At 36.9% G+C, this 144,179-nt stretch overlaps 1 protein-coding gene across 2 annotated transcripts; it reads left to right on the plus strand.

The window, feature by feature from the left end:
• The first annotated feature begins 4,787 nt into the window (after positions 1 to 4,787).
• GNAI1 (G protein subunit alpha i1) lies at positions 4,788 to 87,994 on the plus strand. Of its 2 annotated transcripts, XM_033192893.1 has the most exons (9): positions 4,788 to 4,934; positions 5,486 to 5,734; positions 59,567 to 59,609; positions 59,715 to 59,856; positions 69,829 to 69,986; positions 74,308 to 74,436; positions 79,591 to 79,720; positions 81,361 to 81,514; positions 85,907 to 86,799. In XM_033192893.1, exons 2-9 carry the CDS (start codon positions 5,617 to 5,619, stop codon positions 86,095 to 86,097), a joined length of 1,065 nt encoding a protein of 354 aa, XP_033048784.1. In that variant the 5' UTR covers positions 4,788 to 4,934; positions 5,486 to 5,616; the 3' UTR covers positions 86,098 to 86,799. The 2 variants fall into 2 exon arrangements, with proteins under 2 accessions (XP_033048784.1, XP_033048783.1); XM_033192892.1 differs by lacking the exon at positions 4,788 to 4,934 and having other exon boundaries at positions 5,255 to 5,734; positions 85,907 to 87,994.
• The last annotated feature ends 56,185 nt before the right edge of the window (positions 87,995 to 144,179 follow it).

Raw genomic sequence — 144,179 nt, forward strand, 5'->3', positions numbered from 1 at the left:
GAGTGTTCCAGGCAGGGGGAGCATAAATGCCAAGGCCAATGATGGAGTGTGTTTGGCAAGTTCAAAGAACAGTCTGGAGGTCAGTGAGCCTGAACCAGACTACAAGGAGAATGGCAGAAAACACTATGGGGGAGGCACATGGTAAAAAAATGGCAAGTCGTTGTATGCCATCATAAGGATTTTAGATGAGATTTTCCTCTAAGTGAGATGGAAAGTGAATGGATAGTTCTCCCTGACATTTTAAAAGGATGCATCTGGCTGCTAGGTGGGAAACAGTAAGAGATCAAGGTAGAAGTAGAGGAAGCAGAAAGCTGGTTAATATTTCATAAATATCTCTAGTGTCTATCAGTAAAGATGGCGATATTTGGCCAAATTCTGATTATATTTGAAGACAAAGTTAGTAGGATTTCCTAACAAATTGAATAACCAAGGCTTGTGGAAAAGGAAAGAATCTAGGGTCGGGCGCCGTGGCTTAAGCTTGTAATCCCAGCACTTTGGGAGGCCGAGATGGGCGGATCACAAGATCAGGAGATCGAGACCATCCTCGCTAACACGGTGAAACCCCATCTCTACTAAGAAATACAAAAAAAAAAAAAAAAAAAAAACTAGCCAGGCGACGTGGTGGGTGCCTGTAGTCCCAGCTACTCGCGAGGCTGAGGCAGGAGAATGGCGTAAACCCAGAAGGCGGAGCTTGCAGTGAGCTGAGATCTGGCCATTGCACTCCAGCCTGGGTGACAGCAAGACTCCGTCTCAAAAAAAAAAAAAAAAAAAGAATCTAGGATAACTCCAAGTATTTGGCCCAAGCAAACAGAAAGATGGAGTTGTTGGTTACTGTGTTTTCCTCCGGTCAAGCTCAGCTGAACAGGTGTAGTCATACATAGGCAGAGTAGATTTAACCAGATTTGAGGTTTTTCCTGTTGAATACAATGGTGGGAGTGTTTTGAGGATACTGCAAATGAATAATTATCCTGATGGAAGATGGGATATAAGTTGCACAAGGAGAGACCTTAGCAGATGTAGGGCATGACAGAAAGAGAAAAGGCATATGGTTGGTAGACGGAAGGTCTCTGTGGGACTGAAGAATTGATGATAATAATGTAACAGAGGGTGAGATGAAAACGTCTGAAGTGGTGGTCAGAAAGTAGGGTGGTCATGTTTTTTCCTTTGTTCCGTAACTGTTGTAGTCTGTTCTTATGCTGCTAATAAAGACATACCAAAGACTGGGTAATTTATAAAGGAAAGAGGTTTAATTGTCTCACAGTTCAGCATGGCTAGGGAGGCCTCACAATGATGGCAGAAGGCAAACGAGGAGCAAAGTCATGTCTTACATGGCAGCAGGCAAGAAAGCTTGTGCAGAAAAACTCCTACCTATAAAACCATTAGCTCTCATGAGACTTATTCCCTCGAGAGAACAGTATAGGGGAATTTGACCTCATGATTCAGTTATCTCCACCTGGTCCCACCCTTGACGTATGGGGATTACAATTCAACCTGAGATTTAGATGCGGGCACAGTGAAACCATATCAATAGCAATCCTTTTTTTCTCAGTTGAATAATATTTGAGAAGAGTTACAAGTGAAATGAAACAAATTCCATACCTACCTCTTCAACTACCATCCCATGTGTCAACCCCTCTCCGTGGTTAAGATTCTTGAAAAAGTCTCCTTATTCAGCTTCTGCATTCTCCATGTTTACTTCTTAATTCCATATGGTAAGGCTCCCATTCACAACATAGCAAGGCAAAATTTTGTTTGCTACAGCTTTCAACACTACCTTGAAGCCAGCTAAAAAAGTCTACTCCTTTTGATTTATGACATCTCTTCAGTCATTTGTATCTCTCATTCCTACATTACATATCCCCAATTTCTTCAATTATTCCTTATTACATAGTTTGTAGCTACTTTGAAACCTGAGGCTCTCAGCAGGATGTGTTCTAATTTGTCTCTTAACATATGTCTCTAACTCTCTTAAGATATAATGTTCAGTATTATTCAGAAATAAGAAGAAATGAAGTACTGGTGGATGCTACATGGATGAACCCTGAAAACTTTATGCTAACTGAAGGCAGCCAGTCACAAAATACTATATACTATATGATTCCTTTTTTATAAAATGTCAGATAGGCAAATAGAAAGAGACAGAAATTAGATTAGTGGTTTTCTAGGACTGGGGAAAGATAAAGGATTGGGGATAATGGCTAAGGACTGCAGAGCTTCTTTTTGTGGTGATGAAAATATTCTACAATTCATTGTAATCATGGTTGCACAACTCTGTGAATATACTGAAAGCCACTGAAGTGTATACTTTAGGCGAATTCTATGGCATATGACTTATATCTCAAAAAAGCTTGAACCTGGGAGACAAGGTTGCGGTGAGCTGAGATCGTGCCACTGTACTCCAGCCTGGGCAACAAGAGTGAAACTTCGAAGTAGAGTGCTTTAACCTCTATAATTTCAATTTCACTCTGTATAAAACAGATAAATAATATCTGCTCTACCTCCTCCTTGACAAGGTTGTTGAATCATATTTTGCAACATCATAATTATGTAAGTTATTAGCTTGAGTGACTCTCACCACCTCACATTTGGATTACTAACACATTTCACTTGCTGGTAACCCATTTGTTTTGCATGTAGTGGTAAGAGGGTTTTAAAATTTTTTTGTTTTTTTAACATGTACTACCCAACTCAGGAGAGAATTTACATTAGTATCCACTTAGTACTAGTACTAAGTACCCACTGTACTAGCACTTAGTACCCACTGTATCAAGTCCAACTCTTCACCTTAGCATTTAAAGCTGTCTTCCAACTTTGTCCCATACATCTCATCATTCTTTACACCAACTTCGTCCCACACATCCTATCATTCTTCACAGCCAAACTACTTACAATTATAAAACCATTGTTTTCTCTTTCATGTATCTTGCATATTAACTGTTTAGCTGGTTACTCCCCTCAAACAAAATATACTCTACTATGGCCTGAATGTCTCCAAAGCCCTAACCCACAATACGATGGTATTTGGAGTTGGAACATTTGGGAGGTAATTAGATTTGGATGAGGTCTTTAGAGTGGGGCCTTTAATATGGGGCCTTTATGAGAAGAGGAGAGACTAGAATGCTTTCAAGTTCTCTCTTGTTCTTGCTCTGCCACGTGAGGACACAGCAAGAAAGAGGCCATCTGCAAGGCCGCAGCAGAATCCTCACTGAGGAACTGAATCAACTGGCACCTTAATCTTAGATTTACCAGCCTCCAGAACGGTGAGAAATATATTCCTATTGTTTCAGTCACTCAGCTTATGGTATTTTTAGGGAAGCCTGAACTAATACTTCTTTAAACTCCCCACCAATATCCTGTTATCACCTCCTTCACACTTTTTTTTCAAAACTTTCTTATCTTAGAACTTCCCCCCATACTGATCAGTTCATTACTCTGCATCCTTTTAGGAATTTTGCTACGTATAAATCTAATTTGCTGTTCTTATTCATTTATGTATTACATTTTAACTCACCTATTTGACTAACTTCAAAGGACAGAAGTAACGTCACCTATTTGACAAACTTCTGTTATACCTTCATTTCTTCAAAACAAGTTTTGTAGTAATTTCTACCAATATTCAGCCACCACTGCTGCTTCTTTTGCTGAAACTATTGGTTCCACACTCTGGTCCAAACTTAATAGGAAAGACTCACCATAAAAGATAATCAAGAATGGTTAATACACAGTATGTTGAAATTTAAATTCCTTAAGTTTAATTCCAGAGTTCTGATACACATTAGCATTTAGAGTGCCAAGAATTACACTGTAGAAGGTAAGTACATTTAAAGATTGTTCCTTCTTGTTGTTATATTACAAAAGATTATAGTTGAGGCAGATCTTGAAATTGCATCTCATCAGCCCAGCAGGTGGTGTGACTCCCATAGGAGAACAGGAAAGGACATGTCCCATAAGGAGGTAACTCAGAGTCTCTGCTAGCTCACAAGCGTGGTCTCAGTGACCTACTCGAAAGCTATTCTGCTTGTATCATCAGTTCAGCCTCACCTTAGAAAACTCAAGCCCAGTTTTCCCAAATGATTTTTAGATAATAAGATTTCCAGATGAAAACCAGGGGGCATTTCCCAATTTTTAATACATCAAGGAAGATGTTTTTCCTTGCTACCAGTCCCATTTTCTAATCAGTTAACGCTTCCTGTGATATCTGTAGGGGAAAGGTGTAGTGCAATTGACAGGGAGAGATGAGATCTTAAGCCACTGCTCATTCATTGGGTGATGAGTAGTAATGCCTCCTGCAGGCCACAGGAACTTATCTCGGGCCGATCAGTTACAGCTGGAAGGATGGGGCCATAGCACCATAAATGCACTCATTTTATGGGCAAAGAAGCTAAGGCCTGTAAAAATGACATGCCCAGTGGTACAGGAGTTATAAACACGGTAATAAATATTGGCTCAAAATTTGGCATGGAAGCTTATGTGCTGCTCTAGAGGAGATCTGCTATGATGTGGAGATTGGCTTGTTGTGGGTGTGTTTTATTGCTCTTATCATTTAAAAGTACTTTTTGATTATTTGTCTCCCATTTTTTTAGGTTACAAGGAAATCCTTCAAAATGAGTTCTTGTGAAAAACCTGAGAATGGAAGGAAGGAGAGAGGAATAGGAAGAAGGAAAGAGAAGCAAAAGGTAGGAAGAAAGTTGACCTTGCTGCCCTTTCCTAGTCTCCTCCCCCGACTTTCCTGTTCTCCACTGCGCCCATCTCTGGTTTCACCAGGCTCCATTCCTTCCCCAGCTCCCTGTTTCCCATGGCCCTGAAAGCCAGCCGACAGGGATTTGCATTTTGAAAAGCCTTGCGTGGCTGCCAGCGCTGGGCATGCTCAAACGCCCAGAACTGGCTTTTTTCGGCAACTTTGGCAGCTCTCCCACCCCCACCCGAAGGGGCAGGTACGCACAGCTCCCTCGGTGTGAGTAAACGGAAAGAAATTACCCCACTCCCGCCCAGGGCAGAAGGCCACAGGCCCGCGGGGCAGTGTCGTGCTCCGGGGAAGCTGCCAGGGGGCGCCGGGCCCTCGGGGGTGTCGCGGCGCCGGGGCAGTGGGCCGGGGGGCGCGCGCGCCCCTCCGAGGGGGCGCTGTCCAAGGGCACGTGCGCGGGCGCGCGCTCTGGGAGTGGTCGCGGGGTGGCGGGAGGGGCGGGCAGGGGAGTGGTCGCGGGGTGGCGGGAGGGGCGGGCAGGGGAGTGGTCGCGGGGTGGCGGGAGGGGCGGGCAGGGGCGGGGCCGCGGCGGCGCGCGAAGGCCGAGCTCGGCTGGGCTTGGCAAGGCTGCGGCGCGGCCACCGGCGGGAGGGCAGCAGCGGCTGTACCCAGAGCTTCAAAACCCCAAACCGGGGACTTGGGGGCGCTGAGCCGGACCGGGAAGCAGAGCCTGGCCGTGAGGAACAGCCGCCCGTTGCTCTCTGCCCCTCTGCGGACGGCGTCTCTCTCGACTCCTCTTAGGAAGTCGGGGGTGGCGTGGCCCCCGTCGGGAGGCGTTCGAACGCCCGCTCCGAGAGAGAAAGGATTCCCCTGTGCTTGGAGCCCGCACTCGGGCGCGGAGGGAGCGGCGGCAGGCTCTCGCTCTCGGCAACATGGGCTGCACGCTGAGCGCCGAGGACAAGGCGGCGGTGGAGCGGAGTAAGATGATCGACCGCAATCTCCGCGAGGACGGCGAGAAGGCGGCGCGCGAGGTCAAGCTGCTGCTGCTTGGTAAGGGCGGCCGGGTCGGGGACCCCGGGTCGGCGGGGGACCGAGCGCGGCGCTCCGCGGTGACCGCTGCGCGGCCCTCCGCGTTTGGAAACCCGGAGGGAAGGGGAGGAAGCGCCCGAGGAGGCTTCTGAGCCGGAGCTGTGTCTGGCGGTGCGGCGCCGAGGCGGGTCCTCCTCTCCGGCTATCCGGCCTCCCTCCGCCCCGGCGGGCGAGGACTCCCCGCGGTGGGGCGGGCGCGTCACTTCACTCGGATGCCTTCGGCGACCCAGCAAAGAGCCCAGGCGCGAGTCCGAGGCGGCGGGTCCTGTGAAACCCTTTGCTTTGAAGTTCAGCTCAACCTTACAAAGACGAAGGGGCATTCGCGGCTAGAAAATAACCGCTCCCCCCCCCACCGCCGTCCCCAGCCCCCTCCCGGAAAACCCTTCTTCGTGTGAGGTGTGGGTTGTGTTTCGACTGTGGTTTTCTCATGCCCAGAGTGCCACGTTTGGTGAAATCAGTGCACCTTTTGTGGGGTCTCTGAGATGGGGCTGAAATGTCTTTCCCGTTAACTTCCTATGGCGACTCCTTAAGTGGTCAAGGAGCATCGATTACATTCCGCCTGCGCTGGGGAAAGGCTGCGCTGGATGCGTGATTTTTCTTGCTGTGGGGGCATGGAAGCCACCCAAGTGGGGTTGGGAAGCTTTACTTTAGTAGTAGGCAAGGCAGATACTCGAGTGGTGAAAACTGCTGTGAAAGGAGCGAGAGGGTCACGCCAGACAACAGGGTTCTCCCTCCGCTGCCACCGTTTCTGATGAATGAGATTTGCCAGATACACGCAAGGCTTTTATTTGTTCTTCTCACTGTTCTGTTCGTGAAACGCTACGTGGAGGTCTTTTCCAAATGTTTGACGGGGAAGGAAATAAAAAAGAGTAAACCAGGGTTTTCATTGAGGGAAGCAGTAGGAAAATATTCACAGGTTAAGATTTGTGAGTTAGGGTTTTCTTTTGTTTGCATGTTTTCTTCTCACACTCTAGGTATTTAGATGAAAAATTTCTCAGAATCTTCATTTGCATTTGCAAGGACTGCTTTTATTTTTATACCAGTTATAATAAAAAAGAAATGTTGCACAAACCTGTTTTCAGTAAGCTTCTGTTTCATTGGTTTAATGACTGCAGAAAAAATGGTGGGTTTTTTTCTCCATTACTAGTAGGCTTGGGAGCAGCAAAGTTGGCATGACTAAAAGTAATAATGATCTGAGTCATTTTGCAAGTAAACTGTGAAATAACTTTGCATTTTAAAGACCTGCGTGGCTTTTTTCACCCTCTCGCCCCCAACATAAGTCTTTCTCAGTTAATGCTGTTGCCTAAGTTTTTACATTAATAAGAAATACTGTGTTTTGAGGAGGTTAGTGTAACTGCTTCTCTTGTGAATTGAATGTGAGTTAGATATGAAATAAAAGGATTAAAAAGTTTTTTTCTTGCAGTTTTTGCTCTCCTGGTGTGATACGTTGTTTCATTGTATTTCTGTGTGACTCTTAGTTTGAGCCAGCCATCCACCATGTTTAAAGCAATTGAGAAATGAATCATCTGGTCGTGGTGTTTTGTCCTTTAATTAGGTGACTGTTAGGGATGGACTAGAATAAAGGTCCCAGGAGGAGGCTTTTGCTTGTGTTCAGAAGAGATCAGTGTGTCTTAACCTTAGCACGGTTGGCATTTGGGGCCGGGGAATTCTTTGTTGTGCAGGTTGTTTTTGTGCATTGTAGGATGTTCAGCAGCATCTTTGGCCTCCACTCATTAGATGGTAGTAGCAGTCCCCCAAACTATGAGCTCCAAAAGCGTTTCCACATATTGCTAGAAGTCCTCTGGGGGCAAAATACAGCCTTAGTTAAGGACCACTGTTCTAGATTAACACTTAAATATAATTGAATGTATAATGTAGAATCAGAAGGTGAATCTTTACAGTCATCATAGTGAGTTCAGAGAAAGATGTAGCAGAGGCCTCATTTTTCAGAAGGAATTATGGAGTTCTTATTTCTGTTTCGTTTTTGGTTTTTTTTGAGACGGAGTCTTGCTCTGTCGCCCAGGCTGGAGTGCAGTGGCCGGATCTCGGCTCACTGCAACCTTCGCCTCCTCGTTCGAGCGATTCTCCTGCCTTAGCCTCCTGAGTAGCTGGAACTACGGGTGCCTGCCACCATGCCTGGCTAATTTTGTGTTTTTAGTAGAGACCGGGTTTTCCCATGTTGGCCAGGCTTGTCTCGAACTCCTGACCTCAGGTGATCCGCCAGCCTCGGCCTCCCAAAGTCCTGGGATTACAGGCGTGAGCCGCCTCGCCTGACCAGAATTCTTATTTCTTTAAATCAGTACTAGCACCATTAGAAATATTTCAGAACGGTTTTTAGAAATCTCTGGGTGACTGAATTCTTTCGGCTGTCTTTTCTAGCTTTGGTCTTTTGCTTTTCCCTACCTCGCTGGAAATCCTGGCTGTCCTGCTGGCCCAGCACTCTGCTCTGTCTTATCCCCGGTCTACTCTACCCTTTTGCCCAGAGTTCCAGCACCCTTCCTGTAAACAGAATGCTGGCTTACTTATTCCAGAAATTCAATTCTTGGAATGTTTGAAGACATTGTTTTCCTAATTTGACCTTAGTAGTGAATTGTGACCTTTGGTTCTTTTTTGAATCCTTAAAGCATATGTATAAACAGCTCATTGAAATAATTCCATGTAAAACACGGCAATGGAATCAACTAGAAATGTAAAATCGTTTCTAGGTAATGTATAACCAGTGCCACAGCCATTTACATTAGATCTTGTTCCTTTTCACTTTTTCTATTTTTCTCATCAAATGATGTTTTTTAAATTTAAGGTGTAAAAGCTCTAAAGTACGTTAAAGACAGTCTGTAAATATATTGTGTTTTTTTCTTAAGGAATGTATTGTCATTTTAGACAGTGGGGCTGAGTAATTTAGATATGAGACTTGCACACTGTTAGTAAAGATTTTGGCACTGAGTGTCTATATGATTTAAATCAGAGGTATTTCAATATACTGAGCGGTGAATTAGGCCTTAAAAGAAGAGGACCTAGTCTAATCATTGGCACTAAGGAAATTAGGCCAGAGTTTGGGTTGTTTGTCTTTTTGGTTTAGTTTTTATGCTTATTAGGATGACAATACTTAATACAGAAACTTATTTTAAAGAAGTAAGTAATAATGAAATTTTTTAAATATAATAATGTCTACTTGTTGAGGAAATTATTTTTTATTATATCTTTGAGAATGTTTTAATTTATCATCCTTCTAAGGGCATTAAAATTAAGCTTATGCTTTATTTCAGTAGGTAACTATAGTGTACTACTTAGCACTTACTAAATGTTTTATGTGTTTTGAGAACATAAGAGATGATATACAAATAAATTTGTATATCATCAATTAATTTTCTCTTCCAAAGCTTTGAGCAGTATTCTCCTTTATTCCACCTCACTATCCTTCCTTCCGCTCCACTCACCCTCATATACAAAATTCGACACCCTTATCTCCTTCTTTAGCTTGGTTTAAATATTCCAGGTTTAGGAGAAAATGAGCTGAGGGATTGGATTTCTTCTGTTTGGTGGATATTTTTCTATTGCTACCACTGGCCAGCTCTTTGGGATGCTGCGTCTTTAATCTTCACTCCTTTTAAACTTGCCCTGTGACTTCCCCTAGTTGAGAAATTTTGGCATTGCAGGGCTTTTGATTTTTCATTGCTTTGACTTTCTTAGAATTGGTTTAGGATCTTAGATGTCAAAAAGCCCATTTCCTTGAATAAATGGACCTGGTATTTCAGTATGGGTTGTGTGCTTCTCTCTCATGGTGTACCTTGTATTAGCAGTTACTTTAATAAGAAGCCACAGGTGGTTTAAGAGTTTATTTTGGAATTGGTGATTTTTTCTGTACCTTCTGTTTTTCATTTTCATATTCATAGTTCAATTGCTTCTCTGCCTCTAGCAGCCTAATTTCAGTAGGCTTTCCTGCTTCTTGTCTTTCCCTCTAGCCTATTCTTTCTACTGTAGATATCATGCTGCTTCCTTACTCAAAAACCTTTGTTGACTTTTCCGTTTCCTGCAGAATAAAATCTTTTAGACTTGGTTTCCCTCTACCCTTATACTTTTTCCTTAGGGCACCCTTCTCCTCCAAACAAACTGTTGGCATATGTTAAAGCATATTTGTACTTGATTTCTGGTGGTGGTTAGCCTTCTGCCCAGCCTGTTTTCCTACTGCTGTGAGCACTTTAAAGGCAGAATTTTTGTAGGTTTTCTTTGAATTCTTAACAACCCTTCTATTTTATCATGTGTAAAATGACTTCTTAATTATGTAAAATTATTTTGCTGGAATGTAAACTTTTTGCTCTGCTGTTTTCATTATCAATGAGAGCAAATAACTGCCCAGCCAAATTATGTAAACAAAAAAGGAATAGTAAATTATGTGATGACCACAGTGAACACATCGCATTTAAAATCAAATTGTTTAGTTTAAGATTTTTTTTCATATAGAGAGCTTTTCACAGTCATTGTATTTGATAAATTAAAGTTGTGAAAATGATAATGGATATTCATTGGAGGAGGGTCTGCTATGTTGCAATTATGGGATTTTGCCCTGCAAATTTTTTTTTTTTTTTTTTTGTAAAGGTGGATCTCATTTTCTGATTTTTATTTTTGGCCCCAATTTCTGATGCATAAAAAGTATGACTCTTGTTGAATGTCTTAGTGATAGGAAATATGCGTGTCTTACAGAATGTAATAGATGTTATGTAAACCTGAAAAAGACCACTGTAATTTTTTAAACAAAAATTGTGTATTCAACCACAACCTTAATTTTTATTTTGTAATACGTTTCTAACTGCCTTGGAAAATTCTATGTACAGCAAATTCACACGGGAAGACCTGAGTGTACTTGAGTGTATTTACAGATTTCTTGGTCACATGTTCTGGCATGCCATTAACCAATGTATGACTCCCCAGAGTTTGACACGATGAAGTTCAGATCCCAGACTCCAGTTGAGTCTTATGAACTAAGGTCAGCTCTACTTAATCTTTTAGTGCTCGGACTGCTTTCTGACCTAACTTGTTAGTACCAATTAAAAACCTTAATGGATATAGGGCAGAAATAATTTTAAAATGAATGTTCGTTACCATAAATGTAGTGACTTAACGCAAAATTTATTGTCATCCAGTTGTGGAGGTTAGAAGTCCAAGAAGGGTTTCCACTGGGCTAAAGTCAGGTTGTCTATAGGGCTTCTTTTCTTCTGGAGATTCTAGAGGTGAATCCATTCTCTTGCCTTTTTCAACCTCTTCAGAGGCTGCCTGCTTTCATTGGCTCATGGTACCTTCTCCATCTCAAAGCCAGCAATAGCTGGTGGAGTCTTTCTCATGTGGCATCACTCTCCAGCCTCCCCTTTTCACTTGGAAGGAGCCTTGTAATTACATTGGGCCCACCCGCATAATCCAAGTTAATAGCCCCATCTCAAGATCACATCTGCAAACCTCATTTTGCCCTGTGAGGTGACATATTCACAGGTTTCGTGGATTGGGACATATTTATCTTTGGGGACCATTATTTTGCCTAGCACAGTCAGTCCTCTGGCTCCCAAAGGTTGGTGTCCATCCTGCATGCAAAATGCATTCATCCTCTCCCAACAACTCCGAAAGTCTCAACCCAATACAGCCACAACTTGACTGCAGAATCTCAACCAGGCTCTGGATCTAACTCAGGAATGGGTGAGATTCTGAATTTAATCCATACTGGGACAAAATTCATATCTGTTTGTGGACCTGTGAAACTAGCAAACAAGTTATCTGCTCCCAGAATATGGTGAGTCAGGCATAGGTTATCATTAAATGGAAAGAAAAAAGGAGTCACGAGTTTTGAGCACTTTCAAAACTCCTTTAGGTTTCAAGGGCTGGGAATAGTTCTCTGTGACCCTTTGCTCCACCCTCTGGGTACTGAACTTCTCCATTCTTGGGAGTCATCCTTCTTTTCTAATCAAGGGTGGTAGCACCTGTATGCTGCTTATTACTTTTATCAGCCTGTTTCTTGCCTGTGGAATTACGAGGGTCTGACAGCATTATTTCATTTCATATTCTTTTACTTCACTTTTTTCCTCTCCCGTTTTACTGTAACCAGCAAGAAAAAACAAAAACAAAAAACTGGCCACATCTTCAATACTTTGCTTGGAAATCTCTTCATCTTAGTGTCCAGGTTCATAGCTTATAAGGTCTGCTTTCAATATAACTGCTGGACTTAATTCAGCTAGGCTTTCTGCCAGTATATAACAAGGATCCCCCTTCCTCTAGTTTCCAATAACATGTTTCACCTTTCTTCCCATCCAAGTCCTCATCAGCAGCAGATTTAAGGTTCATGCATCTAGCAATAGTGTGTTCATGATAATTCACGTGTTTTCTAAGATGATAATGTTTCATCTACCAGGCTCCTCACTTCCTTCTGAGCCCACACTGGGAGAGACATTAACATCGTATTTCTACTAACAGTATGTCAAGGCTACCTAGACTTTTTCTGTTATGCTTCTCAAAATTCTTTCAGCCTCTGCCTGTTGCCCATTTCTGCATTTTTAGGTGTTATAGCAGCACCACACTTCCCATTATCTTCATTGATATATATAACTTTTGAGAGTGCAAAATGATTGTAATTTTACATTCTCCCGTCCCTTATAATTTATGTGACTATCATGGTAACACTAAAAGCACCAGTTTCTTACATATCATATGGAACCCATGGTGTTACTCAAGTCGTAATGTGAAACAATAAAGCTCTTCTTTGCCTTTTCTTCATTGACGTTTTTCCTGATCATCCAGTCTAAATTAGTCTTCCTTCCTCTCCCTTCCAAATAATACTGAAATCATCTTGTACTTTTATTTTTTATTGTCTGTTGCCTTTCTCTATGGCATGGGCCCCATCAGAACATGAATCTTGTCAGACTTATCACCTGATGGGATGGTGCATAGTAGCCGTTTCGTAATTGTTGGTTAAATGAATTGATAAATTGTTGAACATTAATTTTGACTAGTTTTCTTTTAAAGGGAAAAATTGGTACATATTCTTTGTGCTTTGGGTATTTTGAGTGAAATTTGACCCAATATATATCTTGCTGTATTACAGTAATGAAAACCTACTACATTATTCCTAACACAGTTCTAAAAAGCAAATTAATTTTGAGTACCATCTTGTTACGTGATCAAAAAAATATGATTCTTGGTAAATAAGTGGTAGAGTGAAATGTGATTTTCATATTTGTATGTTTTGGGAACTTTGTTTTTAACAGTATTGTTGCCTTGCTGCTTCACGTGTTATTTAGATGCTTTCTTAAAATGCGTACACTATTGCAGTGAGGCATTTAATATATACTCACAACTATATATTTCACACTGGATGATGTGAATCTAGTAAACCTCAGCTTTCAGGAGCCAGCAGGCTGCTCAGAAGCTCACCACCAGTCTCTTCTTTATGTCTTGCTTGTTCTCATGTGGTGAGAATGGCCACTGGTAACATTTGTAAAGTGTGTTCTATGCTTTTCATGTCCAATTACGCTTTAGCCTTCCCCGATCCTTAAGAGAATTTACAGTCTACTTGGGGAAGTACTATATATACATAAAAATAAGTCCTCATAATGTTAAATGGGGAAGAAAAAGAATAAAATAGATACTAGGTAGGGGAGGTGAGTGTCAGTATTGGGACTTCATTGTTGATCTTGCGCGGCGGAGGTGGAGGTAGCCTGCCTTTCAGATACCACTTTGGTTATAAATCTGTCAATTTCCTTCATGTATTTCTGAACCTACTATTTAACCCCGATTGGGTATAAGCTTTGTGTTGTATGAAAACTTATAATTTAGAAGTGACTTTGCTATGTATGAATTTAGTTTTCAAACATTTTCCATGTCTAAGGAATTATTTTTCCCTCCAAGGTTTATTTAGCTCTGTAGAAAGACTTTCCAGATAGGAAAGGGGAGTTGACTTCGAACTCTGGTGGTAAAAGGTTTCCCATGAGATCTTGGGCAAGTTACCAAATTTTTTAAGCTTTGGTTTTTTCTTCTATAAATGCTGGATAATAAATATATCTACTTCACAGGGCTAGGGACAAAGTCAGCTAATGCATCTGAAGTACTTAGAATACTACATGGTACATACGTTCTTAATAATTATAGGCTGTTATTATAAATACTTTAGAAACTCTCTGGAATCAGCCCTCCCTTGCAGTTTCATCCATTTATGGTCATAGACATTAAATTCTTTTTATTGGCTTTTCTTAGCAAGGATGTGTGTGTGTGTGTGTGTGTGTGTGTGTGTGTACATGTATATGTATATATAGTGAAGACTTCAGGAAGTATAAATTCAGTTTTAAACATTAGTTTCTAATCCCACCATAACTTCCTTGAGGGACTTGGATTTATCTTAACAGCCTCCTTACTGGGACTAGACCAGGTAAATATCTGTGCTGTGTTAAGAATTCTATAGAGAATGCGCTCTAAGTAATCAGAAGACTTTACAAATGTTATAAAAGGAATTTTCTCTTCATTTTATTATCCATTTTTAGAATTAGTGCAGTGATTTCTTGCAAACCTTTTTTTTTTTTGGAAAATAAAGCTGTTTGTGTAAATTATGAAACGTTGAGTTCATTCAAAAGATGGTGCCATTTCTCAGAGGAATTTATGACAACTTTCTGTACTGTTGACTCAAAGAGATTCCTGATAGAACTCCAGGATTATAATGGATTTACTTTTAGGAGAAGCATCTCTTGAAAAGTGGTGGTAACCTTGATAGAGAAACAGTGAATCATTGAATCTGTGATAGTATTTGTTCCTTTTAACAAATTGTAAAAGGAGTTCCTTAAGACTTACGTCTTGAATTGTATGAAACTCCTCCTGTTACCCTTGCCTCACTAAAGTACAGTCCAGAATTTTTTCTAGTAACTAATCTATATTATGTATTTTTCTTGTTTGGGCACATGCATCTTATTTGACAGCTGCTGCTGAAGGCTTACTAATTTTGTTCTTCATGGAAGAACAGCAAAAGAGGGATGGAACTTGTAAGTAAATCTACAGTTAAAATCAATATAATGTAGTAGGAGTTAAAAGAAAACTGCCTTCTTATATGGTTTCAAAGTTAATCTAATTCCAAGAATTACATTTATTTCAGTATAGCTTAAAATTGGTCCATGTGTACTAGCTCACTTACATTTTCACAAACTGAGCACATTAATCAGCAGTCAGATCAAGAAATGTATGCAAGGGTTATTTTGTTACTGTAAAAAGTAATGCTGGTCAGTAAAGTTGCTGGGACTATAAGATGGTGCTCCTTTAATTCAAGACCGACACTGTGCACTTGCCTCCATCCATTTGTCCTCTCTTGCTTCCAGCACCTTTTTCCATCCACCTGATTCTCTAGTGTCTTCACACTACTTTAAAGACTCCTGTGTCCTGGTCTCAAGTCATGCCTAGCTTTAAAAGTGATAAAATCCAAGTAATACACCCCTTAAGTACTTTTTAATCTGTTGTTTTCTAATTTAAACTTTTCAGAATATTCAGAAAAATAGGCAGCATTCATATTTTTCCTTTTTCACTTTCTAGTCAGTCTTTGAATTACTTTCAGCTTTAAATTATTGACTTTCTGATTGATATAGAAGTATTGAGAAATAGGCAGTCGTGTGTAACCTTATCAATCTATATCTATATACGTTTTAAAGAGGTAATGTGGTGTCTGTTCCCGTGTACTTCTCTCCTTCTGGAGTTCCTTTTGTGTGAAGGTCGGGCTTCTCATTTGAACTTATTTGTAACTTCTTTGTGGTTTTTATCTTTTTGTGCTACTTACACATTTTCTAGGTTCATTTTTATCCAGTTGGTAATAACTAATCTGCCTATTGATATATTGAGCTTTACATTTTAGTGGTGAAATTTCTATGTCTAAAAACCATTTCTCATCTTTAGCTTGAAAAAGTATCCGTTATTCTACTTTATTTTCTGGCTTTTTCAAAGCCATTTTCATTATACTGTATCTATTTCATAGTCTGAAAAACTGTTTTTGAAGTTCTTGAGCTTCAGTTATTTCTGGTGTCTTGACTCTGCCTCGCAGTAAATTGTGTCCTCTTGTAATTTTTTATTTGTGAACATGTATTAAGCAGTACATTGTCTGTGTGAATCCTGTATACTCTGCGTTGGCTGCAGCTTTCCTTTCCATCTCATGGATGCTGTGGCCTTCTTATTTGGTTTTCCCCAGGCAGCCCTTTCCTGTAGAGTCAGTATGAGGTAGCCAGGTTCTCAGCTGTTTCGAATGCTTTGCCTTCCCTTGTTATCTCAAGCATCAGGAAAATTATATGTTGCATACATTGTACAGAGGTCCCATGGTGTTGGGGAAAGGTCAGCTCAGGCATTCCCTCTGCTTAGCCACAATTCATCATACTGCTTGAATATGTGTTGCTGCCTAGGAGACTTTCTTAACCCAAACAGACCCCCCTGCCTTTAGCAGTTTCTTCATCTTCTCTGACATACAATTCAACTTTGGCCCAGAGAGGAGATTAAGGTACCGGTCTGACTCTGCCTCTCTTTTCCCCATCTGCCTTCTGCAGTTGCTCCTAACTGAATGCCCTATAGCTCCCAAGCTTGCAGGCTGTGCCACAGGATGCCTAGGAAAGTAAGCCACTTGTACTCTTCCATTTTTGTCTGGATGACACCAGTGTCTGCTTCTTCTCCCATTATTCATGTAAATGCAAAAGAGAAAAAAAGCACTTTAATAATTTTGAAGAATTTCTCATATTACATTCTCTATTGTGTCTGGCTCTGAAGTTAGGTTTTTGTGTTTTTTTTCCCACAGTTATTCCTACTGTATGTCCTTGCTGCAATCCATGTGCTGACCTTATTTTTTTAGAGCTCGTTCTTTTTAAAGTTAAACTTTACTATGCATAGAAATAATTTTGAAACTTTCAAAATGCAGATTCTCATTGAGTAGGTCTGGGGTGGGGCCTGAGATTCTGCATTTCTCACAGGCTCCCGGGGTGCTTGTATTGCTGAGCCACAGTCCAGTCCATCTCACAGTCCTAGAGGAGGTGATCTTCTCTGCTTCTTTTCCATTTATCCATTTCATAAGCATTTCTCACGTCTTATCTGGCCTTTGCCACATTCATGGAAACTATCACTTTATCAGTAAAGTATTTAAAACAGTGCCTTGCACAGAGTAAACATTCATGTTTTAGATATTCACATGTACATGCACACACATATATCTATCACACTTATTATTGCTGTTTTATAGTTAAACTTCTTTTAATGTTAGTCTAGAAACTTGTTTTAGTAGTGCATTTTGAGAGAAACCATTTGGTATCATCTTACATGGAAACATCCACTTCCTTAGGAATGACCAAAAACTATAATTAGTTATAATGAATCTTGTATGATTTGGCAAGAGTTTTTTAAGTGGAGTTCTTTTGATGATACGATTTTTCAGGTCAGGCTGAAAGAGCCCCAATGATAATGTTTTTCTGACTGTTTTCCTCTGGTAATGTTTGTGACAAAACTCCTTTGTCATAAATAAATATAGTTGCTGGTGCAGACTGAATGTTTGTATTCCCCTGAAATTCACATGTCGAAACCCTAACCCCCAATATGATAGTATTTGGAGATGGAGCTTTTGGGAAGTAATTAAGGTTAGATTAGGTCATGAGGGCTGGTCCTTCATGATGAGATTAGTGTCTTTGTTTTTAAAAAACAGACACTGGAGCTCTCTTGCTTGTACCAAGAAGTGACCATATGACACATAACTCAGTGAGGACCCTCACCAAGAAACACACCATTCTGGCCCCCTGATGTGATCTCCAGGAGCTTCTTGACCTATGAGAAATAAATATTTGTTGTTTAAGCCACCCAGTATAGTTTTCTGTTATAGCAGGCTTCACTGACTGAGATAGTTGCCAACTCTGATTAAGTTTACAGTCATTGGACCTGAAATAATCATGCTGCTTTCCTATCATTTCAGCTCTTCTGATCTGTAGGTGTTGCATACAACGTGATTTCCATACTTTTAAAAGGGAGTTTTGATCTTAGAAAACTATCCTTCATGTTTAGTGACAAGTAATTGCAAAATAAGAATTATTTTGTGATTACAGCGTGTGTTCTATAGCTTCTGCTTTCATCATAGTATCGTTTGCTGGTTGGGCTTAGTTGCAGTTATGACATCTGGTTCTTATGAAACGTGTAAATTCATTCAACAAATATTTATAGAATGCCAGTTCTACGGCCTGCATTTTCTAAATATGTGGGAATGGAAGTCTTTGGGAAGCTGATATATTAAAGTACATAACACATTATTGGAACATTTCACCATTAGGTGAAACAATATGTTTTGTTGTTGTTGTTGTTATGTTTAAATGTAAAAACTGGACTGTGGGTTTACTCTCTCATTTGTCTTAATATGCCTTTGTAGTAAATCATCTTAACGATGTTTTAGATGAATGCAGTTTATAGGTCAAGTTGAGTTTTACTGCTTTTTGCCAAAAACTATTTCAGACTTTCAGAGCTAAGCACTAGGTAAATGGACTCCACAGTAATTTATACTGTGCACATGGTGATGCTTGGAATTTTAGAATTAATTCTCTGGAAAGTTGTCAACTGACAAATGTCCATTGTAGATAGACTTAGCAGTCCCATCTGAAATAACTTGAACTGTAATTTAAAAAGTAGTATAGAAAGAGCAATTCTGGAAAATATAAAACTCTCAAAAAGATCTTAATAGTGGTCCCCTTTGGAGAATCGGTAGGACTTAGGCTTTGTAATTCATAGAATTGTGTAGATTTTGCATTGTATTTGGGTATATGTTGATGTTTATGTCCATCAGTGAAAAAAATATTATTTTAAAATTAAAACAAAACAAAAAACTTAGAAAATTAGAGCATCTGAATAATTTTGTCATATAAGCAACCTTAACTTTTAAAAGTATAAGCTAAAAACCATTTTGAAGAATTTCTAGAATGGGTTCATATCCATGGAGAAATAAGTTGAGAACCAAACTTCAGTGTTTTAGAATTGAATGGTTGTATTCTAGAAATGATTTAGTATAAAGGTTTGTCTTTATTTCTGATAGTTAGGATTAGCTATTTAGATTTATGATAGTTTTAATAACTAAATTATTATGTGGATGTTTACAACTAATATCTCCAGTTTATTTGATAGATCTTTTGAGGTAAAAATATAGTTATAACTTCCTTGTAATATATTTCCCACATATTTTGAGGTGTTGAGTCTTGAGACTGATATGTGGTATTACTAATACCAATGTAGTCTCAATAGTCTTAATTATATGCAGTATCGGTGTAGGAAAAATATAGGAATTGCTTTCTTTTGGTCTGGTATTTAATTATTTTCAAATGCTGCTTCTCTCTATATAAAGTATTACAGCTATACTGTGGACATTTTAGGGAAGCAAACATTTGAGTACATTTCTTTTCTCGATATATTTTGAATGGTTGATGTATTGCAAATGTAACTTTACACTTTTTCTGGCTTCAGTATTTACTTATTAAATATTTTCTGTAAATCCCAACTTTAGTAGCTACATAATATTTTACAGATACTCCATAATTTATTTAATCACACTAATGTTGATAATTGATGTCTCCTACTTTTACAGTCATGTACTGTGCTGGAACTGTCAAATTTTATGCGTGTATCATTGCCCGTATTCCTAATTATTTCCTTAAATTACTAGGTTAATAGTTTTGAACCATTTTAAGGCTTATGATGTGTATAGATACAGATTTTCTCCCCCTAAATGGTCCAGTTTCTGTCCCTACAGGAGGCATGTGAAGCTGCTGTGTTTCACCTTACCCTTGTCAGCATTGAGTGTTCTTGTAATTATCTGCACTAACTTGATGGGTAAAAATGGCTTCCCATTGTTGCTGTAATCTGCAATCTTGGATTTGCTGAGGGGCAGTAGAAGGACTATATGTTCTAAAGAAGTTAATGTGCTCCATTTTGAGATTCATCAGAACCTGTCTTGTAATACCTTGCATGTTTGTATATTTCCTCTTCCCCGTGTACTTTTTGATTTTGTTACTTTTTCACCTAGATTGTTTTGCTTCATGTTAATGAGAGGATTTAGAAAATTAAATTGTTGGCCCATATAACTACTCCTTGAGTGGTTTTAACAAGGCATTTTAAAATTCACTTAATTTTATATGCCTTCAGGATGTACAAACTAAAGTAGAGAAGAATTTGTTACACGAGAAGAAAAAATGGAAACTATGATAGACAAGACTGATTAATTCATGTTAGCATTGAAGACCTACATACCCTAAACCAAGTGGGACCAAACAGCATACCATCTGTATACCACCTGTTTTCATGGAAGTGCAGGTTACAGTGAGATGCCCTCGGAACCGGACAATACCAGATGTTGACTTGACAGCTTAAATGTACTCTTGGTTGGAAGCATCAATTGGTAAAACAATTTTGGGTAAAGCTTTATCAATACTTAGTAAAGGTATACATACCTTTGAATTGATAATCCCATTCCTAGGTATGGATTCCAGAGAAAGTGTTGTACATGTACCAGGAAAAATAATGACTACAACATTGTTAGTAATAGCAAAATTTCAAAAGAACTAAATTATTAATCATCAGGAGTGAATAGGAGTGAATAAATATGTGAGCAGGAATGAATAAATAAATGAGGGTATGTACTGAAATTGAAATACTGTGTAAGAACTATACAAATGAAGTACTGTACAGAGAAAGTGAATGCATGATAAATCTCAATAACAGTGCTAAGTTAAATATGCATTTTGTAAAGTGATATGCTTTATGACACATTCATATAAAGTTAAAAAAAATCCTCAGAACTATGCCATATGTTTATAGGTACAAACACATAAAGGAAGAGTGTAAATAAATGCAGGGAGAGGATAAACATCAAATTCAGAGTGCTGGTTACCTCTGAGGAGGCGGAGAGGGAATTGGATCAGGAGGATGTATCCAGGGTACTGCAGTGTTTTAATTCTCAAGCCGGATGCTGGACACAGAGATGTTTATTATCTTGTTTTCTAGATATTTTTATATGACTGAAATATTTCGTAAATAAACAGAACTTTTGTTATCGTAGGCTAATTCATCTCAATTTTGGCATATTTTCCTGTGATTTCACATCCGGTTATTTCCCAAGCCTTGTTTACTCCTTATTGCATTGCATTGTCCATCCATCATCCTTCGTTTTTCCATTTTTACACAAGTTAGTCTTTTGTAATGTCCTCTTACCTGGTTTTCCTCCCTACGTACTTCCCACCCTTCAGTCTATATCAGTCCTCCAGAATGACAGCTTTGATTGTATCAGTAACTGGCCAGAAGTCATCAGTAGCTCTGGTTATTTACAGAATATTGTTCTCTTTATTAGCATGGAGTTCGGGAGCCTCGGTGATTTGGTTTCCACCCTGCATTTCCATATTTCCCATGATTCTCCGTTGCCACAGTGTGAGAACTTCCCCTGCTTTCCCATCTTGATAACCTTGCTTATGTTGTTTCTGTCTCAAGGAGTGCCCTTCCACCCTTACCTGTTTCCAGTCCTGCCCAGGCATGTTCATGAGCAGAGTTTGGGAGAACTTTTCTCAAAGTTGAATAATATCTGGATCCCTAATAAGACAGTTCTTATGGATTCCTAATATTGATTTAAATGTATTGCAAAATCATTTCAATATATAAAACTATGAAAACATATAATTAGGTATAAAAATGTTTCTCACTTCTAGATAGCCACAAAGCTAAAAAAAAGAAAAATTACACAGAAAACCACAAACCAATAGAGTTCTCATTAACATGACTTGTTCTCTGCTGGTTGTGATGTCAGTCAGCTATAAACTGCTTTCACATGTGGCATGCCTACTATCAAATGCCACAAGATGTCTTAATTCTTCCGTCCTCTTTCTCTAATTGCAAAGTCCTCATTCCTGGGGTGCTCACACCTCCAGTGGAATAAATGCCTCAGTGAAGCATCATCATGAATGAAAAGGCTCCGTAGTGTTCCCCACCAAGTGGCTGCATTACTACATGAAAAAAATATATCTGCCTCTAACTTTCTAATGCCTAAGTGCAGATTTATTTAATATTAGCTGTTGTCTGCTATGAGCTGTGTCAAAGGTTGTGTGGATCCAAACATATATCATACATAGATCCTGCCCTTGGGGAGTTTAGTGGCAAAAGAAACCAAGGAAACATTATTTACGGTAGGGATAAATGCTAGGGGGTGTGATCTGAACTTGTGTTGGGAGGCATCTGAATTTCAAGTTAGCTGTTGCCCTTCAGCTATTAAAGGGCACAAGCAAGAATATGAAGTTCACATGTTTATTTTTAATTTTTTCACTTTGTTCTCCTTTCATGACCTCTTTTCATTTTTTTAAATATACCCCATTTCTTTCAGTTTTCTAGAACTAAGGTGTAGGTTGTATTAATCTCATGTTACAAAGCAGGAAATTGAGGTTTTGATAGATAAGGAATTTGCCCAAGACATACTACTAGTAAGTGGCCAGGCTGGGTGTTGTCTCCTTGTATACTGCCTCTCAGTCCTCTCTTAGGACGTTTCTTTCTTTATGTTATTTCATGTGTGCATTTGCAATGATGCAATTAAATGGTATTTTTCCCTCTATTAGGGAGACAGGGCCTGGTCAAAGTAAATATCTGTTGAATAACTTAGTGAACAATTATATCTTATGTTGAAAGAATTAATAACTACAACACCATTATTAACTGATATACCCAACAGGTGTTTTAACTAGATAGTTTAAAAGGGGAGACTAAGTCATACATATCCATTGAAGTAGGTTGGTGTTTTGTTTTACAAAAAAGGGTTAAAGAAATCAACTTAAGGATATAATCTGGGGTTCGATTCAGTCTCATTTCTTACACCTACACTATTTATGGCTGAAAGATTTCAAATGAAAAGTGAAATTTATTTAAAAAAAAACCCGAGGCAATTAAATACCCTGAATCTTTGAAGAGAGCGGTAATTATATCTAATACGCGGTATTTACCGAAGAATGTAGACTTTTATATTTCAGAAAGATTTTTTAACATCACTACTTTCCCACTAACCAAAGTAACTAAAATATTAAATTTATCTCAATATGTCACAGTGTAAAAATATTCCTGTCATTGACAGGCCAGCCCCTGCATGATAGTGGTAGAGATTCCAAGAGGGCAGTTAAATCAGTCAAGCTTGTCATGTCAGAGATAGTCTTCAAGAAGGATCAAAGGGTTCATTTTAACTTTGTATCTTTTTTTCCCATTAATATAGCCTTAATATAGTTTTACATCCTTGGTTTTGATTATACAATGTGCATCTTAAAAATTAGTAAGCTGTAGTTAATGCTTGTATTTCTCTAATAACTTTTAAAGTATGTTTGAACACTGATTTATCTAATTATCAAATTGGGAGTAAAACTATTTCCAATTCTACAAGTTAACTTGGAATAATGTCAGGGATTTTTTTCTCTAATACAGTAGGAGAAAAGCAGTGAGGTGGTTAATAAACAAGACATGGGTGGCTGAGGTAGGATGCTTATTCCATCTGAAATGCTTAAATAGTGTAAATATACAAGAGAGTGTTTCTGGTGAGTTTGCTTTGAGGATTTGTATTAATGGCCTTAACATTCTGAAACATGGCCCTAAAATACTTTTTTCTTGAGGTCATCAAGAAGGTTAACATCCATTGTGCCATAGTCAAGAAGGAGAAAATAAATTTAGGTAACACACAGTGATACTTTCTTTTTCTTGCACTTTGGCGATTGCCTAGTTTTCTTAATCTTTATACCTCTGTAACTTCTACTTTTGTCTCTTTGAGTGTAACTCCTAGAAATATTTCAGGCAGGCAATTTACATACATTTCTATGGAAATGAAACTTATATAGTCACTGAACGGATTATGTTTTAAATTAATTATTTATTTATTTATTTTTGAGACAGCCTCATTCTGTCACCCAGGCTGGAGTGCAGAGGCATGATCTTGGCTCATGCAGCCTCGACCTCTCAGGCTCAAGCAATCCTCCCACCTTAGCCCCCAGAGTAACTGGGACTACAGGCACTCACCACCAAACCCAGTTAAATTCTGTATTTTTTTGTAGAGACGGGGTTTCACCCTGTTGTCCAGGCTGGCCTCAAACTCCTGGACTCAAGTAGTCTGCCTGCCTTGGCCTTCCAAAGTGCTGGGATCACAGGCATGAGCCACTGTGCATGGCCATTTAACTTTTATTTAGAAAAGAAATAGAAGGTGCACTTTTATTTTAATTGTTATTTTATGGTTATAATATCTTGTGTTTAATAGAGTTCTTGTAAACATTTTGTTAATGGTGTATTTTTAGCTTCTGCGTGAATTTGATGAATTTTGTACTTGGTGTAGTTATGTAAAACTAGGATTAAATTTGGTGCACAGGGATTTTAGATATAAAGCCCTAATCTTCCCCAAGTTCTTGGGGAGTTTGCTCTGGAAAGAGTGGCAGGAATGAGGTGACAACATGATTTTTCGAACACTCTGTACATTAATTTCCAGGCTGAAGTTATCTGGGGCTTCCAGTTTTTATTTGGATGCTTCTTACATAAACAAGCCTCTAGTGTATTTTCTGTTATTTGCTAGGGTAACTTTAGGTTCATTGTTGACAAATAACAGTTTAACTTTTACATCCTCTTTTATAGTTGGTTTTCTTTATATTAAAGGAAATGATGTGTACATTCTGTATTTAAGAGAAAACTATAATGTTTTCCTGAAAATGGTATTTTCTTGAAAATGGCATTTACATTTGCAAGAAGTTGGTTTTGATTATTGTCACTGGAGCTTTGGGCTCGGCAATAGCTTTCTGGGCTGTGTTCCAGAAGTATATGAGAGCTATAGTTGTGAAAGACTTGGATTTACAACTTACTAGGTTATAGATAAAATATTTTTTAAAGTAGATTATTTTTCTATAAAATATAGTTTCATCTTTAGTGAGCTATATTACCAGAGGAAAGTTACCTATTACATATTCAGAAAAAAATAAAATGATACATTGTTTATTTTTTCCATTATAGCCTGCCTTTGAATTCAAGTTTAAATATATTGTTTGTTATAAATGTATTTCTAACTGAAGTGATTTTTCAAGATGACTGACTCAATATGTGGGATTATGCAATTTTTGAAGTATTGAGCTCTTCTTGATAAAAGAAAAAATTTAATACTTTTTATAGTCTCCTTACATGAAGGAAGACAGAATATTCTGAGTTGATATTAACCAAACACAGAAATTATTTTGGTTTTTGGATATTTTAATCAATATTGAATTGTTTTTGCTACATAAAAAGTAAACATTCATTGATACATTATCAACTTCAGTAATATTGAATTCTGTATTTCTACCCAATAGTACATACATGATGCATAAAAGTGATTTCTTTGGGCCTCTGTAAGGTCGATAATATTAAATAAAGGTTTCAGTGATTTCAGTTAGGTAGTTAGAGGTTATGTTTTTATTTATTCTGAAATGATTTCGTCAGGATTAAACAAACTTCTGTGTGCTTACCTTGCTTAAATATATTTTATGTAGTCTAGTTTTCAAGACTTTGTACTCTTAGTCATTAAGGTGTCAAAGTCAATGAGTAGGCTGGTGCCTTTATTATTGAAGATCAGTGATTATAATTTAAGTTTTGAAATTTTAAGTAGCGATAGCATTCCAGGAGGAATGATAGCAGAGTTAGGCAGTTAGATGTTTAAGAAAAAAACAGTGTGTTACTGAGCAGACAGTTAGAAAGCTGCTGGGTGCAGTGGCTCACACCTGTAATTCCAGCACTTTGGGAGGCTCTGGCGGACGGATCGCGAAGTCAGGAGTTCAAGACTAGCCTGGCCAATGTGGTGACACCCGTCTCTACTAAAATTACAAAAATATTAGCCGGGTGTGGTGGCTTGTGCTTGTAGTCCTAGCTACCCAGGAGACTGAGGCAGAAAAATCGCTTGAACCCGGGAGGCAGAGGTTGCAGTGAGCCGAGATCGCACCACTGCACTCCAGCCTGGGCGACAGAGCAAGACTCCGTCTCAAAAAAAAAAAAAAAAAAGAAAGAAAGAAAGAAAGCTAATATACATATCAACAAGCAAGTCTGCCTCTCTTCCTTGTGAAATTCAAAACTAAGAGCTGTTGGAGCAGGCATTAGTTTTCTGAGGATGCAGTATTCAATTGCATAGTCTCACTTTTCCGGTCCTAAAAAATATATCGTACTCATTAGGCATTTATTGTGTGCTTATCATGTACCATGTGTCCTGTTAAAATACATGAAAGAAAATATGGAAAGAAAAGATTCTTATTCTCTGGATGTAGTGGTGGATAAGAGATTTAAGATTTCCTTTTGCAAGGTGAATCAAACACCCCGAGTGTGTGTAATGTTATGTCATGTTATGTCATGTGTCATGTCTACCCTTATCATAAAGGAAAGCCTTTTTTTTGAAATAGTATCTTGCTGTGTTGCATAGGCTGGAGTGCAGTGGTGCAACCATAGCTCACTCTAACCTCAAACTCCTGACTGAAGTAATCTTTCTTGTCTCAGCCTCGCAGGTAGCTGAGATTGCAGGTACATGCCACCACTCCCAGCCAATTTTTTAGTTTTTTATTTTGTAGAGATGGTGTCTTGCTCTGTTGCCCAGGCTGGTCTTAAGCTCTTGGCCTCAAATGACCCTCTTTTCGCAGCACCCCAAAGTGATGGAATTACAGGAGTGAGCTGCTGTGCCTAGCTAAAGGAGGGCTTTTGAGTATTGAAATGAATCATTGCTTTCTAATTCTATAATCTTTTAACAGACTTTGTTTTTTAGAACAGTTTTAGGTTCATAGTACTATTGAGCAGAGAGGGTTCAGAGCTTTCCCATATGTCCCAGCCCCCACACATGCATAGACTCCTCCATTATCAAAATCTCCCACCACAATAGTACATTTGTTAACAGTGGATGAACCTACAGTGACACATCATCATTCAAAGACCATAGTTTTACATTAGGGTTTACCCTTGGTAGTGTACATTCTGCGGGTTTGGAAAAATGCGTAATTACATTTATCCAGCATTATAGAATCACAGGGAGTAGTTTTACTGCCCTGAAAATCCTCTGTGCTCCTCATATTTATCCTCCCTCCTACCTAATGTTAAGCAACCACTGATCTTTTTTACTGTCTCCATAGTTTTTTCTTTTCCAGAATGTCATATAGTTGAAATCATGTAGTATGTAGCCTTTTCCAATTGGCCTTTTCACTTAATAATACGCACTTAAGTTTCCTCCATGTCATAGTTTGATTATTTATTTTTAGAGCTGAATAATATTCCATTGTTTAAATGCACCGCAGTTTATCTGTTCACCTGCTGAATGACATCTTAGTTTGCCGGAATTATGGTAATTATGAATAAAGCTACTGTAAACATCCATGTGTAGATTTTTGTCTGGACATGTTTTAATTTCCTTTGTGTAAATACTAAGGGACACAGTTTTTGGATAATATGGTAAGAGTAAGTTTGATTTTGTAAGAAACTACCAAACTGTGTTCCAAAGAGGCTGTACCGTTTTGCACTTGCCAATGAGTGAGAGTTCCTGTTGCTCCATGTTCTCACCAGCATTTGGTGGTGTCAGTGTTTTGGATTTTGGCTATTCTAATAAATGTGTCGTGGTATCTCATTGGTACTTCAGTTTGCATTTTCTTGATGACGTATGATGTGAAGCTTTTTTTTTTTTTTTTTTTTTTTTGAGACAGAGTCTCACTCTTGTCACCCAAGCTGTAATGCAGTGGCATGATCTCAGCTCACTGCAACCTCTGTCTCCCAGATTCAAGCAATTCTCCTGCCTCAGGCTCCCGGGTAGCTGGGATCACAGACACTCACCAAAACACCCGGCTAATTTTTTTTGTATTTTTAGTAGAGATGGGGTTTCACCATATTGTCCAGGCTAGTCTCGAACTCCTGACCTCTGGTGATTTGCCCACCTTGGCCTCCCAAAGTGCTGGGATTACAGGCATGAGCCACTGCACCCGGCCCTGAAGCATCTTTTTATACACTTATTTTCCATCTGCATATCTTCTTTGGTGAGGTGTCAAAAGTTTTTAGCCCATTTTTAAACTAAGTTGTTTTCTTATTGTTTTTAAGAGTTCTTTGTGTATTTTGTATTTTTAAAAATATACAGTGTTTTTTGTTTTTGTTTTTTTTTTGAAACGGAGTTTTGCTCTGCCGCCCAGGCTGGAGTGCAGTGGCCGGATTTCAGCTCACTGCAAGCTCCGCCTCCCGGGTTCACGCCATTCTCCTGTCTCAGCCTCCCGAGTAGCTGGGACTACAGGCGCCCGCCTCGTCGCCCGGCTAGTTTTTTGTATTTTTTAGTAGAGACGGGGTTTCACCGTATTAGCCAGGATGGTCTCCATCTGACCTCGTGATCCGCCCGTCTCGGCCTCCCCAAGTGCTGGGATTACAGGCTTGAGCCACCGTGCCCGGCCACAGTGTTTTTTTAATTGAGAAATATAACCTTTGTATATTTTGGATAATAGTCCTTTATTACTGTGTCTTTTTCATGTTTTATTCCAGTCTTGTCTGTTCATTCTATTAATAGTGTTTTTCACAGAGTATACGTTTTTTATTTTAATGAAGTCTAGCTTATTCATTCTTTCATGGATAGCGTGCCTTTGTTGTATCTAAGTCATCACCAAACCCAAGGTGATTGAGAGTTTCTCTTTTTATCATCTTGGAGTTTTGCGTTTTATGTTTAGATCTGTGATCCATTTGATTTAATTTTTGTGAAGGATATAAGGTCTGTGCCTAGGTTATTTTTTTTTTTTTTTGCATGTGAATATCCAGTTCCGTCACTGTTTGTTGAAAAGACTGCCTTTTCTCTATTGTATTGCCTTTGCTCCTTTGTCAAAGATCAATTGACTTATCTATGTGGATCTGTTTCTGGGGTTGTTTGTTCGGATCCATGGATTAGCCTGTCTGTTCTTTCATTGCTACTACACTGTGTTGATGATGATAGGCTTAAAGTAAACCTTGAGAACAAGTAGTGTCAGTACTCCAACTTTGTTCTTCTCTTTCAGTATTGTGTTGGCTACTCTAGATCTTTTCTCATATAAAGTTTAGAATCATTTTGTTGACATCTACAAAATAATTTGGTGGCTGATTCCATAACTCTTAATGAGGTGTTTGCTTAATCAGTATTCTAATATTTAGTAGTGTTTCCACATATTTACGAAATTCTTGTTTTCTGAAGGGTGACTGATAATGGTTTGGCTGAGTCCCTACCCAAATCTCATCTCGAATTGTAGTTCCCATAATCTTTATGTGGGAGGGAACTGGTGGGAGGTAATTTAATCATAGGGGTTGTTACCCTCATGCTGTTCTCAGGATCGTGATTTCACATGAGATCTGGTGGTTTTATAAGGGGCCTTTCCCCCTTTTACTCACTCACTTCTCTTCCTGCTGCTATGTGAAGGATGTGTTTGCCTCTCCCTCTGCCATGACGGTGAGTTTGCTGAGGCCTCCCCAGCCATGCTGAACTGTGAATCAATTAAACTTCTTTCCTTTATAAATTACCAAGTCTCAGGTATGTCTTTAACAGCATGAGAAGCAGCTAATCCAGTGATCTTTAAATAAATAGTCACAGTATAAATGGCAAAATACTGTTTTCTCAGTTTGCACCATGCTATTCATGCCAGTCTCAGGCAATCCATCCCTTTCAAATTCCTCCCAGTTCATCCTGGGATATACAGGGAGGACCTTTCAGCTACAATCTTTGACCTGTGGCTCTGGATTCCACAGGAACTCTTACCATTTTCCTCGTTTCTCACTATGGCTTACAGTGGCGATGCCTTCTGAAGCTGTTGAGTTTAGAGGTGGCATAGCTTCTGCCACTGCCCACCGCCCACCACAGACATGCTGATACTCCTGATGCCCAGGCTTGAATTTGCTGTGTCTATCTTGTGGCCTTGAAGAATTCCTTGTGATGTTCTCCACGTCAAGCTGAGGGTACCATCCTGAGCCACATAATAAGTAAATATATTTTGTGCTGCTGGCTCAAGTTCAAGTTCTGGCTCCAAAAAACAAAATATATTTTGTGCTGCTGGCTTGTGCTCTCACAGTCCCACAGAGACTTTTGTGAAACAGTTTTTTGGGGGACATACTTGTTTATTTGCAGTGTCCTTGTGCCCTATTTCAGTCCAAGTACAGATGGGCTGGGTTAAGTGACACCATATTCAGAAACATACTTCTGAGGCTTGTACTTTGTTTTTAATCCAAGCTGTGTACATTGATAACCTCTACCCCCACCTTGAGAGGTGTCTAGAAAAGCCTAATTTCTAGGTGAGCGCATCTGAAGTTCAGGCAATACTCTTGTTGGCCCATAGCAGACACTTTAGATATTTCAATTTACTGTCATCTTTTTTAAAAAAAAAATTATGATTGACACCTAATAATTGAATGTAATTATGGGGTGCAGCATGTTTCAACACATGTATACATTGTGTACACAATCAAATCAGGGTAATTAGCATATCCATGACTTTAAATATTTATTATTTCCTTGTGCTGAGAACGTTCAGCACAGTACTAACATTTAAAAATATTCTTTGTTTCCTGTTTGGATGGTGGAGAATCTTTAGTTGTGGTTCTCTCCAGGTAGATATTCTTGATTTCACTTTTTTGTATTATATTAAAAGAGTCTAGTGTTCAAGCAGGCTGAATTTAGTTTGAATCTCAGCTTCCTCGCTGGTGGTGTGATTGTGGCACATTTCTAGATTTCTGGGGAACTCAATATCCTTATTTGTGAAATTGACAGAAAACACATCTCATAGGGATTGTGTGAGGATTAGAGATATATGTTAAGTTTACTGGGCACATGCTAAATACTCGTTATGTGGCAGTAATGTTGACCTCTGAGTTGGTTGTATCACTTACTATCCATCAGTAAATAAAGGAATCTCTCCTGTTACTTGGCTTCATAGATCTGTGCTCAGAGGCAACTCTGTTGCAGATCAATTTCCTTAAAGTCTCTCTGGGAAGATGCCTGCTTCTTCTGTAAATATCAAATCAACCCTCTACAAGTGACTTTTGCATGCACTAGGTAGCCTCTCTTCTAAGTTAGGTTATTTTAGACAGTTTTTTCCTTAAAAATGCAGCCATCAGAAGAGTGTAGATTAAAAAAATAAATAAATAAAACATCCCTTGGAGCCCAACTTCTCTGTAAATTTTCTGGACCTCATTTTGGTTACTAAAAACAGTGAAAGTAATGAGCCAGGTGATCTTTTAATAACTTGTTTGTGCTTTAAAAATTCATTATTCTATAAGAGAAGATCTGTTAGACTCAATTTTGTATTTTAGGCAGGTGGCTTCCATATATCTAGGAAGTATTCTGGTATTTCCAGTGTGGAATTAAGTAAGCATCCAGGAGAAATTCAGTATAAGTCAAAGTTTGGAAATTAACCAAGCAGCTTTCAGCCCCTTTTGATTTTGGTCTGCAAAGGTTTTCATTACATTTTACAGATGAATACTTGTGATATCCATTTGCAAATCAAATTCTTCATTTTAAGCTATTATCTGTTGTGATTTTGTCAGTTGTAACCTTTTACAATATTACTTTGAATTGTTATGTAGCCGGTTATGTTCTTCAGACCATTATGAAAATCTCTTTTATTAAGGAGAATATTTTGGTAAAACAATTTGAGTATTTCCTAAGGAAGGCAAAAAGTATATTTTTTTATATTCTTTCCATTTAATTCCATTATTTGGTACTAGTTCTAATTTATAGAAAAATAAAATGTTCTGGTAACTAATGTAATAGTTGGCATCGTGTAGTATGATATCTTGCAGTCTTCTCCAGAACACCAAATTTCCACAAACCAAGTGGCTCCCTAGTTAATCACATCTCATAAGTGCTGAATGAAAGTCAGTTAACAGACTTTTGAAATGTAGTACTCTTTTGGATCTTTGATATACTAATGTGAATTGTGAATCCTCAAAAAGAAAGTAGAGTATACACCTACTCAACTACATAGCCTGGTATCCAAAGAACACTTGTTGAGATTCTTCATAATATTAGTGTTCCAAGGATACAGTTTGTGAGAAGCTCATTATATAGTACTTCATAGTTTATAAAGTACTCTTGCATTATTACCTTATTTGTTTCTCACAACCCATTTAGGTGTTGTTTTACTGGTCAGGTACATGAGCATCTGAGAAATTGTTGCTACATATTGAAGGTACATACTTATTTACTTGGAGATTAATTTGTGTTAAGAAGGAAATTAGAATCTTAAATCAGCAACAGTATGTTGTTTTGATAAGCATTTGAGGAGTTAATTGAGTACAGCTCTGGTGATTACAGAGAAATCTGTTAGAAAATGTTGACACAAAGAATGAGAGTTTAAAAATGTCAACTATTTTACCACTGGGCATGCTAGTGAAATTTTCCACTCAGTTATGTTTGTGTCAACAACAAAGAATTTCTTTAAATGTCATATATTTTTAGCAGTGCATTATGCATTATGGCTGTGCAATATAAACTCTCCTAGTTTTTATTAAATTTAAATGTGTGTTAGCCTATAATGTTATCGTTAATGCTGTGCTTGTTTCTAAAGTGGGAGCTCCACAACTCAGAATACTCTGAATCATAGACTGATAGGAAGTTGAGTCCAAGCAGATTTTTTTTTTAGCATCCCTTGGTTTATCTTCCTCTTCAAAAAGCTGAAATTACCCCTGAAACTACTGGATCATGGAACTATACAGTATGATTGAAAGTCACTGGAAGGGTGCTCAATTTTTTATTTACTGGTAGATACTTGTACAATGCTTACCATTTCCCACCCTATGTCCTAAAGGATCTATAAATATCAGGTTATTTAATTAATAGTTATTGAGTGTCTGTGCTGTGGACTGAATGTGTCCCTCCGAAATTCTGTGTTGAAGCCCTAATCCACAGGGTGATGGCATTTGGAGGTGGGGCATTTGGGAGATAATTGGGTTGGAATGAGGTCATGGAATGGAGTCCTCATGATGGGCATGAAGGGACCTTGAGTTCTCTTTACCATGTGGGGATTCAGCAAGTAAGTGACTGGCAGTAAACCAGGAAGAGAGCACTCACCAAGAACCTGACCATGTTGGCAATTTGATCTCAGACTTCTAGCTTCCAGAACTATGAGAAATAAGTGCTTGTTGTTTAGGCCACCCAGTCTGTCTGACTCTGTTATAGCAACCCAGACTAAGATAGTCTGCTCCTGTGCCAGGTAGTTACCCTGGTCTTTCAGGCATTTTATGAAATTCTACAGCACCTCACTGAAGAAGTTTGTATTATTTTACTAATTTTATAGATGAGGAAACAGATACTCTTCTAGAAATCTTCTGCTTCTCAAATTGAAGGTACACAGCTGTATGTCAAGGTTAATACAAGCAACAGGAAAGGAACTGTCCTGCATCTTTAGCATTTGGCTTTGTTGCTGCACAAACAAAATCAGCTGAATTCTTTCCAGCTTTATATTTTCAAAGAGAAAGTTGTTCTTGGAGCTTACCACTTCAGTCCCAATGGAAAATCTCTCCACCTGCAAAGAAACCCTCCATGGATTGAAGGCATACTTTGAATAGCTCCTTGAGGTTGGGGATAGATGGTTAAGATACATACCTGGGATAAGTAATAAAACGGTCCTTATTCAGCCACACACTAGGATTTGGTGTGGGTGAGCATGATGGGTGGGTTTTGAGACATCCTGTGGGAAGAGATTTAAGAGAGTTGAGTTGGTCTTCAGTGAAGAGAAACAGCAAGGAAGAATGGAAGTGTGTGGGTAGTATTGATAGGTTTCTGCTCTGCATTGTTTGATGTTAATCTTATTCTTGTCTTCCCACAAAATCTTTAAAGTGTTTGCTTTAAAAAATAATTTGTAAAACTGGATTTGTTTTAGGGAGTGTGGCCAAGTACTGATGATAGCTTCAAGGAAGACTTAGAGGACTTGCTGAGACACCCAAGGGAGGCTGACACCTCTGGGTTTCATCTGTCTGGGACTAGTGTTGATTTCTTCTGGCAGTATATGTGTCAGTTCTCTTTTATATAGCATCTGAAGGTTTTATGTGTTTGAAATACAGAATGATCCCTATCCACCAGAATCCCTCAGTATTTGATTTAAGCTACATAATTTTAATTTTGTAATCATCTTTATCCTACACCTCAGCATGCATAGTACTAGCCCTTCTGTGGGTAGGCTCATACCTGTTTAACAAATGCAGATGTGTTGTGAACAGTAGTGAGTTCTTAAACCTTGCTTGGTCTCTACATGTCCTCTTAATAAGATGTTTGTAGTAGATTCTCCATCACTCCATTGTGTGTTTAGCGAACTCTTCACTGTTGACACGTTAATTATATTCAACTGAAATTCACTTACATAACTACTTAGCTCAAACCAGTAACACATATTTGAGAAACTGAACATTTTGAGTCCAAGTTCTGTATTTTACATTAATTTAAACATATGTGAAGATAGTTTTAGCCCATTATTGTTGAATTTTGAGATATTTAGAGACACTGGTTTTCCTTTTGTCTTTTTGCCTACCTCATAGTCAGAGTGTGAATTCTGTAGCGTATAATCCCCATGTTGATACTAATTCATTAATCAGTGTTCTTTAGAGTTGTCCCACCAGATGCAAACCTACCTAAACTAGAGGCCAGCCTTGTATTCTTGTATTGAATATAAGAATATCATGTGGCATATTGTAAAAGCATCACTGAAATTACACTACTCTAGGCCTCAGATATGGTCCATGCCTTTTTTCTTGTGTCTAATAGTCTTATCAAAACAGAACTGACCTTTTTTAGTGAACGTATGCTACTTTATCAAACGGGTGCTTTTTTTTTAATTTTTAATTTAATTTAATTTAATTTTTTTTTTTGAGGGGGGATGGAGTCTCTGTCGCCAGGCTGGAGTGCAGTGGTGCGATCTCGGCTCACTGTAACCTCCGCCTCCTGGATTCAAGTGATTCTTCTGCCTCAGCCTCCCGAGTAGCTGGGACTACAGGTGTGCACCACCACATCCAGCTAATTTTTGTATTTTTAGTAGAGATGGAGTTTCACCATGTTGGCCAGGATGGTCTCATCTCTTGACCTCATGATCCGTCCACCTCAGCCTCCCAAAGTGCTGGGATTACAGGTGTGAGCCACTGTGCCCAGCTGCTTTCTTTTTTTCTTTATTTCTCTTTTTCTTTTTGAGACAGTCTCACTCTGTCGCCTAGGCTGGAGTGCAGTGACGCAATCTCAGCTCACTGCAAGCTCTGCCTCCCGGGTTATGCCATTCTCTTGCCCCAGCCTCCCGAGTAGCTGGAACTACAGGCACCCACCACCATACCTGGCTACTTTTTTTATATTTTTAGCAGAGACGGGGTTTCATCGTGTTAGCCAGGATGGTCTTGATCTCCTGACCTTGTAATCTGCCCACCTCGGCCTCCCCACTTTGAGTACTCACATTTTACCTTTTAATGAGTTGTCTTCAAAATTGGCAGAAGTTGACTCTAGACTTTACCTAATTTTATCACTGCCTCTTTTAATCTGGGGTATTTGCCCATCTCTGCTCTTCTCTAACATCCTCATAATTTCTCAAATTTCCTTTGATTAGTTTACAAAGATACCAGTAATTGGAGAAGCAAAAATGATGATATAGTAATAGCTGATTGGCATTTCAGAGCATTAGTATACCACTTCTTCACTTGACCTTTTTAATAGTAATGGAGAGTCATTGGAAAAAAGGATATATGAAAAGTTAGAAAATAAGCCTATGAGAAAAAAGCTAAAGATGGCATTGTTTTTCTCCAAAAAAGAGAAGGCTCAGACTTTGTATGTGAGGATGTATTGTAGTAGTAGCCAACTCTTTTCTCCTTCCACCAAGACCGAACCGAAGGGAATTGATTTAGGCTGCGTTATTAAGGGATGTATATTGAGTATTAATAGGAATTTTATGATTCTGAATATTGCTCATCTCTGGAGGGACTTTTTGGTAGAAGTTGTGATTTCTCTCCCCTCTTAAATCTCTAAAAATAACATCAATTTTCGTCTCTCAGTAATGTTGTACAGTGCTCCCAAAGGCTAAGAGAGATATTAAGTGACCTTTCAAGTCCTTTCTTGCTCGGTGACTCTGTCTTTTCACAGATCTCACCCCACAGCTAGAGATCTGTTGCATTAGATTCACTTTTGTTCTTTCTTTGTCATTTAAAGGGCTGTTAACATTCCATCATGAATCTGCTAATGGAAAGGTGACCCTGCCATTTAATATACTATTCTCAGTGTAAAAATAAAACCCCACTTTATTTGTTTATGTAAAATATAAATACTTAATGCGGTATTTCAGTTATTTAAAAAACATGAGCTATTTGATAAATTATTTTTAAAGACAGTCTTTATTTTCAGTTTACCTTCAGATTTTTGGCAGAACATTTTCTCTTTCTGTTGTGAAATTGAACATGCTGTGCATTTATTTTTATTTTTTCATTCAAACACTTTAGTTCTTTTAGTTAACATATTCTGTAACTAGAAGTAGTTTTTAGTATAATAGTTTTTAAAAACTATATTACCAAAACAACAAATGCTATTTGAGAATATCATCTCTCAAAATTTCTGATTTGGAAATAAATCATAGATAAAAAATCAAGGTAAATATGTAAAATACTTTCCTAGCAGTTACTGTACCATTTGGACAGTATTATCCCGTGTGACCGTTGTTACTTTTACTTCATTGATAACTAAATACAGGGAGGGCAAATTAATATAAAACCTTGGACTCCTAGATCTCAGCTTACAAATAGGGACTTTGGGCAATTTGCTTAATCTTTGTTTATTAAGCCTCAGTTTTACCATTTATAATCTAGCATGGTAATGGCACAGTGCTTGTTTAGATTGCTGGAAAAATAAATACAGAATCCTTAGCATAGTGCTTGTCACATGGTAAGAACTATAAAGATTATTGTTTAATTCATTAACAACAACAGATTACAGATTGCTTACTACCATTCACTAGGCGTTATGCTAAGCAGTGAGCATGTAAGGACAAAAATATTCCATTCTTTGTGCTGGGGAATCTTTCTTCCTTGTATTGGAAACATAGGTGGAAACATGTAATTGTGATATAAGTGCTCATAGACATGCAATCTTCCAGAAAGTAGAGTTGGATAATAATTTGATCGTTAGAGAAAACAGAATTTCAAAATTGTTTAAAATAACAGGGGAGGTTACTGTGTCTTTAGATTGTTCTCATTTTAGCAAAATAGATTGATACATTATTCTTACAAATAATCACAAAGTAGAAATAAACAGTTTTCCTTTGCTTGAATATAAATGTGTTTAGAAGACAGTTGGAGGAAGTGGAGAGCCTCTTAGTTCCATTTACATACTGATATTAATATTCTAAGGTGATTTTAGGATTACTCACATTTAATTTATCTTCTAATGTTGTTTATTTAACTCTACATGTGATAATTTACTTTTAGTCCCTTAAAATGACATGGGTGCTTTGGCAATATCTATATTTATAAAGTTATTTTCAGTTTCATATCCCCCACCTTTCACTAATACTACTGTTATAGATTGGGGATGAAGTGTTACAAATAAATCTTCTACATATATTACATGTGTATACCTGTGGTTCTTAAAAACGATTGTCACGATTAGAGTATATTACCCGAGACATCAAACAGCCTGTGAGAGCTGATAAAGTGACTGTCATCATTATAAATAATAGCCAGTGAGAGTGAGTGGGTTAATGGGTTGCTGTTTCCTGGTAGTGTTTTAGAAGCTAAGGTCACCTGAGAACCATTGGTGGTTTCATAGACTTCTTAGAGTTGGAAAGAAACTTGGAGTCACCCCTTCAGCCTCACAGCTAAGATAAGAATGACCTATTTCTGCATCTCTGACTAGTGGACATCCAGACTCGAACACTGCACATGGATGCATGGAAGAAAGACAAGAAAGTTTTTCCTTGCAATGCTCAGCATTCTGTGGAAGGTAGACATTTGTAGCATCTGTAGTGTATAGCAGGAGGCGTATGCAGTTAGGTTCACTTTTTTGTCCTTAAGATGGTGGTCAGTGTCACAGAAATGAAGATGGAGTCTGGCAAAGGAAAAGATTTTCGTGTTTTACTTGCCTGGAGTAGTAGCTCCCATCCTGCCAGACCTGATGCCCACCTAATTTTAATGCCCCCTATAATATTCTGAAACAAAATTTGTAGATAATAGTAACCTATTTATATATATTTACTAAAAACCAGTAAACATGCCCAACGGCAATATATTAGAGAAATAGAAGAAATTTATCCCATGTTTTTCAGCATGTAAATGCTCAGCCACAACTCTGTCTTTATAAAAGTTGGATACTTGTTTCCTTATATAGAATCATTTATAGTTTACTATACATGCAAACTGCAATAGACGTGCCATTGAGAATATAACATGCAGAAATAGTATTCAACTTTACTGAAATTTCCACGTGACAAGGATTACTGTCTTCTCTCTTTTATGCAGTAGTTGCATTGCTGGAAAAAGTCAACACATACTAAAATCATGCAAAAAGTCTTTGTGTTTATGTGGAAAATTGAGTTAGGTTGTAGATTCAGATAATATGAAGTTTTTGTTTTTTTCATCAACAGAATATGGGTCATTAGAAAATTGTGCAGGACATGGAAAGTACTCTATTGAAGGGATTCTTCTGTATATCATACAGCCACACCAGTGACCAAAAATGCTCCCACAAATTCCCGTTAAATTGTTCCTGGGGTAGCGCTATCCTTTTTCAGAATCATTGCCCTTAGCTGACTCCATGAGAACTTCAGCTTGCTAGTTGAAGCTCTAGGTGCTGCCTCAGACTAGAGAGTATACAAGAAACTACCTTTGACAGGTGCTCTGGAAATCTCTAGTCATGTACTTAACCCTCTTTTTACTAATTTACTAGGTTTTTAAAAGATTGCTGTGAAATTTATTAGAAACAAGCCCCTCATGCATACAAAGGCCATAGCTAGAACATCAGATTCACTTAAAAATTCTGACAAAATATACCTAATATTCACCATTTTCATTATTTTTAAGTGTACAATTCAGTGGCATTAAGTACAGTCACATTGTTCACCATCACCAGTGTCCATCTCTGGAACTTCTACATCATCCCAAATTAAAACTCTTTACCAATTAAATAATAAATCTCCATTGCTTCTTCATTCTCAGCTCCTGACAACCACTATTCTACCTTTCTAAAAATTTACCCTACTAGTTTGACTAAAAATGTTTTATTACAGTTTTTTCCTTTTTGATAATGTGAGATTGACTGTCTTTTTATGTTATAGGACCCTATATATTTCCTCTGTTGCCAGAAACTTATGCTTCATTTTGTTTCTTTAATGTTGCTTGTTCTGTCCCTTAAATGTAAATAATAATATTCTCATTGCTCTTCTTTCTGTACTTCTGTCCCTGATTCTTTTGATTTTGTCATAATCTATGATATCCCCCTTTAAAATGTTCTTAGACTTAAAATAGGAAGTAAGAACCATGCCTTGACAGATGACAATTGTAGTTAGATTCCATATTCTACACGTGGCTTCTGTGGCGGTTTTCCATCCATTTGCCCTTGCTCTCTTTAATAAAGTTCTGTCGTGACTGTTAAAAGGCCTAAAACCTTTTAACGTTTGTAACTTGGAGACTTACAGGCTAAAATTTCCTCCTGAGGGAATCCTTTTGTATATCTAGTATCATTTTAAAGCAATAGACATGTATAATTTTCTCGAATCAAACACCACCCCTATCTATTAGGCAAAATCTTTGGACTTCTATTTCATATGAAATCACTAATCTTTCAGCAAATTGTGTATTCAGAAATGCTATACAATAGAAGAGGAGGTAGAATGAAGGTTCCATTTAGGAACAGTTTGCCCTTAGCAAGTAACCAGGTGTTAGTCAGTGTTTCAGGATGACTTCATGGAAGGGAAGTCATTGAAATGTCTATAATCAAGTTTTTAAATATCATTCCCAAATTATCTTGTTGATTGTTGATTACCAAATTTTATTAACTTTTAAAGACAGTTTTATTGAGATATAATTCACCAAAAAATCATTTATTTAAAGTATTTCCATAATTTTTAAGTGTAGGCATAATGTTGTACAGCCATTACCATAATCAATTTTGGAATACTTACATTACCACCAAAAATTTCATGACCTTTACCAGTCACTTCTCATTTCCCCCAAAACTCACACCGTTACTCAACCACTGGTCTACATTCTGTCTCTATAGATTTGACATTTTTGTCCATTTCATATAAATGGAATCATATAATATGATCTTTGGCTTCTTTCACTGAGCATTGTAAGGTTCCTCTACATTGTCCTCTGTATCAGTACTTTGTTCTTTTTCATAGCTGAATAATTCTATCATACAGATGGGCTACGTAGTTTACCTCTTCATCCGTTGATGGACAGTTGTCTTGTTTCCACCATTTTGCTATTATGAGTAGTGCTGCTATAAACATTCATGTACAACTTTTTGCATGTGAGTATATTTCATTTTTATTACATATGTATGTAGGATTGAATGTTTAACTTTTTGAATAGATGCCAGAGTGTTTTCCAAAGTGGTTGTACCATTTACATTCCTATCAAGCAGTGTATGAAGATTCCATAATTCTTCTACATTTCACCAATATTTGTATTGTCTACTTTTTTATTATGGCCGTCCTAGTGGGTGTGAAGTAGTACCTTTATTGTGGTTTTGATTTACATTTCCCTGATGACTGAGGTTATTGAACATCTTTTCATGTTTATTAACCTCTATTAACTCAGAAAACTTAAGTGTACAAAATTCCTATTAGTCCATTCTTTCACTGCTGTCAAGAAATACCTGAGACTGGGTAGTTTATACAGAAAAGAGTTTTAGTTGGCTTACAGTTCTGCAAGCAGTACAAGAAGCATGACTGGGAGGCCTCAGGAAACTTTCAGTTATGGTAGAATGTGAAGGGGAAGCAGGCGCCTCTTACCTGACTGGAGTAGGAGGAAGAGAGAAGCGAGGAGGTGATATATACTTGTAAGCAACCAGATCTCAGATAACTCACTCACTATCACCAGAACTGCACCAAAGGGGAAATCTAGCCCAGTGGTGCAGTCACCTTCCACCACCTCCACTTCCAACATTAGGGATTACAGTTTGTCATGCAATTTGGGGGGGGACACAGACCCAAACCACATTAGAAGCTCTAACCTGGCAGTTAGCTTCATTAGTGATGATGGATCAAAGGGACATAGCGTATTTCATTTAATTCTAAGATACACATTTTTCATATTTGACATCCCTAAAATCAGTGCATTTTACAGTAAATATATTATGGCTTTAGTAAAGACAGTTGGGAAAAAGAAATTTCAGTTGACAGTTGAGGTTTATTACTCCTGGTTCTCTTAGTCCTAGAGCAACTGATTCAACTAGAAACTAAAGTATATTGTTAAATTAGGACCAAATAATTATTTCTCTTGCAGCTCATCAGATTAAAATTATGGTGTGATGCCTCTTTACCTACGTAAGCCTTTTCTGATTAGTATTTACTTACCAATTTATAGGCAATAATAAATTTGATGTATTATTTATCCTTATTAAAAATAATTCCCTATTTCCTTGTAAAAAATTATTAATTTATTGGGTATTTCCTCAATAAGTTTTTCTGTGTTGTTCTTTATAAACTTTAGGTCTCGGTGTGTCATTGTGCTTGAAATAGTGCAGGGATTTAGTGAAAGCTACACCATCATTTATCATTGTTAGACTCACTCTTGTCTGGCAAAGACAGCTGACAAAGAAAAGTATTGAAGGCTTGTCTTTTATTGATCTCCACTGGACTTTGACCCTTGCAGAAACTGACTATGGCCAGAATGTATGAACTCAATGTCATCTTTTATTATTGATGTTTATTTTAATTTACATCCTGATGTAAAATGGCATCTAGCAAAACTATGTGCTTCCTATAGTATTATAGAAAACTAGGGTGCAGGGGGCAACAATCCTATTGACAGATGATGTAGTTTTATAGATTCTGGCATCAGATTGTTAGATGATATGTTTTCCGGAACCAAATTTGCTTTTGTATAACTTCTGTTTTTGATTTTAAATTTCAGTCTCTTGGTTACACAGTATGACTTTTCTTTCATATGAGCGCTCTTCAGTTATTTATCAGACATCTTATTTCCACTAGTCTTTTTTCCTTCTAAACATTCCTTCCTCCCTCAGCTTTCTTCAAATGAAATAATTTGTTTTGGCCGGGCGCGGTGGCTCAAGCCTGTAATCCCAGCACTTTGGGAGGCCGAGACGGGCGGATCACGAGGTCAGGAGATCGAGACCATCCTGGCTAACACGGTGAAACCCCGTCTCTACTAAAAATACAAAAACTAGCCGGGCGAGGTGGCGGGCGCCTGTAGTCCCAGCTACTCGGGAGGCTGAGGCAGGAGAATGGCGTAAACCCGGGAGGCGGAGCTTGCAGTGAGCTGAGATCTGGCCACTGCACTCCAGTCCGGGCGACAGAGCGAGACTCCACCTCAAAAAAAAAAAAAAAGAAATAATTTGTTTTGTACACCACAAAATTATTGTGTATAATCCTATTTGTGTGCCCTTCCTGGAAAAATGTCTTCAAAAATGATATTTGGAAGGCTAGTGGTCCGATGAAAAGTATACTATACTTGTACTTTTAGAATTATGTGAACTTGTACACATTTTATTTGTATCAGCCTTTCTGTAATCTTTTACTGTCATTTTCTTGTAATCTGAGGTTTTTGGAATTAGGACTTATGTGTTATTTAACTTTGACTAGATTTCTTAACATTGTCCTGGCTATGCGGGTAGATTCCTATGGCTAGTGAATAGTTGGAGGTTCGTAAAAAGAGGTGAGACTGAAAGGCCTTTGGATCCAGTTCTAGAAATAGCTGGAATGCCATGCTAAGAGGTTTGCATTAAAAAGTTGTTACAGATTTAAACATTTTAGAAAAATAGTTCTATAAGGAGTATTCAATTTGGTAGATGAAGGTAGTTAAGTTTTGAATATGTTAATATGCAGAGGGAAGTTTCCTCTGTCTCATGGAATCAGATTTTGTCTGTCAAACCAACCTGTCTTAAGGGAACTTCTAAAAACAAAATAAAAATTGCCAGCATACCTTGAGTATTTATTTTAGTCAAAAACATATACTTTTATTCAGCAATCTTTTGATGTAGAGTCATGATCTTTTTTTTCCTTGAAGTATTGTTCAGAGTTGTCTTTTTCACATAAGCAAAATGGACTCCTTATTTCCAGTTTCTGTTTCTTTCAAGTGAGAATTTAAAGATACTTGCAAAGCAACTTGAATGAAGAATTCTTCCAGATTGTAAAATCCTTTTTTCTCTCTACTTAACAATTACCTCACCTTTACCTGTTCAGCAACACTTTTTAGCAGCTTGCCTTATTTATTTTCTTTCCATGACATTCACCTTAGTTTTCACGAGGAAAACCAAAACAAAATTTTTAAAAAATCTTTCATCTTGCATGTTTATCTGCATAATATTAAAAGTTTTCTAAAATGTAAAGATGGAACAGAGGGTAAAGGAAAGAGTAGGTTTATGGAGTGTGACAAAGACTGCCAGTTAGCCCCCAATACCCAGTGTCCTTCAGCATCTGTTTTCTGGGCATATGGCCACACATTTAGTGACCGTATTTCCTAGCTTTTCTTGAAGCAAAATGAGGCCAGAAGACAAGCTTCTGCCTATGGGGATGTGAATGGAAGTGATGGGTACTGGTACCACTTCTGGATTGTGCCCTTAAGGTAAAAGGGCATCTTCTCCACTTCCCGTACTCGTTTTCTCCCTCCTGCTGATGGCAGGGTTCACGTACAGGTGGGATCATGGACAGATATCTTACATCTGAGGTGGAAGCCATGTCATGAAGATGGCAGCACAAAAAACATATGTCTTTTATATCTTGTCTATACTTTTAAAATATGCTTAGAAATCTGTTGCATATGTTTTAATAGGATTACAGTAATTAATTTGGACTATAGATTAGATGTCAATTAAAAAAAAAAAATTATCCTGTACTCAGCCTACCTCCTGCTGAGCCCCTGCGTTTTGATAAGTAGGGAGAAACTACAGAACGTCCCAAAACTGCAAAATGCTTAAGCCTTGGTCCTGCCCGATAATTTAAAAAGTCCGTTTATGTAGTGTTCAGATAAAAATGTTTCATCACTTGCCATGCTCCCCTCCTGCTGTTCTCCCCAATTGGTGTGGGGGACAGCAGGTGGGTGGGAAGGGAGGGAAGAGTGACTTAAACTCATTGTAGCAGGAATTGTCTGATCCCATAGATGTAATGTTCTCTGCCTCCCTAGTCTCAGAGGTGATGGCTTCCACCTAGGTATTCCTGGCATCACAATTGAAATCTCTGGTGCTGTAACTCATAGCTTGCTTGGAGCTTACCTGCTTGAGTTCCCCCTAAGTGCAGTCCTTAGTCTTTTACTAAGTCTTGGTCGTCTCTCCTACTGTTATATTGGTCCGTGTAGCATCCCAGTGTCTGTCAACTCAGTTACCACACACTCTGAAAATTAGAGGTGCCTTGGTTGGGAAATATATCAACCACAGAGGCTCTCCTGCCCAAATGTGGTGTGGTCATTTTTAGGGCCTATGTTGATAAGGGGACCAACTTGGGAGAAAGTGTGGGGAAGGAATGGAGGTAGGGGTTATCAAGAAACTTTTGAGAGTTAAAAGTAATTTGCTTTGACTAGGAGTGAGATTTATGTATATGAGTAATGAGATGGGAAGATGGGTAGATGCAAAGGAAATTAAAGAAGATGATTTTATTCAACTTTAATCATAGAGATACCAATTTTTTCTAAATAAATTGCATACTTTTGATTTAGTGTAAAAATTTGGAAATTACAGAAATATTCAAGAAGTAAAATCACATTACTCCAGCATAAACACTTTTTTCCCTCAGAGATCATTATTCTGGTTTTTAATTTTAAAAAATTTTTTAAAAATTTCTTCAATGTAATTTTTCCCATGTACTTGTCTTGTATGAATAAACATATATATAACTCTAAAATATACTGTATGTGCTTATTTTCCCTTTATGAATTGTTTTTGTATCTTTTGCTGTTGTTTTTTAGAATATTGGTATTTTTCTTTTTCTTGTCAATTAGTGTTCATTATGTATTAAAGAAAACTAGTTTGCTGGTCATTAATTATGAATATTTTTGTCCTGTTCTGTAGTTTCCCTTTCCATTTTATATATGGGTTTACATTTTTTTCTTCAAGTACGTTTTGAGACTTTTTATTTTATTTTGTGTATTATGTTTGCATGTTTATATATTTGTTTATATATTTAAACCTAGCCTGCTTTTAAAAAATTGTCAGCATAAAAGCCAGGCTCTTGGATCAAATAAAGCGAACCTGACCATGGCTTAATGAAGGCAGATGTTTATTTCTCCCATGTCACAAATATAAGTTTAAATAGTCCTGAGGTGCTCTACCCCATGTGGTCATTCAGGGATCCAAGTACTAGTAGTCAGTCATTGATTCTGCACTACTGTGCACCTATAATTAAAGAAAAAGCTAAATAAGCAAAAAGTATTATTTTCATTAAACCTGAGCCATAAAGATTTATCTCTTTAATATTCCATGTGACCAAATGGGAAATACACTCACAGTACTCTTACTATATACCAAAGCATGACGGTTGGTTATCGTGAGGGAAAGCAGATGTATGAGTGTTTGAGTTGTGAACTGAACTAGCTCTTTTCTTGGAGAGCCATTTTTAATTGATAGACAAACTATGGTTAGTCCAACTTGGGATTGGCAGAGTTAGCCATTCACTTCAAGGAAAATAGCTAACTCTATTTGTTGACAGCTATAACATTTGAACTTTCAAGCCAAATAAAATTTTTAAAATAAAAATACTTAAAAACTTGTTCCTGCTACTGGGATGTTGGCATCTTCAAGACTGAAATCCTTTTCTGAGGAGATTATGAGTAATTTTGAAAAGGAAATTAGAAAATATATGTGTGTGTGTGTGTAAAAATAATGAAATACGTCAACATTTGGTCCTGCAAAACTCAACCAATTTGCAAATCAAACGTGGGTTAAAAGATTAATTCCAAGTACGAGATAGACCAATGGATTTAATGTGTAGGCATACCTTGTTTTATTGTTCTTCACTTGATTGTACTTTGCAGATACTGCCTTTTTAAAAAACAAATTGAAGGTTTGTGGCAACCCTGCATCCAGCAAGTCTGTCAACACCATTTTTCTAATGTATGTGCTCACTTTGTATCTCTGTGTCACATTTTGGTAGTTCGCACAATATTTCAAATGTGATCTGGGATCAGTGATCTTTGATGTTACTATTCTAATTGTTTTGGAGTGCCATAAACTGTGCCCATATAAGACAATTAAGTTAGTTGACAAATGTACGTATTCTCTTTCCTCCACTGGACTGGCTGTTCCCTCATATCTCTACCTCTTGTTAAACCTCCCTATTTCCTGAGACACAGCAGTATTGAAATTGGGCTTAATAACCCTACAGAGTGGCTTCTAAGTGTTCAAAGGAAAGGAAGAGTCACAAGTCTCTCAGTTTAAGTCAAAAGCTAGAAATGATTAAGCTTAGTGAGGAAGGCATGTCCAAAGTTGAGATAGGCTGAATGCTAGTTCTCTTGCACCTGAGATAGGCTGAATGCTAGTCCTCTTGCACCAAACATTTAGCCAAGTTGTGAATGTAAAGGAAAAGTTCTTGAAGGAAATTAAAAGTGCTACTGCAGTGAACACACGAATGATGAGAAAGTGAAACCAGCCTTATTGCTGATACGGAGAAAGTTTTAGTGGTCTGGATAGAAGATCAAACTAGCTACAACATTTCCTTAAGCCAAAGCCTAAGCCAGATCAAGGCCCTACCTCTCCAGTTCTGTGAAGGTTGAGAGAAATGAGGAAGCTGCAGAAGAAAAGTTGGTTCATGAGCTTGAAGGAAAGAAGCCATCTCCATTAAATAAAAATGCAAGGTAAAGCAGCAAGTGGTGATGTAGAAGCTGCAGCAGGTTATCCAGAAGATCGAACTAAGGTCATTGTTGAAGATGACTACAATAAATAACAGATTTTCAATGTAGGCAAAATAGCCTTCGATTTGAAGAAAGTCCCATCTAGGACATTCATAGCTAGAGAGGAAAAGTCAGTGCTTGGCTTCAAAGCTACAAAGGACAGTCTAACTCTTGTTCTGGGCGAATGCAGCTGGTGACTGTTGAAGTCATTGCCCATTTAGCATTCTAAATATCCTAGAGCCCTTAAGAATTATACTAAATCTTGGCTGGGTGTGGTTACTCATGCCTGTAATACCAGCACTTTTGGGAGGCCAAGGTGGGCAGATCACCTGAGGTCAGGAGTTCCAGACCAGCCTGGCCAACATGGTGAAACCCCATCTCTACTAAAAATACAAAAATTAGCCAGGGGTGGTGGCGGGCACCTGTAATCCCAGCTGCTTGGGAGGCTGAGGCAGGAGAATCTCTTGAACCCAAGAGACTGAGGCTGCAGTGAGCCAAGATCACGCCACCGCATTCCAGCCTGGGCGACAAGACGGGACTCTGTCTCAAGAAGAAAAAAAAAAAAAAAAAAAATTACTGTGCCTGTGCTCTGTAAATGGAAGAACAAAACCATGGATGACAGCATATCTTTTTACAGCATGGTTTTCCTAATATCTTAAGCCCAGTGTTGAGACCTTACTGCTCATATATAAAGATTTTTTTCAATATATCAATATATTTCTGCTCATTGACAATGCACCACATTATCCAAGAGCACTGATGGAGATGTACAAGGAAATTATTGTTGTTGCTGCTGTTTTTAGAGACAAGGTCTTGCTCTGTTACCAGGATGGAGTGCTGTGGTATGGTCATAGTTTACTACAGCCTTTAACTCCTGAGCTCAGGTGATTCTCCCTCCTTAGCCTCCCAAGTAGCTAGAACTACAAATGCCTGGCCAGTGTTTTTTATTCTTATTTTTTGTAGAGCTGGGGGTCTTGTTATGTTGCCCAGGTTGGTCTTAAACTCATGGCCTCAAGCTGTTCTCCTGCCTTGGCCTCCCAAGGGAATTATAGGTGTGAGCCACTGTGCCCAGCCTAATGTTGTTTTTATGCCTTCTAATACAGCGTTTGTTCTGCAGCTTATGATCAGGAAGTAATTTCTTTTTTTTTTTTTTTTTTTTTTTTTTGAGACAGAGTCTTGCTCTGTCGCCCAGGCTGGAGTGCAGTGGCCAGATCTCAGCTCACTGCAAACTCCGCCTCCGGGGTTTACGCCATTCTCCTGCCTCAGCCTCCCGAGTAGCTGGGACTACAGGCGCCCGCCACCTCGCCCAGCTAGTTTTTTGTATTTTTTTAGTAGAGATGGGGTTTCACCGCGTTAGCCAGGATGGTCTCGATCTCCTGACCTTGTGATCCACCCGTCTCGGCCTCCCAAAGTGCAGGGATTACAGGCTTGAGCCACCACGCCCGGCCCCAGGAAGTAATTTCAAGTTTCATGTATTATTATGTAAGAAGCACATTTTGTGAGGCTATAGCTGCCATTAGATGGTGATTCCTTTAATAGATCTGAGTAAATTGAAAACCTTCTGAAAAGGATTAGTCATTCTAGATGCCATGAAAAACATTTGTGATTCATGGGAAGAGACCAGAATATTAACATTAGCAGGCATTTGAAAGAATGCTTGGGTTCATTGTAACCCTCATGGATGACTTTGAGGGGTTTGGGACTTCAGTAGAGGAAGGAGCTGCAGATGTGGTGTAAATAACAAGAGAACTAGAATTAGAAGTGGAGCCTGAAGATGTGAATGATTTCCTGCAGTCTCATGATAAACCTTTAAGGAAAGAGGAATTGCTTCTCATAGATGAACAAAGAAAATGGTTTCTTGAGATGGAGTCTTTTCCTGGTGATGATGCTGTGAACATTGTTGAAATGACAACAAAGGATTTAGTATCTTACATAAACTTAGTTGATAAAGCAGTGGCAGGGTTTTAGAGGATTGGATCCACTTTTGAAAGAAGTTCTGCTGCTGTGGGTAAAATGTTCAAGGAGCATCACATGCTACAGAAAAATCTTTCTTGAAAGGTAAAGTCAGTCAATGCAGCAGACTTCGTTATTGTATTATTTTAAGTAATTGCCACAGCCACCTCAGCTTTCCCCAACACTCCCCCGATCAGCTGGCAGCCATTGCCATGGAGGCAGGACCCTTCTCCAGCGGAAGATGATGACTTGCTGAAGGCTCAGATGATTGTTAACATTTTTTAGGAATAAAGTATTTTTTATTAAAGTATGTACATTTTTTAGACATCATGCTATTGCACAGTTAATATAGACGATGGTAGAGTGTGAACATAATTTTTGTATGCACTGGGAAACCAAAACATTCTTATGAATTGCTTTATTGCTGTATTCTCTTTACTGCAGTGGTTTTGAATAGAACCCATAATATCTCTGAGGTATGCCTGTACAAAAGTAAGAAAACTTTTAGAAATCGTTTCAGATTCTACACTGCATTAATCAAACTTTAAGAAGTTACCACTTCTCAAATTACAACATTAGAATAAGACTATCCATAATTATACTTAAAATGCTATTGAATGCTCCTCCCTTTTCTAACTAATTATGTGAAAATGGATTTTCTTCATATATTTCAACCAAAGTGTAATGTATTACAGTATATTAAATGCAGAAGTAGATATAGAATCCAGCTGCCTTTTATTGTGCTATTTGCAGAAATGCAAAACAGTGCTACTTGTCTTACTATTTTGGGGAGGGAAGGGAAAATATAATTATTTCATTAAAATAGTGTATTATTTTTTAATAACTCGCAACTTAATGACTGTTATGATAACTAATCAAGAAAAAAGGTGACCTTTTTCTTTTTCTTCCTTAGTGGCTCTCAATCTTTAGCATGCATCAGAATCACTTGGAGGGATTGTTAAAACACAGATTACTGGACCCCTCACCTCCAGAGTTTCTTTCTGACTCAGTAAACACTGGATGGGGCCTGAGATGTCCATTTCTAACAAAATCCCCAGGTGATGCAGATACTGGTATCATTGTTTCAGAACCACTGTTCTACTTACTTCTTTGGTTTATTAGGCAACCTTGTTTTACCTGCCATTTGGGAAGGAAAAATATTAGAATTTTAAAAAGACATGTATGTAGTTCAGGTATAAAGATACTGAAAGTGTAGTATCCTTAAGTTGCCAGAAATTTGGGAATTAAAAAAATTAAGCAGAAGAGTTTGTCAGGAATTATTCAGTGTCTGAGACTTTCCCCTACATACAAGCTAACAATTTACCATACTACCATTTCATGAATGCTGTGAAAAAACAAGGAATTCCTCATTTAGAGACAAAAAATGACTTTAATAGAGCAGTTATGCCAGAGAATCAGCATTGGTGGTGATTTACCCAGCCCGTAAGGGCAACATGAACAGTGCCAGGTGATAGGTGCATAAGCAGTGGGTTATATTATAGTAGAGGAACCCTGACTTTACAGATCACAATTTTTAAAAAATAAGTCAGTCTGACCTTTGTCCCGGAGGATATATTACCTTTATTATACAGGACAGTAAACCTATTTTCTGCCACAGAGGAAGACATTATCAGTATCTTGTCTCTACAAATACCCTTGAAAAGATAGGAATAGGTAGTCCATGACTCTGCTCACAAATGTTCACAAATGTGAGAGAGGCCCATGGAGAATTGCAGCTTAGCAGAGGAAATGTTGAAAAAGTTTGTATACGTTAATTATTTACCAGTCTTTAATAGGAAACAGCTTAGGAAAAACATGAGAGCAATTAGACTTGACAAAGCAGTGTATGATTTCCTGATGAAGAAAAACATCCTCCTCTTGTGTGGTTCTAAATTATTTTCATAAATGTGTATGTATAATTGTGATAGGAAGTAAAGTTTCTTACCCTTTTAGGTCTTACATGAACTGTAAAACAAAACATTCTTATAAATGTGTGTGTGTGTATATATATATTTTATATATAAAGTGTAAATGTGAAGTTAGTATGAGAAGTAATGGTATATTAGCTACAATAAATTGCATGTGCAATTTGATTCTTTTGATTTGGCATACCTCTTTTGCAATGGGCTGTATAATATCAAATTTTCCCACATCTTTTTCTACCTAAAATTCTGTAACTTTCTTTTGTGCAGCATGCAGTGTTTATTTGGCCTTCACTTGGTACAGATGCATTGTTAACCTCCTTTGTTTTTCCCTCATTAGCTCAAGATAATTAAAGTATTACTACTTGGCACAGGGGTAAAGACTCTTTGGGTCGATGTGATAGAAAGCAACCTCATACCTGGCTCTCATAGCTGGGAAATCAAGGTGGATTTGTCTGCAGTCACTACTAGAGTGATATATTTCCTATTTGGCCCAGGTCAGTCCGGTTGAGCTTGTGTCTGCTGTAACTCTGAAAAGTCCCTACTTGGAAGATAAATTATATGTTCTCCTGACTGTGGCTTCATGTAAAGGTTCAAACAGTACTTTCAGGCTTCTCAGGTCCTGGTCTTCATTCAGTGCTGCTCCTCTAGGTTTTGGCCCCATCGTTTAATGGCATCCTCCATTATGTGATCATTGAAAATGGCTTTTGTGGGCCAGATTTCACATCATCTTTTCAGTTTTGTGATCTTTCTTGATAGCTTTCATGTAAAAGGAAGGAGAAAGACTCTGGCTCTTTCCTTTGTGGGGGGAAAAAAATTACTGCATCTTAAGTGATTGTTTCATAAGTTTATATATATATATATTATATATATATATATATATAATATTAATTTGTAAGATACTTTGCTGGTTGGTATAAGACCTATAAGCGTGAAGAATTTTATTCCCAATGACACCACTCTCATGGCCCAGTTGGAAACACATGACACTTCTTCTTTGACCAATTGGGTAATTGGCAGTCAAACCAGATAGAGTGGTGGATGGAAAGGTCCCTCCAGCACAACATTTGACATTTGCTTAAGTATCTTAAGGACTTATAAACACAAACTCAAATATAGACCTTGAAACTGTATGACCCCCTTCAGACATATGGTGTGATTAGAGTGACTTAGAGTTTATCACTATACAAATAACGCTGTATTAAACATTTTCACAGAAAACTTATAGACACCTAAAAATATGCCTATGGCCTCCGGTCCTCCACCCTTTCTCATCAAGTGGGTGTGTAGATTCAAATTTTAGAAACATTTTGTCTGTCAGTTCAGTTAGCCGAATGATCTATTTGATGGGAATCTCAGAAAAGAGCTTTCAGTGCTGCACACAATTCTTTCTTTTGTCCTGCCTTTCTACGGTAGCTTTGTGTGTGCATTCATTCATTTTTTTAAAACGACATAAAAGTATTCTTTCATGGTTCTGCAGCTAAATATTCAAAAGCAAAGTGTCAGCAGGATTGACTCCTTTGATATATAAAAATTATATATATTTGCAGTATACAGGGTCATGTTTTACTATATGGGTACGTAAATAATTAAGTCAGACTAATTAACATATCCATCATCTTGCATACATGCCATTTTTTGTGGTGAAAACATTTTAAGATCTACTCTGTTAGTAGTTTTCAGGTATACAATATGTTGTTATGAACTGTTGTCACCATGATGTGCAGTGGATCGCTACAACTTATTCATCCTAACTAAAACTTTCTACCCTTTGACCCACATCTCCCTCCCTCCCTCCCCTTCATTTCCCCCAGCTAATCCTCCTGGTAATCACAGTTCTATGCTGTTTCTATGAGTCTGACGTTTTTAGATTCTACATGTACTGTATAAGTTAGATTATGTGGTATTTGTCCAGGTTTATCCATACTATCACAAATGACAGGATTTCCTTTTTAAAGCTGAATAATATTTCATTGTGTATATATACACAACATTTTCTTTATCCACTCATCCATTGACAGATAATTTAGATTGATTGCATAAGTTGGCTATTGTGAATAATGCTGCAGTGAACATATCTCATCAGTATACTGATTTCATTTCCTTTGTGTGCATACATTGTTGCTCATTATAATAGTATGATACCTATCTCAGAAGTGAATGGCTCGGGGGATAGTTTTATATGGAGTGAAGATTGGGGAAAGTGGGTCATTTTGAAGCTCTAGATTTTGGATTTTCATGTTTACAGTCATTATTAAATTTTTCTTATATCCCAGAATGTCAGATGTCTCCCATATATGTGTAAATATTTATTTAAATATAAGTTCAGAGCTTCTTAGAACTAAATGGAAAAGATTTTAGATAATTACCTCTGTTGGGGAATGATAATTAAAAACAAAACCTTCTCCCAACCCAGAAATCCTTTTTACAAAAATAGCAGAGATAGAAAATATTTTCATTATTAAATATGTGTTAAACTAGATTGTGATGTACATCTGCTAAGAGATTGGAAAGACAAAAGACCCTCGCCCTTTTATACATTACAGCCTATTCAACCCATTACATGCATGTTCACATGATAAACAGTAAGTCCTCAAGTAAGAGGACTTCAAAGCACCTTTGTCACACATAACTTACCCTACCTTTACTATGATCATTGGGATGACCATCATGTTAGCTAATTGGCCTTATTCATAGGAGAAAAAGAAACTTCTATCTTTAGGACAGAAGTTAATTTTGCATCGTGGAGCAAGGTGCCCAGGAAGTCAAGTTCCTACCCTGCCACAGAAACTGGGAGGTAGGGATGCTATCTCCCTTAATATTTGCATTTCAAAGAGATGGCTCCCAGGTCCTTGAGAAATACATTCCTGAGTCATAAAGCTTGTAAAAGACCTATTTAATTTTCAAAAGAATATATTATATACATTTCAAAGAGAGAGAAAAGTGTTTCCAGTTATAATTTTTCTGAAGTAAATGCTCTAAGAAAAAGGGAGGGAAATGTTTTTCCTTTCAACAGGGAGGATTGAACGTTTTATTTTTAATTTGTGTTTGCCCTTGCACCCCTACTTTATCTGCTTCTATCTTAAACATAAGGACCTTGATCTTGTTAATCTTACAGTAGCATTATAATAAAGAGAAGGGATTTTAAATGCATTTGTAATTTAGTTTTATTTCATTTTCAACTAAATTATAGTTTAGTTTTATTCGATGTTAACATTTTAAATCAGTGATTCAACATAAAAATTAGGATTTCTTAAAAGGAGAGTAGTGGTATAAGGACTTCAGCATAAGATAACTTGGCTAAATCCCTATGTTGTAGCTGAACAGCCTGTGATGTTGAACACCCTCCATCCTTGAAGCCAGGAAATAAATGATATAAATGTGACCCTAAGCAGAAAGTAGACCAAAGGATTTTTTTCTTTGAAAGAAAAAAAATATATACTTGTTTTCTGAGGTCAGAAGTGTTTTTTTGTTTTGTTTTAAACTTTACCAGCAGATAAAACTAAAATTTCCTATGCTACCCCCAACCAAATCAGAGGCAGACACTGGCAATCATATTGATAGCGATAAATTATATAACCCTGTTAAAGAAATTAGAATCTAGCAAAGAGTTACCTTATATATTGATTTGTTTTTATTTTTTCTCCCTTCCTCCACCATCTTGACTTGATGCCTTTCCCTTTCCCGGATCCTACCGGTAGGCTGTGGTATGTTTGAGACCCCAAAGTGCCTGTGAGTTCTCTCCCCACTGTTACTATGGTGGTGCTCTTTTGCCCTCAGTGCAGTCTTATTTGCTGGACTCCATATTTGCTCTCAGAGATGCAGTTTTTCGTTAGCCGCTTCCTCCTTAAAGGAGACCAGTGGGCGGAGGGGGAGGACTTCTCTGTGTGCCTGTTACCAGTAGAGAATCCAGTGCATCTGTAGCAACCTCAATTCTTGCCTCCTCAGAAGAAAGAATTCATCCGAGGGGCACAAGGTAGGAGAGACCCAGACAAGTTTTAGAGGAGTGGAAATTTATTAAAAAGCTTTAGGGCAGGAACAAAAGGAAGGAATGTGTACCTGGAAGAGGGCCTGGCTGGTGACTCCAATGGTTAGTGTGCAGTTTGACCTTTTGACTTGGGGTTTTATCCATTGGCATACTTCTAGGGTCTTGTGTCCCGTCTCCCCGATTCTTCCCTTGGGGTGGGCTGTTCACATGCACAGTAGCCTGCTAGCGCTTGGGAGAGGAGCCTGGTAATGTGTTTACAGGAATTGTGCCCATGCTTACTTGAGGCTTTCTTCCCTTACCAGTCTAGCGTTCCTAGAGGAAGGTCATATACCAGTTAAACTCCACCATTTTGCCTCTTACTGTGTATGCTTGAGCTCACTCACCCATTTCTCCGGATCTTACTGGGAAGCTGCTGTTCGCCAGTTGCAGGTTTCTTTCTGTCTATATGGAGACTACCTTTCCCTTTTACTGGCTGTGACCAATTACTATTTTAGAGAAACATTTGACAACATCCTGTCCATCACCTGATGGTTGCCTGACATTCCTGGACAGGTGGAGCCCTCTCCTGCCCTGCTCATGCCTGAGTAGCTACCTGCTGTAACGTCACAACTTTGGCTTTCTAACCACTGGCCTACAATAACCATAGCACACACATTCTCAGCCCTCTGGGCATCACATTCTCCCCTCTAAATTCTCATTCACTCCACAGTGATTATCTTATTGATAGTTCTTGTGTGGGCCACTTAGTCACCTTGACCAGCCAGGTTTTGTGACTGCAAATGGTCACACACTTTGATCTTTCTTGACTGACACATGTTACATATTTCTCTTTTCTTCTGAAGCTGCTCTTGGTAGATGGGAGCACTTTTCATCCCACCCTGGATTTCAGTGAAAAGTAACAGCAACTTGGCTGAGTACTACTGGAAAAAATTTACCCCCCAACCCCATTTTTTTCCTTACAGTATTACTTCCTGCTGAAGCCATGTTCATAGGGCTAACACTTATTCTGGACAGAAATACAGTTATAATTAAGCATTAGTCAGTCTGTGCTTGGACCCACTTCCTTGTAACTGAAAGTCACTTAACAGGATACTGACCATTTGCATCTCCATTGTTCCCTGAATTCCAGTTTAACAGCTGAGGCCACCCAGTTTAAAGGCCACCCAGTTTAAAGACCCTCACAGAAGAACTGAATCAGCCTAAGAATAGTTTCTTCATCTCCCTGTCCTATGACTTTACCCTGCTTTCATCAACCACTCAATCTGTACACTTCAGCCGACTCCCAAACCCTTAAAAACTCTAGCCCCAAACTCCTCAGGCAGATGGATTTGCGGTTTCCTCTGTCTGTTCGGTGGCCCTACTACGATTAAACTTCTTTCTCTGCTGCAGCCCAGGGTCTCAGCACATTAACTTGGCATGCACATCAGGCAACGATGTGCAGCGTTATACTCCCAGCCTCCCGGAAGTGACTGTGCTGCCTGAGATTTGTAGAGAACAACTATTTACTCTTTCCTCTGTACTATATGGAGAAAATACCAGTGTTCAGAATGTTGAAACCCTAACCACGTGACATTTGTACTTTTCCTGTTAGGAGACTCTGTGTGGAAGTGAGAGTTGAAAACTAATTATGTAAATTACTAAGCTTTGAAACATTTTTGCAAAATTTCTGCCTGTAGATATCTATTCCACAAAGAGTATTTTGTGACTAGTAAAGTACAAATCCAGTTAATAAAACTCCCATCCCCATTCTTTTTTTTTTTTTTTTTTTTTTTGAGATGGAGTCTCGCTCTGTTGCCCAGTCTGGAGTGAGTGTAGTGGCATGATCTCGGCTCACTGCAAGCTCCCCTTCCTGGGTTCATGCAACTCTTCTGCCTCAGCCTCTGGAGTAGCTGGGACTATAGGCACCTGCCACCACACCCAGTTAATTTTTGTATTTTTAGTAGAGACGGGGTTTTACCATATTGGCCAGGCTGGTCTCGAACTCCTGTCCTCGTCATCTGCACGCCTCAGCCTCCCAAAGTGCTGGGATTACAGGCATGAGCCACCACGCCCGCTCCCCCACTCTTTAATGTTAAACAGATTTCAGGATTTTTTGAACCACAAGCCATTGACTGGATGTACAATGCAAAGTAAGCTAAGGGTTCCATGTTCCCATTTATTCGAAGAGATAAAAAGTGAATTAGAATGTAGAGATAATGTCTGATAGCAGGAAAATTTGTTTTTTTCTTAAGGTTTAAACATTCTCATTTGTACATACATAAACTCAAATGAATCACCAGGGTGGCAAGACCAGTTCAACTGGAAACAAACTTATTCTTTACTATTTCTGATTTTCTTCCTTTCATGGGTCTCGAAACTCACGAGCTTACGTCATTTGAACCTTTCTCTGGGCTTTTGAGTTGTTTCACTAACAAAATAGACCATAGGTGGCTGTTCATCAAAGTTGGCTATATCTGTGGAATCGCCACCCCTGTGTGTGAATCCTGGGATCTAGAGTGTCCCATCATCACAGCATGGTAGCCGCTGACTCACTCACAGTACTCTAGAAACCCAGACTGGTTTCTTAAAGACAGCCCCACTGGAAACTGCCTAGGTTGTATTACTTGTGTGGACCCCCAGGATTAGAGAAATGTGTGAGCCAGAATGCCTGCCATTGTGCTTTTCATAGAGCCAAGCACACTGTTGTTGATTAATAAATAATGGGTTGTTTATCTTGGACTTGTTTTTATTGGCAGATGCCCTGAAAGATTCAAAGGCTGTCTGTAAATGAAGAATGCTTTTATTGTTTATTTAATGCCTGCTTTTCTATTCAGTGTGAGGGTATTTTGGGAAAATTTCTTAAATATCAAACAGCAAGTAAAATTTAGGGAGTTTTATCCTCAGATATTCAAATAGGCTGTTTAACTATAATCTCTTTTCAGATGTTTCTGATGAGTTGGGTGTGTGTGCTTGTGTGTGTGTGTGTGTGTGTGGTGTGTGTGTGTGTGTGTCTGGAGAAGAAAAGAGGTAAAGGGAGAAATGAGGCCCAGAAGTTGACCGTCAGTTGTATCAGTCATAAATAGCTTAATAAATAAATTCAAGTACGTTTCTGGTTGGTTAATTTTGTGTATAGCACAAGCCAGCTTCTGAAAATTACAAAATGTGCAAAGTGAGAGGCAGCAGGAATCACATGCAGAATGGGTAAGGAGAGGCTGACAAAGGAAATAAGTTTGATGGTTAATAAAGAATCACCAGGGTGGCAAGACCAGAGCAAATTGCATTTTGGCAGGGGAAACAGTGTTTGAAGATGTGTGGCATGAGCAGCAGTGGGTGTTCCTGGATCTATAAGTTGTTCAGTAATGCTGAACATAAAACTGTAGGAATGGCCCAGGGAAAATGGGAATATGGAGCCTAAAATGGAATGAAAATGTAGTGAAAATCCTGGGCCCTGTCTCTCAAACAGTCACAAATTCCTCCAGGATATTGTAGTATTGGCCAAAAAGTGTGTGAAACCAAATGATAGACTTGTCATATCTTCCATGGCTTGTGTCCTTGGCTCAGATGTTCTCAATACCCAGCAATCAAGGGAGGGGAGCCTGACAAATAATTGATCTAATTTGGTATAAAGATAGCAGCTGTTGTAAAGTGGAAAGGGTATTTAAGAAGGGCTTGATTTTGGAAACTGTCATTTCCTTAGTAGTATTTTCATGTTAGGATAGCATAGCCCTAGGAACTCAAATCTTGAGGAGACCCTGCATATATAGAGAGTGAAGGAGAGTTTTGAGAATGGCTTCTGGCCTTATGACTTGCGTGACACTGAAGATGAAAAAACGCTTTTTATTTTATTTTTGTCCAGCACAACATTGAATCCTCAGGGCTAGCAGATCATCTTGGCTCTGTATTACGTTTTTAATAATGGTGATTGAACACATATTGCATGAGACATAGCTGTTTGAATATCTGATACTTTAGAATAGTTCTTCATGTGGCTTCTTGGTGCCACTGCTGCCTGTTTCACAAGAGCCACGGGTTAAAATTAAGATAATTGGTCAAGCAGTTAAAACATCTTCCAGTGGGGAGCAGAGTCTTAAATAAAACTAATTTATACAGGTTTTATTTAACTTAGAAAAGACTGATTTTTTTAATGCTTTAGAGAATACACACAAGCAACAGTAGAAGCATGTTTTGTTCATTTGAGTTTATTGACTTTATGAAATAATAGGTAGAGCAGACTTATTTCCCAGAACTTTTCTGTGTGTTTGGAAACCGATGAAGCTCATTTTATTTGTTTGTTTTAAAATAAATTTTATTTTGTATATTAAATGCATACAACCTGATGTTACAAAATATATGTATCGATATGGTTACTATATTGAGACAGATGAACATACACATCATTTCATGTAGTTACCTGTTTGTCTCCTGTGGCTAGAACAGCTGTCATCTACTCATTTAGCAAAATCCTGAGACCATACAGTATTATTACTCTACAACTACAGTTCTCATGTTGTATGTTAGATCTTTATACTTATTAATCCTACATATTTGCTGCCTTGTATCTCATTTTAGTATAAAACAAAATTCAGCTCTAAGAGGTAGACACGCAGAGAGAAGACTGGGTGTGTGTGTGTTGGGAGTTGAATAAGTATATTCAACTTATATTTCTGTGTGTTCAGTATACATGCTGTCTCCCTACTAATACTATGACGATTTTGTGTGTAGAGACTATACATTTTTCTTTCTGTCTTAGTATTGGCCAGATTTTATTTTTTAAACATGTAGGCTCAATTCATGCTTAATAGGGAAGAAAAATGAAAGCAACATTAGGGAATACACACTGGAAAACTCTGTAAAATAAGTATATTCAACTCCCAACATAAAGTGATTATAAAGTGATTATGATGAAGTTAGAAACCTTTTATTTATGGTTTTTTTTAGGTGCTGGTGAATCTGGTAAAAGTACAATTGTGAAGCAGATGAAGTAAGTAGATTTAAACATTAAATTTGCTGTTTATGTTTAAGTAAGTGTACCCTTCTACCAAAGGAAGTAAATGTTTTGGGTTTTTTCCCCCTTTTGTCTCATTAGAATTATCCATGAAGCTGGTTATTCAGAAGAGGAGTGTAAACAGTACAAAGCAGTCGTCTACAGTAACACCATCCAGTCGATTATTGCTATCATTAGGGCCATGGGGAGGTTGAAGATAGACTTTGGTGACTCAGCCCGGGCGGTAAGTTATTAAATTTGTTGGAGCCGACCTGATGAGTAAAAAGAATAACTTGTGTGCTAATACCATACTATGTTATTACACAGGCTTGTCAACTATCAGGACCATTTTATAAAAGGAATCAAAAGATTAGAAGTGAGTGAAATGAGTCAGGGGCATTAGAAGTGAGTGAAATAAGAACATATAGGATTGTGTCATCTCTCCTTTGTGCTTTCCTTTTCCATTAGATGATTTGGACAACTGGATAATCATCACGGTGCTTTCTGTATAGCATGCTGTATTGGGTACCCCTGTATTACCATAATAACTTTTAGTACTGAGTAAACTGCTTACCCTGGCCCTCTTCAAAATCTGTTTCTGTAATTTGGAATAATGAAGTGATACAGTTATTTGTATTCATGCCTAGACTGAAAAGCAATCTAATCTCAAATAGTGAAAACAGTATAAAAGTTTGCTTATCTTTGGAATAGGAAAATATCGGCTATTAAAAACCATGTATCAGAATTTGAGAGCTAAAAGAGATTTTTGGAGACGAGCTAGTTCCAATTCTTTATTTTGCCAAGAAAGAAACTAGCACCCAGGAAATTACATGGCACAGAGATTGCCATACACCTTGTGGTGACCAAGGCGCTGTGCCTGTGCCTCCTCATTGGCCCAGTAACTTGTTTCGGTTGGATTGGAAGCAGCCCAGATCCAATCCATAAAGCACCTTTTCTTTTTCTTTTCTTCTCTCATCTTCTGTATATTATTGTGTTATTTTTACTAGTATTTATTTTTATGGTTTCTTTATATTTCTGTGTGTTCAGTATACATGCTGTCTCCCTACTAATACTATGACGATTTTGTGTGTAGAGACTATACATTTTTCTTTCTGTCTTAGTATTGGCCAGATTTTATTTTTTAAACATGTAGGCTCAATTCATGCTTAATAGGGAAGAAAAATGAAAGCAACATTAGGGAATACACACTGGAAAACTCTGTAAAATCTAGTTTTTCAAATGTTACTTTAAAAATTCTCTTACAAGTTACTGAGCCATATTAATTTACTGTTTTTAAAACTTTTTTAAAAAGGTTAGTATCATAAATTAAAATTTTCAAGTAGATTTCAATATCATTTTAAATAATTTATACATTTATCATTTATTCAGCAAACTTTTTGACTCAAAAGCATTTGTTGAATGAGTAAACGATAAATTCATAAATTAGAGTGATTCCAAGCAATAAATATTCTGGAGAAGATCAAATCTTATTTCAGAAAAGACATTTTAAAAGAACATTATTATTGAAAATAATGTTGAAATCTACTTGGAAATGCTAATTAAACTAAGCCGTTTTAATCTTTGTTTAAAAGACTCTACAGTAGAGAACCATGCTTAGATTAAGAAAAAAGAATTAATACCTTACACCAATTCCAATTATAAACTTTTAATTTAAACCTTTTACCAAATTCACGTATACGACATTCTGCATTTGGATCTTTTATGTGCTTCTGAAAGAAAAAAGCATTGTAGCCTCCATTTTAGGAGATCATGAAGGGTCAATACAAACAGCTTTTCATGAGTTCTTTTTATTTTTAAGTTTTTCTCTCAAGGAATGTTGTCGTTTTCTCTTTCTTTTTTTAAACATAACTTGGGCTTGATTTCAAGACTGGAAATAACTACTCTCAAGCTCTATTTTTTTTTTAACCAGTTTTCTGATGCTTTGGAATCTTATGTGGGCCTGCTTTGCTCATCTTTGTTTCACTGTTGCTGGTTTGACCCACTCTTTTTAGACTCTCTGTAGCGATACTTCAGTAACTGTCTTCTTCCTGCCTTCAGACTGTTAATTCTGTTTGCTTTCTCCATCATCATTAACTCATTCACACAAATGCCTCATGTCCTCCCATTGCTTCTCATTGGTCTACTCCATGTTTTGTGTTACCTGTCTTTACATAAGCTTTCAAAACTACTGGGCTTTTGCAGTTGTGCTGAGGAATACAAAGATGAATTAAACATGGCCTGGACACGAGGAAGGGGAATTGAAGCTGAGTGTTAAAACATGAATAAGAGTTTTCTAGACAAAAATGGAAAAAACATTCTAGGAATAAGAAACAGTACATTGTTATTGTTATATTTATTATTATTATTATTTTTTTTTTTTTTTTTTTTTTTTTTGAGACAGAGTCTCGCTCTGTAGCCCAGGCTGGAGTACAGTGGTACAGTCTCAGCTCACTGCAACCTCCACTTCCCGAGTTCAAGCAGTTCTCATGCCTCAGCCACCCAAGTAGCTGGGACCATGGATGTGTGCCACCACACCTGGCTAATTTTTGTATTTTCATAAAGATAGGGTTTCACTGTGTTGGCCAGGCTGGTCTTGAGCTCTTGGCCTCAAGTAGTCCACCCACCTCGGCCTCCCCAAGTACTGGGATTACAGGCGTGAGCCACCGCACCCAGCCACAAACAATATATTCAAAAGAAGTCTGAATATATTTCTGTTTCTGAAAGTATTAACCCTGAGTTGAAGGATAACCAGATACTGAATTTTGATAGGTACCACAGGTTTGCTTTCGGAAGAAAAGCAACATAAATAATCTGTTTTAGTAACCATTTGTCAGTGTCTATTTTACCATAGTCTTACCAACTTAGGTGTTATCAGCGTTTCAATTTTTAACATCTGATAAATGCGAAATACTGTCTTTTTCTAGTTTTTTTCTGATTTTTAATGAATTTGAGAATTATTTTAAAACATTTTTTTCGTTTGTATTTCTTCTGTGAAATCCTTAGTTTTTACTCATTTCTGTTCAATTACTTATCTTTTCACATTGATTCTGTTTAAGTATTAAGGATATTAACCCTTCCTTGCATATTGCAAACACTTTTGCCTAGCATATTTCTTTTCGTTTTTGAAATAGTACATTACAAAACTGTTAAGATTTTTAGTCGATTCTCACTTCTGTGTTTTGTTTCTTATTAGAATGGCATTCTTCACCTTATAATTTTTTTAATTCTCTTATTTTTTAAGAATGTTTGTCGTTTTATTTTTTATATTTATCTCTTTATCTCTTCACACAGCTTTAAAGTTGTGTTTGTTGCTAGTTAGGATCTAAGTATATTTTATCATATCTTTTGCCTAACAGTCATTTATTAAATATTAAATAATCAGTCTATTCTGTCTGTTCCTCAGTGACTTGAAATTGCTACCCTTAGCATTAAATTGAGTGTGTTTCTGGACTCCAGTTTTTCTTTCTATTGATGTATTATTTTTCCCCACATCTGTCACGTACTAAGCTATTCAACTTCCCTAAGCTTGTTTCCTTATAATACAAGGGACATAATGATAACATCTATGTTGTAGGGTTGTGAGGAATAAATGACATTATGAATGTCATTATGTCATAATAATGACATTAAGCACTCCCCACATGCCTTTGTAATAATACATGCTCAATAAATGTCTGTTACTGCTATTGTTGTCTTTTGCTTTTTTTCTGTTTGTTTTTTGAAACAGAATTTCCCTCTTCTTGCCAGGCTTGAGTGCAGTGGCACAATCTCGGCTCACTGCAACCTGCACCTTCCTGGTTCAGCGATTCTCCTGCCTCAGCCTCCCAAGTAGCTGGGATTACAGGCATCCACCACCACACCCAGCTGATTTTTTTGTATTTTTAGTAGAGATGGAGTTTCACCATGTTAGCCAGGCTGGTCTCTATCTCCTGACCTCAGGTGATCCACCTGCCTCAGCCTCCCAAAGTGCTGGGATTACAGGCATGAGCCACCATGCCCAGCCTTTTTTTTTTTTTTTTTTAAATTATTATTATTACATTACTGTTACTCTTGTGAGAATCATACCATTTTAATTTCTTTGGTTTCATGGATTAGTTGGCACCTGGTAGATAGAGTAAATGCACCCCATTTCATTCCATTGTTCTTTTGCCAGATAACAATGCCATCATAATTTCTCTCCCAGATGAACTTGAGAGCCAACTTACCCCACAACCCTGTTGAAACACAACAAACCAAAACAGCTTGTTTACTTCGTTGGGATTACATCTTAGTATGTAGGTTGATTTGGTAAGAATTGAGTAAGAAGATGTAAAATCTTAATAAGTGGTGAGTAATTTTCTGTGGTTTGCTTCGTATTTGGCAGTTATCAGATTTCCAAAACAGATTATACACTGATTATTTAAAATGAGAAGAAACAAAATTGTTTTCAAGGCTGGCATGGAGCAATCACATTTTATGCCTAATAATCATTTCAGAACTTTCGCAGAATGAGGATAGTCCATCTGTGAGTGATAATGTATTGATAATTTAGGTGATTATGCTTCTAATGAAGTAAAATTTTAGAAGCTTTACAAAGGGGCCTGTTCGCCTGTTCAGGCACTTACAGGAGTGCTGTTCACAATGTGATTCATGGGCCAGTGCCTGTCCACAAGAGTGTGCACAAAGTGGATATAGAAATTAAACGTAAGCATTGGGTTTATAGCAATTGACAGAGTAATTTATATGTTCATGCTGAGAGTTTTTAAAATATTAATGTATATTTTGTATGTCATTTAAATTTTTCTATTATTATTCTGGAATAGGTTGGAAACAAATGCAAATGAAATAAAACACAACACTGGTTCTTCATCACAGACAGCTTGAGAAGCACTTATTTAGAATACTTCAGGCTGTGAGGAGTAGGAATCCTCACCTTGAATTGACTTAGACAAGTTTTTCCCCCCAAGCCTCATGTATGTTTCTGCATAATGACCATTTTTCTGTTCCAGTAACTTTGCTATTTACTTTCATTAGTTTGTCTGTGTCTGTCTGCCAGATTTGCTAGATTGTTTTTTAGAAAGGTTCTATCAGTTTGCCTTCCTTGCAGCAGTTTTTGGAATGCCTTTTCTTAGCACTCTGGACAGCCAAAATTTAGGAGTCTTGTATTTAAAAAATCTTTGCTAATTTGTTGTTAGTAAATCGTGTGTCAGCATATTTTGAATTTTCCATTTTTAATGTAGCTGACCAGTTTTCCATGTCAATTTGTTATGTTTTTATTTTTCTATGTGATTTGTGGCACTTTATTCATTTACCACTTGGAATCTTGGTGTTTTGGTGATCTATTTGCTTGTTTATATGTACATATGTATTAACCCTTTGTCCACTAATACAAATGTTTAGTAAGTCACATTTTACTTAACTGCCATTAATGTTATGGTAATACTGTATTTTAAAAAGTGTTTAAATCTTCACCTGTTATTTCTTCCATTGTGTTTAAATGTAGAACATCCTCTCTCAACAAAAGATTTAGCAAATATTGATGCTCTTTTAAAAACAAGAGAAATTTCAAGGGAGTGAATTTTACCATTTGTTTCTGTGTTTGTTTTTTAATCTGTCTGAAGCATGTTTTGTTGTATGCATGGAGTAAAGATGTACATTATTTTGTTTCTCTTCAGGTGGCTAATTATCACCAGTGTGACTGGATTAATTATATCTTTTCTGACTGATTTATCATGTAATAAGTTCAGATTTGGGATTTTTTTCCCCTATGGATCTGCCTTCATAGTAGATTGTTTCTACATATTGTAGGCTTTTAATATCTGACAAAAACATCCCTGTGCTCCCAGTCTTTTTCGAAATGTTCCTTATTACTTTTACTTGCTTTTTCCACGTGAATGTTTGTATCATTTTTAGTAGTATTCTGATTTATGTTTGAGAACTAAGATGAAGAAACTTACGGTTTTTGTTTTGATTCTGAAAAATATTTATGTGGCAAAATGATACTAGCTACCATTTGAAATGAATGTATGCTTCTAATATAGTATATTTCTCTTCTCATTTCACTTATCTCACATTTCTGTATCTCTTGACAAGTTCTCTTGTCAGTACGAAGAACACTTAAATGTCAGTATTTCTCCATTTTACCAATTTGAAAAAATATACATGTATAAGATTTGTAAATATGTATATTTATATATTTATTGATAATTTCCTTTCTTGACTTAATGAAACTCATACTTCATGCTAAATTCACTGCAGTTTAGTTAAAAATTTATCTCTGACATATAGTTAAAATTAACTTTATTTTAGGCTTTTTCCCCCTTTTAAGTTAATTTTACTATTTACTATATGTCAGAGATAAATTTATGGGGAAAAAAGAAAAATGACTTCCTATTTCATTTCCTCAAGTCATTTTTACTTTGATTATATTTATGCTTTTAGAAAAAAAATGTATATTTTGCTTTTAGAAAAAAAATGTATTTTACATGTATGTATTCCTTAAAGCAACTCTTTAACATCTGATCAAGTCGGCTTCATCCCTGGGATGCAAGGCTGGTTCAACATACGCACATCAATGTAATCCATCACATAAACAGAACCAAAGACAAAAACCACATGATTATCTCAATAGATGAAGGAAAGGCCTTCAATAAAATTCAACACCCCTTCACGCTAGAAACTCTCAATAACACTCCATTACCATATTATTTAGCTTCTGTTTTAGAAGGGCTTGCTGATCTTTTTAAATGTAAACTCTTAATCTCATGCATAAATTCTACCAGCTGTATTACAATGAATAGTCATCGACCTTTGCTTTAACACCTCAGTCTCTCATTCCCCTTCCCTTTTTTGTTTTTCAGGTGGCTTTATTTAAAAAAAAAAAAAAAAAATCCTGTAATTGAGATGAACTCTGATATCTTTTGCTCTAAGAATGCTCCTTTTTCTGCTCTGTGCCTAAACATGAACTCTGTTCTTTGTTACCTTGTAATTATGTCAGACTACAGCCATCATGCTCCCTCAAAGTCTTCTCCTCCTATCCTAGGCAAACTCTTCTGAATTTTCATAAAGTGGGTGACAGCTTTAAATAAAACATGTAATCGCTAAATAAGTACAGCATGCTAGATATTCCCTGATCACTGCTTGAAATGAGGACTTATTATTTGTCTCTTGACAAAATAGTGCTTCATAGCTCCTTTCTGAGTTCTCAGAGCACACAGTTATATGAACTGGAATTTACTTTCTCTAAATCATCTTATTTTTATTTAGCTTTTAGTAATTAGAAAATATTTTAGCTTTGCTACATCCGAGGAATTTTTCTGTCAAATAATTGCCTGTCAAATAATGTTTCTTTCTCACCACCACAAAGACTTCCTGTAAACTGCTTTATTAACCTGTAATCTGCTTTATTAACCTGTAACCTTCCTTACCAAACTCCAGTCTTCTTTTAAGTAATCTCTATTCTTTTTCTACTCCGCATCAGACTGTTTTGGTACACTCATATTTATATTTATAAATGCTAAGTAATTTTCCTTCTCATAAATTTTCAAAGACCTCATTCCATGGCAAGATAAAATCATTGTCATCATTCTGTGTTTTTTAAAATTTATCCTGTTTTAGATATGGCCACTTGTGATTGGGTGACTAGCCATGGAACTTTAAGTAAGTTGCTTAACCTCTTTGTGCCTTGGGTTCGTTTTATACAGAAGATTAGGTAGAATAATTTCAGCAGTGTTCTTCTGCTCAGATTTATTGCCTGAAGCTCATCTGCAGATACACCTGAATGTCCTGGTAATGATGTGGAAGTGAATAATCCCAGTAAGTTTTTTTTAAAGAAAAGAGGCTTGAAAAAATTATCTGAGCTTTACAACTTGATGTTATGAGATACATATAGATTGTAAAATGGTTACTCTAGTGGAGCAAGTTAACATACCCATTATCTCACGTAGTTAAATTTTTTGGCTACAAGAGCAGTTAAAACCTATTTAACAAAAAATCTCGAATACGGTACATTTTCATTAGCTACAGTCCTCATATTGTACTTCAGTGTCTACTTCTCTAGACTTGGTCATCTTGCGTATCTGCTACTTTGTATTCTTTGAATATGTCTATTTTCTCTTTCTCCTCCCTCCTCTCCTCCCCCACCCCACAGCCATAACTACTGGTTTGTCCTCTATCTTTGTATATTTGACCTTGACCTATTTTTGTTTCTGTGTTTTTTTTTTTTTTTTTTTTTTGAGACCTGGAGGACATTATGCTTAATGAAATAAGCCAGACACAGAAAAATATTACATCATTTTACTTATGTGTGGAATTATGAAAAAGAAACCTTTTTTTTTTAATGCCACAGAGAGAATGCAGTTTATAAATACAGCTTCCAGAGTTTCTTAAGGCTTTTCTTCAGGCCTATCCCTGGAAAGTTTGAGAAGAATGTGATCTTGTGACCCATACTGGAGGGCATTAGTCCTTTTTTGTCAAAAAATGCTATTGAAGTTGAATGAAGACGTCATAATGGAAGCTTATTTAAAAACCTACTTAAGCGGAAAGTACTTTACTAAAATAGGTTATGTTTGATGTAATTTAATAAATAAAAATGGTCAGATTCAGAAATTTCTCATGTATAGGTAATCAGATAATTGAATAATTGTTTACTGGAATTAGGCTAATGGTGCTAAGAATGACTTGAAACCATGTTATGTGAGATTTATTAAGGATATTATGCACGTGTCACTTGCTTGCATGCATTTCTCTTGTGATTTGCTAAAAAGGGAAGCATATGCTTGAATAATATGTTCTCATGCTGAGAGACTTAATTATTTTTCATGATGGGTTCCAGCTGAAAAGAAAATGTTTCACAAATTGGCAGCAGCATGAATTTATATTGTCAGCTAGTACACTCTGCTAGCCTGTGTCACCAAATGCTGCTTCTCTTCTATACTCCTTATAATAATGTGTGCCATCACTTTGTAAGCATCTGCTACGATACTTTGGAAGAATGCCCCTTGAGAGAAATTAGGAATTGTCCACCCAGTTAACTTAAAGCTACATATTTCAAGTTAAGGAGATTCTTGGTTAAGAAAGAAACTTCACATCTGGGTTTGTTTGTTTATTTTTTTTTTTAATTGTGTTATTACTTGAAAACTGGAGTTATGTTATCCAGTATGATATCTACTATCCGCATGTGGCTACTGAATCCTTAAAATGTATCTACTCTGAATTGAAATGGGCTGTTTGCATAAAATACACACCAGATTTTGTAATATGTATGAAAAAATATGAAATATAATTGTATATTTATTACATATAAATGAATTGATATTTTTATACATAGGTTAAGTAATACTGTTAAAAATCATTTCACGTAGCTTTAAAAAAAGCTTTTACAAATGTAGCTATTAGAAAATTTAGATTGTATTAGTGGTGCACGTTATATTTCTCTTGGACCCCACACTGATTTAGAGTGGTTGATTACTTGTGGATCAGAATAACCAAATATGAGTAGCCTCAAATTTTAAGCAAAGTTTAATTAACTTTATATAAAGTATCTTTTCATTTAGAAAATTTTACATACTGTCTTCTATATATATCATGAGTATTTCTACTCCAAAGCTGTGCTTATTTTGTTTTCTATGCCTGGATTAGCAAAACACCTGCTCCCAACTTCTGCCCCATTGATTTTAATGTGGCCATACTTAAAATCTCACACCATTGTATGAAACTAGTCTTCTGGTCTTGCTCACTCCACATTGATTTCTCCCTGCTCTGAACTTATTTTGCAACTATAAGGTATATCAGAAAGTTAACACTTAGTTCAATTCTATCTCTAATCTTTAAAAGTTGTGTTTCTTAGTTTAGAAAACATTTTGAGGAGACAGGAAGAAGACATAGGTTCTTCTTCTGTTTTCTCAAAAATGACCATCTTCAATACACAAAAAAACTGGGAGTGGATAATTGGTTAATGTCCCCTTTATGAGCTGGAACCTTAGTTATTCTTCCAGCTTCCTAGTGCCTTGACAGATACTACTGACACCACAAAACATAGACGTATGATGTATGATTATTGTCTTTTGGTCAACCCAATTTTTAAGTGGTGCCTTAGAGAAAGAAAAGTAATGACACGTTAATAAAAACAGAGGAAATTCACGATTGCCATTTTTTTTAACTCTATAATTGTCTCCTTTGTACTTTGTATCTCAAACATATCCCTATTTACTTAAAAAAATGTCCTTTGAATGTTCAGGATGATGCACGCCAACTCTTTGTGCTAGCTGGAGCTGCTGAAGAAGGCTTTATGACTGCAGAACTTGCTGGAGTTATAAAGAGATTGTGGAAAGATAGTGGTGTACAAGCCTGTTTCAACAGATCCCGAGAGTACCAGCTTAATGATTCTGCAGCGTAGTAAGTAATCATAACTTCAGAACTAAACTATCATGAATAATTACTTGCAAGTCAAATGTACTTCCAAGTCAATTTTATTGCAGAATTGGCTGACACGTTCTTGCACAACTTAGGATATTCAAGATGACAATATTTTAAAACTTTATCTGTCTTATGTGTGTTGTGTGTGTGTAGATAGCAGTGTTATTTCCTGTGTGTTCAGTAGTGTCTCAAGAGACTCATGATATGTAACTCTAATTGAAACATGCAGAATGGTACCTTTTCCAATATATGTTCAAGAAAGTAGTTGGAAGTTTCCAAAATCCACTCTGCATTGGGGTGTATAAGTTTACTTGGAGCTATCTTGAGAGTGTAACTGATTTGAGTTCTTTTCATTATGCTAGCAGTGCCTGAGAAGAGTTACTTGTTCAATGACAGGTACTATAAGTAGGGATTTTTTTGGAGAGAGTGCATGATGACTCCAAGATATTTTTTCAATAAGTACAATAGCTCTGTATTTGAAAATTGTCAGTTGTGTGTGTGCCCTGTTGTATTTGACACAGTTTCCAGATACTTAAGTTCAGTTTTTTGGAAGAAAAATCTGCCCTGAATTTTCAGGTGGCGGCCCCAGAAAGTTTGCAAAACAAGTTGTGATAAAAACCTAATCAGGGAAGCTGGGTGAGGTGACTCATTGCTTGTAATCCCAGCACTTTGAGAGGCCAAAGTGGGCAGATCTCTTGAGCCCAGGTAAATTTGAGACCAGTCTGGGTAACTTAGCGAGACTCCCTCCCCGCAATCTCTACAAAAAATACAAAAATTATCCAGTCATGATGGTGCACACCTGTGGTCCCAGTTACTCAGTGGGGCTGAGACAGGATGATTGCTTGAACTCAGGAGTTTGAGTTTGCAGTGAGCCATGATTGTACCATGCACTCCAGCCTGTAGATGCATCGAGGCCCTGTCTCAAAAAAATAAAAAATAAAAACCTAATCAGGGAGCTTTCTGTTTGGTGATCTCCATAGGACAACACCAAAAACAAACAAACAAAAAAATTTAAAATTTACCACACATACTCAAAAATTCTTATATGATATGTATTAGGCATTAATTGCTCTTAAAATCTATGTTGTACATTTGTTTCACTTTGCAGGATTTTTCCATTTTCTTGACACAGCTGTTGGCTGTTAGGGGCACAGGTAAGGATTAGGTAGATGACAGATTTTGAAAGGTCTAGGTGAATGCATACACTTTGCCACAATGAATAAATAAATGAGGTGTGGCTCCTGAAGAGCGAATTATATTATTTGTTTAGCATCAGCATAGGTACTATATGTTATGTGATTTAGTGTGTTTAAGAAATAATATTGTATCACCCACATCAATCTTTATAACCCTGTATTTCTTAATCTATATTTTTAACATTTTACACTTGTCTTAACCTTATGTATTATTACATGGTTTATACATGTGTATATAACATAAACACATTGAATATGTAGCCTATCTCTCCAACTGGTATCATATCCTATACAAAGAAATATTCTTTGACCCACTGAGTTGGTCCTTGCTCTCCAGTTTTAGGTACTCCTAATGTACTTTTTTTCAGCTTTACATTTATTTTGAGGTTATTTTATTTCTATTTATGTCGTGAATATTTGATTATTTTCTGTCTCTGCTGTTACATTGTAAATTCAGTAATGTGTTTTTACCTAATGTATTCCCACAGCCTGACACAGTCAGCACTCAATATGATCTTGTTTAATAATGAATAAATTCATAAACCAGACATCACAGAGAAGACAAATTAGAAAAAATACTTATAGGAAGAACACAACTCTTAAACCATATTTGCTTTGACACCACCAGCATCTGCAGAGATTTAAGTGGGAGTCACTATTATGAGAAGATTGCTTTGAGTGGAGCCCAGCAAAAGGAGCTATTTCAGTAATTAAGGGGTGCTACTTGGGAATGACAGATTGAAGTTCTCTTTCTCACTATATGTGGGAACTTCCAGACCCTCTCAGTCTCTTGTCCAGTACTCTCTCCTGTGCACACTACTTGAAAATGAGTTAACAAAAACATAGTCTGGGCATTGGTGGCTCATGCTTTGTAATCCCAGCATTTGGGGAGGCTGAGGTGAGAGGATCGCTTGAGCCCAGGAATTCCAGACCAGCCTGAGCAACATACTGAGACCAGGTCTCTACAAAAAGTAAAAACAAAAAAATTAGCCAGGCATGGTGGCCCATCCCTTATAGTCCTCGCTTCTTGAGAGACTGAGTCAGGAGAATCACCCAAGCCCAGAAGGTTGAGGCTATAGTGAGCTATGACTGCACAGCTGCATTCCAGCCTGGGTGACAGAGCAGGACCATGTCTCAAAGAAAAATAAAATAAAATTATAAAATGAAAAATACGTTGCTTTAGTTTTACATTATTTTATTCTAATAGTTGTGACCTTGAGATGGCACTAATGTGGCTGCTTTTCAGGAATGAAGAAAGTCATAGAAACATTTTTCTCCATAGTTATTAGAGGGCATCTTGATCTATGAGTTCTTGACTGGGGATGCTAAGATGCAGTCAAGTTGCCCATTAGGACTGACTCCCCACCAATTCACACTTTAAATTTGTAATCATTTAGAGCAATCAGAATTTTTCGCAGTGCCTGCTTTTCTTCTTTGTCTTATTGAAATATTATTTTTAGAGATTTTTTTGAACTGTAGCAGTTTTTTGTTTTGTTTTGTTTTTGTTTTTGTTTTTTAGTTTTTTGAGACAGAGTCTGGCTCTGTTGCCAGGCTGGAGTACAGTGGCACGATCTTGGCTCACTGCAACCTCGGCCTCCCAGGTTCAAGCGATTGTCCTGCCTCAGCCTCTCGAGTAGCTGGAATTACAGGCACACACCACCACGCCCAGCTAATTTTTGCATTTTTAGTAGAGACGGGATTTCACCATGTTGGCCAGGATGGTCTCGATCTCCTGACCTCGTGATCTGCCCACCTCAGCCTCCCAAAGTGCTGGGATTACAGGCGCAAGCCACCGTGCCCGGCGAACTGTAACAGTTTTAAGCAAAGAAATCTGTGAGTAATCAAAGAACATTTTAAATAAGAGTAGCTCATTATTTTAAAGAGGCAGTAAAATCTTGCCATGGCTTGTTTGATTTGTAAAGTAGGATTTTCTTACAGTAAAGTAGAACATTTGGAATTAAAAGCACAGAGAAAGTACTGGAGTATTATCACCAGTGTGATAAGATTCTCTTAAATTCAGTAAATATAATACAGGTAACTCAGGCTGTCATCTCTTTATGTGTTCTAGTATAATTACCACATACATACACTTGACTGTCTAAAACATTTTTTATTTCTAAGTTATCAGTCACCTTATAGCTCTCGTAATAAAAGCACTGCGGTGATGCTCTCTACATTCAGCTGACCTTAGGACTCATTCCAAACTCCTGGTGTAAGGCTTTGTGTAGCTTACTAGTGGCTTTACTCTCCAAGAAAGAACATGCAACTGTTCTCATCTCCATACTAATTTACAGCTTCTCCTGGGGCAGTGTCATTCCTTTTCTTCCATCCCCGTTATTCTGTTTACACCCCTCAGTATCCATGAATCCTTCTTTAGTCACCTAGGTCCACATTAATCTCTCCATTACCTGTACTTTCTGTGAATTACTGACTATACTGTATAATTTGACAGAAAATAACTTACTGTTTTACATTGCATGGTATGATACCACTACATTTTATATCACAACATATGTAGCACCAATGGCAGAGAGTATTACATGAGTGACTCAAACATGTATTGATTTAGAGAGCAGTAAAATGCAGCATAGAGGAGTATGTGCTGTTTTCCTGTATGTAACATAAGACTGGTTGAAAAGAAACATCTCATTCAGCCTTTGGGCAGAGCTTTCATCACTACTTGCTCCAAAATTAAGACTTTAAAAATCTTCAATAAAAAAGAGTAATGTCTGGATCATAAACACAGTGCTATATCCAAAAACTGTGATAAAGAATTCTAAGAAACAAACTCATGGTGTGTACTAGCTTTTTTTTTTTTTAAAGTTATTCTTTTTCCTTTGAATTACTGATAACTGTCCCTCAGAAATAAAGTACATATTTAAAAAATACTAAAAGAGCTTTGTGGTTGCAGAGGTGTAAACATTTTTATTTCCATGGGAGTTACATAAGAAAATACAAACTTAAACTCGTTTGTGTCTTTACACAGAATTTTAAAAACTTTTAGTGATTTCAGATTATCGCTTATGTTGCAGTGTGTTTTAATTTTTGTTTTGGATGATCTTTATTGGCTATATTTAACATGTTGTTTTGTTTAATTTTTTCAGCTATTTGAATGACTTGGACAGAATAGCTCAGCCAAATTACATCCCGACTCAACAAGATGTTCTCAGAACTAGAGTGAAAACTACAGGAATTGTTGAAACCCATTTTACTTTCAAAGATCTTCATTTTAAGTGAGTAGCTTTGAAATATATGCTTTCTAAATTTAGATATAAAACACATTGCTTTAGAAATAAAAGGTATAATAAAAGTTGACAACATTTTTACAGTCGGAAACTACAATTGGAAAAAAACTTTCTTCAGATGATTGTGCAAAATAATTTTTGGGTGAAGTCAAAAAAAGCATTCCTAAGTGGAATATTTTTATTTAAGAAAATCTATCCAGGCAAATTCCATTTTGCCTGTAGTTTTTACAGTGATTCAAACAAAATAGTTTTTGGCTTTTATTTCTAAACAGAAAAATTCTGCTGTAATGTACTGTGTTTTCGGAAAGTGTTGCCATCTATTTTTAGGTAAAAAGAGAGCAAGTTTTACTGATAGTATAAATGCTTATTTATGGAAATACTAAGAGCACCTTTAACAATTTTTTCATGAACAGTTTTGTTCCTAGGGAACTTTCCTTCCCTGTGAAGGTAGTCCTTATGCGCTATTTCATCATCAGAAATACTCATTTAAAGTGTACTGAATATCCACTTACTGAGGTCTGAGCAGAAAAGCACTGAGTTGTGGTCTTTAGAAATGCAAGGGGTCTTGGAGTGGATGTTTTTCCAGTTCCCTCATTTTATGATGAACGAGGCTCAGGAAAGTTTAGTAAAACATCATATTCAAATTTACAAAACTACTTTTCTCTTTTTCCAGTAAATAACAGTTTCCAAGGTATGAGGAAAACTGTTGGACTTAGACACAACCAAATATGATATCTTCATTTGCAGAGTCTTGTTTTATTATACAGCCTTCCTGGTCAGTTACTTTGATCTGTTTCCCTTCCAGGTCATCCGCTAGTCGTTTCCATGACTGACTTCTTCTAAAATGCTCCACTTACTCATTTCATTGTTCACTCAAACAAAATTGCCTTTAAGTCTGTACTGTTATTCATCATTTCTATTAAAGCAATAGTAAAATCATGAAAAGAGAAAGTATGTAGCCTGTGTAAAGATATATTCATTAATAAGATAACATCATGGGATATTCTACTGAAACAAAACTTCTGTATTGTCATAGACATCTAAGACCACTGTAGTGTTACTTGATGTTAAAAATACTCATTAACAAATACAGATGTTCCTTTTTTCCTTCTTAGTATTTTTTATTTCGGTACATTGAAGCTAAATAAAGAGGCAGAAGTTCTTTTTTTAAAATCTGCTAGTTTCTTATAATTCACATTCATTTAAAATGTCACGTGTCCCAAGTGCCAGTTGAGTGTTCAGCTGAAGGAACACCAAACACAAAGCCGTTGAATAGCTTTGGGAGGCCCTTCTGAAGTCAATGACTAATTTATATGAATATAATAGAGTCACATTATTCACACAGTATTAAAACCTATGCATGTCCTACGCCACATATTCACCAGTAAATATTCCTGGAAATAATAAAAATGCTAGAATTAAGTGAGTTGTAGACTTACAGGGATTTTGTTGTTGTTGTTCTTTTAAGTTTAACAGATAGGGATATTTTTGTTTGTTTTTAACCCAGCAAGGTTAAGATTGATTTTAAGATTGCCACTGTAGTCATGGGCATCAAGTAGATAATCATCTCACAGCTGCAGAGCTTTATAGATATGTTGACCCGAATTGAGCACACTCCAGTTGTCACTGCAGGAGATTGGATTAGAAAAGGTGTTTATGATCTGTTTTTTTAAGGAAAATTTTAATATTTTATGTTTTTCTAAATTTCAACTTTTAAATACAGTGAAGGGTTAGATAAATCATTTGTTATCAGTTTGTGATTTTTTCTTAAGATTATGTTTAGTGGAGGTTTTTGGTGTCTTTGTAGAAATTCACACTTTATAAGACTGTGTCTATATCTCCTTAACTTTTACCCAACTCCATCCCCACAATACCAAAAAGAACTTTTTAAAAGATTACACAAGCAAAAGAACAATAAACTTATATTATTCTGTTTGCCAAAAAGTAATTTGTCTGCATTTGGTTTGCAAATGGAGTGTCCCATATCGTTATTGAAATTATTTTGTCTTTTTTATCTTCACTAAAAATTAGAGGACTCAACATAATCATTCTAAATAAATCTTTACTGTGAATTACGGATTAGGCTTTGCTTCATCTAACTTTATTGCTCTGAAATGGTCATGATAATAAAGCAGAATTTCTAAAATCATCTTGGAAAAAAGGTTCCTAGTGAGAGAAAAAATAGTTATCGGTACATCTCATAAAGAAATCTCACTGTTAGAAGTAGTGAGCACTGTTAAATTATATGCAACAGTACTTCTGATTGCTTCCATAAGTATTTTATATTTAATACATTTGTTGCTATCACTTGTCACTGATTTACAGGTGGTTGGTTCATGTAATTGAATTTTCCAGAAAACTAAAGCTTTATTTCAATTTTCATGGCTACTTCTCCCCAAGAAACAAACATTGACCTGCTTTCTTAAACAAAGATGTAGGTCATAATTAATTTATCTGGGAACATTAGCTTTGTGCTTTAATACATGCTATGGTTTTTCATATGCTTTTTTTTTTTCATTCTCATTTTTTTTTTAAAAAAAGCCCTCTGAACATTTTATGCTACTGTCATTATCTCTTACTGAAATTGTTTTAACTTCTTTTAGTCTGCTTATTACTATTTCCATAATATTAAATAAACAAACTGAGTACTCTGATTTCAAATAATCAGATATGTCTGATCTGGAGCATATCGTCATTTTATCTTAAAACTAAGAAGTGATTTTAATGACAAGGAAATTCACTATTAGATTGGGACTTAGAATTTTTTCTTTAACCTAGTATACCTTAGATTCTGATTTTGGTTTTTGTTCACCTTGTTTTAAAGATTGTGTTCTAAAGCAAACTTAAATTATGTTCAGCTAATGGCTTACAGTAGTCTCCCCTTATTCGAGGGGATATGTTCCAAGACCCCGCATGTATGCTTGAAACTGCTGATAGTACTGAACCTTGTATACACCATGTTTCTTCGTAGACTTACATACCTATGATAAAGTTTATAAATTCAGCACAGTAAGAGACTAAGAACTAATAATAACATAGAACAATCATGGCAACATACTATAATTAAAAGGTATGTGAATGTGGTCTCACTTTCTCAAAATACTATAGTATTTTTGGACCTTGGTTGACCACAGGTAACTGAAACTGCAGAGAGTGAAACCAGGAATAAGGGGGAACTACTGTATTTCTAACCAATATTGTCTGAGGAGAAAATGTGTGGAGTTGGAGTTGCTAGGTAAAGATTCTAGACCTCGGTTCCCCTAATAAGTAGTTGGGTAAACTTGGTTAAGTTTCTTAACAGGCTATTACAGTTTTGCTCTGTGTTAGAGGCTTAAAAATAAAATGAGTTATTGCCTATGAAAAATGTTGTAAAAGTGAGAACTCTATAAATAGTAATAAGTGGCAGAGGCAAATATTAAATCAATCAATTATTTGGTACTTAAGGCAGTCTGATTATATAAAATTCACTTTTCATCTTGTTTAGGTGCACTCGTAAACATTTATTTCAGGACCATAGTTTTCACTTCCCTCCTAGGTTTTTCAAACCTGTCATTTCAGCATCCAGCAAATACTGGGATTGAGTAAAGTTGACTCTCACCATTATCCTTCCACGAGGTTCATTTATCGTACTCCATTTAGGCTTCTTGGTTGAGGTTGATGTATTTAGTTGCTGTTTTTATTCAGTGACTTAAAGATAAACACAGGTTTGTCAGGAACCTCAGATAAACTTTGTCTTATTTTGGATTTTGAATTCTGTTAAATTACTATCATTGCTAGCATATGGTTTCAACTTTGCTTTTTATAGGTTAAATGAGCCTCAGATGAATGAGAGCAGAAATGCATTTAGAATAATTCTACTGGGAACTCTTGAGTGTGGTCATCACTGAGATATGCTATCTTTTCAGTAAAGTTATTTTCAAATTGTGTTCCTGGGCATTTTTTGCAAATGGTAACCCAATTTAAATCATTTTAATTTACTATCATTTTTGTTCTTGTTTGATCTTTATTACCCAGCTATGCTTTTTACATCTTAACTCTTATTTTGTGGTAGAAACATTTTATTATATAGTTTACCTGAATTTAATGAACAATGGTACCAGCTAAGCCAAAAGAATGAAGCTGCTTAAATGATCATAAAAGTAACAATACTGGTTGATGTACTCAGATTTGGTTTATAGGCCAGTACTGCTCTGTAGGGAAAATTCTTTTTGCCTGGGAATTAAATAGGGACTATTTTAATTAGTGCACCATCTAGATAAATGGAGCCTTTAAAAATGTACCAGTTTGCATAGTGTTTTCATTATATAAGTGGTTATTTCTAGGTTGTATAATGTAGTCTATGCAAATTTTAACTTTTGCTTAACTTTAGAAAATCTTATAAGAGAAAAGGAATAGACTATTGTCTTTATATTGTTTGATTTTGCTATACTTTGTTCAGTAACCTACAGTGGTTCACTATTGTATATTGTATAAAAATTGAGTTATTTTCCATTCTAAATTTTAAGTCCATTCAGTAGGATCACTCATTTATGTCATAGTTCAGTTCTCTCATTTTGTAATGTATCCTGATTTTACTTTTTATGCAAACGTATTTTACCCTATCTGAATTTTATTTGCTTGCCCTACATTTTCTTACCTGAAATGGCTTCTTCTTTACATCAAAGCCTTGCTTATTACTTCTGAGCTAAAATGACATGTTTTAGTAGGAGGAGGGATCTCTGTTCTCTGCCTTCGATGTCTGTGACTGTGGCAAATGGAATATTTACTCTTTGATCTCTGCATTCCCCAGTTGCTTCATGTGACTTCTCAGTGTTTACACATAGTGCAGTCCATTCATTTGTTTGCTTTAATGTTCTAAGTGTTCTCCCGTGTGTTAATGTCTTGTTTTTTGAGGATATTTTTGTTTTTGCTTTTGTTTTAGAGATACTTTCCCTTCAATCAAAAATTTTAAAAACTAGCAGATTTTTTCCCGTTTTGAGAAGTCCAGTTTGTGATATTGTTTTCCTCCCATAAAGTCCTTCTCTCCTTCCTTTTCATCATACATTTCCACAACTATTCAGAGCTTTTTTTGTTAGCATTAAAGAACTTCTCAGAACTTTTTGAAAGTTTAATGTGATGTTAACTCATTTCTCCTCTTAACAGAATGTTTGATGTGGGAGGTCAGAGATCTGAGCGGAAGAAGTGGATTCATTGCTTCGAAGGAGTGACGGCGATCATCTTCTGTGTAGCACTGAGTGACTACGACCTGGTTCTAGCTGAAGATGAAGAAATGGCAAGTAGAACTACTTTAAGAGTTGAGCTTGAAACATGAAGAGCTGAAGGTGTTGCCAAGAATTTTTCTGAGAAAAATTCTTAAGAAATTCTTTCTAATGTCTGTAACAATTTGAAAGTACAGGGTCTTTCCTCTAACTTTTCTATTTGCCTAATACAAGAGAAATATACTAGAGAAGCACAGGTGGATCTTGAGGAAAAGGAAAGCATGGAGTCAATCTCGCCTCAAACCTGTAAGCTTAACTATGCATTTCTATATCTGATATCAACATAGCACATGGAAATATATTTACATAGTAGTTCAAAATCCCGTGACTTAATTTGTTACTTCTGTTAGTTAAGTAAATCTTTTTTTTTTTTTGAGACGGAGTCTCGCTGTGTTGCCAGGATGGAGTGCAGTGGCACGATCTCGGCTCACTGCAACCTCCACCTCCCAGTTTGAAGCCAGTTCTCCTGCCCCAGCCTCCTAAGTAGCTGGAATTACAGGCACGTACCACCACACCCAGCTGATTTTTGTATTTTTAGTAGAGATGGGGTTTTGCCACATTGGCCAGGCTGGTCGCAAACTCCTGAACTCAGGTGAGCCACCCGCCTCAGCCTCCCAAAGTGCTGGGATTACAGGCTTGAGCCACCGCACCCAGCTAGTAAATCTTTAATATATGTTATACTTTGTTGCTGCCCTGTAATTTTCAGATAGGTTTCAATGTACCATTAATATGGGGAAAATGTTTTTAAATAGAAATGTAAAACTTTGTCATTTTAAGTTAACTTTATTACAAAGTGGGGAAAAAAGAGTAGAAATGTCAGTTTTGTACAGTTGACCCTTGAACAACAGGGGTTTAAGCTGCATAGGTCCACATATGTGAGAATTTTTTTCAACCACGCACATTAATGGGATGCGAAACCTGAGTATGAAGAAAGTCAACTTTTCCTGTACGTGGGTTCCACAGAACCGCCTGCTGGACTTGAGTATATGCAGATTTTGGTACCCTTGGGGGTCTTTGTACTAATCCCCCTGAATATACCGAGAGACAATTATATTTTTAAAATCAAGTGTATGAAATTATAGTGCAATGCAACACCACATGTTCGTTTCTCTCATTTCAGCACTACAAAATGTATCAGTGCCCTCTTTGATGAGCACAGATCCTAGAAGTTCCAGAAACAGGAATTGGAAGTGTCCTTCCAGTATTTATATTTATTGTAATATTTAGACTAATGGGCGAATTGGGTCTTAGCTTGTTCAATTTAATTTTATTAATCTTTAAAAACCTCTGTTTATCTTTTAATGGAAACTTAGATGAAATGAACTCTATGACAATGTCATTTCTTTTCACATGTTCACATTTCACATCCTAGATTATACTGTCCTATAGCAGGATGTTCTCTGGCACAGTGCATGACATATAGTGGGTACTTAGCAAGTAAAAGTTGAATGCAGAAAGTGATGAAGGATGGTTAGATACTTCTCTCACCTAAAGTGAAAGTGGGTTCTGAAATGACAGAAATGTATTTTTGTGATACGTTATGTATTTTTCAATGACTGAACTCTGTTTTATTATAACACCTATTATTTTTTAAAATACTCCTTAAAAGTCCTTTGCTGTTAGTGACAATTGGTTTTCTTTTTTTCTGTTACAGAATCGAATGCATGAAAGCATGAAGTTGTTTGACAGCATCTGTAACAACAAGTGGTTTACAGATACATCCATTATACTTTTTCTGAACAAGAAGGATCTCTTTGAAGAAAAAATCAAGAAGAGCCCTCTCACTATATGCTATCCAGAATATGCAGGTATTTTACTTTTCTGGGAATAACTTGTCAAGTTACATATTTCTAATTGAAACTTCCCCTAAGGCAAGAATTCAGTTGTTAATTTAAATCTCTTGGCTTAGTGATTCTTAGACATTTAAGGGATATTATTTATCAAACTGCAGTTGAGCACAAAAATTTCCTTAAGATGTGGAGGAAATTACTGAAAATAATGTATTCATTTTATGGAAAAACTGTTAGATAATGTTTAGTGATGACTCCAAGTTAAAATACTGGTTTTTAAATCAAGTTAACAGATTTCATATCAGGTACTGTGTGATGTACAATAAATAAGACATGTCTCTGCCCACCATCTAATCTCAAAGACAGACATACTTAAACAACAAGCAATAGCAGTGCATCCTGCTGCTAAAAAGGAGCATGAACATTATTGTAAGGGGGAAAATGAAGATGGGATCATTGAGGCAGCTAACTCTTCCAGAAGGGCAGGGAAGGTTTCACAAGAAGCCTAAACTTTGGTAATGAGACTGTTAATAGTGCTTGAATTTTACTATGATGGAAAATTCCATGGAGTGAGAAAAGTAGACCTGAAGTACAGTCCTGACTTTTCCATAATTAGCTCTTTGATCTTGAACAAGGCAGTTAGTTCACCTAGGTCTCAGTATTCCATCTGTGAAGTCAGGAGTTGGGCTAAAACATTAGTTTTAGTTTAGTTTAGTTCCTTGGAGCACCTCCTGGGTTGCTGTTGAAGGTGAAGTTGGGAGAGGGAACAGAACTAATTACTGCCCCCCGCACCCACCACCTTATAACTTTTTCATTAAAGCAGAGTAACTCAGCTTTCATCTGGTTTACATATCAAGTAAGGTTTTATTTTAGTGAAGAGCATTCAATATGCCTTAAAAAACAGGAGTTTGACTACCACTGGTTTATGTAATCTCCAAATCTAGTTTGAAGAGTTTAGGTATTTACCGTCACTCCACTCTTCCTGTTTTTTTTGAAAAAGTCTCAAGAATTTGTTTTTTTATAAACAAAGTTTTCCTGAGTCTTGTGTTGAGTAAATTGTATGATGAATATTCACTGCCATTTTACAGGAAATGTTAAGACAACCCTGTGATGTCAGTACTCGGGTATCCCTACCCATACAAATGAGAATAGCAGGGCTTAATGAAGCCAGAGTCCAGTTCCAGACCCAAGTCCATTGTCCTCCTGCTCCTCGACCATTAATGGCTAGGCTACATTTAATTAAACATTCAGTGAAACCAAAAGGGGAGGGTTCTTTGGTAAATATAATCATGTTAATTGTTATAACTCTTTTTGTATACTGTGAAATTATACTTAAGTTCAAACTAATTTCACACAGTTGCTTACTTTAAAACTTTGCTTTCTTTTTGGAAGTCATAGTCCTGAATCACTGTGTTCAGGAACATTTTTTTTTGTGCTTATTAGAAATAAGTTATCCAGAGTCAAGATGGCTTATTTTTTCCCTTATTTGAATATATTTTTTAGTTTATTTTTGTCATATTCTATGATGTAGCCATTTTGTATTAATTCATAGTACCAGATTCCCAAAATGAATCCATAAATATTGTATACCTACAGGGATTTCAGAGCAACTAAGAATATACTTGTTAGCTCTTTCCTTGCCAGGTAGACAGTGTGTTTAGGAATTTTTGCTTGTGTTTTGCTTAAGTTAATAATCCCTGACTTCAGAATCTTTGCACAAAAAGAATATTACATAATTCTTTCACATCTCCAGAGTTAAGATTATTATTAAAGATCTCCATGGCATGCCCTAAGTATTGATTCAGTTGCTTCTTGCTTCAGCCGCAACTCTCAATTTCCTATGGCTGTGGAATAACCTTGTGTAGCCCCTAAGCAACTTGCTTGATTTATCTCCTGTCTGTCTGCTCATGTGTCATCCTTCTCCTCCTCTTCTTTTTACTGTATGTTGCCACTTCACCAGTTTCATCTGCAGTCATGTCATCTTAGCTCTCTATCCTTTCATAGTCATGGCTATTCTCAATAGGTTAAATTTTATGGTCAGCCCTAATTTATCTCTGGAGCCTTAGATTTGCATTACCAACTGCTTGAACATACATGTTTTGTTGTTGTTTGGTTGGTTGGTTGGTTGGTTTTTTAGCACCCGAAGCTCAAACAGAACTCTTTTTCTTGTTTAAACTCAGATCTCTCCTCTTTCCTTTTTGATTGTGTCGTCAGCCTCCCAGTTCTTCATTTTTGAACCTGGTTATCACCTGTGCTTACCTTTGTTCAGGAAAATTCTATCACACATTAAAAAAAAAAAAATAACATATTTGCTCTCGTGTCCCTGCTTTGCCATTCTTTTCTTAAGACTTAAAATCAGAATGAAGAATGTTCATTCATATATGTGTTGTACTTTGAGGGTAATCTAGCTAGCTGCCTAGGATATATAGAGCAAATTGAGCTAGGCACTCAGTGTAAGCTGTTTGGCTGAAACATATTTTAATTTAGCAGTTGCATTAGCTTCTGTGGGCCAACAAGATGCTGTTAATTGCTTTAAAATTTTGGAGAACGAAACTTACGATTTAATAAAATTTGATTTTTTGAAGTATGTGATTTCTAGTGATATAAAATAGTTAAAATGTAAACTTAAAGATAACTTTATTAGCTTTTTATCCCTAATAAAAATCTCATAATCTATGTCATAGCACATTACACAACATTCCTATGGGCATTTGTCACATTGTATTATACTGGATTCTGTAAGATATAAAAGGAGTATGGGGCTGGTGGGGTGTGATGTTTACTCTTGAAGAGTTCACATTCTAGTTTAGGAGACTCAACACTGAAAAAGAATTTAAGACTATAAAGCAGTATAACAAAAACGGAAATAGTTATTTCTAGGAGGAGACAAAAGTTTTTAAGTGATAGAGAACCCAGCTAGATTTGATTAATTAGAAAAAGTCAGATGGAGTGCCAATTTTGAGCAAATATGAAGGCAGGCAGAGATCTCAGCCGGTGAAGTAGAATGAAGAGGAAGTACTGCAGTACCACAGGTGGCAGTTTGCATGTTGGGTCCTCATGACATGGACCTGGGTTGAGCGCCAGGGTGGAGGAGAGGATCTCAGAATGATGGCACTGCAGAGCAGACTGGATAGTAGAAGATCTTGAAAGCCTGGAAGATAATTTTGGATTATTACTACAGAAGAGGGGTTTAAACAGTTTTTTTCCAAATGAAATTTGAATGTTTTTCAATTTTTTTATTGAAGCATTGCATATAGCATATTGTATACATTAATGTATATTATGTACATACATACATACACACACACCCTCAGCAAAAGTGCTTTTTTAGAGGTGAACATACCAGTATCCACCACTCAGGTCAAGAAACCAAACAGCTTCAGGACCCCAGAAAGTCCCATCATGCTTCCTCCCAGTCTTAACCAATCAAAACCTCCCCGCAACACACACATACGCACTCACACTCCATACACAGAGTAATCACTGGTTACTCACTGATAATCACTGAAGACCTTAATAAAAGAACAGACACAAAGGAAATATATACCCACTTCACATGTGCCACAGACACTATTAATTGGTGAGGCTTTTGTCCTCACCAATTCATTTTTCAAACAGTGTTGTATCATACGGTATATGATCTTCTTGCATCTAGCTTCTTTTGCTCAATAGTTCACTTATGAGATTAATTCATGTTATTGAGTATAGCAGTAGTACTTTCATTCTCACTTCTTCTGTGTCTTCAGTGATACACAGTTCTGTCAAGTGTATATCTAGAAACTGAATTGCGGGGTCAGAGTGTGTGTGTGATTATCTTTAGATATTGCCAAACAATTTCTGGAGTGTTTGTACTCAGAGGTAGTCTTTTTTAGTCAGTAACCTGAAAGCTGGAGTGTGTCATTCACTTTTTTTGTAACCTCATACTCCTAAACATCATTGTGGACCTTGGTACAATTTTTGAATAAAGAAAAATGAGTGAAGAATGCTAATTAATGTATATATAGAAAAGGGAGGAAAAAATACTGATCAGCATTCAGCCAACATTTTGTGATCCACCGTTGAGCCAGAACTGAAATAGCATGCCGTCATCAAGCATCTGAGTTGGGGTGTAGAGGACAGAGGATAAGAGGGTAAGAGATCTGGCATTTGGAGATTGAGGCAGGAACAAAGATCCTGATGAACACGGAATGCCATGTAGAGGAAATTTTTTGTTTAATTTTAGGGATAACTTACAGTCATTAAAGGTAACTAACATGGAGTGTTTTTCATTTAGAAGAAGTAATGTCTCCCATTCTAGAAGGGAAAGCACAGTTAAGGAGTCCATGAATGAAACTGTATGAAACTGGCTTCAGTATTTTAAGCAGTTATTTTAACTTTCTGCATTATGTTTCTTTCCTTTTTCCATCTCAGGATCAAACACATATGAAGAGGCAGCTGCATATATTCAATGTCAGTTTGAAGACCTCAATAAAAGAAAGGACACAAAGGAAATATACACCCACTTCACATGTGCCACAGATACTAAGAATGTGCAGTTTGTTTTTGATGCTGTAACAGATGTCATCATAAAAAATAATCTAAAAGATTGTGGTCTCTTCTAAGTTTTGCAGTTAATGGTAAAATGCATTTTCAAACCAAATGAGTACTTATATATGGATCTCTGTAGACTAGAGTCTTGCAGCAACACAGAATGTAATATAAGGCAAATGCATCTGGGAGCTGACCAAAGTTGTTCTGTTTTGTTTTTTTAACTGAAAGTAACAGAAGGACCTTTCTTAAATGTGACAGATGGTCCTGCAGTGTGAAACTGAAGGACAGTGTTAAAGCTGGGCTCTAGTATATTGATGATTTCTGCATAAGTGTAAATATGCAAATGTATGTATACATGTATTTATGACTTTAGTTTTCGACATTATTTTTAGGTTTTAAGAGTGGCAACTTAGGATTCTAGGGTGATGGCTTTGGAAATAACAAATAATACCTTGTACTGAATGACAGACTATTACTATGTTTGCCAGTTTTAAACAGCTTTATTTATGTTCATGTCCTGTAAATTTTTAAGTACAGTAATTAATATTAGGAAACATAACCCTTATCTTGATTATATGTATACTTGTATTAATAAAAATGTTATTTGTACAAACATTGCACAGACTATTTTAATAACATGATTTGTTCTTTAAATTTTATGTGTTTTATTGAAATGTTCTTAAGATGAATACACCTGCCTTTGGATCAATTATTTAAACATTGTATGCATTTTGATTTTTCCTACTTTAAGAAAATAAAATAATTTAATTTTACATTAGATTCCACATGAGATTTCGTTTGAAAAATTAAAATTTCAGATTTTTTAGGATATACTGTCTTAGACTTATTGTAAACACTTAGTTTTTATTCACTTGTTTTCACTCTGAATTTTAATATTTGGCTGTTAATGCATTGCCTCAAAGGTGATGTCATCTTAATTTTTATACACTTTAACTACATTTTTGTTTATAACTAAGTTTTGAGGGATCCTAAGAGCGTTTTTGTGGGTAAAAAAAAACTTGTGGGCATAATGAATTTTGAGACATTCATTGGTGAGGCTTTTGTGTATTTCCCTTGAGGCGTCTCTTGTACCTAGCATACATGATAGCTCCTTGTTGGGAAGGTAACAAGAAGGATCTTTGAATACTCTATTGCTGATATAATGCAAGATTTAAATTTATACATATAACTAGTTTCAAATATGATTACCACATTATGTTAAAATTACTTTGTTCCCTTAGATATTCAGATTTCTCCACTTGCTTGAGTTTATGTTATTTCTTTTTCAATTATACTATTATTTCTGAGAATGAAATGGACAATTACACTTAGAAAATGAGTACTAGTATTTAATAAGTCAGTGATTATATGTATGCTCAAATAAGTGTTACATATCACTAGATACTGAGCTTTGATAGAATAATATTCTTTTGATTATTCATGATGTGTCATCTCTGACCTTGTTTCAGCAGAGTAAACAGCACTCCCTCCCCTCCCCCCGTTTTTTACTCATCTTGGAAAAAGTTAGTCTTTCAGTACATGTTGCTGGTAAGTAGTTTCCAAGTTATGTGTTGTCCCTGGGTTGAAGTATATTTGTTGAATTGTGTGTGTGTATGTGTGTGTGTGTAACCATAAACTATATTCATATCTGTTTCATTTGGAGGATTTTCTTTGTAATGTAAAGAAATTCAAGGTTATCGAAGTTCCTTAAATGTGTTAGCTTAGATTCTTTATGTGCCTTTCATGAAAGATATGTTTTCTTTAATTTTACTGATGGACCTGTAATATCCACATTGTGAAACTATGTATGAAATTCAACTATAATTTGAATAAATTTGAATCATGAGAATTATGGGTTAAAAAGCCACAAAGAAGCACATATTGGTGACCATCATTAATGAAATCCTGAACTTTATTCTGTGTAATTGTGTTAATAAATCCTAATAAATTTAAATTTTTAAAATTTTACAAACCTATTGGCTAAGTACATTTTGGATTACCATTTAAGTATCAGTCTTGTATCTTCATTTCTTCTTTTTCTGTGCTCTTTTTACGATTTCAGCTACCTCAGAAGCTCAGATTTTCCCTGCTCCAAGCTGTGAGATGTGATGCCACTTGTGGAATTGCCTTCTTGATATCCCCTTCTGAGAATCCATTGCCTGCTGTAACTCATTATATTCAAAACTAAATTCATCATCATTCTACCCTTAAACCAGTTCTCATCCCTGACTTTGCCATTTTTTCCTACTGAGTACCACCATCATTTATTCCTTCAATGGGGAAGTTTTTAGCCATTTGGAACTCTTTTTTTTTTTTTTTAATTTAGTTTAAGTTCTGGGATACATGTGTGGAACATGCAGGTTTGTTACATAGGTATACATGTGCTATGGTGGTTTTCTGTACTTACCAACCCATCATCTAGGTTTTAAGCCCTGCATGCATTAGGTGGAACTGTTCTTATTCCTTGTCTCCATTTCGGTTTACTGACAGTTCTACAAAGCCTTACATCTGTTTTTTGTTTGTTTTCCTTTCTATTCCTACTACTACCTATTCAAGTCTTTGCTAAACTTCCTCTTGAAATGACTTATTAATTAAATTCCCCACCTCCCATTTCTCTCTCCTTGAAAAACCCAGGTTAGTTGTCCTGATACAGAACTGTGGCCTTCGGTGCCTTGATCTGCATTGACTCTGATTTAATAAAGTTAAATATGTTAGCCTCCCATTTAATGCACTTCATCACCTGAGGCCTCTTCACTACTACTCATTCCTTTCTACACTGTATCCAAATAGTGTCCTGTGCATAGCCTGGCCTTTCCTCCAAGTACTATATTACTTACTACATGTGATATGCTTAGAACAGTGCCTAAGTGTTCATTTGTGTCTGTCAATGTTATTTTTATGAGGACTTGTAAGATGGTATGTAAAATTTATTGGCACTTTTAAATTTGTTTGTGATGTATCTTTTAGACTCCTCTGGCATCTGTTCTTCAGGGTGCCCTTTGGGGAGCTACATGATTCTGATAGAGCTGCCAATCGCATTTCTCATTTCTCAGTCTGTAGGCTTAGACCTGACCAATCCGAGTCCTCCAGCATTGGACAAGTGAGCCAATCGTCGTCCCAGTTGCCATTCTTAAAGTCCCTAAAGCGCTAGTGATTTCTAAAATTCCCTTCATTTCAGTACCCTTCTTAGGTCTACTTTTATGCCTAATCTAGTTTAATCAAATTCAGTTTGTTACTGAAAAAGTACTGATTAAAATCCATATGCTCTCATTTAATACTGACAGTAACTAGATTGATCAAAAAAGGCTCAAAGAGGTGAATTAACTTGAGCAAGACCAGATCAAGGTTTTAAACCCAGGGCTTCTGACTGCATGTCTGTCAGAGGACCCCAAAGAGGCTACCTTATTTCCAGAAAATGTGTAAGTAGTGTTTCACCTATCCCCACTCTGCCCTTCTGAGTTCCTCTGAGCCGTAATACTTTTTCAGATTTAAAAAGATACTTACTGTCTTTCATCAGAGCTATTTTTTACTCCTTAGATCTGAAGCTACTTAAGAGCACAAGCAGTTACCATTTTTTACATCATTTGTTGTTTGCAGAACCACCTTATGTAAATGAATTTGATACTGTAATTTTTACAGATGGTAGCATCATCATTGCTTAGTGTGTTATGTTGGAAGTAGAAAGTGATAATGGAAATCATAGACTCTGGCACCCAATCTGGCTTCAAATTCGGGCTCAATTTCTTATTAACTGGGAAAATCTGGGCAAATAGTTTTGCTCTGCCTCCATTTGTATCATCTGAAAAAAAAAGGATTAAATAATCCAACCATTAATTTTAATGGTGGTTGTCAGTATTAAGTTCATAGTACATGTTAAGTACCTAGAAGGGAGTGTGGAATGTATAAGCCCTCAATAAATTTTGCTGTTATTTGATTACAAATAATAGTTTTAATGGGCCTTTAAAATCATAATCAGTGCTTAACAAATGGTTGTTGATATGAGCTATGAATGAAATGCCTGAAAAACAAAACTCATAATTCATTTTCATAATTAAAACTAAGTGTCTCACATTGATACTGATACTGGAAAATGAGAAAACAATCTCTAATCAACTTGACACTTCTGTCATTTTAATATAGCCAATAATATGAGAGATTAGATATTTTAATGTTAGGTTGGAAAATACTTTTTCTTTTTTTCTTTTTTTTTTTTTTTTTTTTTGAGACAGAGTCTCGCTCTTTTGCCAGGCTGGAGTGCAGTGGCGTGATTTCCGCTCTCTGCAACCTCTGACTCCCTGGTTCAAGCCATTCTCCTGCCTCAGCCTCCCAAGTAGCTGGGATTACAGGCACGCGCCACTACGCCCAGCTAATTTTTGTATTTTTAGTAGAGACTGGGTTTCACCACATTGGCCAGGATAGTCTCAACATCCTGAGCTTGTGACCCGCCTGCCTCGGCCTCTCAAAGTGCTGGGATTACAGATGTGAGCCACCACGCCCAGCCAGTTTTCTTTTTTAGTTCTTTTCAAAACCCTTTCTTAACAGTTGAAATGTAGTTATATAAAGAAGTTTACGTTTCACAATCCCACTGGCCTGTTTCCCAGGCTTTTTTTTTTTAACCAATAGCTGTTTGCTTTGGTGTCTGTTGTGATTTGTCTTATTTAGCTGGATTTTGTAGTTACTTTAAAAGTTATGAAAGTTCACATTTCATCAAATCCAGAGGCCAGAGACACCCAAATGTTCACAGACAGGAATTGGCTGCAGTTGTCCAAGCCAGAACTGATTAGGCCTCAACTGGAATAGTCCCACCATGTAATAAATCTTCTTGAGTACTGTGTATAAGGTCAAATATTTCCAGCTGCTTTGATTTTACTGCCCGTCTTCCTAGGTCTCCATCCATAAAGTGGATGGAAACACTGTCATTGAAGGAGCTAGTTCGTCAAATTTAAATCTATTTATTTATTTATTTATTTATTTATTTATTTATTTTTGAGATGGAGTTTCGTTCTTGTTGCCCAGGCTGGAGTGCAATGGCGCGATCTCGGCTCACCGCAACCTCCGCCTCCTGGGTTCAAGCGATTCTCCTGCCTCAGGCTCCTGAGTAGCTAGAATTACAGGCATGCAACACCACACCCGGCTAATTTTGTATTTTTAGTAGAGACGGGGTTTCTCGATGTTGGTCAGGCTGGTCTCGAACTCCTGACCTCAGGTAATCTGCCCGCCCCGGTCACCCAAAGTGCTGGGATTACAGGCGTGAGCCACCACACCTGGCCTAAATATTTTTAATTGATTAAAAATGAGATAATTTGAGGAAGCATGCATAGAATACTAGGCAGAGACTATTTTTAGCAGATAAGAGTGCCACTTTTAGTAAAGGAAGGTGTCACCTAGAAGAAAGTACAGGTGCTCCTTGACTTACCATAGGTTATGTCCTGAAAAACCCTCTGTAAATTGATAATATCTTACTTTGAAACTGCATTTAATACACCTAACCTACCAAATGTAGCTTAGCCTAGCCTACGTTAAAGGTGCTCAGAACACTTAGATTAGCATACAGTTGGGACAAAATAGCATAAAGCCTGTTTTACAATAAAGGATATCTCATGTAATTTTCTTAGATACTGTACTGAAAGTGAAAAACAGACTGATTGCATGGGTACTGAAATATGGTTTCTAACTGAATGCATACCATTTTCGCACCAACGTAAAGTTGAAAAATTGTTAAGTTGGACCATCATACGTTGGGGACCACCTGTATATAGAGTAGGACTCTTGAGAGCCTAAGGGCCACAGAAATTCCTTTTCCAGCTGCAGTGTCTGTGGAGGGATTCTTATAATTAATGTTGTTCCTGTGCAAACACACTATCTGTGTATTGTCTATTTTACCAGGATTTTTTGTTTTTGCTAAATTGGACATACAATTTTGCAGTTATTTTTTACTAAATTGACAAATGTTTGTACAATTTCAATGTAAAGCTAGTCTTCAAAATAAATCACTGTGAAGATTGGATATTACCTTGGATTTTGTGGTATTCACTCTTGAATTTTAATTATGTTCTGTGGAAACTTCACAGAGTTTTAGCTTTGATCCTTCCTTCGCTTTTGAAAATCAAGAGTGAAGTAAGTCAAAGCTACTTCTAAACAGCTCTATCTTTAATTTCTATTAAATAGTACTGAGGTGTCAATTTTGTAGCTTGTTCAATGCGGACTATCCCAGCAGCAAATTCATTAATATGATTTGTACAGGACTCACTTTGCAGCATTCCATTTTAGTATAACATGTTTTCCTGTTTACAAATATAAACAATTATCTTTCCATTTTAAGTGACCAATTGTCCTAGCAATCTACTTCACAAGGCAATTTACCTATAATAAATAGAACTTTTTTGCAGACTTCAGCATACATTTAAATGATTTACACCATTCTTGAATTCCTTAACATAGTAAGTTACAAATTTTAACTATGAATTTTTTCTTCAAAAGGAGTCTTGTCTAAATCCAATAAAGCATTTTTCTGGCTGAAGTTGCAATGGAAAACTTCAGTATGAAGCTGGCATAAGGAAAGCCAGTAAAAAGTGCCCTTTCTTCTTTCTGAGAGCCCTACCTCTGATCCTCCTACACTTAAGGCTTCTAGATGCAGATTTATACAATAGTTCTAAATCAAGACCTTGAAAAATGTACTAATGTAGTAAGATTTACTCAAAACCACAAACTCCTACATTATTTAAAATATGTTAGAAATACATAAATATAGAGAGAAAATGCATACATAATTTATTCAGTGCCTACTGTGTGCTAGGTACTTTTCTGGGTACATTACTAATGCTCTCATTTAGTCATCAGAGCAGTCCTGCAATATTGGTAAAATTTCCATTTTCTATATAAGGAAATACATTCAAGAGAGGTTAGTATTTTGTGCAATGTTGGCTACCTAGGAAGTGGCAGAGCTGGGAGTAAAATCTAGAGTTAAGACCTTTGTTAGCCATATCTTCAAAATCCAGTGTCATTTCTTAGGCCTATCTTCAAAATCCAGTGTCATTTGTTAGCCATATCTTCAAAATCCAATGGCATAAAGAAGTTTTTCCCAAGGGTGCCACATGGTGTAATACAGCATGTCCAACAGCATTGCCTGAACAGATGTTAATAAGTATGCATGATGCACATTAGCATGTCAATGGCTATGAAAAGCCAGTGCAGTAAAGAAGAGCTCTCTCTCTGTGTTAACCCTCCATTTCACAAGCATAGCAATTGCACGAACACAGCAGCCACTACCCAGGTGTGAATGTAGAGCACTTGAAATATTAGTCCAAAGTGAGTGGCCCTATTAGTGTAGAATACAAGAGTTCAGATATGCAGAATCAAAAAATTACATGTTGAACTGATTTTTCATATATTGGGTTATATAATTTTAAAATTCTACCTTTTTTTTACATTTTTAATGTGGTTACTGGAAAATAGGTACTCACGTGTCTTTGCATTATGTTTGTATTTGGGAAATGAAATGCTTTTTTTTTCTTCCACAACAACTCTATTTGCATTGCGTGGAAATGTTCCGAAGTTTTAGAGAAGCACATACAAAAAATAAAAAGGATGAAATGCTAAAATTTGAATGTGGAAGATCTGGGTCTTGGTGTCTTGAATAAATCACACCTTCAGTGACTTTCTTGGGAAATGGTGGGCCTCAGTAAAGACTTGGACTATTCCAGTTTTAAATGCTATGGTTGAGTTTGGTGTAATACAGCCTTTCCTGTGGGGGGAAAACCCATCTCATTTTCACTTTAAATATGTCAGCTATAATAAAAGAGAGACATACACATTTTAAGATCTATACTCAAAAACAGGGTTTTGAAATTAGCAGCTCTTTATTTTTAGTTCCAATACATGGAGTGGGAGTCGACCCTTCAAGATACTGGAAAATTATTAAATCCTGGTTTACAGACTCATCTCTTTAGTGTTCTGCAGCCAAATCAAAAGATTAGTGTTTTCTTTTTTAATGTTGTTATTGTGTTGTGTTGTGTTTTTAAAATATGTTTCAATTCCCGCAGCCAAATTCCTTTCTTTCTCCACACCTCCCACAGGACTGGGCTGAGCACAGTCATGCATTAAAAAAGCTTCTGAACTTATTTTGGAAAGAGTAGCTCCCTGGAGTGTGGAGGAGGACAGGAATTTGCTATCTGCAGGACTTAAATCAGGATAGAGTATCAAATATTCCAAGGCCTTCTATGCACATTTCATTTATTGATAAAGATAGAAGATTGCAAATGACTTGTTCTTTAAGGGTCAATAAAATCATATCTACTAATCTATATAGTTGAAGTTTACTAGATTCTCAAACTTTCCACAAGATTTGAGTTCATTAGTTTAATGGGATCAATCTGTGAAAAACTGTATTTATATGCAGATTTTAGCTATCCTTGTCCTTCAAATGTGTATACACACATATATCTGTGAAAATGATTATTTTCTACTTGATACAATGTGCGTCAAATAAAAGTTTACTATATTGGAATATGGGAATAAATTCATTTATAATTACTTGAAATTGTCCAGACACATATTTTAGAAAAAATACTCATTTTTGTTTTAAGTTTGGAAGTTGCTGAATGATTAAACCTGATTTAAGTCCCTGTGACAATTATGAAGAAAAAAACTAGATTCTTATATCAATTTAATTGTCATTTGCTTAAAAATTATGTGTCGAATAAAGACATTTTAAAAGTAAATTTATATCCATATTATTTTTAATAATCCAACATTTAAAAAATCATTTTTTAATCAAATCATCATGTTCATATCTATACACATCATTAAGGTAATTTTATCTATTTTTATAACTCTTGTATTAAGTTGGTCAAATGCATTTATCTTTATTTAAATACATTATGGTTCACATGGAAAGCAGAGCTTTACATGGAAGAAAAGCAGCATCAATCCTGCTACCTAATTTCTTAGAATCCAAGTTTATTTTTTAGGACTGTGATTTTTCTTGGCATAAGTATGTGGATAATCAAAATCAATGGTTATTCTGTTTACTAAGTAACAGAGTACCACATATTTGACTGGCAATCTCAGGCCAGGGCTGTTTTAAACATGACTTATCTCAAATTTAGCAATAGAGTTCACTTAAGTCACATCAGTGCTTCATCTTTTCTAATTAAGTGTTATCTCTCTTTTCCATGAACCTTTGGCAAAAATGCCCTTTGTGTTTAGCTACTGTCAAGGACAGTTTGGAAGCATTTGACCTGTTAAGGAAAATACAGCTGCTAGCTCCACTTATAGACATTGTGGCAAAGCTCTAATGAAAAAGCAATTTTAAAAATGTATATGTTTCTTCTAATAACTCATTTCACCAAATCAGTTTAATAGTTTAATTTAGGTCTGAAAAGACTAAGGTCAACATTTGGTGTGGATAGGTTTTTAAAAATTTTGCCACAGAGATTTGGACAGAACAAAAACTATTATATTGAAATTATTATTTGTATTCCAAACCCTGTTTTTCCACTAGTATTTAGGGATAGGAGTGTAAGTGTGTGAACCCGGGGTCGTTTACTTTTCAAATGACAACTTAGCACCTTTGCTGTGAAAAGTCCCATTTAGGGACACAAAACAGGAATAGTAATGAAGAGGCCAGACTGTCTGAAACTGAATCCTGGCCCTGCTGCCGCTAATTGTTTGACCTTGAATAAGTTACTCAGCCTTTCTATGCCTCGATGATTTCTCTATAAAATGAGGATAACATTAGTGCTGTCCTCCCATAGTTGTTGCAAGGACTCATGAGTTATTAATGTAAGGTGCATGATGTGTGCCAGACACATGGTAAGCGTGATGGAACTTTTAAATGTAATTCTCATCATAGTGATGTTGGTGATGATGATGAATATATTATGAAGAATAGAGAGGAAAAGAAAAGGGAGGTAGACATTTAAGTAACTAATTGTAATTCAAGGCAAAACAAAATGGGTTTGGTGATGGTCTGTTCCAACACAGTTCCAGTTTACCCCTATTGTCACAGCATGATTATTAACTTCATCCCGTTGCAGTCTCAGAATGGATCTATGGTCCTATAAATAAGAGCAACCTGATATGAGAGGTCACAGGACAGACTTAAGGCTTCATGAAGGAAAAGACTTCTGAACTGACCCATAAAAGGAATAGGGTTAGAGAGGGAAAGTCATTTCTCTGTCCGTTGCCTGCCTCTTCGTGAAGGGGGAGCTAGAACGGTGAAAGCTGCGTTTTCCTTTAGTTTTCAGCAGATCAGAAAAGAATTCCAAACAAGACTATATTGGTGTTCTATTGCCCTGGTAACAATTTACCATAAAATTACTGGTGTAAAGCAATATAAATTTATTCACTTAAATTCTGGAGGTCAAAAGTCTAAAATGGGTGCATGGGACTGCACATCATCTGAAGCTCTAAGGGAGAATCTGTTTCTTTGCCTTTTCCTCTTTCTGAACGCTGTTCACATTCCCTGGCTCATAAGCCTTTTTTCCACTGTCTTCAAGACCCAAAGCCTAACCTCTTCTCTCTGATCTCTGCATCTGTCCTTATGTTTTCTCTATATATGTTCTGACTCCTGCCTCTTTCCTATAAGGACCCTTTTGATAACACTGAGCTCATCTGGATAATCTGGAATAATCTCTGCAATTTAAGAGCCTTAATTTAATCATATCTGTAAAATCCCTTTCACCCTAAAAGTAACATGTCCACAAGTTTCAGGAATTAGAACATGGACATCTTTTGGTGGGGGCGGTGTGTCATTCAGCCTACCACCAAGACTAATTTTTCTGGTATCAACAGTACAATATTTAATGTCAAATGTCATCCTATTAAAGATGAAAGTTTCAATATTTTAACAATCTCAGGCACAGGGCTGTCAGCTAACTGCAGTTTCCAAAACCAGAATCAGGAACTAACTGAGAAAACAGGGCTCCAAACTTTAATGTAAGTTTTTAGCTATATGTTTAGGAGAATATCGGTGCAAGAAGTCCTCATTATCTGAGAGCAGCTGGTAATGGAAAGGATTTTAAAGTTAGACTGCTTAAAATTGGAAGAGAAATTCACAATAAATAATCATAAACAAGGTTGGCTGGTTCATTTTTTGACAAATGAAGTGTAACATTCTAAAAATATGCTTTCTGTGCCTAACAACATTTAAATTACAATTTCAGTTGTGCTCTGATTTGTTGAACAAAGAGTAAAGTAAGTTGATTCTTTTAGTATGATATTTTTTCAAAAATGATAGATCATGACTGCCTTCATATTTGGCTTTCATAGAATGATCATAAAGAGTTATTTCTGAAAATACATTTGAGGGCTTTCCAGGTTTTTCAAAGACCTCTCTTAACAATTCACCTCTGAATAATTTTGTTATCATTCTTATTATATTCTTTATTTTTTAACAATTCTCATTCTGTGTCTTCATTTTTTATGGGCTTTGATTAAAGAATTTCTCCAATATTACTTTCATCAATTACATTAACAATATATTCACAATATTTCTAATTTCACTAATAGTTTATTTGAAATCACATTTGCATTGAACATCAAATCACACAATGAAAATAGGATAATAAAACTTGGATGGGCAAAGATGTTGCTGTCTTTGCTAGGGCTGTGTACTCCTATTAACAGAAGAGGACTGCTTGAGAAGAGATTAAATCCAAAGTTTCAAATGAATTTTTCATTATATGATGCCTTTTTCTTCCCCATGCAATCTTTTTTATAATGGGTAAATCAAATAATAAATACCCAGGTAATCAATCTAGCCTTTCACTTGAATAGAGATGTAATAATTTGGGGGAAAAAGAGTTGGGACTAAAAACTCCATTTAAGTTGTCAAAATTATGTTTCTTATGTTACTATTATGATAATTACATTCAATAGAGTGGTGATAAATTTCTGACAACTTTTTCCTACCTACAAGCTCCATGAGGGCAGTAATTATGTATATAATGTTCACGATTTTGTCCCAAACACTAAGATACTGTTATAGAGTAGACAATCATTCAATTTTCAAGCAGGAAGTAAGATGTAAAATGTTCTAAAAGATGGTTATGTTGAACGAGCACTCACTTATAGCTATAATATTTACTATAGAGAACTTGTTATACCCATGTGAGCCTAGAATTCATTGTAGAAAGTGGGAGAATTCAATAAAAATATTTTGTCACTAAGACTTAGTGTAGAAAGAAGTATAATTTCTTCTCCTTATACTTTGAAGAATGTTCTTGGTGGTAATTCAAACTCAGCATTTCCCATATTTTTCCACTGAACATAGTATTATCCAAGATAGGTATTTGGAGAACAGGGAAATTGTTTCATCAAAAAATTTGTAAATAAACAACATACTATACCCTCCTCTTAAAGTTCTCTAAGTCTTGCTGCAAAAAAAAGAAAAATGTTTCATTGGCTATATTTATTTAATAAGGAGACCTCAACTCCCCCTGCCCCCCAGATACCAACAAGGACAGAATGAGTATACTTAGAATCGTTTTTAAGTACTTCCTGAATTTTTCTCCTCTTCCCACGCTATGTCTATTATTTTGAGTTTTAAGAACTTGGCAAGTAGAGAATGGAGGGAAAAAATAGAAAAGTAGGTGAAGAAAAGAAGAGAGAAAAAAAAGATGGAAGAGTGGAAATGTTCAATAAATACAAACGGGTGAACAAGAGGCTGTGCTCTGGAGCCAGGGTTGCAGGGAGAGGAGAGACAGTAAAACTGCTGAAGAAGAGGTGGGTGGTTGTCATCCACAGGAAGGCTTTTTCAGGAGGAAGCTATCCAGTGTTTAAGGATATGGTAATAAATGTCTGTGGTTGTTTGCAGAGAACAGCTAAGAAAGAGTTGGTATTTTGGTCCTTCCTCTCAGAAAGCCTCTTGGATTCTTATCCAAATGAGTCTTCACCCCCCTAGAGTTTTGTGAGCCAGGGAGTTAAGGGACAGCTATGGAGATTTATGGACTTGCACTTACATAACTAACCCCACCTAAGTGAGTCCTTATAAAAATTGTTTATGAAATTATATGTGTATTTGTGAATAGGTATGCACAACACAGAATATAAGATATGCATGCATGTGTGCATATGGAATATATGAAATATACGTATGTATGTCTCAAAGAAGAATAAAGCAAACACTTGTGTTCTCTATGACATATAAAGTTATAATATCTGGAGCCTACCATGTATCTGTCCCTGATCAGTCCCTGATCACAGCTCACTCTATTCCCTACAGAGCTAAGCAGGATCCTGAAGTTTGTGTTCATCATTCCTCTGTGAGTTTTTTAAATTTATCACATAGTTACATACTCTTTATATATTTTTCTTTCTTTCTTTCTTTTTTTTTTTTTTTTTTAAGATGGAGTCTTGCTCTGTCACCCAGGCTGTAGTGCAGTGGTGTGATCTCAGCTCATGGCAACCTCTGCCTTCTGAGTTCAAGTTATCCTCTTGCCTCAGCCTTCCAAGTAGCCGAGTGCCTCTGGGACTACAGGCATGCGCCACCATGTCTGACTAATTTTTGTATTTTGTAGAGACAAGTTTTCACCATGTTGGCCAGGCTGGTCTTGAACTCCTGACCTCAGGTGATCCACTGGCCTTGGCCTCCCAAAGTGCTGGGATTACAGGTGTAGGCCACTGCGCCCAGTCCTATTATTCATTTTTGAACTTTAGATATATGACCTCCAACTGGAGGTGTCCTTCTACAACTTACGTTTTTTTGTTGTTCAACATTGTTTGTGAGATTTATCTATGTTGGCATGTCTTACTTTTCATATACTTTCACTGGTAAATTTTAATTGATTGCATGAACATGTCATAATTTATTTGGTAATTCTCTATTATTGGACATTTTGATCATTTCCCCTGCTTTGGTCAATACTGCCATGAATCCACTCATCTGGAGCTTATACTTGGGGAATGGAATTATTTGATAAAGCATACTTATATCTTGAACTTGGCTAGATGTGAAATTACTTTTCAAGGTGGACATAGTAATTTATACTCCTACTCACATTTTATAAAACTTGCTGTTTATTGTTACACTCAAGAACACTTGGTATTGTTAAAGTCATATCCAATTTGCAGCAGGGCAGCAAAATTTGCACCATGATCAGCTGCTAGGAGACAGCTTGTGAAATTTTGAGCATACTCTCTAAAAACACACCTGTACTCTGTCTCTGTGAGTCAGCATGAGTTCAGCCCCAGCCAGTCTGTATGGTGTCCTGTCTTAGGAAACAATGTTTGAGAACAGAAAGATTTGCTTAAGATGTATCTTTGAAGTTGAAAGATAGCCACCACTCCAACCTGTGCAGGTTGGAGAAACCTCTGACTGTGTGAGATGTACATGATCAAATCAATGGTGGATGGGGACTCATCTAACTTTATGGTTCCCTTTTCCTGTTTGGTATTTGGAAACAGAACTAATCTCCATATATATATATATATATATATTTAGAGAGAGAGAGTTAGCCCCTTGGGTTTTGGACATTTCAGTGTGGGGTGGGAGTATAGGTGGCTATCTCAAAAAGGTAAATAGAGAATCTCACAAGGTATAAGGAAGAAAACTTGAAAGCTTAAGCGACTATCTGAAAAATAAGAAGTGTGATTGTGTTTATGCTGCAAACAAGTTTAACAAGTGTTTCCAAGTCTGTTGTGTTTCATATTTCATTCATACTAAATCCAATTTAAATTTCTCTGATAAACTGTACCCTAACCCAACCCTCTCATAACCAGCCAGCTTTATTTCTCACAACGCCCTCCAAGATTTCATCCTGTCTCATCAGTTTGGTCTCAAAGCCTTGTGAATATGCCAAGGCTTATTGTCAAGATTTTCCTTTTTCTAGCATGACCTTGTCACTTCCTTCTCTGATGTAAGTAGTCTGAGGTTATACTTAACAACTGTTCCTTACACCATAATAGCTGCAAGCCTTCACTCACCTTGCTTATAGAAATTCTAATAGATCTAAGCACCTCCCTTTTCTAGATATTCCCAGTATCTTCTTGTGGTGAATTATGAAATGTTTCTCATTTGTCTTACACTTCATGATTCCAAGGAAGCAGTACCTCAAAGCTCCCAGAGGTCAAACTTCCTTTCCAAATCCCTTTCATCCAACAGTTGACCATGATCCATGTGGCATTGCCAATGATTTATTGTTGTTCTTCCCAGTGGTGAAACTGGACATAAACTATCACTGATAACTCTGCTGGCAGTCCTAATAATTCTGCAAGTCTATGACTCACCTGAACACCAATCATCTCTTTTTGAATTTCTAGTACTACTGCTGTCCCACATGCTCTCCAGGATCCTGAAACAAACTTCTGTCAGTGGCTCCATCCATTTCCTGGCTCCTTTTTGTGAAAATGGGGTGACTATCCATTAGTCAACACCCTCTTTGTAAAAGAAACCAAACATAAATTCAAGACAGTTTAATAAGTAAGTATTGACTCCTGTAACTGGCAAGTCTGAGCATGAGGTAGACTTTGAGCACATTGTGATCTAGAGTTTCTAACAAAGCTGTCATTCATACTCAGTTTTTCTATGACTCTGGGCTCTGCTTTCCTCTGTGTGATGGTTTCATTCTTATGCAAGCTTTTTTTCCACATGGTATGAAAAATGGTTCCTGTCAGCCTCAAGTCATTATTCTCTGTAACTTACTGACCAAAAGAAAGAGAATCTCTCTCTTTCCCATTGTCTAGCTAATCTCATGAGGGACTCAGATAGGTATTTCTGGGATCATATGTCTAGCCCTTGATTATCCCCCTTGCTGATCAGGAAGGTAAGTTACTGTGATAAACTAGGCCAGGTGCGGGACAGAGTCCTATGGCTAGAGCTGGTGAACTATGTAATTGACAGGCTTCCTCAGAATCACACCAGATGGAAGAGGAACACTTCCCAAGGAAATGGTGATGAATGAAGCATGCATGCATGCTTGTGTGTGCATGCAGACACATATACACACAATGTCCCCTGGAGTCTTCTTCTTGACTAAGCCCAGTTAGGAGTCCTACACTACAGACTTCCATGGCCCTATGTATAAGAGCTTTTTAATGGTTTAAGCTCTATCTTTCTTACAGTAGGACTTGTCAAACTGTCACTCTCTTAAGTTTTCCCTCAATGCTAGAAGGACTGCTTAGAAAGTTCTGGAATTAAATGTGTAATGTGCCTGAAAAGTCGCTTTCTTCAAATAACTTAGACCTTGGCACTAAGTATGCTTCACTGGCCCAGCTTCCCTTTCTGAGGTAAATTTCTTTTTGAGGAAGAGAAGCTTGAGGAAACATAAACTTCATTTAATAGGTTCCACTTGGGTCAGTTAGGCTTTTATGCTTTTAAATCTCAGAGATCAAGGTGTCGGTGCCTTTCCTTCCTGGAGGCTCCTAAATATAAATGAATACATTGGGTAGAGTTGCTCCTAAATCCACCCACTAGCACTCAAGTCCTAGCTTTGGAAGTAGATGGTGGCTCACTCCACTGTTCAACACAATCTGAGCCCCATGTTTCAAAATTCCAGTAAGGTCCCATATTATTTTCCCAGGGCCCATTTAGATCCCTCCTGTATCTTTAACTTTTCCATTGTTTATTTCAGCTGACATTGCTATACAGTCTCCCTGAACTGTTAGGCCGTTATAGTCCTTATAATTCAGAACACCCATCCAGCACAGTCATTGTATGTTTAACAAGAATGTGTAGTTATCGAAAGAGCCATACCTTATACATACAATACTGCATACTGTATGTGCTTAATACATACTTTTCAATAGTCTTGAAGACATACACGTTGGTCACTCATTTTATATATAAATTTTTTTAAGCTCCCAAAGTTCACATAGTTCAGAAAATAATTCTGACCAATTTCCTGAGAGATAGAGGAAAGCTCCCTGCAACCCTCCCCATGATTTTCCTCAACTTTCTTGGAGTGAGATATTTATTGATTCATTTAAACTAATGTTTTTCAAACTGTTTCACTGACAATTAATTCTGCAAGACGTCTCTCAAAGTATTTCCAAAGAAATGTTTACTATTTCTCCCTTTGGGAGATTTACAAAGCACATTACCCTAATAAAGATTCTGGATATGACTGCGTTAGAGATAGCTACTTAATTTAACACAGCACCTCACAAACTTATTCCACCAGAGAAATGAATTTATGTGAAACATGTGTTAACCTCTTGTACACTTAGTGCTTGAGGAACACAGTATGAGAAGTGCTAATACATTAAGAGATGTAGACTTTTTTTAATACGTCAATTGCATCTCGAATGTTTTGCCAGTAAACAGTTACTTCATGTATGATGGAAAGAAAGGGATTAAAGTATTAGGATGATGTAAGAAAAAGGACATTTACCTGGAAGATCAGTTTATCTGGGCCCTATGTCTATCACAGCACATTTATTATACAATTTCACTCCTGACCCATATTACATTATTGATTTTATTCTTAGGTTCACTTCTTCATGATTTTTAATTTGTTATTTGGTTGTATTACCTGTGTTTAGGTTGTTTTAAATTCATCCTCTCATTTACTCAATAAAAGTTTTTTGAAAACATGTAACCTCTCTGCTTGCTGTGGTAATGAAAAAGTAACAACAGATATGTGAAAATACCTCCCTAATTTTCCAGCCCACTGGGGATTTCAGTAAGTAATTACTGCAAGCTATAAAAATTCTAGGGTTTTCCAGAGAGTGCTGTCTCAAGCTCAAATAATCAGGTAAGTTTTCTTGGAAGAAATCGTATCAAAGACTTGAAAGATGAATGAGTGATGGTGAGTTGACCATCTGTCAGAGGCAGCGTTCCAAGGAAAGAGAACAACATGTGTTCTGCTGATAAGAAGAGAGAAAACACATGCTGGGTTCAAGAAACCTCACATTTAGTACGGCTACATCATTGAAGGGATTCAGGGAGGGGAATAGTAGATAGAAGATAGATGAAGCAGGGCTATTACACAGAGCTTATGTAGTGCTTTACAAGTCATTTAAAAAAGTTTGGACATGATCAAATTTGCATTTTAGAAAGATAACATTTTCTACAATGTGAAGAATGGGTTGAAAAGAGATAAAACAAAGCAAGCAGATCAGTAGTAAGGTTGTGTTTAATAATCCAAGGAATAGTGGGCTGATTTTTAAATCAAATATGCACATTTCTAAAATGGAACAATTCACATGAATGCCACTCTAGTAATTAGGTGTGGGAATGAAAAAGTAATAATAGATATATGAAAATATCTTCTTAATGTTCATCCTCTTTCTGGCTCTCGTAGCTTCAGCTAATGAAGTAGTGAGGAACAGCAGGAAAGCAGGGTCAAAAAAAAAACGGGCAACAGTTATCACCACACATTGGTATATGCTTAAGACATGGTAAGTAGTTGATCTGTGGAACAAATATGTGTAGCTTATACCAGTGTCTGTCTATCCTGCCTGCTCAACAGCCAGAGAGCTTTTGAAAATTCTGATACTAGGACAGAGATTCTGATTCATTTCAATTCTGATTATCTGGTTTGGGGTCTTATAAACATCCCCAGGTAGGATTAGAGGGCATGAGTGAGATCCAATAAGAACCAATGAGTCTACAGATAAATTCAGACCTCTTTTAGCTTAGTTAATTTACATTCCATAGTCAAAGGTAGTTTTTCTCAAATTTTAGCAGGCATTAGAATTACATGGGAGGCTTATGAAACTCAGATCTATAGGCCCTACTCTGAGAGTTTATGATTCAGTAGGCCTGGGTGGGACCTGAGAATATACATTTATGACGAGTACTCAGGTGCTGCTGCTATTGTTCCAGAAACCAAGATTTCAGAACCATAAGTCTAAGAACCACTAGTCATTTTAGAAATAAGAACTTCCTAATTTCCTTTTTGCTAGTGGAACAATATTTTCTTATTTTATTCTTTTATTTATTTAGATATTTGGAATTATTTCAGTTTCACACCTGTGCACTGCACACCAAAATGGAAACAAAATTGAGAAACTATGATATGCTTTTATTTTATTATAGACATGAGAAGTAAATACAGGGCTTAGAAGAATTTCCTCAAAATATTTTCTATGCTGAAATTTCTTTTAAAAAATTTATTCTGATTCAAATAAGGAAGGAAACCCACATTTTAAACATGATGCATATGCAGTGGGAGAAAATATAAAATAATCTGATGATTCACCACTGTTCATGATTTAGCAAAAGCTTGCCCACCATAGTTACTAGAGTGGCATATCTGCCTTATGTTTCTCTCTGAAATGAGTCTACAGCTTATGGCAACACCCAGCACCTGGGGCTAGCTGGCTGGCTCACAACTCACAGAATCAACTACATCGTAGTCTGTGCTAATTAGTTATTTTTATGTGACATTATTGTTGTTCTGATTTTTTAGGAACCTTGGTTAGTTTATAAAAGACTGTTTCTTTTTTTTTTTTTTTTTTTTTTTTTTTTTGAGACGGAGTCTCGCTCTGTCACCCAGGCTGGAGTGCATTGGCCGGATCTCGTCTCACTGCAAGCTCCTCCTCCCGAGTTCACCCCGTTCTCCTGCCTCAGCCTCCGGAGCAGCTGGGACTACAGGCGCCCGCCACCTCGCCTGGCTAGTTATTTTGTATTTTTAGTAGAAACGGGGTTTCACCGTGTTAGCCAGGATGGTCTCGATCTCCTGACCTTGTGATCCGCCCGTCTCGGCCTCCCAAAGTGCTGGGATTACAGGCTTGAGCCACCGCGCCCGGCCAAAGACTGTTTCTTAACAGCAAAATATTACCAAGAAAAATTTGATTTCATAGTCAAGTCTGACATGTTTCTCAAATGCACACAAATCATTTCAAAGTTTTAATTAAAAGTAAAATCTACCTTAAAAAGACTGTTCATGGATTAATCACGTCAATTATAATTTAGAAATTATATACAAATGTGTTGCTAAATTGGGAAAAATTCTGAGAGACATACTGTTAAGCGATTTTGTTGTACAAACATTATAGACTATACTTCCATAAACATAGATAGCCTACTACACACTTACGTTATATGGTATAGCCTATTGTTTCTAGACTACAAACCTGTACAGCATGTTACTGTAGTGAATACTATAGTGAATATTGTAGTGAATACTGCAATGTTAACACAATGGCAACTATTTTTGTGTCTAAACATAGAAAAGGTATAGTATAAATACGTTATAAAATATAAAAAATGGTACACTTCTGTATTGATCTGTTCTCACACTGCTATAAAGAACTACCTGAGACTGGGTAATTTATGAAAAAAAGACATTTAATTGACTCACAGTTCTGCAGGCTGTACAGGAAGGATGGCTGAGAGGCCTCAGGAAACTTAGAATCATGGAGGAAGGCAATGGGGAAGAAAGCATGTCTTACCATGCTGGAGCAGGAGAAAGAGCATGAAGGGGGAAGTGCTACACGCTTTTAAACAACCAGATCTCGTAAGAATTCACTCACTGTCACGAGAAGAGCAAGGGGGAAGTCTATCACCCTATGGTCCAATCATCTCTCACCAGATTCCTCCCCAAACATTGGGAATTACAATTCAACATGAAATTTGGGTGGGTCACAAAGCCAAACCATTACAACCTATACACGACATTTACCATAAATAGAGCCTACAGGACTGGAAATTGCTCTGGGTAAGTTAACGAGTGAGGCCTGGCACCGTGGCTCACACCTGTAATCCCAGGACTTTGGGAGGCCAAGGCAGGAGGATGACCTGAGGTCAGGTGTTTACGACCAGCCAGGCCAACATGGTGAAACCCTGTCTCTTATACTAAAAATACAAAAATTAGCCAGGCACCGGTGGCTGTCACCTGTAATCCCAGCTACTCGGGAGGCTGAGGCAGAAGAATTGCTTGAACCTGGGCGGTGGAGGTTGCAGTGAGCAGAGATTGCACCATTGCACTCCAGCCTGAGCGACAAGAGTGAAATTCCATCTAAAAAAAAGTTAATGAGTGAGTGGTGAGTAAATGTGAAGGCCTAGGACATTGTTGTACATTACTGTATATTTTATAAACTGTATACTTAGACTACACTAAATTTATAAAAATATTTTTATTTCCACAATAATTTTACCTTAGCTTATAAAGTAACTTTTAACTTTATAAACATTTTAATTTTATACTTTTTTACTCTTTTTTAATAACATTTATCTTAAAACACAAACATTGTACAGTTGTAGAAACAATGTCTTCTTTCTTTATTTTTTTGAAAGGCTTTTCTTATTTTTAAATTTAAATTTCTTTTTTTGTTTTTTGTTTTTTTTTTTTTTTTTTTTTGCTTTTTAAACTTTTTTTGTTAAAAACCAAGACATAAACACACACATTATCCTAGGCCTACATACAGGGTCAGGATCATGAAGGTGTCACTAGACAGAATTTTTCAACTCCATTATAATTTTATGGGACCACTGTTGTGGATGTGGTCCCTCATTGACCAAAATGTCATTATGTGGCACATGACTATATTAAATTATAATACAAATTATTAGAAATTTAAATTTTTCATAAAATTAATTCTTAAGGAATATAAGAGCCACAGTGTCAAAGGTCTTAGCATTACCCTTTCTGCTTAGCATGTAACATTTCTTGTGCCTATTGGTGAATGAAGCCTTATGGATAGGAAGAAATTTTCACACTGAATAATTTACCAAAAATACACTTTTTCAGAATAAGTTTGGCATGTTTTTTACATACCAGACATTTTTTCTACCAACATCATTTTTAGCAGTAACAAAATGAAATCTACTCAATGCCCCCAAACATAATGATCACTATAGATTTTACTTTTAAAAATATACCAATATGAAATATCACAGGAAGTATGGATATAAAAGTAAAACTCTCAAAATAAAATGAAATGTTGCAATTTTGAAGTTAAAGAGCCAACTGACTTCTTCTCAATTAGAAAAAAAATCTGGCTAAGCAGATGGATCCTGTACTGAGAGCCCCAAGGCCAACAGACTTGGCTTTATTGGACCATGACCATTAGCCATAGCTTTGCCCTTCTCTTGTCGTTAACTCGTATTACTTTAACAAACTGGAATATTCTAAAAATAAGGTAACTGTTATATGAGTTTTTGGGAGCATCATAAAAACTGACAGGAAAAGCCAACAAACAAATACTTTTTATTACTTATCATTCCAGATTGTCACCAAACACCATGGGAAGTTTTCATCAATTTTAGATGCTTGCCGAATTTCATCTTTACCCCAATTTTTCTTGATACTCCTGTCTTTAATAAGTTGGTCCCTGTAACCTCCAAGATTCCTTATGAAAGAAACAATATTGTTTCCTCATTCTCACTATTGTGAAAACATGCACTTAAGAACTCATAATTTATCCAGAGCAGTTTCAAAATGTCAGGGTAATGGAAAATTATTTTAAAATACTTTAAAATTGTAGACAAAAACCCTGTAGCCTCTGTAAGCTCCTGGAAAACATTACTGTTGATTATTTAAATTATTATTTGTGTCAGAATTTGTGAAGTATTTAATTGCCAGCCAAGTAAAGAAACATTTACTACCAGTACCAGTACAAGACATTGTGCTAGATACTTTTCGACATAGATTTAATTTCATTCTAAGTACATATATTATTTATCATTACTTATTCATAGCTTAAGAAGATATATTTTAACTCAAAACAATAATAGAAAGCCTCAATGGTTAAACATATTTCCAAATTAGCCATTAACAGAATGTAAAGATTGCATTTTTACAATAAGGAATAAAGAAAATCTATAACTAGAATTAGACATTGAGACAAAATAGGATGTTATTGGATATTACTTTTTGATGTTTTAAGTATTTATGCCAACAATGGTGATAAACTTGAAATATTTGTCTCTAGCCAATATGACAAATGCATGGTGAAGCTGGAGTTCCAAGGAAAGCTGTATAATATTATTTATGGTTTTTGGAAGTGGCTATAGGTTGATAAATAAGTAATTTAATCACAGCACTTTAGAACAGGAAGAGAAATTAGAGATAATCTACTTCCACACTCTTATTTTACCCACGAAGCGCAGAGCTAATACCAGTAATGCTGGTAGGTATACTTTTGTTGTATTTATGCTTGAAGTACAGATAGCACATCTGATGGCACTCTCTCATATAGTATAGCATAAACTTGGAAAAAGTTTATTCCTGGCTTTGAAGTTTTTGTGTGCTGGTGTGTTTGTTAATGCCCAGAGATCCCATACAATACGTCTGAATGGAACCCAGGTATCTGCAATTTCAATAGGCACTCATAGTGATTGTGATGCAAGTCATCTTTGGCTAGTACTAGGGAAATACAGAACTATAGAATCTTAAAGTTCTAAAAAGGGGTTTTACATTGAGTAAGCACACTTTTCCAAACAACTCACAGTTTTGTTTTTTTTTTCTTATTCAAATATGTTGCTTTTTCTCTTCCTTTGTCAACTCTAAGGAAAAGGGAATGTTGTTTAAACAAGAAGCATGAAAGACCCTAGAGCAGTACATTTGACTCACTTCCCGCACTTGACCAAGAATCAGAATCACTTGTAAAAATACACATTCATAGGACCTTTTCTTGGAGAGTCTTATTGATGGGAAGATATATGGTGGGATACACAAATCTCCAGTTTTCAGAATCACTTCTGGTGATTTTGTTAACTCACCCAATTTGAAAGCCCAGTCATGATCTGTTATATCGAAATATGTTTCAGTAGTTCTCAACTTTGGCCTATAGGATTAACTAAGGGGATCTGTGAAACCTAGAATGTTAGAATCCAACTCCAGAGCTTCTGAATGTGTAGGTCTGGGGTCAAGAATTTGCATCTCTCCCAAGTTTCCAGGCAATGCTGCTGATGTTTCAAGGATGACACTTTGAGAACAATTGGGCTAGATGATGCTGTCCTGAAGCAGATAATTAATAGGAAAGTGCCTAGAAGTTGCTGCAATACCTCTGCCAAAACTCACAATCTGCCTCCTGTTGTCTAAGAACAATAATATGCCCTCTACTTCTTTTCTTGCTTCCAAATCTCAAGCAGGTGTATGACTCCAGTGGAACCCAAACTGGAACCTCCTGATAGAGATTCTGGTGTATGCAGATCCCAGGCTTCTAGTTGTTACAATGTTTGGGTGCAGCTGGAGCTAGACTGGAGGCTAGAAGAGGGAAAATGGTGTCCAGTCACCAATACACAACGTAGCACAAATGTGCAGGTAGGTTTTTGCAGTAGTTGGTCCCAAGCTAAGGAAGTCAGTTAATTCCTGACCGTACTCAAAATGTCAAAGGGCTAGTAGGATCTGAGGGTCTGGAAAATGGAAAAAAAAATAAGACACTTAAAAGAGAGAAAAGAATTTTAGAATTAGGTGATCAGGATGAGACTGGACTGACCAACATGACTAGTAATATAGACTTAATCAAGGCCAAAAAGAAATCTGACCAATGAAGAAAGGCATTACGCTTTTGACAATGCACCCAAATCCTGCAAAAGACCTGAACATCTGAAAACTATTATTATGTGTATAAATGATCAGTAGACAGAACAGGAATTGGAAGCAAAAACAGATTGCAAGAAGGGCCACAAATCTGTGTTAGAGAAAAAGTATGCACAGAATAAGGTATACTTCAAGTGAGAATACAAGAGAGAAAAGAAAACTGAAAGCTGACCTGAATATACAGAGGTCTCATATTCACCAGGTAAATGAATGCCTTCATATGCAATGACAAAAATGAAAATAGGAAAAAGTATTTCAGGACATAGAAAGAAATGAATGTTAAAGGTGTAACTATAGAGGAAAACAGCAGCTAAGGCAAGAAGCATAGTGTTCACAATTAGCGTCCAGTGAGTGGAAAGAAGTAAATTATTAAGATTCTGTTTAGCTTGACTGACTTCTGCCAGGCCTTTATTCATACAGACATCATTTTTAAAATCAGGTATTAAAACAGAGAATAATCCTGAGATAAAAGATTCAGTTTTACAAATGAAACTAAACAGGGACATTGAAGCTGTCATTGATTTGGGTAGCCCAAGGTAACCAGATGATCACATTAGCACAGAACAAGATTCTCAATCACTAGGTTCTTTTCAATTTTCTCTTGAATCCTTATCTTAGTTATAGTTTAGGGAGATAAAAAAATGCAATATTCTTTGTTCTCAGTAAATTAAATAAACACTCTACATTGCTGCAATATCTAAACACATTTTAGCTTTCATTTAAGCATTTAGGAATGCTTAGGTAGAAGAAATCACAAAATAATAAACATAGATGTGACCACATTAAAATTTAAAACCTTTTAATGCTAAAACAAAAACAAAAAAAATGGTATGTATTAGAAGAGAAGGGTACCTAGGATAGCTACACTGTGTGAACAAAACAAATTGCAGCATAATATGTATGGTTTTCTCACATCTTGTAAGATTAAAAAATGAATATGGAGAGACAGACCTTAAACTGTGAATTGGGTATGTCTGGGGGTGAGGCAGGAAAGGGAGGAAGGGGGCTTAAACTTTTTACTTTATACAGTTTAGTTCCACTCAAATATTTTATAATGAGCCTTTTGTTTTATAAATATAAATGAGTGATCACTTGCGTATTCAATATTAAAATATTGGATTGTGGAATGTTGGTTATTTGTACATTTTCATGACTCCCCTGGAATTAGGATCTTCTCAATAGCATTTTGTAACAAAAAGCAATGGAGTGATATCTGCTGAATGATGAGGAAAAAAATTATTTTGCAGAAATGTCACAAGAACTTAAGGCATCAGAAAGACATTTTCCAATGAGCAAAGACTCAAGAAATATATTTAGCATGTACTACTAAATAAGACATCCATCCATGATGCATACACACATATATATATAATTCATTAATTAGAATCACTGTGCTGAAGACCAGTGGTGAATGTAATCATTAGAATGTGGAAATAATGCTAAAATAATATGTACTGTCATTACAGAAAATAACATAGAAATTACAATTCTTGAAATAAATCTACATAACAAAAATAATAATTTCTCTATAAAAGACCAAAACAAAAATTATGCAGTGTCTCCCTAAAGTAGTAAAATTGAGATGGAAGGAAGCATAATCGCAAACGTGTCCTCATTTATCATGCATGACGTGCTGTGAGTGCTGTGATGTGCTACCAGGATCCGTCTTCAGGAGTGATACACATTTCCTCTGCTGCCTGGAAAGTTGCCGGGTGTGCTGCCTGGTCAACACCTCTCCGTCTTCAGCTGTCTTCAGGCAATGCCTCATTTGAAATGACACCTGGCCCAAGGTCACAGCCCCTTCTAGGGACAAGGCAGTATGCAGTGACTGGTCATCTGGGTCCACTCGCCAAAACTCTGAAGGACTGACTGTCTAAGCTTCAGAGCTCCTTGTGAGTTGCTAAGGACTTAACTGAGATTGCATAACAACCCATCTTTTCTGCCGTCCAGTCCTGTTTTCCTCTCTTCCTTCTCACAGGTGTTGACTTCAAGAGCAATTTCCTCAAATCTTCCTGTACTCAAATCTCCATGTTGAAAAATATTATGGTAGGTTCTGACTCTTATAATAAGGTTAATGAGAAATGAATTCAATATAAATTATTGAAAAGTAAAAAATTACTATTTTTTTAAAAAAATGCGCAAAATGAACAAATGTAAAAACTCATTGAATTCCATAAGGGGATCAATAAAAGATCAATTAATAACAAAACCTTTAATCCCCCCATCTCAACAATCAAAACCTTGAAAATGTAATGGAATAATTTTGAATAGCAAGTAAAAGTAAAACATCATGATAATAAATTTAAAAAGAAAAGTATGTGATATATAGAAAAAAAATGTAAAATTTTAAAAGAAGAGGATAATGAGGAGGATCAATCCTACTATTGATCAAAATGTCATATAAACCTAAGGTAATTTTATCAATTTATTATTGGATGCGGAATAGATAAAGAGGTTATGAAATAGACAAGCCTAAAAATAAACTCAGGCATATATAATTTAGTTTGTGATAAAAGTAGCAATTTATATAAGTGGGGAAAGAAGAAACTAGTCAAGAATAGTGTTGAAATGAGTGACTAACCATTTGCAAAACATTAAGTCAGATGTTTAAGTCATCCCATCTAAATAAGGTTAGCCTTAACTTTCCACTTGAGCCTTTGATTCCCACTCTTCCTGTGCCCTCTGTAACCTCATACTATTTATTTTTCTCATATATTTTTCTGTATCTTCTCCCTCCTCCTCTATTCCGTCAACATGTAAGCATGCTTAAGCCTTTTCTATCTTAAACAAACAACCAACAATAAGGAAATAAAACCTCTCTCAACCCCTCTAGCTCTTGGAGCTTCCACCATGTTTCTTTCCTCTTGTTGACTGAAACAGCTTCCTATTGTTACTGTCTTAGCTGCTTCTCCGCAGTCACTTCGGCTTATAGCAGCTTGTTGTTTGCCCCATGTCTTAGACTCAGTCCCTAGAGACAGATTCTGAGACAGAGAATTTGGGCCAGAGGGTTTGTTGGATATGCTCTCAGGAGATGCTCTTGTAAGGACATGAGGCAGGCAGGATTAAACAGGGGGAAGGAGATCTCCAGTGTGTTTCCTCCTGAGGCCTCAGTTGATCCTGTGAGGGAGGACTGGAATTCTTCCAATTAAGACAAATCTCCTCACCATACAGTCATTGACCTGGGCTGCCTCTTGCATGGCAGTTCTGCAAATGGGGGCACCTATCTCTGGTGGATGGCAATTCCCAGAGAAGGAATGAGGTAATTGGCTCTACAGAGAGGGTCTGGATGAGCAACATAGTATGCACTACAACTAAACTTTGAGAGGTTCACAGTCACTTCCTTCCTAAATACTATCTTCCTACCAGGGCAAAGCTTTCTGGGATCCTTATTAGTCTTGTTTCCTGGGAAATTATGAAAAGAAGTGTCAGTTGGATGAACTACAGCTTCTGCTGCTGCAGCTGATTTCAAAACTAACTGATACCATCTTCCTGTACCATCCATTCGAGGTTCCCTCTACCTCAACTCACACTTCTGCTGACCTAGGAAGTTTGCCTCATTAGGTGTTGCACACACACCATCATTCTTGAGCAGTTTGAGCTCTAGGGTTGCTATTCTCGGGCCATGGCAGATGTGTTTTCCTGCTTATGATTAAAACTGGGCATGGCAGCACCAAAGAGACCCAAACATATCCCATCCTGCCCTCATTTGGTAGCAGCTGCCCTTCCTCCTCCTGAAGACCATATCGATTACCTTATCCAGGGTGGTGCCTCCTTTCCTTTCCTGCTGGTTTCTTGGCACAAGGATTCTGGAAGATTGAGTAGCAGTAGTCTAAAAATTCAATGGTACTGTTATAGGAACCAGCATTTCCAGACATGTAGAATCTAAAACATATAGGGGAAAACACCAGTTCCCTCCAAGTGAATCATTGGGAGTAATGGTTATCAGGGCCACTCCAACATTAATCTTTCAGTTCCCAAGCCCTTGAATTCTACCTTTGGGGAACAAAGCTCCACATGATGACTGTTGATTTAGGCTGTATGTGACACTCTGGAGGGTGACGCCCATTCTCATAGGATATCCTTTCTAAGCTGGCCCTCAGCTATGCTTTTAAGAAACCAATCTGCCAGATGTGGTAGTCCACACCTGGAGTCGCAGCTACCTGGGAGGCTGAGGCCAGAAGCATAGCTTGGGTTCCTGAGTTCCGGGCTGTAGTGTGATATGCCAGTTGGGTGTCCAGGTTAAGTTCAGTATCACTATGGGGACCTCCCAGGAACAGTTAACCATGAGGTTCACTAAGGAGGGGTGAACCATCTCATGTTGGAAATGGAGCAGGTCAGAACTCCTCTGCTGATCAGTGGTAGATCACATGTGTGAACAGTCAGTGCACTCCAGCCTGGGCAACACACAAAGACCCCTTTCTCTTTCTCTCTCTCTCTCTCTCTCTCTTTTATTTTTTAAAGAGGCCAGTTTATCTCTACCAAACTGATTTCTTCTGAGTTGGGCAGGATATCATAGGAGCAGTGGATGCCTTGATCTCATACAGGACCAGGAGTAGACTCAGGCAAGAGAGGCACCTAGAATGCAACATTTAAGGAGCCACTAAATCTCAGGATTGTGCCACTTACCTCAAGCTGCTTCTCATTCCATACAAAATGGCTGACCAGGTCCATCACTGGGAGCTCTGCCCATCCAGAAGTTTTCCTCTTATTGTTGATGAAAAAAGTCAGACTCTCTAAATAGTTGAAGAGATTTATTCTGAATCAAATATGAATGATCACTGGCCTGTGACACATCCCTCAGGAGGTCCTAAGAACATGTGCCAAAGATGGCTGGGCCACCACTTGGTTTTATACATCTTAGGGAGGCATAATGCATCAATCAATACATGTGAGATGTACATTGGTTTAGTCACAAAAGGCAGGGCAACTGGAAGTGGAGGCTTCCAGATCATAGGTAGAGTCAAAGATTTCCTGATTGGGAATTGGTTGAAAGAGTTATTATCAATAGAAAGGAATATCTGGATTACGATAAGGGGTTGTGGAGACCAAGACTTTATCACTCAGATGAAGCCTCCAGGCAGCAGGTTTCAGAGACAATAGACTGTAAATGTTTCTTATCATACCTAAAGAGTCTTTTCTATCAGTAATTACAAAAGGGAAGTGGGTATAATGAGGCATGTCTGGCTCCTCCTTCTCATCATGGCCCAAACTAGTTTTTCAGGTTAAGTTTGGAATGCCGTGGCTGAAAGGAGGGGTCTATTCATCCATTCACTTGGTTTTGGGGTTTAGAATTTCATTTTTAGTTTATATCACCAATGACTTACAGGGCCAGGCTTGAGAAAGACTATAGTGTAGAAGCATCCACTTCTGGCTTGAACCCACCATAATAATTTACCCATTTATTAATCCTGTTTGTCCTTTTCCTCTCTCAGTAGTTGCCACGGGGGTTTCCTGTGAGGCAGCAGTCATGAGCAGAGGGAAACAAGCTGTTCAACCCTGGCAGATGACTGGGGAGCTCGGTCCCATGTCATGCAGTTTACCTGTGCATTCAGCTTTCTGGATCTGTCATGCTCAACTCCAGATGTACCAATTCCACCTGGCAATGGATTGCTGCTGGGCTTTTTTGAGCCCTTTATGACTTGGTGATTTAGACTGAATAATGCTCATGAAGAAAACACTAGCCATGTGGTTACTTGATGGCCCATTTATTAGGCTTGCTGTAAAATCCATACAGTGTTTGATCCCACTGCAGATAACTCTAGCACTAGACTCCCAGGTTGTATGGCCTGAGTGACAGGGTTGTTTGCACTGTAGTCTAAACTTGTTCTTTCCTGGAAAACTCTTTCCTGTTCTTGTCTCCACTCAAATATGGCAATTTTTCATGTCACTATCTGTGGTAAATAGGTTAACCAGTATTTCCAGTAGTAGAGCTCTAAAAGACCTCCTCAGCATGGTGATTTTGTTTTGTTTTTAGTTGTGGGGGAGGCAAGATGCAATCAGTTGCCCTTTATTTGTCCTCACACATCCAAGATTACTGGATCCCTAAAAAACTTTACTGATTTGACAGTTTGCTAACATTGTAGTGTATATCTACCAACCGAGGGCGTGCATGAATCTTTTAAGTTTCTGACATACTGTTTACTGCTTGCTCATCCCATGAGATTAAAATAACACCTCTGTGAAATGTCCAGGTAGTTAAAGTTCCTTCAGACTCTGATAGACAAGCGGAGAGCTGACAGTGTCCTGAGACAAGACCATTGTGTGTTGTCCATTACACATGAATTCAAACGGCTCCTCATCCTACTTCTCATATGAGTGGGAAAGAAGGCATTTTCCAGGTTAATGGCTACATAGTATGTGCCAGAGGCTATGTTAATGTGCCACAGCAAATACCTTGCTGACAGCTGCAATTGAGACTACCATTTGATTAAGTTTATGGCAACCCCCTAGCAACCACAATGATTGATCTGATTTTTGCAAATTAAATGGGTATATTGCCTGGATAATCACCTCTGCCTTGTTTAAATTTCTGGGGGTGGTGTTCCTCCTGAGACAATTTTTTTGATTAAATAAAGTTATTATCAGGGCTGAAAGTAGGGGCTGAAGGCAATTCACACTAGTCCATCAAGATAGCTTTCACCTCACATGTCAAGCAAACAAAATAAGGGGTTGGGCCCATCATCAAGTATGTCCATTTCAAAAACAAATACAGGGAGCAGAGAAATAACCATCAGGTGGGTCTGTGGACCCAGTGGACCAACTGTGAGGCAGACCTATCCAGGAATTTATTTATTACCTTTCCTCCTATAGGCACCCATACTAACTGGGAGAGCAAGAGAATCCTGGCGCTTTGTGTCTCCAGTTTCAAAATCCATTCTTACCCCGACAACCCTTCAGAAAATCTGGAAAATCTTTCCACAATACGTAGTTACCTGAGCAAATGGCTATGATTCCCCTAGGGAAGTTGTAAATGATCCTGAATAGAACTGCAGTTTTCTAGGTTCTTTCCCCATCAGGACCTGGCTTCTCCTTAGTTCATTGCTTGGATTTAACCCTTAGTATGATCACCTGCCAGGGAAGTAGGACTAGAGTTTAAAGAGGGCAAACACTGCTTTGTGAGCTGCTGATGTATTTGACACCTCTGCATCATCTTCAAGCAAGGGGGACAGCCACTATCTTTTAATAAGAGGGAATGCGCCACATCTTCAGGCACAATGGTTTCATGAAACTCTGGGAGTTCAAGATATTCAAAACCATTTATCCCTTCCAGGGTCTCTGCTTTTCCTATTAGGGCTCTATCAGTATACAGAAAAAATTTCAGAGCTGAAAATTTAAGCCTTTGAAGTTCCTCTACTCTTATAAATAAATCATGAGCCTGATCCTCTCCTCCCTCTGGCTTTAGGAGATTAGGATTTTCATAAAACTTGCCAAGGAGTCCCTCTGACTCTCATATTTTGTCTTTAATTGGTGATTCTCACCTCAAGCCCATCTTTATCTTTCTTCAATGATAATCAGCTGTAGCCACCCAATTTCAGAATGTATTTTAACTCATTCCTGTCTAGTGTCAGAAATATTCCATTAGTCAGCATATCCTTTTCTACTGGTATTCTATCCCAGCTCACCATCAGCGAAAGTTTTAACAATTGTACCATCATAGCATGGCAGGAACTATCCATACTACAACTACTACCAGTAATAGGGTCCTCATTGCCAGCTTGCCAGTGAGAGATCCACCTCCAAACCCCAATTTAGAGTCTACTTTGTAGGACTACTTCTTGTACCAGCTAGCTTAGATTAAATTTCCTGAAATTGACTCTGATATGAGAAATTGTGAGCAGACAGTTTATGGGAAATTATCCTTGGAAGATTCACTTGTAAGAAAGTGATGAAGGTAGAATTGGGAAGAGGCAGAAACTGACTCATACTGCAAGTACAATTGCAATCTCAGCTAAAGCTATAAGAGCTATGAAACTGAGATGGCTTTTCAGACTTATCTCCAATTGAGAGAAGAGGTCTTTGTATTCTCACATCAGCAAGCATTTGGTCACAGGCCATCCTCGGGGGAGGGCATAACTCTAGGCAAGGAAGTTCTCTGTTGGCTGAAGGCAATTCTCACTGAGGGACACAGCTGAGGACTAATAACGGGTATTCAGAGCAGCTGCGGATGGATGTTTGGGCCCTGTAGAGATGTGGGTGGACCATGCCAGTCTCTTTCGCTACTTCACTGATCCACCAAATCTATGCCTGTCTTGTTGCCAAACACAATGAATACTTTTTAGATTTTTATCTTACTTGTCTTTATCCCAACATTAGGTTTTGTGGTCATTACTCTCGTCTTGAAACACTCTTTTTCTGGCTTCCCTGAGACCATTTCCTTGCCACAATAACCTCTTGGTTTTTCTGTCTAGTCACTGCTTTGTCTCTGCTGTTAGTTCTCTTTCTCTGCATATTTCCTAGATGTTGTTTTACTCAGGATTCTGTACAAAGCTCTCCTCATTCCCAGCCAGTATTGCACAATTGTGTAGAATCAATTTCAGTCCATGTAGTGAGGACTCCTGAAAATAGATTATACCTTTATACTGATTGTTTCTTAAATAGGCATCTTGCTTTCTGGATATTTAGAAAAGCCACATTTCGGCTCAACATGTCAACAGTGGAAACTATCTTCTTTTGTTAAAGATGGGCTCATCTTTTCAGGTTTTCTATCTTGGTGAAAGGCATCACCTTCCAACAATTACTTTAACTAGAAACCTGGGAGACTTCTTTGCTCACTCTCATTCTCAAATTCAATATTCTGTTTCACCAAGTGCAGCTGATTTTACCTCAAGTCTATTTACTTTCCTTTACTTCATTTGCCCATCTTTGATCAGACTATGTCAACAGCCTTCTAATTGGTGCCCATTGCTATTATTCTGAAATTCAAACTTCTTGTGGAATTTTCAGTCTCTTTATTATCTTGCCACTCCTTATTCCCTACAGCCTATTTCTCACCACTTCTCAATTTCTACTGTTTCTATTTATCTCTGATCTTTGTCTGGACAATCTATTTTTAGCTCTGAGATTTTAGTTGTTGCTCATCTTTGAAGAAATGCTAGTAGGCATAGCTTAAATAGTATAGTATATTGGTTAACAGAATGTGTTCTGAAATTAGAATCCTTTAGGTCAAAGGCTCCACTGTGCATTAGCTGTAAGCCCTTTGATAACTTACTAAATCTCTTTGAGCCTGAGTTTCTTTCTCACAGATTTGTGATGAGAATAATACAAGAGAGCACATGTAACATATTTAGATTATCCTATGTGACAAATAGTGCACTAAACAATGTCAACATGAATACATGGAAATGAAACAACTTACACCTGAATAACTCCTGGGTGAATATTAGCATTAAGGCAGAAATAAAAAAGACTTTGAAATTAATGAAAATATGCATAGAACTTAACAAAATCTCTGGGATGCCCCCAAAGCAGTGTTAAAAGTTTATAACCCTAACTGCCTTCATCAAGAAGTTAGAAATATCTCAAATGAACAATGTAACTTTGCACCTAAAGGAACTAGGGAAAAAAAGAAAAAAACCAACCCCAAAACTAGCAGAAGAAAATAAACAACAAAAAACTGGGGCCGGGCGCAGTGGCTCAGTCTGTAATCCCAGCACTTTGGGAGGCTGACGTGGGCAGATCACGAGGTCAGAGGTCAGGCATCCTGTCTAACAAGGTGAAACCCTGTATCTACTAAAAATATAAAAAATCAGCCAGGCATGGTCGTGGGCACCTGTAGTCCCAGCTACTCGGGAGGCTGAGGTGGGAGAAGGGCGTAAACCCGGGAGGCTGAGCTTGCAGTGAGTGGAGACTGCACTACTGCACTCCAGCTTGGGCGATAGAGGGAGACTCTGTCTCGAAAGAAAGAAAGAAAGAAGAAAGAAAGAAAGAAAGAAAGAAAGAGAAAGAAAGAAGAAGAAAGAAAGAAAGAAAGAAGAAAGAAAAGAAAAGAAAGAAAAGAAGAAGGAAGGAAGGAAGAAGAAGGAAGGAAGGAAGGAAGAAGGAAGGAAGGAAGGAAGGAGGAAGGAAGGAAGAAGGAAGGAAGGAAGAAGGAAGGAAGGAAGGAAGGAAGGAAAAAGAAAAGAAAAGAAGAGAAAGAAGAGAAGAGAAGAGAAGAGAAAAGAAAAGAAAGAGAAAGAAAGAAAGAAAGAGAGGGAGGGAGGGAGGGAGGAAGGAAGGAAGGAAGGAAGGAAAGAGAGAGAGACAGAAAGAAAGAAAGAAAAGAAAAGAAAGGCCGGGCGCGGTGGCTCAAGCCTGTAATCCCAGCACTTTGGGAGGCCGAGACGGGCGGATCACAAGGTCAGGAGATCGAGACCATCCTGGCTAACATGGTGAAACCCCGTCTCTACTAAAAAAAAAATACAAAAAAACTAGCTGGGCGAGGTGGCGGGCGCCTGTAGTCCCAGCTACTCGGGAGGCTGAGGCAGGAGAATGGCGTGAACCCGGGAGGCAGAGCTTGCAGTGAGCTGAGATCCGGCCACTGCACTCCAGCCTGGGCGACAGAGCAAGACTCCGAGACTCCGTCTCAAAAAAAAAAAAAAGAAAGAAAGAAAGAAAGGAGAGAGAGAGGGAGGGAGGGAGGAAGGAAGGAAGGAAGGAAAGAGAGAGAGAGACAGACAGAAAGAAAGGAAAGAAAGAAAGAGAAAGAGAGAGAGAAAGAGAGAGAGAAAATAAGAAATAAAAACTAGAGAATAAATTAAGAAAATTGAGATGTAAAAACTTCATACAAGAGATCAATGAAATCAAGTGTTGGTTCTTTGAAAACATAAATACGATTGATAGGCTGCCATCTAGATTAATGAAGAGAAAGAAGGAGATCTAAATAAGCAGTTAGAAATGACAAAGGCAATATTACAACTGATACCACAGAAATACAAAAGATTCTCAGAGACTCCTATAAGCAACCCTATGCACACAAATTAGTAAATCTGGAGGAAAAGGATAAATTCCTGCAGGCATACAATCTCTCAGGATTGAATCAGGAAGAGACTGAAACTCTGAATAGGCCAATATCAATATCTGAAAATGAATCAGTAATAAAGAACCTATGAACCAAATAAAGCTCTGGACCAGATGGATTTACAGCCGAATTTTACCAGATGTACAAAGAAAAATTGGCACCAATCCTACAGAAACTATTTTTTAAAACATTGAGGAAAAAGGGGCTCCTCCCTAACTTATTCTATGAAGCCAGCATTGACCTGATAGCAAAATCTGGCAGAGACACGATGAAAAAAAGAAAACTTCAGGCTAATATCCTTGACCTACATAGATGCAAAAATCTTCAAGAAAATATTGGTAAACTGAATCCATCAGCACATCAAAAAGTAAGTACATCACAATTAAGTAGGCTTTAGTCCTGGGATGCAAGGCTGTTTCAACATACACAAACCAATAAATGTCATTCTCCACATAAATAGAATTAAAAGCAAAAATCATATGATCATCTTGATAGACACAGAAAAAGCTTTTGATAAAATCCAACATCCCTTCATGATAAAAACTTTCAACAGACTAGACATCAAAGGAATATACCTGAAAATAATAACAGCCATCTATTACAAACCCACAGCCAACAGTGTAATAAATGGGGAAAAATGGAAAGCATTTGCCCTGAGAAATGGAACAAGACAAAGCTGCCTACTCTCACTACTCCTATCCAACACAGTACTGGAAATTCTAGCATAACAATCAGGCAAGAGGAAAAAAAGAGAGGACATATAAATAGGAAAAGAAAAATTCAAACTATCTCTCTGCGCTGATAATATGATTCTATACCTAGAAAATCCTAATGAATCTGCCAGAGTCTCCTAGAATAAATACATGACTATAGTATACTTACAGGATACAATATCAATTTACAAAAATCAGTAGCATTTCTATGCACCAATAACATTCAGGGTGAGAGTGAAATCAAGAACACACTCCCACTTTATAGCAGCCACAAAGAAAATGAAATACCTAGGAATACAAATACCCAAGGAGGTAAAAGATATCTACAAGTAGAACTTCGATATTATCACTTCTTCTACTCAGCTTCATGTACATTATTGCAATTGCTTATTTTCTCCTTAAATTCTTCCTTAGAGTATAAGTTTCTTCATAACCTAATATATTCCCTGTTCTAATAAAAGAATCTAGTAATAATCACACAAGGTTTGTATAGTCTGCAACGACAATGATTAAAGAATGTGTAAATCATGCTTAAAAAATTAAAGAGCTTGGTAAAGGAGCAAATAGTTTCGCTGAGTTCTGAAGGATAAATAAGAGAGATACAAGAAAGGAAGGACAATCCCTGTAGAGAAGACAGGATCTGTGAAGGCTTAGACACAATTAACAGTAGTTGGTGAGACCACTGCAAAGCATGGGCAGGGAAGCAGCAGAAGAGGAGGTCAGAGACTGGCAGCAAACAGATGATTACACAAGTCAAGGCCTTGTTTTCCAGGTGCCTCATAAACCTTCCTGATTCACCATGAACCTAGAAAGTAGAGGGTCCTTAGGAAAGCAAATATTAACTTTCTCAACATCTCGGATGAATAGAGACTTACAGTTGTATTTAACTTAATTGAAAGTAATTAAGAAATGTTCCTTCTTTTTTATGTGTGTGTCTCTAGGTGTAGAGTCATATCTGCTGCAGAGTTTCAGTGAAGTATGATTAGCAACATGACCTTAGGCTTTAGATCAAATTTTAGCTGAGGTAGTTATGATAACATACTGCTTCATTAAAAAGGTATATTATAAAATCTATGAGAGATATGAGAGGTTAACTAAGACATAACATAGGATCACGAACAAGCTGTGTATATTTAACATAGATGGGTCTTGAAAGTGTTTGAATGCTGTACAAAGGGGAAACCATAGGTTGATGATGAATCACAGTTTTTAAGGAATGAAAATAAATAAAATCCAAAGAACAGGAGGAAGAATTAGCCTTAACCTGGGGACGAGAAACACATTTTCTACTAAGACTAAGTAGGGAAGTGTACAAATTAAGTACCTGGGAGAATGAAGGAGACAGTGGTAGGCTGAGGGTACTCAGGAAGAATATAAAAACGTGGTGTTATGGTCCAAATGCTTTTGTTCTCTCCCAAATTTACATGTTAAAATCCAAACACCCAAGGCAATGGTATTAAGAAGTTTGAACTTTGGGGAGTGATTAGGTCTTGAGGGTGAAGCCCTCGTGACTGGGGATTAGTGCTGTTATAAAAGAGGTCCTCTCTGCCTTGCCCCTTACACCATATAAAGATACAGCAAGAAGGCACCATGATGAACAAGGTAAGGGGCCCTCACTGGACTCTGAATTTGCTGGCACCTGGATCTTGGATTTCTCAGCTTCCAGAGCTATGAGGAATACATTTCTGTTGCATATAAGCCACCCAGTTAGTTTATGGTATTTTGTAGTGACCTGAATGGATTAAGATACTTGGATAATTTCCTGAGAAGAAAAAAGAAATTAGTATTTTTGGGGTCATTTAGAATTGTATCTAGGAAGAACTAATATGTTGGTACAGTCTGCACCTTGAAGAAAGAGGATTTGTTGGAGGCTAGAGGAGTAATGATCTGAAAAGGCAATGGGAGCCAAAAGAATCATGGTGTCCCCCAAAATATAAAAATGAGCTGGGCATGGTGGCACATGCCTATAGTCCCAGCTACTCGGGAGGGTGAGGTGGAAAGGTCACTTGGGCCCAGGAGTTTGAGATTGCAGTGACCTGTGATCACGGCACTGGATTCCAGCCTGGGTGACAGAATGAGACCCTGTCTTAAAAAAAAAAAAAAAAAGAATCATGGCATCATCTATTATCACCTTTAACCATACTACATTGGCATTATATATTTACCGTCCTACCTAATGGCAAGATTTAATCTACAAAGGCAATGACTATGGTTTTTAAAATATATTTTTGTATTCCTGACAGAACTAATTTTGTATGAACATGGTAAGTACTGAAAGAAATTGACAGAGATCTGCCTGCAGAGGTAACATTCTGTTTTTATTTAAAAAATGGTTAACGGTACATTTCCAATGAAATAGAGGTTTATGGGGACAAAATGGAAAGGTGTAATAAGGAAATGAGTTGTGAGGGCTGGAAAGAGAAAAGACGGAGAAAAGTTGCGATGAGGACACGGTGTAGGAGAGAAGGACAGAGAGATTTGCATTGAAGCTCACTGTTAAGTAGGGCAGAGTGAGATGAACTGACCGCAAGCTGAAATTCTGGCCTCAACTTGTTTCCATATTAAAGTAGCTTGATTCTAAATTGTATGTTTTATTTGGAATCAACATGTGTAGGCTCTGCTTTGGAATATCAACAGGATATTGGTAAGAAGTTGTTTTCTGCCTGATCAGAACTCAACAAAAGAAATGGTGTGGTTAACCCAAGTCATGAAGTCATGTTAGAACAACCAGTACTAGGACACATTTTAAACTAATCCCTCAGGATATAAACCAGTTTATATCCTTTAGTTCTGAGTACTTCAGTATTATTTCTGCCTGATCCTTTTCTTCTCTTAGCTTTTTCTGTTGTCTCTCTCCCTCACTCTCCCCTGTTGTACCTCTCTGCCTCATATTTCCTTGTTTTTAAAATTTATCCTTTATTCTTTCCCTAACCCTTTCTCCTTTGTGAGGAAGGGGGAAAGTTTGTGTGATGGGACCTAACACAGAAAAATCAACATGAAGAAAAGAGAGGGGGGCTATGAAGTACAATAAGCATGTCTTTCTCTTCCCTGTTACATAGAAAAATGTCATCCACAAGCTGTGTTTGATTAAATATAAACTGCATCAGTTATCCAAAGTGAACAATGAGCACGGAAGAAAGAATTTCAGGGTCATGGGAAACACTGAGCCTAGACTCAAATGCCTTTGTCCTTTAATTTTAGCTTTGTCATTTACTCTCTGTGTGATTTCTGGTGAGTTTTCTTTTCTGAATCTCAACTTTCTTATTTCTTAAATGAAAATGTTATTCTGTAACTGTGGTAAGCAGAATCCTGGTCCTTATGATCATTGCTCCCTGATGTTATACCCATGAATGTGTTACTTTACATGACATAAGAAACTTTCAGGATGTAATTAAGATTACTAATATGTTGAGTTTAAGATTGGGAGATTATGCTGATTTGTCTAGCTTCACCCATTCTACTCATACGAGACCTTCAAAGTAGAAGAGGAAGGAAGAAGAGCAAGTTCGAGAGATTTGGGTCATGAGTAAGGTTCTGTGTGCTGTTTCTGACTTGAAGATGAAGAGGGCTGCATGGGAATCAAAAAAAGGAATAAATTCTGGCAACAATCAGTTATCTTGGTAGAGGACCCTCAGCCTCAAGGGAGGCCTGCAGACCCATCCAGCGCTTTGATTTCAGCCTGCTTAGAGGCTGAGCAAATAATCCAAACATGCTATGACCTGTAGAGCTTCTGACCTATAGAAACTATGAGATAATAACTTTGCATGGTTTAAAAGTGCTGAGTTTGTGTTAATTTGTTATTGCAGCAATAGAAAACTACTACCACTAGTACTACTAATATTACCAGAATTAAAGGAATTGACATATGTTGGAGTTTAGGGAGTAAATAAATCACATCTCTTTCATCTCTCAAATAAAGGACAAAGTGAAAAAGAAGACAGAAAGGACTAATGGAAAATTTACTGATAAAGACTGAATTGCATGACAGACCTGAATGTGTGGCCATCATAGGCTTTCTAATATTTTTTCTCTGGAAATAAATGTACATTTCTAGTCATGATCAGAGTTGAATACCTCAGGCATCCTCTGTAGAAGTAGATTATTTACTACATGGTTGAGAAGAGACTAAATAGCAATATGAAATAGTATGAGAGATACCACGTGCTTGGGCTGAGCAAGGTTATTTCCTGCTCACAAACTCACTAATTGGGTCATTCATTCTTGTCCAATAAGTGAAAGGAGAGACTGGGTTGGCTACTCCAACTAAAATGCTTCTACATGGAAAGATAGTCCATGAGAACTAAGTCCTTAGCAAAGAAACTGGCACAAATTAAATGCCTCATATATAGCTATCCCAAAGTGGCAATTATCTGACTTTCCTAGCATTGTCAAATTTCCTGGGTTTGGGACCCATCCCATTTCAGTGTAGCTCTTTCTCCTGGATTTGGTCCTACTCCCTCACATTGACCTCCCTGAGCTGAGGGAGTCAAGGCCCAGAGGTCTTCATTTCAGCATCCAGAGGAGGTTGGCATCTCTTGCTTGTAGACCTTCATGTAGCTGCCCTGCTCCATCCACTTCCTGTTTTATTACCCTTTAAGAATGACCTGTTGGGTCTCATAAACTTGAGACCAGGTTCTCCATGTTTAGCAAGTATGAACTTACAATGCATATAGAGACATCCTTGTAGATGAGTTTTCAATAAAGGGAAAGGTGGTAGGGCTCTCTTCTGCCCCCATTTTAGACACTTTATACCTACTGCTTGGAACTCAAAAGATCCTCCATTGAACTTTAGTATTCTTAGAACTCACCCAGTAGTGGCAGCCTTTTTCTAATTTTAAGAAACATATGATACGAATACATCAAATTTTATAACATTAACTATTGTTAAAACTTTGCTAAATGTGTATTATCATCTAGTGAGCAATAGTATCTAATTTGGTACAAAATTATGGGTAGTGTAATTTCATAGTTAATGTTCATCAATAATTTATAGTATTACACAACAAACTTGATGACTTTCATATCTATTACCAGAACAAATTTAATTTAAACAATGATATAATATAGAAGTGATATTAGTGATGGGAATTTTAGACTACCTAAGAAAGGATATAGGGCTGTAGTTCTCTAGTGAAGAATTCTGAAGAGGGAGCACACGTTGCAGAGGAGTCTCATAAATCACAAACTTAAATAGTCACTGCTTTAAAATCTAGGCTGGCTCTGACTATAATACTATTTTATACTCCTCTTTCCCAGCCAATTAAAATTCCAGCAATTACATGGCATTCCAGTTGGCTATTTTTGCTATCTGCGTAAAGGCAAGCAATCATCTTAGAATTATAAGATGTGGAAGGAAAGTGAGAATAGTGCAAACTCCTCTGAGTTAAAAAAAAAATGCATATATTTTCTTGAGCTTTATAAGGAAAAAAAAAAAATCTCATGGCACTACCAAGATGCCACCGTCAATTCCAAAATATTTGTGAACATTAGTATGTTAACTTAAAAAAATCTTTTGTTCTTGCTGCATTTATGCAAAATGCCTGTGAAGAATCTATGAGACGTTTGATAGGTTACTTATCTTCTCTGTGCTTCAACTTTCTCATCTGAAAAATGGGAGACAATAATATGGGTTTCATTTTATCCAACAACATGGATGTTTTTGAGTATTAAATTAGTGCCTCTCTCTTTCTCTATACACACATATACACAATGCGAATGCTTAGAATAGTAATAAACACATAAAATGATATAAGCTATTATTATTGTTATTCTTACTCCTTAACACTATTTATACTGAATGATGTGTTCTTTCTGTGATAATATTTATATAGTGTTTACAGATATTTGCTGTTTGTGGAGGGTTTTAATAGCTTACCAAGCTTAAATGAACACTTTCATGTAGTTGTACAAACAGTCCAGGTAGGATTATATTTACCCAATAGATGGAAAAAGTATAAACTATAAGATTTTAAAAAGGCTGTAGAATTAAGGCTTGTATTTCCACCTTCCAACCAGGATCATTTTTATTATATAACTAATAGTACAACTATATGAATCTTAGTAAAAATGTTTTGAATTTTTCATCTTCTACACAGAAATTCTACTCAGAATAGCAAAAATAAGATTATTTCAGAGAATTTTTTTTTTTTTTTTTGGCACAGAGTCTTGCTCTGCTGCCTAGGCTGGAGTGCAGTGGTGCAATCTCGGCTCCTTGCAAGCTCTGCCTCCCGGGTTCACACCATTCTCTGGCCTCAGCCTCCCGAGTAGCTGGGACTACAGGCATCCACCACCATGCCCAGCTAATTTTTATATATTTTTTTAGACACGGGGTTTCACCGTGTTAGCCAGGATGGTCTCGATCTCCTGACCTCATGATCTGCCCACCTTGGCCTCCCAAAGTGCTGGGAGTGAGCCACTGTGCCTGGCCTCAGAGGAAAGTTTTAATTTAATTCAATTTGCTTTGAAAGTGCTTCATCCTCAGTAGTCAATATTTTTGGTAGAGTAAAAGGAAATGCACATTTATGTTCTGAGATTTTGAAGCAGTAAACATTTATTTTTCATCTAATAACAAGACTCTTTGGCAAGTGGTTGCTGACGACAGATGTTTACCATTCTCCAAGCTTAGAGAAAGGATTCCTTTGAACAGTGGGATTTATGTTGTCTCAGTAAAGCAGTGACTAGACTGACCTTTGCAAAATGCTCTAAAATTGATTATAAGAGGATAGAGACTTTAATGAAATAAATAGGATTTAAAAGGTAACACGAAATGCACAAGAAGGCACACACAAATAATAGCAAACTGTACATTGAAGGCCAAAGAAGTCACATATTGATCAATAACTCCATCTGTGAGGTCAATAGGAATGAAATAGAAAATAGACAGAAAGCCATCCAAACACTGGTTGTCAGATCTTTTCCTTCAAAGTCAAATGGAGACAGGTACATTCCGCAAAAGGAACATTAGTTTCTTGACTCTATTTAGAAAGCCTTTGATTAGCTTGCAAAAAAAATGCATATTCTTGGGCTTTCCTCATGTTTTACTTAATGTCTCCAAAACCACACTTTTAACATACGTGTATCAGACCTCAAGGATACTCAGTTTAAGAATAGCTGCTCTAATTTAGGCTTCAGTCTTCACCTTATCATTTTGTAGTCTAAGAGTAGGTTCTAAGTTGGAAGAAAAAGAAGATTAAGGCATGTGAGTGCTTGGGTCTAGGAGTCAGGAAACAGTAAACATTGGAAACATATAGGAAAACTCCACTGAAGGGGGAATTGGGATTCGGTTGGAGGGAGATTGGACATTGAGAAAAAAAAAGATTAAATATTTCTTATGTTGGTATTAGTCATATTTCTTGGTTTCAAGTATTAGAACCAAACTCTGACTATCCTAAGCAAAACATTAATAATAATAATTTCACCAGAAAGACATTGGAGGTTCACAAAATTTATGACAGGCTAGATGATTTAGTTTGGTAAACAAGCAAAGATCAAAGGGGCTGTAGAAGGCTAGCTAGTAAGAGCATGACAAGATTCATGCAGCAGCAAGAGGCTGGTTTAGACTGCCACTTTAGGGAATATAAGCTGTAACTTGCTACTAAGATCATCAAGATTCATGGTCTGAGGAGCCCCAAAGTCAAACTGACTAATCCCAAAGTATGTGCTTTCTCCTGGCTCTGTTGGTATGGAGTGAGAAATATCACCCCCTTTGGTATTTATGGGTCTGGGCAGTACCTCTTATCAAGGTTCCACAAACTGGGGTTTGACAACAGGCAGAGAAGCTGTGAATAGAAAGTAGGAGTGCGGATGCTAGAGAACCAAAAAACTGTCAAATGTCCACTATGAGCTCCATCAGGAAAGTTCATCTGGGTCTGCTTTCATCACATGCAGGTGAGCTCAATAACCACTCATGGTAGAACCTACTTTTCTCAGCCCTTTGTCCATCTCTGCTCCCATTCACATGAAGACTTACATATCTGATATATTTTCTAGTTAGAACCTTCTCATTCCTTGTGCTCAATATCTTGCCAAATACAGTCATTCAGTATTTCTTACTTATTACTTTCTAGGATTCTGTAATTTTCTGAACATATTTGAACAGACTGAATGCAATCTTACTCTTATTGAATACTGTGTTTGGAAGCAGTACATTGCAAAGGCAGACACAGTCTAAAGCCAAAAATAAATAGTCAAAATTCTCCATTTTAATTCTTAGGTTTTTGTAATGGCCATAGTTCTCAGCAGTAGTACTATAAACAAAAATAATTGACTTAAAACTGGAATATTTTCATGTTTTAAAAATGTGAGTCAAATTAATTTAAAAATGTATGTTCAACCAACTCATGTCAAACAGATCTCTCAAATATTTACCAAATTCCTTCTTGGCTGCCCATCACTCTTCTTGTCCTTATTCTAAATGAAATTCCATTTTAGTGGGGAGATAAAAATAAAATTAGATACATTATAAAAATAATACAAGATTACACTTTATGATAGTGTTTGCTTAACATAAGATACACCTTCATAAAAGAAGTAGAGTTCAACTTAGACTTTGAAAAGCAAAGAGCATCTAGATGAAAGGGAGTAAATCAAAATTGGGGAAGCTATGCTGTGTTCTCCACTTAAAGGCAACATTGTACTGCTTAGTACCTTTGTAGCTAAACATTATTTCGCTCCTACTACTTCCTTATTCAAATAGCTGGCCCACTTGGTAGGAACTTGAGTTTTCTCTTGTCTTAGAAGATTTTTCGTTCAGTTCTGCCCTGTTTTTATATAGAATTTAAAAATGTTTGGTAGTCATTTGATCTACTGATGTTAAGATGTGGAATACTTTGCAGGTAATATCCTTAATGCTAAGATGTCTAGAGAACATGGATCCATCTAGAAATGCCTTGCTCATCATTAGTAGTTATTAGTAGCTTTGTTTATTCCAAAACTCATAATGTTTTCTCCAGAACCTATCTCTGAAGTAGGAGAAAGTAGAATAGGTATGCTGTCTTCTCTCTTCTCCAGGGAGGAAACAGAGCAAGCTTGACATGACAATTAGAACCAACCTCCTGGTAAAATTTTCCAGTGGCCTCTCATTTTACTTAGGATAAAATCTAAATTCCATAGCATGGTCCATTTGCTATGCATAATTCAGCCCTGTCTCCTTTCTAACCTCAATTCAAACCATTTTCTTCCTTCCACACTATGCTGCAACCACACTGGAACCTCTCTTATTACCCAGGTACATCAATGTACTTCTGAACTCAAGGTTTGTGTTCTTGATACCACTACTTGGAATCTTTTTTCTCAAGTTCTAGAAATGCTGTGTCTTCTTTTGCCAGGCCTTAACTCGTGTTGTACAACCCAGAAAACCTGCCCTGATGACTCAACCTGTAGTTGTCTCTCTTTTATCCAATTTACTTTCTGCCATAGCATCCTGTTTATTTGATATAACTCGTCACCTGAAAATTATCTTGGTATGTATTAATTCTCTGTATTTCCACTATTTTAGCTCCAGAAGCGCAGGGATGGTGTATGCCCTGATAACCAATGAATCTCCAGTGACTTGACGATCACTTGGCATACAGAAACTCTAAGGGTAAATGTTTTCATGACCAATGCTGACTCTGTTATAGATGAAGGATTACAGAGGCAATTACAGAGGGCTCAATTTTGATGACAATGGGAAAAAATTAATCTTATATTCCTTATAAGAGTGAACTTGAAAAGCAGTTGGGTCATTTCATTGTTTGCTCTATTGATGGTAACATCAATAATCATGAGATCAATTAAATTACTGAAATTCCAGAAGCCAGGTCTATCACTGTCTTTTTTTTTTCATTTACTCCATGACACCAAGAGTCTATAATCACTAACAAGGAAGAGTTCTTGCAATGGTTCAGACTTTAGCGGCAGGAAGGAAAAAATCATTCTGAGGAGATAATGCAACATTATCCTATGCCTGTACACATAAATAAAATAAGGGATGAAGTTAAGATTCTGACTAAAGTGGATATTGTTTAGGGGAGCTGTAAGAAATAAAATTACTTGGAAGTAATGTTAGATTATTGTTAAGGTATGATAAGACTAAACAATAATCCAGGAATAAAAGCATAAAGTCCATACTGGAAATACTTGTCAATAAATTTAATTTTTTGTACGGGGAAGTGGCCCCAAATTAGCAATATTTGCAAAGAGTAATCTGTCGGTTATATATTGAGTGAACTCCAAAGGAGAGCAAAAAGAAGTAAAAAGGTTTCTTAAGAAGCACAATTAATGTTTCCACGCTTGCCAAGAGAATTGCCTTTGCTTTGATGAATATAAATTTTAATATTTGTTTGAACTCCTTTGCAAGAACATATATTTTCTCTTTACTGCATAAACTATTGGAATGTTATTACTTAGAGAAAAAATAAAAGGGATAGGTCTTCACAACTGTATAGCAAGTAGGATGACTTATATGTTGACCCGAATTGATTTCTTTTTTTTTCTTTTTCCTTCTTTCTCTTTCACAGATGCCATCTTCCGTTTTCACTGTTCCTCTTTTTTTTTAATAGACATCTATTTTACAGAGTTGTTAATGTGAGTTCAACAAGATGACATTGTGGGGGATAAATGAGAGGAAGAAATACAGAATAGATTCAGGAATTTGGCCGAGAGAGTGGTGAGTGTGGGCTGGAGATGTTGGAGAAGAATCCAGAAATGTGTGACTGACTGCAGGTCTGCAGGCACCTCCTCTGAATTTGTGAAGGGCAGGAATCTCTCTTGGTCTCCTCCCACACTGAATTTAGCAACCCTGAAATCATTTCCTAGACTGCCAAAAAGAGAAAAACTCATGAAGTCACTTCAGTTTTTGTCCCTCCTCACTTGCATCTATTTTCCATGCAGAAGCTGGAGGCATCTTTTCATTTCCCAGATAAATTTTGACTTGCAATCACATTATGTGGTTCAAAATATGTGAGTCATTTACACTTTATTGAGTTATCCTTTTTCTCTTATGACTTTAGAAATTTCTCTGTATTCTGAATGTGTGAAAGCTACAATGTGTTCAGGTGTGAGGTTTTATTTGTTGCTTGTTTAATTGTTTTGACTTTGCTTGGCATTATATGAGTTTTTACAAAATGTGGAATCATATTTCTAAAGTTCTGAGAAATTAGTACTCATTATAGTAGCATTTCCTATTATTTCTAAGTATATTTTCTATGACCTCATCTAGTATTCCATTTACATGTTTAAACTTCTAGATTTACGCCTCATGCTTCTTAACTTCTCTTTGATAATTTCTAGAGTTGGTACGCATTATGCACAGTCGTTGTGTTCTAGAAAGTCTTTGGTGACATTGAATTAGGGAATACTGAGCCATTGCTACTAGGGTGCAATCTCACTTAGATTATAAACTTAAACCCTAAAAAACAATTTATCCTGGAAGATTCTATTTTCTTTACTTTACAAAAGAGAAAATGAGATTCAGGAGTGTTCAATGACATGTCTAAGGTCACCCCATCAACAAGTGCCAAAGTTGGGACCCAAACTCCTTCCAACTTACCCTAGAGCCAAAGCTTCTTGCACTGCAGTATACTGTCCCCTGCTCCTCCATTTTGTCCTTGTCTTTGTATGAAAGCTGAAATAAGAAGGACAGCATCACCTTAGTTTGACCTAGCTTGGGACATGTGCATCTGTCAACTCAAATTTTTCACCACACTCTGCATGCCCGTGAATGACAGCAAGTGTGCTGTGAGGATTGATTTTAGAATTACAAATAAATTTTAATGAGTAGATGAATTTCCAAATATGAAATCTGTGAATAATGAGAATCAGCTATGTCTCTGTACCACCACCAGGTAGAATTCCTTAATCTTGCAGATCACTATTTTGTTCTTCAGTTAGGTTCAATTTGTTATTTGACTTCACTATGATGAGTTTCCATTATTCTTAATTTCAAACAAAATAGTAGTTTTATGATCTCCAAGTTCTATGTCCACAACAGTCAATTTTTGTTCCAAAATTATATACTTCTGCATCTTGAGTGTATTTCTCTTATCTCTTTGAAGATAGTAACTATATTTACTCAAAATTCGTTTTGTATTTATATATCATCTGTATGTTATTGAGTATAAATTCTTTGTTTCTTGCATTTGTTGCTTCCCTTTCTGGCATTTCTCAGATGGTGGCTGATTCTTAGTCATGTGCTCACCATGTGTCTTTGATTATCGCCACCTGCTGACACCATGGCCTTTTAGTGCAGATAGTTGTTGGTGATGCCATTAGTTTATGTCTAGCACTTGTGGGAGGCTTTGTTCACTGCTTCGCCTTGGATATGAGGATCTTTTATCCTCTTTACCCTCTTAATACAGCTATATATTAACATCTGTTTTATAAACTTTTTACAATGTCAGTTTTAAACTGATAATCTATAATGTCAGTTTTGAATAGGAGCCAGAAATTTTGGTATGAATGATCAGTTCACTACTTTCAAGCTAAAAGTCCCATGATATTGTCAGTCCTGGTAGGACATGTAGCTATGAAACAAAACTTCCTGACATAAATTAGACCATAGCAAAAAGTGCATCCAGAGCCAAGCAGTATGCCTGAATGGAGGAGATTAAGGGAATAAATGCTCTGATATCTATTTCTTCTCTTCCTCTCATCTCCTGCTGGTGCCTTTTCTTTTCTTTTCCTTCTTTTTTCTTTTTATTCTTTGGCTAGAACCAATAATAAGCCAGAGAATTGGTAAGCCCAGGAGATATAATCCATTGAGAATTTTAAAGCAGAGCCTAGAACAGAGAAGAAAAAATCAGCACATCAAAGTAATTTTTCTTTTTTTACTTTGCCCACACCTGCCTTTAAGCATTCAATGTGGTGTTTACTTGATTGTGAACTTAGAATTGAGGGCTAATTTCTAGTATGTGCCAAAGTTAATATTCCTGTTAGCATAATCTAACCCTCTGAGTATGATTTTATTTCTAGGTCAAAAAAATGTACTAATTTGCAGTCAACATCTATAATCTAGACTATAGATTTATATACAAATACATAAAATATGCACGTATATTTTGTTAATAAATATATTTTAATAAAATACATACAAAAGCACAATTATCTTATCTGAATCTTAGTGTCTTTACTAAGAAGCTTGATATATATTAAAGTCCAGCAGTGATCTGAAAATCTAGAGACTGGGGCTGGAATACTTCCGAATAACTCAACTGAGTAATAACTCAACTGAATGCCCTCTTTTTACTAGGCCTTCTTAGTACATTCTGCCTTTCTTTTCTTTTTTTTTAAGAGAAGAAAATGAAGCAGTTAAGGCAAATATTTGCCATGCTTGATAAACAATGTTCTGATGTTCTAACTAATTCTTATCAAGGCAGCCAATGTCAGCTGAGTGAATACACCATTACACAGAAAATAAAAGTATCATCAGGAATACAATCTACTAATTTGCTGATCATGGTCAAACAGTAACCAGTAGGTAGCAATGGCATAACAAACAGATACTCACTGAACTATATTTAGAATATTCTATGCAGTTCTTTTTCTCTTCAACTCTATACTTGATGGTAAAATAATATCTTTTGGTATCCTTTGTTATTGCTAAGTATACCAAAATATTATTGTGAGAAAAATTACATAAAACTTACATGCATATATATTTTCCCCAATCAAATTTGCTTCCCAAGACATTTTGTTTTGGCAAATAGGAAGCATATAAATAATTTCTTCAAATTAATTGTAATTAATTCATTACAATTCAGAGGCCATTAATAGACACATGTACCATGTGTCAGGAACTGTGATAGGGACTGAGAATAAGAGGATGAAAAATCACGGTCATTGCCTTAAAGTGCTACCATAAAATAGACAAAAAAGCCAGGTAGGCAATGATACACAGGACAATAGGTGAAGCAAAGTCTATAGGTGAAATAAGTGGCATGGAAATAAGTTAGAAAGACTGTGATTAACTGTCTGAGAGGCTTATTGGTCTCATAGAGGAGTTGCAATCTAAATTGTGTTTTATAGCAGGCTTACCAGCTTCCTTCAAAATGTGTATTTATATGAATTGGTGGTGGGTTGGGGAGTACAAGGGAAAAGGAAAGTGTCCTTTGGTTGAGCATTTCTCTCAAGGAAGAATATAAATAAGTCATTTACTATCATTTGCCCTCTGATCTTTTAATTTTAAAATTCCTTATAGTTTGTAACTCCAAATCCAAATATTAGAATCAGCCATGTGACAGCATTGATTGCCTATCAACATCATTGAGGATCTCTATGTGAAAGGTGCCGGCAATAGTGGTGGTGGAAGACACACAGATGAACAACGAATACTCCTTTAAAGCAGTAATCATCTAGCAAATGGGCAATATACATGTGGACAGAAAGTACATAAAATAATGACTAGTATAGCAGTGACACTGACACAACAAAAAATAACATAATAATTAAAATAAAATATTAGTGCCATATATATAATGTTAGTTACATTTTTGTAGTGTTTCTCACTGATACATTTTTCTTGACATTAATTTCATTTAATGTTCACAAATACTCTGAAGTTGATGTTGATATTTCTATGTTATAAATGAAAACGAAATAGGCACATAAAGGTAATAAATATATAAAAAATAAATGAAGAGAAATATTTTTATGGTCAAGCGTAGTTAGAGAAAAAGAAAAAAGGCTGTAAAAGATGGACTGGGCTTAAAGCCATTGAGAAGAGGCTGGGAAGGCTTGTCACATGAGTTAATGTAAAAAAGAAGATGAGGGATATGAATATGTAGATCATAACAGTGAGCAGATCAGCTTGGCTAGAACAGGCATAGAAAAAAATAACTACATATAGGCATGCAAAATCTATAATAAAAATTAGGAAAAAACTCACATTCAACAATAGAAAAATTATTAAATTATATATTTATAGGATGGAATGTTAAGTATTGAACTCTGATTTAATATAGTATCTGTAAATCATAGTAATGATGAAAATAATTAGCTTTTACATAACCAATCTTTGCATAATTAATAAACACAGATGGTACAAAATTCAGAAAATACAAAAGGGTTGATAGTGAAAAGTGCTCGTTTCTCCCTGGTCCTCATTTCATTCCCCACCCAGAGGCAAACATGATGACAGGTCACATATATTTCTCTGCAGATAATAGGTGCATGCACAAGCAGGTACACACATATATTACAATACATATATATCCATTTTTATTCCCAGATTATAAATACTTGTTTCTTAAACTTGTTTTCTTTTTAAATTTAACAATATATCTTGGAAATGGTTTAAAATCAGTTTATGTAGAGCTGCCATTGTAGAAATGCACTACAATTTGTTGATGGGCATTTAGGTTCTTTAACTATTTTGTTTTTTATAAACAATACCATGAAGGGGCAGAGTAGATACAATTTAAATTTTGATAGGCATTGCCAAATTGCCTTCTGTAAAGGTCATGTGAGTTTATATCTCACCAAGAGAGTATGAGAACAGCTCCTTCCTCACACCCTTGCCAGCATAGTACATTTTCAAACTCTTTGTTATCTGTCAAAATGAATTAAAATGTATGTATTACTTTTTTAAAAAAGTAAGGCTGAACATCTTGAAAAAATTCATATTTCTTTTGTTGATGAATAATTGGTTACTATCCTTTGCTTATTTTAATTGGGTCATTGACTTCTTTCCTATTAATTTTAATTATTCTTATAATCATCTGTTTCACAAGTTTTGTCTCACAATTTTGTCTTTAAGCCTGACTGCATTTGTGATGCCTGTACCCTGTAATTATGTTTTATTCATGTGTAGTTGAGTTGATAAATTATTTCATATTTTCTTCTAATATTTTTATCATTTACCTTATATTTACGTCTTTGATTCCTTTAGCATTTAAAAAATAACAAATGCAAGAAGGAAGGATCCTATGTGGTTACCTTAACATCACTTGTTGAAAAATTTATCTTTTCCCCAATTATGTGAAATGCCTCCATCATATAGTAAACTGATGTAACTTTAAATTGATTTCTGGAATCTCTTGTCTATTTATTAATCTGTATAAATATACCTTGTCTGTCATTACCTAACTTGCTTTAAATATGTGTAACTACTTAGTGACTCTCAGTCTCCCTCACTATAACTATATGCATGAATAATCATGTTGGTTGACCAACATAGTTGGTAACGTAGTTCACCCTTTATTATGTTTATTTTTTAAAATCTTCAGGGACAGTGACTTATTAATAATATGAAAAGGTTAATGTAAAAATATACTTCCTCCACTACTGCAACTAGTCCTAAAGTAAATGATTGCTAGTCCCACAAAATAAATGATTTATTTCCTTCTTCCTCTATCACTGATCCTTTACTTTTCTCATCGTTGGCCAGAACTTTGGTCTAGTGGCTTGCTTCCTGAGGGTTTGGAGCCCTAAGTTGCTTTAATGTTGCTAGTTTGTATTTTCTGCAATTGCCTGTAACATTCCTCAATAGGCATGAAAACACCAAGATGCTCCAGTGAACTTCTGGGACCTGGACATATTCCTCTCTGCCCACATTGTGTTACAACAACCCCTCCTTATGGTATTCCAGATCATGCCCAACAATATTGTAACTTCTTTCTTTACTTCCTGTTCCATTGGTATAAGAGAATCCTGACCAGCCTCTATGTTAATGGAACCCTTGTTGTATACACAGGTAGATGTTTCCCCTTGTTGCTTCCCTTCCCCAATGCCACTCAGGAGCTGGGTCTTCTAATCCAACAGAAACTCAATTTATAAGGTGAGGAAGTAGAAATTCTGCAAAAGGGTTACTGGGAGCAAAGGCACAGGGGCTAATCATGCTTCCACTATTTGTTTCTTGCACTCAAGTAGTCTAGTTACTGGGGACACAGTGCATTAGTTCAGTGCATACATCTCATCCTAGAAGATGCCCCAAGATGCTGTTTTAGATGCTTTAGTTGGTGTTTGAATATTCTATTAAGCCAGCTTCTTCCAAGATGACACACTGTGTGAGAGGACCAGCAAATCCCTGGTCAGGCATTTAGTGTCCTACCTTCTTTCTTAGAATGGATCATTTGATCTGAGTTTATACTACAGAGGGTCCCATGTACTCTATAAGCATTTGAGTTGTGTTGTGTCAAGAGACACTGTGAACAGGAAAGACAACTTGATATCCAGAGGTGATTTCAATTCTGGCAGGAGAAAATTGCTGTCACCTGCAGCATGAATGTAGTCCAAACTGATCAACCTGACATAAAATGGCTGGACTCCTTAAGCAATGTTTCTATATGTAAGACCTGGCTTTGGTTTCTGTTGCTGGCAGATTGGGAATTCCACAGTTGCACTGCTAGATCAGCAGCTTTAGTGCAATATTTTTGCTCTGTGTCCCATTGACCTAGGGCAGCCCTTCACATATTCTGGTTTGCACAAGCATAAAAAAAAAACAAAACTGAATGGATTCATATAGATGTCCCACATAGTGATGGCACAGAAGCTCAAGGTCAGAAAGAAAGGCATACAGAGTGGAGTGGAGGCAAGATGTTGTCAAGTGACATCTTTATGCAGCTGGTTAATGCAGCAATGGCCAAAGCAAAAATGGATTGAGAGGATGCGACACAGAACATATTGAGTCATCTGATATTACAACTCTTTAAGAAATAAGTCTTTGAGAATGTTATTTTGCTTTTAGTAACATCAAACAGAACATGGATGTAAAAGAATACATCAGATCCCAAGGCTAGGAATAGGTCGTTTTACAACTAGGCAGGACTAAGGAAGGAAAATCTCTACTTTTAGATAGCGAATCTTGTAAGCTCTTGAATAAATACATGGTATATGAGTACTTTAAGGTCCTTGATACAGATTAGGAAATTGTTTCTTCAAATTACCTAAGTACATTGTGTAAGAGTGTCAACTTCATGGTATCTTTGACAGCATTGGGAAGGAAAATTTTAGTCTCAGAATTTGGCAGTTGAAGAGTGGCATCATATTTTATATGCGTAATTATTTAATAACTAGTATAGTTACATTTTTAAAACTTATGTGTGCTTATTCACCTCTGGTTTGCCTGTTCAACAGTTCAAATCATTTTCCCATTTTTAAACTGAATCTTTTTATAATATACATTGCAAATATTTTCCATTTTTAGTTTCCCTTCTATTATTGTGACTTTAAATATTAACCCCTTTTTTTCTGCCTTTTTCGTTAAAAGCTGACACTTGGGTAGTTTTTTTTCAAGTATGGCTTCCCCCCAGCCCCAGGCTCCTTACAGAAACAGAAAGCTAAACAAAAACCTTGCCAATTGTACTTCGTTGTCACTTAATTTATGTTGACTTGTCTCTACTTATCTGTTACAATCTCCATTTGTAAGGCATTATTTGTTATTTTTTAATAGTTATTGATAGATATTGAGAATAACTTAAAATTTGCCTGGAAGATCAACTGGCTGATAAAATAACATTTTAAAAAATTGTAACTTATCTCCTTTGTTTTGGCTCAAAACAGTTATATTTATCCCTCATCTCAAGCAACGTAGATTTTTTTTGTGGGGGGGGAGCGGACAGAGTCTCACTCTGTTCACCTGGCTGGAGTACAATGGCATGGTCTCGGCTCACTGCAACCTCTGCCTCCTGGGTTCACACGATTCTCCTGCCTCAGCCTCCTGAGTAGCTGGGACTACAGGTGTGTGCCACCACATCTGGCTAATTTTTTGTGTATTTTTAGTAGAGACAGGGTTTCACGATGATGGCCAGGCTGGTCTCCAACTCCTGACCTCATGATCCACTCACCTCAGCCTTCCAAAGTACTGGGATTACAGACGTGAGCCACCAAGCCCGGCCGCAATATCTTGGGTTCCTGCTTTTCAAGCTGGTTTACAGACAGCAGCATCAGCATCACATACATGCTTACATAAATTGCAGGCCCCATACCAGAATTGCTAAATTAGAATCTACATTTTACAAGGTTGTCTCATCATTCATTTAACATTATTGTTTGAGAAGCATCGTTTTAGACATTATAGATTATTTTCTTTTTTCTTTTTTTTTTTTTTTTTGAGACAGAGTCTCGCTCTGTCGCCCAGGCTGGAGTGTAGCGGCTGGATCTCAGCTCACTGCAAGCTCCTCCTCCCGGGTTTACGCCATTCTCCTGCCTCAGCCTCCCGAGTAGCTGGGACTACAAGCACCCGACCTCGCTCAGCTAGTTTTTTGTATTTTTTAGTAGAGACGGGGTTTCACTGGGTTAGCCAGGATGGTCTCGATTTCCTGACCTCGTGATCCGCCCGTCTCGGCCTCCCAAAGTGCTGGGATTACAGGCTTGAGCCACCGCGCCCGGCCACTATAGATTATTTTCAAGGAGACATAAAACTAACCAATTAATTAATTTCCTGGATTATGAGGTTTCTAAAAATTTAAATTGTAGAACGACATTACAGAAATCTATATTGTTGACTAATTTTCTCCATCCTCACCTCAAGATTTTTATTTTAAATAGTTGAGCAAATGAATAGGCATCTGAGTTCCTGACGTTCTTGATAATCACCATTAAACTGAGATTCTCAGCACCATACAGTCAATTGACAGTTGGAGGAAAATTATGAAATCTCATCTCTTTATTTCCAGGGACAGTGAAAATCCTGAGTCTTTGTCTTTAAAGGAGAAAATTAGAGGAAGAAGGAAAGAGAAAGTATTTAATATAGTTGTACACATTTTAAGGAGTTGTATATAGTCATATCATAATTATTTTTATTAATTCATTAGTACATTCAATTTATTGTACATTTGTGTACAAGGCACTGTGCTAGGTACTGTCGGGAATAATTTAAAAAAAACAAAAGAAATAGAATAATATTATTGTTACCAATAACAAGCACTTTTGAGTGCTTTCAATGTGCTGGACATTTCTTCTGGGCACTTTTCTGGCTCTGCAATCCTCACAGCTACCCTGTGAGGCTGGTACTGTTATTACATTCATTGTAGAGAAGGGGAGTCAAAGGCTCAGAAAGATTAAGCAAAATTTGTCAGGGTCTTACAGCGAGTAAGTGTGAGATTCCTACCATATTTGCCGAATCCCTAGTTCTACCACACATAGTTGACTACTTGCTTTGATTCTATCAGATGGCAGTTTGAAAAACTCATGAAATCATTTATTTGCATTTCTCATTTCCTCCCTTTAAAGTTTAGGGCACAGAATGTGAGCATTCTTTTTTCTATTGCTATGGGTGAAAATAAATAAGCAATGTGTCAAATATAATAGGCATGAATAGAGATGTAATAAGCACAAGTAAATAAAATAAGTATACCCAGCTTATTTCTGGTTTCTTTAAAAGCCTGAGGAAATACATCACGGAGGCATAAAGCTGTGCATTTTCACCTTGGGTAGGCAGGAAAGAGATACTATTTTATTTTTTGTTTCTGAGACTAGTCTCTGCTCAGGTTGGTCTTGAACTTCTGACCTGGGCGAGAGACACTATCAGTGAACAAGGTGAGCAGAGCTGGACAGAGATGCATGCCTCCTGATTCTTCCCTGCCCAACCAAATCCATGGCAAAGAACTCGCTCCTCTGCTGAGTAAAGCACATAGTCCATAGAGAACTGAGATCAAGAGTTACTTTGAAGAAGGGTAGAATGATTTAATAAGGGAGGAGGAAACATTTTTCTCTCTGTATGTGTGTGCATATGTGAGAAGTTTTATAAAGTATTTTTCTTAATTTTATTTTTAAAGCATGTAGTAAGATAAATATAGCTGTGAAGAGCATTTAAATAAATTTGTTTAAACATGCTAATGTCATGTGATCCCAGCTTTATGGTAGAATTTCCTCTTTGATTGACTATGATTATGTGTGATATACCAACTCTTTATTCTAAACAAGATATATGACAAGAGCATGGAATGTTTGCAATACTAATGACTTACAAATTATATGCGGATTATTTCTGAAGGCATGAGACTTTTTTTTTCAGATTCCAGTAATGGGAAAGATGGGAAAACATCCCAGCAGTTGACTTCATGCCAGAAAAACTCCAACTGACTCATTCTACTTAATTGCTTAATCTAAACGATTTCTCCACAGTAGCTTCACAAATATGATATTGAGTCTTTTTCTCCTAAGGATTAAAACAAATTGTGGTGACCCACTGAAATTTCACAAATTAGGGTAAAAGGAATGTAAGTTGCATCACACAATACTAATGTTCAGTGATATAACTTTAAAACATGCATTCTCTATGAGAATGATATCTCCCCAAGGGGGCAAAAACTGGCTCTTGGGGGAGGAAAAAAACTGTATTTTTTACGTATAAATCACAGATATATATATATACACACAGTACATCAAAAAGTACATAACATACTTACGGTAATAAAATTGCATGGAACGTGACTAGGCAAATGTCTAAAAAGGTAATAAAGAGGAAAAACAAAATGTTGAAAAACATTGTTTTAAAATATATCTCCTAAATCTTGGCCAGTAAGTCACCTCCATATTACTGTCACTAGGTGAAGTTGCTCTCCTTTCCTGGCCTTAACCTTCTTGAAAGCCAGTGATAAAATGCCTCACCTCCAACTTCCTCTAGTGAGGTTGTGCATACAGAATTATGGGCAAGAAGGAGTCCAACCAGCTTTCCTTTGCTAGGTCCTGCATGCTTTTTAGCTCCGTACTAAATTGACTGTGTGTGTTCGATGCCGAGATGCTGTGAACTCGAGAAAAGAGACACTTTAATGTCTCTGAAATCAGGATGTGTTTTATCATCAGTGGCATCCTAGATGAAATGAAAAACAATACTTTTTGTCATCACTGTGAGCTGATTATTTTTCTCCTAAATTTACTAAAGTTTAATTTAGACTGTTTGCATCTCTAGTCAATAGCAAAATTTACTCCATAGCCTTTTTTGTTCGTACTGCTTTTATCTAGATCAGGGTATTATAATAAAGTTAAAGTGGGATGTTTCCATTCATTAAATGACCTGGTTAATTTAAAAGATATTAGGATTATATTTTTGTTAGAAGTTATTTTGCACCATTGGTCCAGCTGTTTTTTTAATG

Source organism: Trachypithecus francoisi, unplaced genomic scaffold (assembly GCF_009764315.1).
Source record: "Trachypithecus francoisi isolate TF-2019V2 unplaced genomic scaffold, Tfra_2.0 Lachesis_group4, whole genome shotgun sequence".
In the NCBI taxonomy this organism is placed as follows: Eukaryota; Metazoa; Chordata; class Mammalia; order Primates; family Cercopithecidae; genus Trachypithecus; species Trachypithecus francoisi.

Bases quoted from the DNA above. Each gene is read 5' to 3' on its own strand.
- GNAI1 (XM_033192893.1), top strand. From the start codon at position 5,617: ATGGGCTGCACGCTGAGCGCCGAGGACAAGGCGGCGGTGGAGCGGAGT. The intron at 59,610-59,714 runs GTAAGTAGATTT...TTGTCTCATTAG, and splicing joins ACAATTGTGAAGCAGATGAA to AATTATCCATGAAGCTGGTT. The intron at 69,987-74,307 runs GTAAGTAATCAT...TAATTTTTTCAG, and splicing joins CTTAATGATTCTGCAGCGTA to CTATTTGAATGACTTGGACA.